Below are 114,051 nucleotides of genomic sequence, written 5' to 3'. Positions count from 1 at the left end.
GGAAGGGAGAAAGAGAGAAACAGCAGTGTGAGAGAGAAACATGGGTTGGTTGCCTCTCGTACATGCCCTGACCGGGGACCAAACCTGCAGCTGGGGCTCTGCCTGGACCTGGAATCAGCGGCAGCCTTTTGCTTTGCAGGGCAACACCCGACCTGCTGAGCCGAGGCAGTCGGGGTGCAAAACCTCCTCCTAGAGGCTGTTCGGTCTCATGCTATGAAGAAACACGGATGTCCACTGAATCCAGCTCGGGCTCTTAGATGTGTAACAGGGATTGGTTGATTGCCTAGTAGGCAGTTTTCCGAGTGTTGCTTATCGCTAGAGATTTCGCACTTTCAGACTTTTCCCTCTCCTCCGGACCATTTATGTTTGGGCTGTAAATCTTTGATGTCTATAGTCGTTTTACAGATGCCTTCCAATGGTGAGGGAGCTGGAATATTTCCAAAACAAAGTTCTGACTCAGGCAGGGTGCGTTTTATAGTGTCAATGAGTCAGAAGAGCTAAGTGATACAAACCAGACAGACAGGCCCATTTGTTATCAATGAATTTGCTCCTTTTCAATGTTTTTCTTCCACTTTCTTTACGTTGTGACTTTGCAAGAATCCCCAGTTTTCTCAATGGTTCATATTCTTCCCTGGAAGCAAAATGAATTATTTTATTTTTCTAATCAGTGAGAACCCCAGCAATTCTTTCATTACTATCAGAATTTTCTAGGATTAAGGGTTTCTCTCTTTTTAAGGCAAGACATGTCCTCTTTTAAACACAGTTCTGCGTCCCTTTACTTTGTTTGATTAGAGAACACAGAAAGCCTGTGATTTTATTTCCCATGACCTCCTTCCACTGGACCCCTCCCCTCCAGAGAGCTCCCGCAGGGGAGACTCCGCACAAATGCGCAGTCAGGGCTGAGGCTCTCTCTGCTGCATTGCTGGAGGGAGTCCTGAGAAGCCGGAGGCGGTGGGGGGAGAGGAGGTACTCTCGGTTCTTCTCTCACTCCAGGGACCACCCCAAATCAAAAGAGAGAATTGGCCACACCAAATACATGAGGCTCTCCAATGAATTCCAAGTGTTTAACTTAGTAATTTAGTTGCTCCCTCCGGTGCAAAATATTTTAGAAGTTACTTAAAAACTGCCAGAATATTTTCTCTTTCACACTGGTTCCTGCCTTCTCAATTTGAAATTGGCTTTCTTGGTTCTTGTTTTCTTTCTTTTTAAAATTTTTATTTATTGATTTTTATAAAGAGGGAGGAGGGAGGTGGGGAGAGGGAGGGAGGGAAAGAGAGAGAGAGAGAGAGAGAGAGTGAGAGAGAGAGATTCATTGTTCCAGTTACCACTGGTGCACTCGTTGGTTGATTCTTGTGTGTGCCCTGACCAGAGACTGAAACCACAACCTTGACATACTCAGATGACGCTCTAACCAACTTAGCTACCAGGCCAGGGACTCGGTTCTTCCTTTTTCATCAGGGAGGGACCCCGCCAACTTCTGCCTGCAGAAACGCCGCACTAGATCTGCCCTTCTCGTTCATGTCAGAGGCCTGGCTCAGAACGACAGTGACCCTCCCAAGGGGCAGCCCTGCCGCAGCCCTGGGCACGGTGGTTTTCCTGAAAGCTTGTAGTCTAAGGAATAAAAAAGGTAGGGAATTGGGGAGAAATTATAGCACGTGAAGGTCTAGCATGTCTTCAGGAGTGACATCATGGAAATATTCTCTGACTCTTTAAATACCATGTCAAGGTTTAGCCCATTACAGGGTCTGACACCAAACAGATGTTTGACGAATATTTATAAGATAGAAGAATAAACAAACTGCTAGAATGAATTAAACAAATGATTCATAAATACTAGAAAAATGTGTTATATATTGTTTCAAATGCTTTGATTTGAGAAATGTCTTGGCCATTTCCCGCAGTCCTGTTCCCAGATTAAGTGCCCGCACACTGACAACACGGTGGCTACGGATCCGAAGAACGCCCCTTTCTACCATCACCAAAGCCAACTGCCCTAATGGCGCCCGCCTCTTGGTCTCTGTTAAATCTGAGTTCACCAATGGGACAGTTGGAAACCATTATGCCCCCAAAAGTATTTTGAACACAGTCATATTCTGAGGACTCTGTCACATGCTGCGTGTGACCCTGAACTGCAGAGCCACACAGATGTGAACACGGCCTTGTGCTTGCTGACGTTCCTCTCCGCCGTCAGGTGGAGATGATCAGGTGACAAAGAGGTTGTTCTCTCCTCTTGTCTGCAGTCAGCATTTCTGGAGTTTGCCCACCAGATATGCCATTCACAGAGACTGAAAGGACAACTGGATGATTGTAGGCAAGATCAAGGATGTCAGCCCTGGCCAAGAGAAGCTCATGAAGACTGATAAGACTGTGTTTGTGAACAGCCTCCAGGTCTGCACTCAGCTCCCCAGCACCTTCCCGGGGTCAGCACCACAGGGGGCACAGCAGTGGTGCCCTCTCTCCTGAGTCAGTGCCACACTGATGTGATCAGAGGTTTTCAAATTGTGTCCCACCCAGTCTGGGATAATCTGTCAGGGGCCCTGGTGGCCAGTGGGTCTTGCTGTGGAGCCAGTGCAGGGAGACGATCTTCAAGCCCCCCTTTTAGTTACAGGTCATAAGCTCCCTTTCCTCCTTACCAGGAATGGATATGACAGTGGGGCTGGCTAGATGCCACTCAGTGCACGCACTTTAAGCAGAACACAGCACACCTGACACTCAGAACTGGGAAAGTCATTCTCAAGCAAGGCAGCAAGCCCAGCGCACAGTGAGGGCTCCTTCCCTCCGTGGAAGAGATGTTTCAGGCAGAAGGCCCACTCTTTGAGCAAATACAATAATGAATGGAAAGGGAAAAGAGACTGCAGTAACGGCTGCGCAGTCCAGGGGGCAAAGCGGGCTCAGCAGTGACACGCACAGAGTCAAACGAGCAAAAACAGCCTCGGGGGCAGCGGTAACCAGGACAAATGGGGGATTCGCTGGCGTCTTTGCAGAAGCAAAGACTAGAGTCCATGGTAAACATGCCACCAAATTCAAGCATTGGGCTTCAGACATATATTTGGAATACACTCTAAATCTATAATTATTCACCGGACATGTTTTGATGAGAGAATATATATTGAATGTTTGTAAACAGCAACATGGCAATTAAAATAATTATTTATATACTTGTTATTAATTATATAATGATCACAAATATATTATTACTAATTAAAAGTGTCAAACTTTTAAATCTATATTGCAGAGGTTTTTGGTCATTTGGCTATATTATTAATTTGATATGTATTTCAAACAGGCCCTATATTCTGAGTTTCTAATTCTGCAAACAACTGCCACATGATAAGGTATCTACCTTGCAAGGGTGACCAACTGAACTCTGTCAAATAAATCTGTGCTAAATGAGGCTAACATTCTGCATTTTAAAAATTTTGCCCCATTCCTATTCTTTCCAAAATGAGTCAGCCTGACTTCAAGATTCTTCAAATCATCATTTTAATGGCTTCCATTACACCTTATTTAAGTTTTTTGTTAAATGGAATTTAATGAAGCTTCAGTTTTGATTGCAGAGTAGACATTATTTTTTAAATTTTACTTGGTCTGTGATATCGTGGGCTCTGTCTCTCCACTTATAATGACAGCAGGGTCATTTTAGTCTTATTAGTTTATTTCCTTTAGTTCAAACACACCAGGGGCCTATCCATTAAAATTCAAATCATCCCACAAATATAAGGTAGGTGTTATTTCTCAAGTGAATTCTGATTTTGCAAGGAACACATCTTCCATTGCTGGAGAAAGCGAGCCCTCGCTAGGGTCACCCAGGCGAGGGATGTGTGGGAATGGGTTTGGGAACGGACAGCGGGAGCGAACGGACAGCCAGAGCCACTGCTGCCGTGTCTCTCTCATACCAGAACAGCTCAGGGCATTTCTATTGTGTGTGTGTGTTTTTTTTTACTGTGTGACTCCACTTTTTTGAGGTATCCGAGTAGTCAAGTCCATAGAAATCCAGAGTGGAATGGTGGTTGCCATGGGGATGAAGAGATACTGCTGAAGGAGTCGAGTTTCAGGAACAAACGGATTCTGCAGACCTGTCGCACGGCAGTGTGAATGAATGCACTAGACATAGCTGAGCTGCACTCTTAGCAACAGTTAAGATGGCACATTCTGTTACATGTTTTTAACTACAATAAAAAAATTTAAAAGCCAGATGATTTAAGTTAAAAAAAATAACCAACCAGCAAAGCCGGGTCAAGGGGCGGTGGTAGAGGATATTGGCAGTTCTTCCTTTTGGAGAGCAGGAGGAAATGAGAGGTCAACCCAGGTTCCCACTCCCCTCACCCGACCTGCCCCAGCTAAGGACACCCCCTTTCCCTCCTTACTGGGGACTGGTGAGGGGCACGAGGCAGCTGGAGGGGCAGAAAGACGAGAAGCCCTGAACACTTAGCTGGTACCCAAATGGCCAAGGATCGCAGCTGCCATTTCCCCTAACTGCACTGTCTCCTCTGAACACATATTAACAACTTACTTTCCCCTCAATATGAGTCTTAGACTGTTCTCTGTAAACCTAGTGTGGAGGCCGAGAGGTGAGAAATGTGATGTAGACACTCATCCCGGGGTGTCTCTGCCATCCTGTCTATCCTACCTATTTCCTCTCCCCAGAAAACTGTAGCCGAGGTTCACCTGCAGGCAGGGGTGGATGGGGTGATGGGTAGTAGGTGATAGGAAGCCCTTTTTGCCCATAAGAGGAAAAGTCAGCCGGGAGGGGAAGGCCGCCTTTGCTTTCCCTTTTGCTCAAATGGGATGTTGCCCTTTCTTATGCCCCCTCTGTCTAAAGCAGCCAGAGCCACTGGGGGTCCTGGGCATGGGCTTGACTGAGGGCAGACATGCCCTTCACCACCACCTCGGGAGCTCCTCCAGCCTCCACCTTCTTCTGCGATTTGGCATGGTTTGTTGCATTGCCCCTGTTCCCAGGACCTTGACCATGAACACTGCTGTTGAATTACCTAGTGTGCTGAGTAGGTTTTCCTAAGCTTTTAGGCCTCTTTTTCTTTCTCTCTTAAAAAAAATCCTCTCCTAAGGATATGTTTATTGATTTTAGAGAAAGAGAAAGAGAAACACTGATGTGAAAAAAAAAACATTAATCAATGTCCTCCCGTATAACCCAACTGGGAATCAAACCCCCAACCTTTCTGTTGTACTGGACGATGCTTGAAGCAACTGAGCTGCCCAACCAGGGCTACACCTCTTTTGACTAGGATGCGGTTAGTTCCAGAGATGAGACAGGAAGGAAGAAAAGTGGTAGTAACGGCGGTACATATCCATCTTTTTCTTTCTTTCTTTCTCCTTCCTCCCTCCCTTCGTTCCTTTCTCTCTCTCTCTATTTCTTTGCTATTACAGTTGTCCTGGTACTTTTCCCCCTTACACTGGAAAGGAATATGAGAAAGAGAAAAAAGCTATGAGCTAGAATTCGATAACTTATTATTTTACTCACAATTTTCAAATAATGAAATATGTTTTGAAACCAAAACAATATGTTATAGCACTGTAAAATATTTTTATTGCCCAGTAAAGGCAAATCATAAATTACAAATAAGTCGTCTTCTGAAGTTTTGATGTTATATCAGGTTAAAACTCAATTAAAAGTATGTCTTCATTGAAAATAAGAGATTATACTCTCAAAGCTTTAAAAACAGCACCCCCTCCCCAATCGCCAGAGAAACATTTGTAGACTGTTAGAGGTCATTCTGTAAATTCTGTACCAAGGTTTTTTGTGTCCTTTTGTGTTTTGATATTTATTCTGGTTGTTTGAGAATTCAAAAAGAAAAGATGTGGAGGTCAACGTGAATGGTGAAAGCAGGAGCTTCAGGAATAACCCAAGCAGCGGCAGCTACAGCGACACAGGCTGCAGCAGAAGCCACGCCCACAGCAGCAGAAGCCACGCCCACAGCAGCTCCCTTTGGCCCCCTACACGTGCCCAGAATGGCAGCAGCAGGAAAAGCAGGTTCTTCCAAGGGCAGCAAAGGAGGCAAAGCGCAGGTCGTACCTGTGTCCAACGTGCCTGCCAGTTTTTTAGAGCAAAAGACCATGCAGCAAAGTCACTAGTTAAAAGATGGTTGGTCAAGGTAGAGGAGTGCCCTGTCGCCGTGTTTTTCAAATTTTATTTTTTAATCAGTGAAAGCATTTTATAATAGCCAACATGTTAATATAATACAGGCAAAATTGGGGATATTAGAATCCGAATTTTCTACTTGAACTTTTTTGCTTCATTATAGAGTCCAATGTCCCGTTCGAGCATGAGAAAATTGGTCTCGAGTTAACAATCTATGACTATGGCACTGAACACTTTTTATTAAGGGGAAAACATGCAAGCTAATTTCTTCCTTTACTATTACCACTAACAATATAATTACATATTGTCATTTTTATGTCTACTTATTAAAAATACATAATTATATTTCCTTTTTGTCCACTTTTAAAAATAAAGAGCCAACATTCTTTTTAGATGACTGGGAAAATCCGTGGTGTATGTGAAAAGTGATGATGAATAAAATTGGAATCCCAAATGCCCAACAGCTACCGAGCTGAAGGTGCAGGGAGTGTTGGTCAGTCTTCACGGACTCCGGCCGAGTGAACCCAGAAATGTCTGCTTCATGATCTGAAAGGCCAACTTCTTGCCATCTTTTTACTTTTCATTAATCAAACGATATCGCTAGGACCAAACAGCGGTAAAGACGTGAGCCTGGGACTATTCAGGTCCTTTGATTTCATCCAGATGCGGCCCACCCCGGACCTACTGAATCATAAATTCGAAGGCCGAACAATCTGTTTAACAAGTTCTGCCGGTGATTCTGACACATGCTAGAATTGAGAGAGCTCTTAGTTCAGCAGAGCTGGGCTGAGGTCCGAGAATGTGCATTTCCAACTAGTTCCCAGGCGGTGCTGATTGGATAGCACACTTTGCCAACCACTGCTCTCCAGGCTCTGAGCGTCTTTTGGCGGGGAGCTGATACTGACACACAGAAACAATTCCCGATTGGCGAGTCTCCGAAACTGGGTGGCGAGGCCTGAGTGCAGCAGAGAAGAGGAAGGGAAGAAGACGGGAACTAGGGTGAGAATAGGAGGCTGCCTGGAGAGGGCGTCCTGTAAGCAAAGGTCCACAGGCAGGACAGAAGGCTGCCCCCTGGCTGGACAGGACAGATGTGGAGAAAGATTGGCCACTCCAGATTAGAACAGATCATGGAGAAACTTGGTAGTCAGGCAGAAGAATATGGACTTGATGCAGGAGTGCCTGCTGCTCTGGAGCGGGAAAATGACAGGAGGGTGCAGGATATGTGAAAGGTTCGTCTGGGTGGACTTCAGGAGGAAGGGAGGAGAATGGCGGCTGCAGCTGGAAAGTTGGGAGGCAGCAGGATGTGGCACAAGAACTTGCTGCAGTCGGATGGTGGCACTGCCAGGGCTTGAATGCTGGCTTTGCTCCTTATAAGGAAAGGGCTTCCAGGGCAAGTCAACCCAGGTGCCTTAGTTATGTTATCTGTGACATCTTGGGACAGTCAGCCTGTGCGCCTTAGCCTTATTACCTGTAAAATGGAGCTGAGAATCATCCAAGATCTATAATTTAAGAACAAGGATTTGAATTCATAGCAGCTAATGGAGAGGAAATGTTCCAAAATGAAAACAAACAAGCTGCTCTCAAAGTTCCGAGCCTGAGTGTAAAAATGGTAGTAGCAAGAATTACGGAGACTTCAAGATGAGGAAAACAATCTGACTCCCCCTGACAAACGATATTTTAAACTAAGCTTGAATCAAATCTATGAAAAGCAGAAATAAATTATTTGTGTTTATCATTAAAAAGTATTGTCTTTTCCTGAGAGAACTGAAACAAGATCTTTATTTTGATAATATTTTAGTTCTGGGAAAAGAATTTGCATTGTTTAAAATTTTATTGGCGTTTAGGGGGCTTAAAATAAGTTTAACTTTGTGGAGGTCACAGCAAAAACAGTACATTGTAGGTCACATGTATCAGAGAGATACATACACATATAATAACCAAACTGACAGCTAAAATGTTATGGCTTAACATTTGTCATGTACAAATGTGCAGCTAGTCATGACCTTGAGACTATGTACCCGATACACGTTACAGTATTTAAACTCATATGCTGTAATTAGTATATTTTCATTATTTCATGAGGTCTATAGTATTCAATTTCCCTTATAGTCATCAAGAGAATTTCTAAAGACAAATCACTTTCAAATGTTCTTTTCTTCTAGAATCCACTGGTGTTGATGAGCAGTGAAACCCAGTCCACAAGTGTGAACATTTGGTAGAAATGGTTGATTCTCTCACCTCGAGTTCCGGTAATAAAATGCAGTGCTGTGTACGAAGCCGTAATCCACAAATTTAGAGTATTGGGCAACTCATTTTAGATTTATTTTTTACTGGGAGATCACAAACACTATTTAAGTGGATATTTGGTGATGTGAAAAAGTATTATTCCATCTACTTTATGGTTTTCTAGCAACCTGTTTAGAGTCTTGGAAAAGAATGTCCTTAAGTGTGTCATAGCCAATAAATTCTGATTTTTAAAAAGAAAATGTGAGTGTACGGAAATGCAGCTGACGTGTGTGTGGTGACTTTCGGATCCCACGACTTTACTGAATTTGTGTATTAAATGCTCTAACAGCACCTTTGGACCTCCAGGGTCTCCTGTGTGTGCGGTCACATCCTCTGCTAACGAGACAACTTCGCTTCTTCCTTGCTGATAGGGATGCTCTTCATTTCTGTCTCTTTCAATTTACTTAGATCTTTTAACATTTCTCTCAATAATTTTTGTACTTTTCTACACAGAGGTCTTGCACCTTGCACTTGTTTTTGTTCAACTGAATCCCAGATGATTGATGTTTTATGTTGTTACTGTAATTTTTCTTTTTGTTTTTTGCTCTATGGCATGCTACTATGGCATATGCAATGCAGGAATTATGCATGGCTCTATTTTAATAAAAATATTTAATTAGATTTAAATTGCCAAAAATAAATTTAAATTTATGCTTTGTTTAAAAGTGTTATAACATGACAATCTGCATAAGAATGTTTATGGAAGCTTTGTTCATAATTGCCAAGTTGAAAGCAATTAATATGTCCTTCAGTAATTGAATGGATAAACTGTGGTACATCCAGACAATAAATGTTATTCAGCACTAAAAACAAATGAGCTATCAAGCCATGAAAAGACATGGAGGAAATTTAAATGTATTTTACTGACTGAAAAAAGCCAATCTGAACAGGCTCTGTACTATATGATTCCAAACATGCAAAATTCTGGAGAAGGCAACACTATGGAGACATTGAAGAGATGAGTGGTTGCCAGTGGTGAGGGAGATGGAGAGAGGGCTAGGTGGAGCACAGAGCATTGTTAGGGCAGTGAAACTATTCTGTCCAATATTACAATGGTGGGTACATGTCATTAGACATTTGCTAAAACCCATGAAACGCACACACCAAGAATGGACCCCAGTGAAAACTGTGGACTCCAGGCGATGGTGATGCGCCAGCGTAGGTTCACTGTAGCACAGGCCACGCTCCGGTGCTGGACGCCGGCAATTTTGCTATGAACCTAAAACTGTGGTGAAAAAAGGTATAATCGTTAATTATTTTGTATGTTGCCTTTTCTAGAATAAATATAACTTTTTGGAAACTTACACATTTTGTTTCACATTTACTTTACTTTTTAAATGAAATGTATTAAAATTTCATGTTTTAAACACAACTATATTTAAAAATACAGCTAACTACACCTTACTTTTGAATCCTTAAGATCATTACTCTCAAAAGAATACAAACAGTGTGAAAATCTTTATTATTATAGTATAATTAGTGGCTTCACTGAACCAAAAACATGAAAGTAAATCTTATGGAATGAGTAAAAAATCAAACCATCAATGTCTATGTAATAATAATTAAATGTTATCACCTTAACAGTTCATTGACTTTCAGTCATAAAAACAAAACACACACTCACACACGTAGATGTATTTATTTCATCATTATAAGCCATATGTTTCCAGATAGAGCATAGTTTGTTGGCTTGGTTATAACTTTAAAATCTTTAGTCTTCAGGCAGGTGTGCGAACTTCCACGTGTGCCCTCGCCCTGAAGTGGCACAGGTAGGGGCGCCCGCAGAGATGCTGGGAAGCCCGGGCCGTTGGCAATCATCTTACTGTAAGGAGAAAGCCTGCCTGAGAACGAAGCCAATTCCGAGAGAAGCAGAGATGAGAAGTGGAGAATGAGACTGAGAACTGGGGATATTATTGGAGTCATCGGGTCCTGAAGATTCATACATGAACTTTTAGTTTCTTAACCTAATAAATTCCCTCTTTTTCATGCAAGCCAAATTGAGTTTTCTGTCAACTGTATTGGGTGTCATAACTTACATGGAATCCTGGTATCTGGTTCAGAAAGTGTGGTATTTTCACACGGTAGCAGCGGGAATGACAAGATAGCAGTGGGCAAGAAGAATGAGAAGGAGCCAAAACTCAGAAGTTTTGGAAAAAATTAGGCGCGAGTGAACTGTGGCAGTAAAATAAATATTATGAATGCGATTTGAGGTCTCTATTTGTGAATGATCACTTCTTAGTGCTATGCCTAAGATCAAATACCCTAGTAGTCCATAGAGAAACTTAAAGACTGTTTACAAAATTTTCATATGTATATACTTTTCTAGAGAGGGTGTTCATAGCGATTTTTAGTTCCTCAGAAGGAATTGTGAACTCCTATATGTTTAAGAAACTTGGCTGTACTAAATGGGGAAAGAGTTTTGAAAAGGTGGTAGGATGTAAAAAAGAACAAAAACAAGCAAACAATAAACAAACAACCCTCCCCCCACCCCGTACTTTAGAAAGACTATGAAAGCATCAATTATGGCGGTGTTCTCCCCTTACACACCACAACCACCTGCAGGACCATTGCCTGGGGCTCTTGTTTCTAATTGCCACTCCTGGTTCCACACTGCCCCAGGGGATCAGAATCTCTGGGGGGAGGGCCTAGGATTCTGCATTTTGAGCCTTGTAGGTAATTATTATCAAGGCTAAGGTTTGAAAACCATAGTTATAGCTCGTATTAAAGGAGGGGAAGATTGGAATTCAGAAAAGTAGATTACAATAAGCCACATGAAACAATCTGAGTGTTCTCATCATCTGAATGTGTTACTTACTGGTAGCTAGGCTACTTACTGGTTTCAAAGCAATTTTGTTGGAAGCATTCAAGTCTTTGTTTTTTCACCGCATACTAATTAAAGACTACGGAGAATACTGCTTGAGGCTTTGGATGTTAAACTTTGCTAGCTGCACGTTCCAGACAGACCTATACATGCCTTTGGAGGAGTTTTTTACTCTAAAACATAGTTTGGGGCACGTTGGAGTATTTTGTTCTGCTCCCATCTACAAAACAAGAAAAATTTGAGTAGTTAAAAAATATGCAAAGTTATAGTTCTTTAAATATTGCTCTGATGATGTGTACATATGAGTTTCAAAAGGAGCAAGAGTAAACAGTGAGAAGCAAGTCTGCCTCATCCCATTTTCTCTCAGGTACAGTTTTCTCTCCTTAGAGGCAAACACCACTAGCTTCTTGTGCACCCACAGTGTATAGATGTCCTGTGCATGGACAGACATATAGCAATCCTCATTTGGGTAGTATGTAGAAAAGAGAATAACAGGCCTGAGAGTGCCACCCTCAGAAAGGCCTGTTTGCAAGGTTGGCTCTTGGCTAGCCTCAGGGAACTTGGATTTTGGTTGGTTCTACCATTTCCCGAGTTTCTAATGAGTTTCCATGGTGGACAACATTTCACGCTGCAGTAATTAAGCCTGTCCTTTGTGACTCCGTGGGGAGTGAACTCTTAGAAGCTTCTGCTTGGTTTCCTCCAGCCTTTGCCCCATGTGCCTTTTCCTATTGCCAATTTTGCTTTGTATCCTTCTGTAATAAATCTTACCTGCGAGTACAGTTTTTGCTGAGTCTTGTGAGTTCCAGTGAATTACTGAACTTGGGAGAAGTCTTGGGAACCTCCAGCACAAGGAGATACGTGTTTTCTTCTGTATCACAGAGTAGTCTGACACTATAGGAATCAGAAGGCTCTTTTCTTCTTGATTACAAGACAGCTAGCTTCAGCGACACCATTCATTTAAGAATGTACTATTTTATTGAGTTCATCCATCAATCTCATTCCTACACCACCATTATCCTATATCTTGGCAATAAAATGTTTTCTCTGACTTTCATCTTGACTCACTGCTTACTCTGGAGATGACTACAGATAAGTGGATCAACATGTCGTTTCCAAATTCTCTAGCATGATTTAATCTGACCTTGATGTTCTGGGATGCTTAGCAGTTATGGGATTTACCATGTTTTTTGGGTGGGCAGGGGTTGGGTTGTTATTTATCTCTCTCTCCTGTTTTAGATCTCCTATTTTCTGTACCTCTTTTAGTCCTCTTTCATCCTTTTTTTGTTTTGGGTAAACATATTCTCTACTAGTTTCTTAAGAAAGCATGTATAGTAGGTAGTACTTTGAAAATTTGCATGACTTTCCACTTGACTAATATTTTGGCAGGATTTTATGGGAAATTATATCCTTTCAGAATTTTAAATACATTGCTTCATTGTCTTTGAGCTTCAGGTGTTGATGTTGAGGAAGCTCATGACATTCTGATTCTATGTGACTTCTTTTCTCTTTGGAAGCTTTTAGGATCTATTCTTCGCTCTCTCATTCTGAAAACTCATGTCTTTCAGTCCTGAAAGTTCTTCTTGAATTACTTAATTGATCTCTTCCTTTATAGACTGCTCTTTCAATTTTCTTTTTTCTCATCGAAGAGTAGTTCTGCTCTATTTTCCTCAAATTGTCTTTAACCCCCCTCATTTTTGCTATCTTCTTTCTGATTTTCAAGAACTCAATTTATCCACTCACTCCCCCTTTTTGTTGTTGCATCCTGTAGAGGCTATGTTTTCTCTTCAAGTTTTGGGAGTATTTCTGAGAGTATTTAAAAAGTGTTCACCCTGCAGTGTCTGTTTTTCTTCCACATTAATTTTTAAAAGTTGTTTAGGCCTCTTTTTTATATTATTGGCTTTTCTTGTTTGCTGTCCATGACTTGAAAAGATAAGAAGTAAAAAGGGAGAAAGCTCTGAGTGGATCAGGCTCTTGACTTTGAATTTCAGTACAGAGTAATCCGGTGTACAGTTTGTGGGGAACCCTGATGTCAGTATCTGTGGTCAGGCACCAGGTCACTTAGTTCCCCTTTTACTGCAGTATCCAAGCACTGCTAGAGATTTTACTCCCTCCAGAGAATTAAACCTCAGAACTTGAGCCGAGGTGGGAAAGGGGCAGCTGCCTAGAGACGCAACACTGGAGGGAAAAAAAAACTATGGCGATCTAACTGCTTCTCAAGCAGCTTTCACTAATTCCCCCTTATTTTCAGAAATCCACTCCACCCCGCTCAAATCCTATTTTCTCAGTCACCTCTTGCAGCTCCAGAACTTTCCAGGTGTCTAGTTTAAACTGAGTTCTCAGCTTTCCTCACTGTTGGAGCTGGGGCGCTTACCTCTCGTACCTGTGCTTTCCAGCTTCCAAAATACTGTAGCTGTCGTCTCCTCCTCCCCCCCGTGGGCTTAGGGTTTGTTTGCTTTTTTTCCCCCTGAGGAAGTGGGATTCAAACAGCCATCTTAACTCAGAACGTATATCTCTACCTTAAAAAAATCTTCTGGCCATTCCAACTCCATCATTCTTCCTTACTTTTCAAGGACATCCACTTCTCCACTTGGGGGCGACCCTGCACCTGCAGACTCCACAAGGAGTACACAAGCAACTAAGAGCTGCGGAGCATTTGGTGGGGATACGAAAGGCACAGGTGATACTTACTTGAGAGTCACCTAATGGGCAGAGGCCCTGGCTCACAGCATTTGCCTTTTAGAGAGCCCCTTCTTCTTCCAACCTCCATGCAACCCAGCCTTAGCTAACGCCCAGTCCTTCCCCTTCCCAGCTCAGAAGCACCGCCCACGCCCGCCCCCTTCTGGAGACCTGCAGGCTCCGCCCCTCCCAGACAGTCAGGAGGGATCCACTCGCGCCACTCTTTGCAACACCGGCATGTCCAGACAGTGGCTTAGACTCCGACGTGTGCTACCGCAGCATTGGAGCAGCACCCCTGGAATCGCTCTGCTGCTGCCGCTGCTGCTGTTGCTGCCGATCCAGGCTGGGGCCAACTGCCCGTGCCAGGATCCAGGGCTGTGCCAACCCATCCGCGACCACCCCGACTTCGAGGTAAGCGCCTCTCGCCTTGCCCCGCTCCCACCGCCCTCCCCCCAACCCGGGTCTGGTCCCACAAGCCTGAAGAGAAGTTCGAGTTGACCCTCTAGAAAGAGGTGGCTGCTGCTGCTGAAACGCATTTGACCACTTGCCTGGGGCTTTCCTATTTATGAATTTACTTAATCTGGTAGATGAAGAAATTCTGGCTCGGAGAGGTTGAGTAACTCCTCCCACGTCTGACAGCAAGTGACTGGAAGAGGCAGGCAAGAGTTCAAACCCAGATCTGACTCCAAACACAAGCTTCTCTCATTACACAGCAGTGTCTCTGCCCTGCACTCTCTAGCCTTACAAGCAAGGGGCTAGGATAATGAGCTGTTTCCTGAGCTGGAAGACCCACTGGTTTTCAAGAGGAGGGTTCCTTTTGAAAGAATCTCTGCCCTCCAACAATGCACTGGAGGGCAAAATGTTTTGCTTTTCTATACTCACCACCCCTGTCCTTCAGGTACCTCCAAAATCATCCTCGAAGGTGGATAAAAATAGGTCTGTCAATAAATTTTCCTTCTACACCTAACTATTTATAGGGCCTTTGCAACTGTAATCAAACTGTTTGGGGGGCAACATGAAAACTGACTGCTAGATTTTGATGACTGCGGCAGGAATGGACCTCAGAGAGGTGTACAGGCTTAGTCCAAAGAGTAGTATTGTGTAATGTAGGCACAATTGCCAGTTCTCAATCTAGCAGATAAGTTTGATGCTGCGGCATTTCAATGCCAATAAAAAAAAAACACATAACGCTGTTTAGGAGGAAAAATGAAAGTGGTGAAAGTGTTTATGATGGAGAACACTCTTAGCAGGTTAGACAGGGTTTATGGGCATTTGGAAAGCGAGTTATGCGAACAAGCAAAATTGTGTTCATTGCATGTTCCTGATAAATGGTCTTTTTTTCTACTGACCTCTTCTATATTTTTCAAACCCCATGACTAGATTATATAGCTTTTTTTCTTTTGTTTTTCAGTTAGTTCATCCAGCTATTTTTCAGGATTTCTATTATATCACAGACTCTCAGTAGTTTTTTTTTTTTTAACAAACTCAATTTTAACTACCAATTAAAATAGTGGTTAAGGTTTATGATAGAGATATGTGTCTAAAAACAATGAGCTGTTCAATTTCACATTTTCTAATTTTTATAATTTCAATGGAAAACTGCTTAGCAGAAAAATGAGTTATGTACAGTGAATTCTGGAAAGTGAAACAAAGCATAAGTCCAGAAATTGGAAATTTGAGAAATGTCCAGTTTAACTTTAATAGCTGGATCTCCCCACCAGCCTTCCCCACCTGTTCTACTCACAGTGGACCAGTAATCAATCAATCATGCTCCCCCACCCCCCACTTCTCTCTTTTATTTCTTAATGCAAATCTTAGGCTACACCCCTGCTTAAAATGCTCTAATGACTTCTCATTGCTCTCAGGATAAAATACCAAATCCTCCCTGGTCTACAAGACTTTACTTGATCTTGACCTTACTAGTTTTACCTGAGCCCATGTACTTACAAGATTGTGTTCTAGCCACATTGACTTTCTTTTGGTTCCATGAAATCAGAAGTCTCTTGAGGGATTGAAACCTTTGCACTTTTTGTTCTGTTTGCTGAAAATGCCTTTTTTTGTTGTTGTTGTTCATAGGTATGTCCTTTCAATTCTGTCCAGATCATTCTACAGTTTTCAGTCCTTTCCTAAAAGTGTGTAGTCCTCAGGGAAGTTTTCCTGCTTGACTAGCGAAGCAGCTCCCCTCCTCCTGCTGTCGTGGTCCCTGCCCTCCTGCGCAGCCCTCAACGTTATTGCACTTGGACAATGGACCTGTTCTCTCTTTTTAACCTCTTTGCCACTGATGCCTAGCAACATCCTCTCCCGATTCCTTACTGGAGTTCAATAAATATTTGCTGAATTAATTAACACCTTCTTTGGGATAAAATAATAATGATCAGTGAGCCTTCTGTGCTTCTAGAATTATGCGTGGTAAAAATACTGGAAAAACAACATTACCTGCTTTAGAATTCAACTTGAGCACTATTCTAAGAAGTCAGGTTTACCAAAATCATTCATAAAAACACAGTATTTATGTCTCTGCCTACAGCAGCCAGAAACTTGAGGATTATAAACTTCCTCTTTCTTTTGCCTTACTCATTCAAATCGTCACAAAGTCCTGTTGACTTTGCCTCCTTAGGGTCTTTCAGACCTGAGTATTAATCTCACTTATGTCTGCTGTCAGGTGAGGTCACCATCATTTCTTGTTAGGATTCTTATTCTGCCTCCAGTTATAGCCTCTCTTGAATCCATTTCCACTTTGGCTGAAGCGATAGTTCTAAAATGCACACATAAATGCAGACCTAAAATGCCCATGTGTGAATTCTCCTCTAAAACCCTTTCCTTCAGGATAAATTAGTTCCTTCAGGACTAATTTCTCAAGAGAGCTTTCAAGGCCTTTATGATTTAATCCTGCTTGCTACTCTCTGGTTCCTCCCTGCTGTTGCAATCCAGTTCTAGGGGAAAGCCACTCTCAGTATTTAGTTACACCACCACCATGCTCACTCTACCTCCAGGCCTTGAGACTTGCCACTCTCTCTTCTTAACTACCCATTCCTGCTTTCCAGGCTGACTAATTTCCCCTGCCACCAATTACACTGGGACTCCTACCCCAATGTCTTATTCACTGGCACTCTCATTACCCCCAGTACCTGACATATGTTTGGTATTTAATGTTATTCTGGGGGGTCAACGTGATGTTCTTCTTGGGTTAAGTGATGGTGTTTGTCCTGGTGTTCTGGCAGGTCTTTGTGTTTGATGTTGGTGGCAAAACTTGGAAATCTTATGACTGGTCACAGATTACAACTGTGGCACTTTTTGGAAAATATGACTCAGAACTTATGTGCTATGCTCATGCAAAAGGAGCCAGAGTAGTGCTAAAAGGTGAGTACAGTTTTTACCAGATGTGTCTAGACAGTTGGTAAGTTTACTTGCATCATTTGCTATTGCCGTTTTCCAAATACTTCCCTTTCATGTTCATCTGGCATATTTTTAGCACTCTAAACTCAATCTTGATATTGTTTAATTCATTTTACAAATGCAATTATTAAAGAATTAAACAAACCGTGGCACCATCTTGAGACAAATGTGACTCCTAATTAGCATGATGTCCTTTAACTAGTCATAGTCCATAATTTCTGCTTCTGCTTTGAGAATGATTTTATTATTTACTGGAAACAGTTATTTTGGAGGTGAATAAGTAATGACTTTTTATTATTTTATTATATTATTTCTTCATTTAGAAGACAAAGTAGGAGCTTAGTATTCCAAAATAATGAGATGTTTAAAGGACATTTTGATTTCTTTGGAATGGGTTTGTGAAGTAAATGTCATTTAACTGTGAAAAGCATATATGCACAAAAGATGTATATTTCTTTCACAGGAGATGTATCGTTACAGGATATCATTGATCCTAATTTCAGAACATCCTGGATAGCTCAACAAGTTAACTTGGCCAAAACACAATATATGGATGGAATTAATATAGACATAGAGCAAGAAATTAATTGTTCAACACCTGAATATGATGCATTGACTGCTTTAGTCCAAGAAACTGCAGATGCCTTCCATCATGAAATTGAGGGCTCACAGGTAAAAAATTCTTTTGATATATTTAGGAACCCCCTAAACTTCCTTATCAAAATGTATTCTTGAATGTATAACTAATAGAATCTAGGATAGAATTTTGGCACTTATATCTTAGAATATATTTCTGGAACTCTGACAGTTTTATGAAATAAATTTTATAGACTTTTAAAAAAGATTTTATTTACTTATTTTTAGAGAGTGGCAAAGGGAGGAAGAGAGGGAGAGAAACATCGATGTGTGGTTGCCTCTTGCATGTCCCTACTGGGGACCTGGCCCTTCAACCCAGGCATGTGCACTAGACTGGGAGTAGAACCACAGCCCTTTGGTTCACAGGCCTGTACTCAATTCCCTTAGCTACACCAGCCATAGCAAAATTTTATAGACCTTTAATGTGCTAAATCTGATCTTTGTGGACATCAAGCCACAACATGGATTCCCCCACCTTCTAGCTTCGGGACTAGAAATATTAGAGAGCAAAGGGATCAGCCAGAATCAGGAAGGGCTATGTTGTTCAGGTCCCGCTTTCACCAGTGAAGGACAGACAGCTCTTGCCTCAGAGTAGAGGCACTTCTGGGTACCTCAGCTGCTCCATGGACTTTGAATTACTTGTAAAGCACCCAAGGCCCACTAAGGCTCTAAGAACTAACTCCATAGAACTAGTCAGAGCCATGACAAAAGGCAGTGTGCTTCCCCACTGCCGTAATGAGCCTGATTAGAGCAGCAGATCAGAGCACGAGACATCTTGTCAGTCAGTGTATGGGTAACAAAGGGTAATGTGGCCCCAAGGTTAGTGATGGCCAAACCTGGCCATATAGCAAGATAACAAGATGGTCACAGAAAAAGTATATACACACTCACACTGGAACCCACTCCCAGGGATTATTATTCATGTGGTTTAAGTGAGCCTGGAATTCATATATTTTTAGAAAGTTTTATAGGTGATTGTGGTTAAGTTGAGGAGATTCTGGACCAAATGGAGACTACAAGAAACTCCCGAATTTCCCTCCTCACATGGACACACAGAATGTACAGCTACAAATGGAACAATTTTCTTAGAGAGAATGTAGCTACATATATGGCGACTGAGAAAAAGACACACTCTGCCATAAACCCCACCCCTAGCTCCAGACTCTGAGGAGTGACGGGTTTGTACCTTTACTGCTCCGATTTTTAAGGCTCCTGTGTGAGGGATGGGACCCCCAAACACCTAGCTCTGAAAGCCAACAGGGCTTGCAGTCCCCAGTCCCAAAGGATTGTAGCAAACAAAGAGGAGTTTCCCAAGGCACTCGAGCACTTGCAGTGGGTATTTGCCCAAGGACTCAGCTCAGAAAGAGCAGGAAAAAAATCCCTATATTTTCCCCAGGAAGGGTTTAACTGCATATATTACAAGTTACTGCCTACAAATCTGGCTTCTAATTATCACACATTTAGGTAGTGACTGCAATTCTCCCCAGGCCCCAAAGAAAATAACAAGATGAAAACATTATAAAAAGATCTTAATGTAACAGAGATAAATAATTTACTCGATAATAAATTCAAAATAATAATCATATGTGTCTCACTGAGATCAGGAGAGCAATGTCTGAACAAAATGAGAATTTCAACAGAGAGACAGAAAATATTGAAAAGTACTAAACAGAAATCATAGAAATGAAGAATAACAATAAAAGAACTGAAAAATCCAAGAGGGGTCAACAAAAGATTGAACCAAACAGAAGGATCAGTAAACTTAAAGGCAGAGAAAGTGATCTAATCAGAGCAGTAAAAAAAAAAAAAGAATGAAAAAGACTAAAGATGGCTTAAGGAATTTATGAAGTACATCAAATAGGCCTATATGTTATAAATGTTTATACATCCAATATCCAATATTAGAGCATCCGGATATATGAAGCAAATGCTAACATATCTGAAGGAAGCAACAGACAGCGGTGCTACAATAATAGAGGAGGATTTCTACACTTTCAGCAGTGGATAGATTATCCAGAAAGATAATCAATAGGGAGATTTCAATAAGGAAATACGTATTAGAACAAAGTGATCTAACAGACATACAACAGAACAATCCGTCCAACAACACAGAATACATATGTTCTCAAGTGCACATAAAACATTTTCCAGGAGAAAGCATATATTAAGCCACAAAATACATCTTAATGATGTTTATGTTACTGGGGAGACCCGAGTCAGGAGCTGCCTCTCCTCAGTTCTTGTCTTGCTCACAAGAGAAGAATTCAGCCAAGAGACAACACATGTACTGGAAATGAGATGGCGAGTTTATTTATGAAACATGTACGAGCACAAGCTGCAAGCAGGCACCCGGCTACTCTGAATGCCCCATGTATAGGGGAAATAAAGTTGTGAGTAGGTTTGTTGTATACACCGGAGCACCTGGCTACAAGTGAGCACTCAGCTAATCTGAGTGTGTTGACTCTCAGGAATTCAGAAGTTATATCCTTTAGTCAGCTTCTAGGTTCCCCCTCCTCCTCCCCTTCTAGACCTTGGGATCAATACATGATTTTAAGGATTTTCTTTCTCAGCTAGTGGAGATGAATGTCAAGGGCTCCCCTCCTCATGAGGTATCATAGTTTTGCTTGTGAAGTTCAGAACACCTGGCAATCTTATTGGACCAGGTTCAGGACTGCTGAGTTAACTGTTGAGACATGTCTCCCTTTTTTTCTTGCTCCCGTTTTAAGTTCTTTGTTAGATCATAATGGCAGGGGCACTGCCTTCCCGTCTGTCTGCTCATTCCGAGCTGCTACCTAACGTTTAGAAGACTAAAATTATATCAAGCATCTTTTCTGACTACAATGGTATAACATGAGAAATCAATTACAAGAAGAAAACTGGAAAACTCACAAACACATACAAAGTAAATACTGCGCTACTGAACAACCAATGGGTCAAAGAAGAAATCAAAATTGAAATAAAAATATCTCGAGTCAAATGAAAACAGAAAAATAATGTGCCAAAACTTATGGGATGTGGCAAAAGCAACTCTAAGAGGGAAGTTTATGCTGCTAATTGCCCACATTAAGAAGAAAGCTCTTGTCTTGGCTGGTGTGGTTCAGCGGATTGAATGCCAGCCTGAGAAGTAAAAGGTCGCTGGTCCAATGCCCACTCAGGGCACATGCCTGGGTTACAGGCCAGGTCCCCAGTTGGGGGTATGTGAGAGACAACCAATCTATGTTTCTCTCACACAATGATGTTTCTCTCCCACCCTTCCCATATCTCTAAAAATAAATAAATAAAGCATTAAAAAAATAGAGAGAAGAAAGCTCTTGAATACACAAACTTACTTTACATTTCAAGGAAACTAGAAAAAGAACTAATGAAGCCCAAAGTTAGTAGAGGAAGGAAATAACAATAATCAGAGTGGAAACAGATGACTTCTGCCCAAGGTGGAGGTGCAGATACACTGTGCCTCCTCACATAACCAAAAGGATGACAACAAATTTAAAAACAAAAAATAACCAGAACTGCCAGAAAATCTAACTGTATGGAAGTCTGACAACCATGGAGTTAAAGAAGAAACATTCATCAAACACGTGGGAGGGGTGGAGACAGACAGCCGTGGTGGAAAGGACACATGGCAAGGCAGTGGCTGGCATACAGGACAGTCTCACATATCCATGTGGGTAGACCAGGAAGAACAACTGGGGAGCTGGAACCCTTTATTTTCCCACGGTTCCAGCATGGGGAAATAAAGCCTCAAAAACTCTGGCTGTAATAACCTGTGGTCTTGCAATGGCAGGAGAAAGTCCCAGCCTCACACGAAGTTCATTGGAGAGACCCACAGGGTTCTAAAATGTACACAAACCCACCCACCCTGGAATCAGCACCAGAAGGGCCCATTTGCTTGTGGGTAATGTGAGAAGTGACTGAAAGCTGGTTGAGAGCCGAGCAAGCAGCATTGTTCCCTCTTGGACCCTCTGCCATATACAGTGCCACACAGCAGCATGGGTTGCTCCACCCCTTACATTGTAACAGGTACATGGAGACAAAGAAATATGGCCTAAATGAAAGAACAGATCAAAGCTCCAAAAATAGAACTAAGCAATGAAGAGATAGCCAACCTATCAGATTAGAGTTCAAAATGTTAGTAATCAGGATGCTCCCAGACATGGTTGAGTATGGTCACGAAATGGAAGAAAAAAGTGAAAGCTATGCAAAGTGAAATGAGAAGAAATGTACAGGGCATCAACAGCAATGGGAAGGAAACTGGGTCTCAGATTAATAGTTTGGACAAGAAGGACAAAATAAATATTCTACCAGAACAAAATTAAGAAATAAGAATTCAAAAAAAACGAGGAGAGGCTTAGGAACATCCAGGACAACTTTAAACGTCTCAACATCCAAATCATAGGGGGCCAGAGGGAGAAGAGGAAGAGCAAGAAATTGAAAACTTATTTGAGAATTTCTCCAATCTGGCAAAGGAAGTAGACTTCCAGGAAGTCCAGAAAGCTCACAGAGTCCCAAAAATGTTTGACCCAAGGAACCACACACCAAGGAACATCATAATTACATTAGCCAAGATTAAAAATAAGGAGAGAATCTTAAAAGCAGCAAGAAGAAAGGAGACAGTTATGTACAAAGGAGTTCACATAAGACTATTAGCTGATTTCTCAAAAAAAACCTCGCAGGCAGGAAGGGGCTGGAGAGAAATATTCAAAGTCATGAAAGACAAGGACCTACATCCAAGATTGCTCTATCCAGCAAAACTTTCATTTAGAATGGAAGGGCAGATAAAGTGCTTCTCAGATAAGGTCAAGTTCAAGGAGTTCATCATCACCAAGCCCTTATTATATGAAATGTTAAAGGGACCTATCTAAGAAATAGAAGAAGATCAAAACTATGAATAGTAAAATGACAACAAACTCACAATTATCAAAAACAGAACCTAAAAACAAAGTTAGCAAACAGCTAGAACAGGAACAGAATCACAGAAATGCAGATCATGTGGAAGGTTATTGATGGGAGGAGTGGGAGAAGAATGGGGGAAAAAGTAAAGGGAATAAGAAACATAAATGGTAGGTACAAAATAGACAGGGACAGGTTAAGAATAGTATAGGAAATGGATAAGCTGAAGAACTTATATGTATGACCCATGGACATGAGCTAAGGGGTGAGGGTGCTGGTGGGAGGAGAGGTGCAGGGTGGAGGGGAATAAAGGGGAGAAAAAAATGGGACAACTGTAATCGCATAATCAATGAAATACATTGAAGGAGAAGAGTGGAAACAAATGAAATAGACTATAAAGACAACAGAAAGGATAAATGAAACTAAGCTGGGTTTTTTTGAAAGAAAGTTGACAAATTTTTAGCTTCGAAAAAAGAAGACTCAAATAATGAAACTCACTAATGAAAGAAGAGACGTTACAACTGATGAAACAGACATCCTAAGGGTCATAGGAAACCATTATGAACAATTATACACCAATAAATTATATAACTTAGAACAAATGGATACATTTTGATAAACATACAACCATGTTACTGTTGGTAGGAATGTAAACCGGTATAACCACTAAGAAAAACAGTTCCTCAAGAAACTTAGAACTAGTAAATAATTCAGGAATCCCACATCATATACCCAAAGAAAGCCGCATCACTATCTCAAAGAGATATCAATATTCCCATCTTCACTGCAGCATTAGTCATAACAGCAATGGTAGAAAGTAGCCTAAATGTCTGTCAACAGATTAATGGATAAGAAAATATGATCTCACACACACATATGCACACACACACACACACACACACACACTGGAATGTTAGCTGAGTTTTTAAAAGGAGAAAAGGAAGGAAATCTGCCATTAGTGACTACTTGAATAACCTGGACAGAATTATGCTCAAGGAAATATGTCAGGTAGATCAAGGCAGATACTGCATGGTATCACTTGTGTGAGGAATCTAAAAAAGAATTTGAACAAATAGAAACAGAGAGTAGGTGGCTGTCAGGGGCTGGTGGAAATGAGAGGCTAGTAAAAGGGTATAAGCATTCAATTAAACAATTAATAAAGTCTGAAGATTTACTATATAATATGGTGACTGTAGTCAATAATTCTGTATTGTATAAATGAAATTTGTTTATAAAGTAGAACTTACATGCTATCACCAATTAAAAAGTAAATATGTAACATGATGGATGCATTAATTAACTTGATGATGGGAATCCTTTCAGAATATTGATGCATATCAAATCATCACATTGTACACTTTAAATATATTTCAGTTTTGTCAGTCATACTTCAATAAAGCTAAAAACATAGATTTTAAGTGTAGACCATGACTTTTTTGAAGACAGGGACCAACTCCCTTAACATGTCTAACACAATGTTCAGGAATGAAACATTGTTTACTGAATGAATGAAGGATACCTGCCCTTCAAAAATTTAAAATCCAGTGCAGGGTGCTCCCTTCGGCAGCACATATACTAAAATTAGAACAACACAGCGATTAGCATGGTTGCTGTGCAAGAATGACATGTAAATCTGTGAACTGTCCCAAAGAGAAAATCTAGTTAACTAAAAAATACATATATACATCAAATATATTTTATATTATATATTGTATACGTACTATGAAGCAGTGATTCTAAACCTATCTCAGAACCACTTGGTGGTACTTATTAAAAATATGCCCAGTGATTGATTCAGTAGGTCTGGAATAGAGGCTAGGAACTGTATTTTTATCAAGTTGTACTAGGTTATTCCAGCATATTTGGTCAACATGAATTTGAGAATTGTTGAAAAATTCATAAAAATGATATAAGGATTTATCTGTGGCTTTATGCAGGTAAGGGATGTTTGTCAGTGTGGAAATCAGCTTTGCAGATGAATACCATTTAGATCAAGAACAGCAAGTATCTGGTATGCAGGCTGCCAGTACTCTCCTCACATAGTTAGGTCTCAAAGTCTCATTCTTTACACTGCTGTTATTAATAAATTAGAATTGGTGTGTGCAAAAGATAACCTATTTGCTCGTGCTTATTAAGCTGCAGTGAGAGGCAAGGAGAAAGAGATTGAGGAAACTGTTTCCATGTTTGAGGGGCAAGTAGAACAATTTGGGCTTTTATGTCACGTTCATGTTAAGGAAATTAGTGGGAGGCACAGTTGCCCAGTAGGCCAGATTGCGGAAGATCAAGAGTGTCAGGTGGAAGAATATGCATTTTATTCTGTAACAGGTTACATGTGTAGAAAATGTTTGGAGAAGGATATTCTATAGCAGTATGTAAAATAGTCTAGAGGAGAAAGGGAGACCAGTAAGGACTAACCCAATAATACAATGAATAATGGGATTTATGGTTTGGATTGGGATGATGGCTTGACCCTACCACTCAGCCAGTGTTCAATAAGTGTTTATTGAGTTAATTAAATAATGGAAAGGAAAGGGAAGAACAATTATGAGAAGCCGCCCAAAAGAAAATGTGAGATTAGTATGAGGTATAGGAAAGAGGAGTCAGAAAAGGTTCTTTTCTAGTCAGCAGAAGTCAAAATGACTGAAATAGAGTCTGGAAGCTGAAGTGTACTTTGGGAACAGATGGTAATTTAGGATTACAGAAATGTGGTTACAGAATTAAAGAGCCAGAAATGCTCCTGAAGTGTTCTTTCTACACCCTTGTTTTATAGTTAGGAACACAGATTTAGATACTTAAAGCTACACAAACCTAGTTATAATAGAGCCAAGACTAGAACCAAAGACTTTTGATTTGTCTAAAATATTAATACTGCCTTCTAAAAATATGAGATTAACTATGACATGAAATCCAGGTGAAAATATTAATGCTCAGATGAGAGATAAGGGCTTACAAAATTGATTTGAAATTTACCTGCTTGGAGGAAATGAGTTTCTCCTTTACAATAGGATAGCTCCTATTTTGTAATATGAAGCAGTGATAAAACAGGGTCCAGTAAGTAAAAATTTTACTTTATAACCTATAAGCTTTTAATTTCAGTAAAGCAGAGCTTTCCTTAGTGATACCATTTAGAGAATTAAGAGAGAAGTTTGAGGAAAGTTTTTAAAAAAGTAAGACTAGAATAAACTGGCCAAAGTGTAAGAATTTTAACTGAAGTATCTCAATTATTTGTAATAATTAATCAATGGGTTTACTGAGAGCCTAATTAAGAACTTTTAATGCAACTTTAGATTATTTGCACACATATAAAATAAAGCAATGACTATTTGGTTAAGGTAGAGAGACTTGCAGAAGACTGGCTTACCATTCAAAATGAAAGATAATTTATCACTGTACTTTTATTAAAATATTTCCATAAAATTAGACCATTAAAGTGATTTGTTCAACATTTTGAGTTGATTACTTGTCCCCATAGCTATAAAACACCACTATTCTTTAACTGTAATGTTGGAACGAACCTACCGCAATGATGTCATTGTAAGTCAGGGGCTCAGATCGCCAACACTGGCCAGTCAGCTTGTGCCAACATATGGCCAGTTTAGCCTGCACAGTTTAAAAGAAAAACTTTTGTTTTTGAAGTCTTTTAGAGTACTGCTTTCATTTTCCAGTTGCTTAAGGCCCCGACCACACCTTACTGTCATTACACCTATTCCTTTCAATCTGTGAGTTTCCAGTGTAACTTCTGAAGACATTTGAGCTTAAAACTCCCCTTCTACACAGTTCTCTGCTCCTGGTCATTGTATATGTCCAAATATGTCTGGGTCAAATGTATGTCCATTATCCAAATGTAATAACAAGCATTGTCCAAATATATGTCTGAGTCCATGTAGGTAAAAAACATATTTCTTAGAACTGTTCTACTTCTACATGAGTTAAACCCTACATTCATATATGAAAGCAGTTCTGTTGTCTTAGGTTGTATGAGACAGAGAATATGTGATCAACAAAACATCTGATATGATATGCATATCTAAACAAAATGGTATACATTTCTCCGCAGGTAACCTTTGATGTAGCTTGGTCTCCAAAGTGCATAGACAGAAGGTGCTATAATTATACTGGAATTGCAGATGCTTGTGACTTCCTCTTTGTGATGTCTTATGATGAACAAAGTCAGGTCTGGTCAGAATGTATCGCAGCAGCCAATGCTCCCTATAATCAGACATTGACTGGTAAGGTACACCAAATAATCATTCATTACTGATATTAATTTCATAATCTAACACTAATATTTCTAAGTCATCTGTATATGTTTTCCAAATGTAAAGCTTTCTTGAAACATTTAAAAAGGCATTTAATTTGGAGAGCTTTAAAGTTTACAATAAGTTTTAAAGTTTTCACTTATTCTTCTGAAAGTCTTGTGGGATAAGTGTGTCATTTATTAAGTAATACAGATGAGATGAAAAGTAAGTTATCTTGATTGCATGGCCATTAAGTGTCACGTAATTGAAACTCAGGAAAGTGTTTTAACTTCAAGTCAACGTACTTCCCTCAAAGTCACATGAAGATATTTGCTTATCTAGAATCTGACAATATATTTTTGTTGAAATATCCAATGTTAATTTAATAGCAAAGAGAGTTATGATGCAAATACTTTCTATACATGATTGATAGGATTGGCTTTACCTTCTTTGACATTTGCCATCAGTACACATGCTGTATTACAAACTACCTGCATACCCAGGAGATGCTGTGGGCTCCATCCTGGGTACCGCAGTAAAGCCAGTGTCACAGTAAAACAAGTCGTAGTCATTTTGTGGTTGGACAGTCTGTCTTTAATTTGTAAAACAAGCAACTTCTTTTCAATGCAGCAAAGAGGGTATACCTGTATAGCATTAAAATTAAGAGTACCTCCTCTCATCCATATGATGCAGTCTTTGTATTATCTCTTCCAAAGTTTGGATTAGTTTGTACTCCATCAGCCAATTGAATAAAAGGTTCCTGTTATCTTATGGATTCAAGGGAAATTTTCTGATAGTTGGCACTAAGTTGTTGTTTGGTAAATAAATTTAAAAAATCCTTCTTTTTCATATGGAGGTAAGACCTTACAACCTGGCCTCATTTTATCATGTCATAATTGTTTGGAAAGGATAGTCTGATCACAAGCACATACTCTCAAAAATTTGACCAATAATGTAACCGTTACAATTAGGAAGCAACTACTCTAGTGTTCCCAAACTCTGTTTCATCAAAAAGATGGTAATTATGTTCTATTAATAAAAGGTTCATAACCAAATATATTTGGGAAATGATATATACCCCACCCATATCTTAGATATTTAATGGTACACAATAACTAAAGGCTCTGAAAAGTACCAAGTTTACTTAACATTCTACATAGTCTTGAAACTTCTCTTGGTAGGAAAACGTATTTTATAGCATTGAGCATTTAGAGATTGATAGTACTAGTAATTTGTTTATTTTTCTCTTTGTTTCTGTAACTACAGATTATGTAATACAGAGTAAGGGGGTGACATTTCTCATCCCCAGCTGTAATTCACCCTTTTAGGATATTTATACATCATGGAACACTTGTGCTTTCTCTAAGAAATTCTGAGACCTTCCTGGACAGAAATTTTAAGACTTATAGAGCTTTATCAAAACTTTAGGATCTGGAATATCAAATATATATCTTAGCAGTTAATAGACACAATCATCATGCTTTCCTGAAATGTGTCATTCTTCCTAGAATTAAATTTTGTAATTTTGTAATTTTTGCATCAATTTGAACTTAATTGTTCTCAATGTTTTTATTATTCAAAAGAAAGGGTTTAAAAATGATTTATAGTTTATAGTTCTTAAGGGATGACTTACAGAATATTAAAGAAACACTGTGCCAATATTTTGCATAAATGTACCTGTTTTTATAAATTTAGATTCTGAGCAGCTGCATAGCTTGTATGAACATATTAATAGACATATGAAGAGAAAAAATATGCCTTTTCTGTCCCTATTTGATTAGCATATGATGACTACATCAAGATGGGCATTAACCCCAAGAAACTTGTAATGGGTCTTCCCTGGTATGGTTATGATTATACCTGCCTGACTTTGTCAGAGGTAAGAACAGCTCATCTCTTATGTAATTTTTTGTCCTTCCTTTGTATTTTATATCTTGGATTCATATATATATATATATAATATATACTCTATTTGGAATTTATAAACTATTCTATATAGAGAGTATGCAAACGTTAGAATTTCTGAAATAAGTTTGAGACCAAACAAGAGAGTTTAATTATTGAATCCCATAAAAGTTTCTGAGTGTTTTGTATTTTCACTTAAAAATGAAATTTTACCTTTATACTGTATAGACAGGATATGTATTTATGGTACATATTTTTCTAATAAATAGATTTCTGATTTCGTTTTTAACATATGCTTAATCGATAATCGATAACATGAACATTTCTGTATTTCTAGGATCATGTTTGCACCATTGCAAAAGTCCCGTTCCGGGGGGCTCCTTGTAGTGATGCAGCAGGGCGGCAGGTGCCCTATAAAATAATTATGAAGCAAGTGAACAGTTCTATTTCTGGAATCCTGTGGGATGAAAATCAAAAGTCTCCATATTATAACTATAAAGTAAGACTTTTCACAAATTATGAACATTTATTTCTATTAGTTTTTGAAGTTGCATATTGTGTATTTGATATGCAGATTTTTTATCAGTTTTCTTTTAAGGTACAACATAGAGACCGTTGTTGAAAGATTTTACTTACTTATTTACTTACTTATTTAGAGGCAAAGGGAGAAAGAGAGGAGAGAAACATTGATTGGTTGCCTTTAGTACACACCCCACCCAGTTACTGAACCTGTAACCCAGGCATGCGCCCTGACCCTTAATTGAACTGGTGACCTTTCACTTTGTGGGATGGTGCCAGGGCCACGCTGCTGTTTACAGGAGTGAACTTGTCTTTAAATCTGTAAACATTAACTTTACTTCCCTGTGAGCAGTTCAAGTTATGGTCATTGTGGAACTTCTCTGCACGGGACACTTGTCATTGTGGGTGGTGTAATAAAAACATGCCTATCACAAGCAGGATTACTGCCCTGGTCAGTGTGGCTCAATTAATTGAAATTGTCCCATAGCCAAAAGTTGTGGGTTCGATTCCCAAGTTTCCATGTGGGGCACATGCCTAGGCTGCAGGTTTGATCCCCAGTCCAGACATGTATGGAAGGTAACCAAAAGATGTTTCTCACAGTGGTGTTTCTCTCTTCCCCTTCCTCTTTCTCTAAAAGCAGTGAGAAAATGCCCTCAGGTGAGGATTAAAAAAATAAGATTTCCTTAATAATTGACAAATATGTATAATGACTATGGTTTCTAATGAGCTTTGGGCCAAAACAGGTGGCTGGCTCTGAAAGCCTCCATTTCAAAGTAGAGAAACACTCTGATAAGGGTCCGATACAGGAAGCCAGTGAGGCTGAGAGCAAGAGATGCACCATCATGGACTTGACAATAGGAAAGGGCATCATGTCAAGTTAATGTCACAATTCAGTCAAACTATGTGATATTAGACAAATGAAAGACAATGTTAAAATTAGAGACTGAGAAATATTACAGACAGACCTGAAGAAATAGTGAATGGTCAGCAATTCTGCCAGATAGTGTTTGATAAATAGCAATTGCCAAAGAGGCAAAGAAGTTGTATTTTTTGTAATTTACCTTTAGCATAATAAGAACTGCTCACACCTTACAAATCTAAGTACAGACTATATTTGAATTCACTTTGGATTTATGTTACTATAAAAGGAACCCTAAAATGATATGACTGAAGTTAATTCTAGTAAGGATATCTATTTTTTAAAATATTTTTTAAATTTATTTTTAGAGAGAGGGAAGGGGAGGGAGAAAGAGAGAGAGAAAAACATCTATCGGTCGCCTTTTGTACACACCCCCGGGAGGGTCTGTTCCCACGACCCAGGCATGTGCCCTAATCAGGAACTGAACCAGTGACCTTTTGGTTCACAGGCCAGTGCTCAATCCACTCAGCCACACCAGCCAGGACAGAATATTTTTAACAAATTGTCTGGTATTCCAATTAAAAAATGACTGCAAATATACATATTTAATAAATTACGATGTATTTAAATCTATACATGCCTGTATATCAATTATATAGAAAGCTTTACTGTAAAGTTTTCTAAACTTTAGCATCTAGTGTACATGCCTAGTAATTAAACTACGGCATCCTGTAACCCTGTCTTTGCCAAACAGTATTTACGGAACTCTATTCTGGGAACTCTAATATTACACAAACATACACACACACTATGGGCAAATATATTTGGAAAACAGCGCACACTTTATGTCCCTCTTGGAGATTTAAAATGTACATCATATTAAAGGATTTGAGAGGTGCTGCAGTACATAATCCATTTAATTAACATAGAACCTCATTTCCCAGCACTCTTAGAAACACGTAGGGGGACAAGTGTTTTGTGGATATCAGTTTTATAAAGGCTGTTTGTAACCAATTATACATAATTTAGAAATATGTAATACAGAATAACAGTTGACATTGTAATGTAGTATCTTTGAATTCCTAACTTATTGTTTTCCTTAATGAATAAGGAGACACATTCTTTAGGGTCTTAGAATTCGGGAAACATTTTGAGGAGCCTTGAAGGCCACTCATTCACAGGCACTTTAGACAACAATCTAGTTACACCTCTTTTGTTCCCCTTTTTATTCATTGTAAAATTTGTAGCAGCCAAAATTAAGTTTCCAGTGTGACTGTAGAGAATCATTCTGCCTTCTTATGCTGTCTCAGCAACAGTAGCTTCATCTTGGTATTTAATATTCTTGAAGGCACTTATGCCTTAACCAAGCATATATCAATGTTATATATGCTTTGTTTTTTTATCCTTCGATCAGTCACTATTTTGAGGCATTTGAAATTTCTTAATAGTGTCAAAAATGCTCAAATTACTAGCCAGAATAATGGAAAATTCAAAGATACAGGTATTTGGATTTGTTCCTAAATCTTCAAAAAGAAATATTTCTATATTTACGTACAAGTTCTTCAAGTTGCCTTTAAATGATGAATCACAATTGTTACTAGAACATGCATGGCTTTTAAGTTCTAAATATTTGAAAGAACAGGATATAAGATATAGTATAGAATATACTTGTATGTAATGAGTCTACTATACTTAAATATGCCGTAGTTTATTTATTTACCAAGTGACTATTGTCCTTTGGTGTAGTCATGTTGAGGAAACCATTCTAATTCCAGTGGTGCTACCATAAAAAAGATGTTACTGGAATTAGTGGAGAACTGCCTTTAAAATTTTTTCCCAGATGTATATAAAAATCAGTAAATTATTTTAAGTCACAGGTTATTCTCTTTTTTACCTCCTATTTTCCCCTTTTTCTACCTTTTTGCCTAGATCTGCTCCTTTCTACTTTCCTTTATCTTTTATCCAATCAATGAGATACCTTGTAAAAGGGACTCTTTGTACCAGACGGGATAACTGTTGGAGAGGAGGGCTTTACAGGGTGGAAGGTGACCATGACAGTATTTTCTAGTTCATGGTTCGTGTGCATGAGGCATCCATGGAGTGCCGATCTGACAGGCTCTTTGGTGAGTGCTGTAAGACCTAGAAGAGGAGTTACTTTCCTTGTGTATTGTCATTACCTCCTTTTGATTTGACTAATTCATCATAAGCAAAAGCATCAGTTGAGGTCCTAACTAGAAACTGTAGGGAATGCAAAAAAAGAGTGTAAGTTGGATTCAGAGAACCACAGCAGTAATCCTCTTTAGCCTGGGGTGCGTATCCTGCTAACCTAATGGAACATAAAACGCAAAACAGACGAAAACCTATCAGAGTACTACTCCTGGAAAGTTTGGATTCAGTAGGTAATCATGTGGTATGTGTCCCAGGAATTCGTACTTTTTAATCATCAGATTAGAGCAAGGAAGGAATTTTAGGTAAGAAAAAGACCTTAAATACAAGACATTAGGAGGCTTATTTGTATAATCTCCATTGTTGTAAAAGTGCCCCAAGCAATGATATCTACAGAGTCTCACATTAAGAACCTTGAAGTCACAGAGCTGGAAAATGTTGTGCCCTTAAATTTTTATTATTCATTGTATCCTTTTTGAATCCCTGAAATTAAGAAATGCTTCCCCTCTTACTGTACTGCATACTTAAAATTCACATTTTCATTTATTTGTCCAGGACTCTGCTGGCCGTTTTCATCAAGTGTGGTATGATAACCCGAAGAGCGTTTCTTTAAAGGCAACATATACACAAACCCGTGGCTTACGGGGCGTTGGCATGTGGAATGCCAACTCTCTTGACTACTCTGGAGATGCTGCAGCCAAACAGCAAACTGAAGAAATGTGGAAAGCCTTAAAACCGAAGCTGTGATGTACATGCACATCTTTTGTCAAACTTAAGATTTAGAAAATGATCTATGTAAACAGATCCGGTTTCTTGAAGAGTCAAAAAATTTATACTTTTTTGTCGTGTATCTATATGTTACTTATCAGTATAATCAAAACCAGACAGAGAATAAAGAGATACTTTGATTGGTTGTATTTGAAAGATATATAGATATCTTAATTATCCAGCAACATAAAGGTAAGAAATAAGTCAACATACTATATTAATTATTCCTCTATAAGATACTTTAATACTATAATTAGGAACTACTGCTTTCAAAATTTTATTATGCTAAGTTTTCCCCTTAATATTAACATGTATGCTTACAAATAAATGCTAATTTTTAAATATATGTAATTTGAAGTGAAAATATTTGCTTAGCATAGTTTTTTTTAAAACCTAGGCTTTAAGAAGCAGTTTACTTTGTACTTTTTTCTTCAATAAATCTGACCTTAAACCCTGCAATTCCTCCTCCTCTTTAGGTTCATCAAACTGCTGTAAATAATTTTCCTGACTCCATATGGCACTCGTGCCCTCTGAGGCATATGAGTTAAACTCAAACCACTGGAGGGGGAGGGGAAAGAATATAAAAGATTAAAATACAAAGTACAAGAAGATAATTTAGTAATATTTTTAATTACTAGGTTAGACCTACCTATTATTTTCTGACTAAATTTTTACATGTAGTTATGGATGACATTTTTTGTATGTGGTTATATCTGATATTTTACAATGGGAAAAGCTTGCTGTCGACCCTGATTCTACCCCTTGTCATGTCCCCTTCATCTGCTGTCATTTGCCCTTCCAGTTACTAATATTCCCTTTACTTATGGACACGTATACTTTACTTCTTGGCTAGTTTTCTTTTCATGGTTAAATTTTTATTTTTATGTATCTGCATTATATGGTTTTCTCAAGCAGTTTCTCTTTCTAAAAGAGATACTTTGTGCAAAGAACCTTTCTAAATGTTCCTTTTCTCAAGGCAATTAGGAAGAACATTGTGTGCACTTTATTAGTTCCTTTAAATACGTAAATTAAAAGTCTGTATCCTTGAACGCTGGACTTACACAAATCCTGCATTCCCTGCACATTCCCCCTCTAAACTGAAATAAATGGTGGTCCAGGCATCTGTTAGGAGAATATCCCGTCTCCTACTTACACAGTTGTTATGGCAGTGTAAGAACAACCACTTTGTTATTCAGCAAACCATACAATTTGCTGAATTTCTAGTGTCTTATATAGTTACTAAAATATTTAAATTCTTAGACACTAAACTCTGTCATAAGTCTGAATGCAAGTTCAATATCCCTATTCTTTTGTATTTCCAGGTTACTTTTAATTAAAGTACAATGAATAAATTAAACAGTATTTATATGCAAATATATTCCTATTTATTAAGAATGTGATTTTAATCATATTTAGTCATATTAGCTACTACATTTTAAGATTATTTAAAAATAACCAAATGGACATCATTTTACTTTTATACATCTGTTTCCTGAAATCCTTTGTATTACCAAAGGATTTGGTGAAAAATATGGACTTTATGATTTGCATAAAATATTGCCATGGAGAACAAAGGTTAAACAAATCTGATCAAATAAATATTTAATATTTTACATACCTAATTGAAGCTGTAAAGATGTATTAATTTTACTCGGTGTCAGTTCAGCTTTCAGTGTGGATACATCTAAAATTGCTTGTTTTCTCATCTATAAAATGAATTATCTTTCATATTTACCCATCTAAAATTACATAATTGTCATCTGAATGAAGGTTTTTTTGTGACTGTTTTAACTGTCTTCTTTCATTTCCCTTTAATGCCTTCACTTGCACCAAATTACTAGGTTAAACTTATAGGTCAAAAGTCCTGCTTATTTACTGCTAGGTAACCTATCAAATAATTTTATTTAATAACATAGTCATAATAAAATTAAACTGTTCTAAAAAACCTAAAGCGAAACAATTTTTATCTTTTGCTAAAGCTTCAAAATTTGTTTTAAACTGAAAAGAAATAGTTAAAAAAAACATAATTACAAAAAAACCTTAATTTCCAGTCCTGAGAAACTAAACAGTTAAGAAGCATAATACAGTAGTGTTATTCCACTCTTCTAAGTGAATTAATCTCTTTGATTCTACCAAAAATGTCATTGAGACAGATGATACTACTACTTATCCCCCTTTTACAGTTGAGCAAACTGAGATGCCTAGAAGTTAAGTAACTCACTCCATGTACAGAACTAGTAAGTGGCACAGCCAGGATTTCAACTCAAACCAGTCTGGTGCCACAGCCCACAGCCCTCACTATTCCAGGTACTGTCCGTGAACCGAAGCCTTCATACATATCACCTGGGAGCTTCTTAGGAATGAAGGCTCTCAGGCTTCACCCCAGAACTGTTAAGGCAAACCCAGGTGATTTCACTTTGAACTTTGAGAAGCACTGCTTACGCCATACCAACTCGAATATGGTTGCAACAGACTCAGGCTAGGTGTTTTGCCGCTTAGTTCTGAATCTTATAGGTAAGTTTGAGGTAAATTAATAATAAATAATAATAATGTCTACTATGTGTCAATTAGGCACTATGGTTAAATGTAGAATTTCCACCCCCCCATCTGTAAGCCAAAAACTTGTTCTCTTTTTCTATTAGTTTTTCCTCTTTTTTTTGTGTGTGCTAGAAATTCTAATATGGGTTAAAACCATTCATAGTTGATATTTATAGGGTAAAAATACATTAAGATGACAAGATCTAATGTGCATACTTTCCAAAAGAAGAGAACATTTAGACTCTTGATTGAAGGCTCTGGAGGCATTTCTGTTACTTTCTCTTACCCACCCAACCACCAGTGAGGGCACGAGTTTCCACACTGGCTCTCTCTCTGTTTTTTTGAATATACAAAGTTTCATTCATTGAACCAATTAGTTTTTGAGTACATACTGTATAATAATGCTAAATATTCATGTTTACTTAAAAATGCTCCTTTCCCCTTTTCTTTTTCTATATTTTAAGTTTTAACCTTCTCAATGCTGAGCCAGGGATTAGCCCCGAGAATGCCAGTAGTGAAAACAATCGAGTACTGTGCTGTGCAGTATAGCAGCCATTTGCCAAATGTAGCTATTTAAATTTAAACCTACTCAAATTAAATAAAATTTGAAACTCAACTCCTTAGTCATCCAGCAAGCTATATTTCAAGTACTCAATATCCTTATGTGGCTAGTGGGTACCATACTGGACAGTGCAGGTATGGAACATGTCCAACATCACAGAAAGCTCTCTCTCTGATGGTGCTGAATTGAGCAAGGGGTCATTATTCCATCATCAAGCTATTTCTGATAAAGAGGTGAAGTGAGAGCATTCATACAAGTATATACATGAAAATAACTGCAGAAAGTGAGATAATTACCCAAGAGAGGGGGAAATTAAATGAAATTAAATTTAAACAAGTCAAACTTATTCATGAATGACTCTAGCACATGAAAACTACTTTTTAAAATATATTTTATTGATTACGCCATTTCCTCCCTTCATTCCCCTCCACCCTGCACACCCCTCCCCCACCATTCTCCCCCTTTAGTTTATGACCACGTGTCTCAAGTTCTTTAGATTCTGTATTTCCCATACTATTCTTGCCCTCCCCCTATCTATTTTCTACCTACCGTCTATGCTACTTATTTTCTGTACCTTCTCCCCCTTCTCCTCCTTACACTCCCCTGTTGCTAACCCTCCATGTGATTGATCTCCATTTCTATGGTTCTGCTCCTGATATAGCTGTTCTCTTAGTTTGTTTTTGTTTTAGGTGTGGTTCTTAGTAACTGTGAGTTTGCTGTCCTTTCACTGTTCATATTTTTTATCTTCTTTTTCTTAGGTAAGTCCCTTTAACATTTCATATAATAAGGGCTTGGTGATGATGAACTCCTTGAATTTGATCTTACCTGAGAAACACTTTATCTGCCCTTCCATTCTAAATGAAAGCTTTGCTGGATACAGCAATCTTAGATGTAGGTCTTTGGATTTCATGACTTGGAATACTTCTTTCCAGCCCCTTCTTGCCTGTAAGGTCTCTTTTGAGAAATCCACTGACAGTCTGATGGGAACTCCTTTGTAGGTGACTGTCCCCTTATCTCTTGCTGCTTCTAGAATTCTCTTTCATTTTAATCTTGGCTAATGTAATTATGATGTGCCTTGGTGTGTTCCTTCTTGGGTCCAACTTCTTTGGGACTCTCTGAGCTTCCTGGATTTCCTGAAAGTCTATTTCCTTTGCCAGATTGGGGAAATTCTCCTTTATTATTTGTTCAAATAAGTGTTCCACTCATGGCTGTTCTATAGGTACCCCTATAATTCGGATGTTGGAATGTTTAAAGATCTCCTGAGGGTTCCCAAGCCTCTCCTAATTTTTTTGAATTTTTGTTTCTTCATCCTTTTCTGTTCGGTCATTTTTTTTCCTCTTTCTGGTCCACTCCTTTGATTTGAGTCCCAGTTTCCTTTCCATTGCTATTGGTTTCCTGTGTATTTCCCTTCATTTCAATTAGTTTAGCCTTCATATGCTCCTCTAATTTGTGACTATAATCAACCAGTTCTGTGAGCATCCTGATCACCAGTGTTTTGAACTGTGTATCTGAAAGTTTGGCTATTTCTTCATCACTTAGATTTATCAGCTCTGGGGCTCTGAGTTGTTCTTGAGCCCTGTTTTGATCTGTTCGTGCCCATTACATACGAGGTGTTCACCAGGGCGGGGCTACCCAGGTCGCTGGTTTGTGATGCTAAAGGTGGGGGTGTGTCAGAGAGAGGCCACCCAGGTTGCTGGTTTGTGATGCTGTAGGTGGGGCCGGGGTCAGAGAGGGACAACGGCGGTCTCCTCTGCCACTTTCTGCCACTGGGGCCTGCATGGTTTGTCTCAGTGCTTTGCTCCTTCACCGGTTTATCTGCACTCGAATGTGTGACCTCGGTCAGCCCTCAGTGGGTCCTCCCATTTCTCCACACCTGGGATCCACCCACGGCTGCTGGTGCACCTGGGTCACGTACTCTGGTCTGTCCAGTGGATCTTTCCTGCCCGACCCCGCTCTGCTGCTGGCTCTGCCCCTCTTACCAGTTTGGCTGAAGGGTTCGTTGTTGTCAGACTTCCGTGTAGTTCAGTTTTCTGTGGTTTGCCTGCATTTTTGTTGCTAAAACTTTGTTGTTTTTGAACTTGGTTGTATGTGAAGGCACAGTCCTTCCACCTACGCCTCCATCTTGGCGGAAGTTGAAAACTACTTCTTTTAAAATATTTTAATGAGCCTTTGTAGTGATTCACAGGGTCCTTTTCCTTTAATTCTTACTGGAATTTTTACTAAATTTTACTTTGCCCTTGATTTAACATGCACCTTTTCAGAATTTAGTGGTTATTCTTCCATTTTTTTCACATGTGCTCTTTGTTAAGCTAACGATATTAGAACAGTCAATCCTTTCTACTCTTATGCTATTAACACCCAAAGTTAAAACACCAACAAGATAAGTGTTATCATTTAATGAGGAGAAATGAAAATTACCTTAGCTTCAATAATGAGTTTTATTTTCTGAATATCTGATTTTTAAGTTGGTCAATTGCACACTGTACCTCAGTGATCTGAAGTATAAGGTTATTCTGTGTGAGATATATTAAGATGTCTTTATTAAGGATAACACCTATACATTTTAATTTTTAATTGCCTTGCTAACATTAACTATAATGTGATTAACAAAAACCATAAGAGCAAATCATGAAAAAAATCTATTCCATAAAATAAACATTGCTTTGGAGTAAATTACTATTAACCTGTTGATTTGTTCAGTTTAGGGGCTGCTTTCTCTTTTGTTCTTCTGTCATCATTCATGTATTATAAAAATAAATAGGTATTTGCAAAAATTATCATGAAATTAGTACCACAAATGCCAACTATTACTACAAAAGAAATATGCTTAAGATATTAGAAAAGCTTTAGAAATTGGCATAATGCTTTATTAGCTGAATGAGTTAGCATTACTTTAAAATAATTAATAATAAAGTGGTATATTTCATATAAGAAAACTTATTTAGTACAAGTAAACCTATTTAATATAAGAACACTTTTGGTTACTTTTGTTTGAAAAGTTTATGAAGTATATGGTCAACAAAGAAATTATTTAAAATTTTAAGAGGCCTTTATGAAAATAACTATCATATATTGAATTTGATATAACAGCTAAATAAATACTACCAGATATGCTAAAAAGTTGTATCAGCTAATATGGACAAAGCATTACTTGAGCTTATTTAGATTTTACATTAAATTTATTTAAAATGGCAACCATCTGCCCTGGCCAAGTGGCTTGGTTGATTGGAGCATCATCCTGTACACCAACATGCTGCAGGTTTGATTCTTGGTCAGGGCACATACCTGGGTTGCAGGTTGCTGGTTCAGGTGCCTACAGGAGGCAACCAGTCGATGTTTCCCTCTCACATTGATGACTCTCTCTCTCCCTGCTCCTCCCCGCTTCCCCCCTTCCTCTCTTTCTAAAATCAATAAAAACGTATCCTCAAGTGAGGCTAAAATAAAGTAGTAAACTTTTATTCATAGAAACAGAGAACAGATTGGTGGTTGCCTGAGGTGGGGCATGGGGGAATTAGGTGAAGAGGCCAAAAGGTACAAATTTCTAGTTATAAGTTAATAAGTTCTGGTGGTGTAATATATAGCATAATGACTAGAGTTAACAATACCGTATTGTATATTTGAAAGTTGCTAAGCAAATAGGTCCTAAAAGCTCTGGTTACAAGAAAAAAATTGTAATGGTAAGGCAATAGATATTAACCAGACTTATTGCAGTAATCATTTCACAGTATATACATATATCAGATCATTGTGCTGTGTACCTTAAATCAATACAATGCTATAAGTCAATTATATAAATAAAATGGGGAAAATATAAATGAGGAATTTTTTAAAAACTTTTTTTAAATAAGATTTTATTTATTTATCTTTAGAGGGGAAGGGAAGGAAAAAGGGAGAGAAACATCAATGTATGTTCTTCGTGTCCCTGTTGGGCACTAGGCTGTGAACCGATCCTTTGTTTCAGTTACACCAGGCAGGGCTAAATGAGGAAATTTTTAATATTTGTATTGTATTTTACTGATTATGCTATTACAGTTGTCCTGATTTTTTCCCCATTTGCCCCTCTCCACCCAGCACCGCCACTTCCTCAGGCAATCTCCCCACCATTGTTCATGTCCATGGGTCATGCATATAAGTTCTTTGGCTAGTCCATTTCCTATATTGTACTTTACATACCCATGGATATTCTATAACTACCTATTTGTACTTCTTAGGCCCCTCACGCCTTCACCATCCTCCTCCTCCCCCCCCTCCCATCTGGCAAACTTCTGGTAACTAACTTCTTTTCTCTTGCTGCTTTTAAGAGTCTTTTCTTTATCTCTAAACTTTGGCCTTTTAATAATGATGTATCTTGGAGTGGGTCTCTTTGCATCCATTATAATTGGGACTTACTGTACTTCCTGGACTCGCATGTCTGTTTCCTTCACCAAGTTAGAGAAGTTTTCTTTCACTATTTTTTAAGATAGATTTCCGGTTTCTTGCTTTTTCTTTTCTTCTGGCACCCCTATGAGGCGAATGTTAGACCTCTTACAGTCCCAGAGGCTATTTATACTATCTTCGTTTTTTTAGATTCTTTTTTCTTCTTGTTGTTCTGCATTGTTGTTTTTTGATTCTGTATGTTCCAAATCATTGATTTGATTCTTGGCTTCATCTACTCTACTGTTGCTTCCCTGTAAATTGTTCTTAATTTCAATTAGTGTATCCTTTGTTTCTAACTCGATCTTTTTTATGCTGCTCATTAAGTTCCTTGAGCATCTTTATCAAGTGTTTTGAACTCTGCATCTGATAGATTCCTTATCTCCATTTCACTTAGCTCTTTTTCTCGAGTTTTGATCTGTTCTTTCATTTGGACCACGTTTCTTTGTCTCCCTGTTTTGGCAGCCTCCTTCTATTTGTTTCTATGTAATAGGTAGATCTGTTTTGACTCCGTGTCTTGATAGTGTGCCTTAATGAAGTGGGTGTTCTGTAGGGTCCAATAGCTCAGCCCCCCCTGTCACTCAAGCTTGATGTACTCAAGGTGTGCCCTTTATGTGGGCTGAGGGTACACCCTCTTCTTGTAGTTGAGCCTTGGTTGCTGTTGGCAGATCAATGGAAGGGATTTACCCAGGCCAGCCAGCTGCAAGGATTGGCTGTTGATCACTGACCACCCACCTGCACCCTCCATGAAGGATCAGCTGTGCAGGGGCAAGGTGGTGGTGCTCTGACGTGGTCTGTAGCTGTCCACTGGGTGTGTTGGCCCTGGGGTTTCCCAGGTGGTGCAGGCCAAGGTCATCCCTCATCTCTGTTTTGCCTGGGGCACCCTGTCTGAGCTATAAAGCAATCTGAGATGGTTGCTACTCATGCTGGGCTTGGAGATTCCCAGGTGACACCAAGTTGTGACTTTATAATCTGGCTGCTGCTATGAGGGCTCACTAAAGCCAGCTGTTGCTTGTTTGATAGGATTGAGGAGCCAAGACCAGCCATTCTTATGGAAAAGCAGCTTGGGTGGGCCCGTAAGTCAGTTGGGGTGGAGCCTCTATGGATATCCAAAGCAGGTCACACAGTGTTAGCCAGGTTGATGGGAGTCTCAGATATGGCACCAGCCTACTGGCTGGTAGCGGGGAGGGCTCAGCAAAGGGATAATGGACCCTGCTCACCCCGATGTCAGACACTTCATTCTCTCCTTGTATATCACTGGTGTCCTTCAAGCTGCTACCCTAGTGCTGGAGTTCACAGGGAGCGAGTCTGAGTATGTTAGTCCAGGTGTGGGTTCCCCAAGAGGAAATGCTTAGGGATCCAGCAGCCACCTCCATTGTCTCAATCCCTGCCAGTTCTTTAAAATGTATTTATTTATCTTTAGAGAGAGAGGAAGGAAGGGAGAAAAAAAGAGGGAGAGAAACATTGATGTGTGCGAGATACATTGCTCAGTTGCCTCTTGCACACCTATTACTGGGGACCTGGCCCACTACCCAGGCATGTGCCCTGACTGGGAATTGAACCAGCGACCTTTTGGTTCACAGGCTGGAACTCAATCCACTGAGCCACACCAGCCAGGGCTCCCTGCCAGTTTTTGCAGCCAGAAGTTGTGGAGAGTTATCTTCCTGGCCCTGAAATCCTAGGCTGAGGGCCCTGGTGTGGGTCTGGGACTCCTCACTCCAGAGACATCCCTCCAGAATTTTTATGTACATGGGTGTGGGGCCAGCCCATTCCACATCTGCACCCCTCCTACGAGTCTGGATGGATGGGGTTTCTTCAATTCCATAGTTGTCAGGCCTCCATTTAGCTCGATTTCTGACATTCCTGAGTGATGGCTGTTCTATATTTTATTTGTAATTTTGATGTGGTTGTGCAAAGAGGTGAGCCATGTTGGCCCACATCACCATCTTGACCAGAAGCTGAAATTTTTAATGTTTCATCATGTCTAAAGTTAACTCAATAATCTTAATCATGATTAACATATAAAAACTTTTTTGGATAAGTAGAATCAGGCAACCAAAATTAAACAGATAAGTGGCTCCTGGAGTTTGTTCTTTAATTATATGGTGGAAATATAAAAAAATTATACTTCCATTACTTCAATTAAAAAAATAAACTTCATGTCTCTGATTTTTCAATACTCAAGACTATCTTAAGAAAAAATAAATTGACAAAATTTAATATAATTTAATAATTTCTTTAGAAAATCAATAATTTGAGATTCTATGAATGTTATTAACTTACCCACACATAAAAGAGGAATGTAATAAATAACTGTTTGTCCCCCACTGTATTTCATCATGTGTTCATCTCTTTCCCATAGAGTCAGAGAAAATAAGCCTAACCTCAGGGACAGAGTTGTTTGTAATTGGTCTAAGTCAGCATAGAGCATTCCCTGGTAACTATTATTATTCCAGAGTAGGCCCGGTTGATCCCCCACCAAGCAAAAGGGCAAGTTTTGTATGTTCCATTTGTCTGGAAGAGGTTCTTTCTTAGTTTGGAGGCATATAACTCTACTTGCCATTAGCAACTCTATTGCTACCATGAGGGAAAGGTGTTTAGTAACCAAACAAACATTTGAAAATAATCAGGAAATACTGGGTTGGCCAAAAAGTCCATTATGTTTTTTCCATAATACAAAAGACACATTTATTCATTATCACCAATATTTTTTTTAACTGGGATATTTTCAGTATGTTGGCTATCTCCTGCCTGGTATATAACATTGGTTGTTCTTAGTTAATGTCTCAATTTGATTGCTATCAACTTCAACTGGTCTACTTGACTGTGGAGCTTTGTCCAGTAAGAAATCTCCAGCATGAAACTTCACAAACCATTTTTGACACGTTCAATCAGTCACAACACCTTCTGCATACACTGCACAAGTCTTTTTGCATTTCAATTGTGTTTTTACCTTTCTTGAAATAGTATGTAAAAAGTTGCATATTTTCTCCCATCTTCAATATTAAAATGGCTACACAAAAGTTCATCAAGTTTGATAGGTTTTTTTTTAAATGTCCTCTGATATAACAGCTATCACAATACAGTCTAACAATATTGTTTCGAATAAAGCTAAAGACAACTAGGTGCTATGAGAGCCACTGTAGGGGACAAAGTCATACAACCCAGTACCAGAAGCGCCTAGACATTTAAAGACATCATTACACTGGTGATTGTATCTCCTTAGCATCATGCATTTTCTTTTTGTTTAAGCCAGTCTGAGTCAAGGTTTATCTGCAGCCCAAAGCATCCTAAATATAATAATACTAACAATTATAAAGCAAACATTTTAAATAGAATTTCTCTAATGGAATATGAGCACATTTAGTAGCACCTTAGAGTTTGTGATGTTTGCCATATTCTTCGGTCTCATCTTGACCTCCCTGGCTTTAAGCTGCATGAGCAGAACTCTACTACTGCATAAGCATAGTAGAGTTCTAAATCTTCTGGAAATTTTACTAAAACCCCCTCCAGTGATGTTGTCACTTTCTTTGTTTCAAAGCATTTTTATTTCGAATTATCACAAGCTATAAAAAAAAAGCAAAGGATGTAGTTTGAGTTTGACTAAAGGATTAAACTGTTAAATGTAAAAGGGATCCTAGAGTTAATTTAAACTCTTCTATTCCCTCCCCTCCCTTTCTTATATGCTGAGAAAATTAGAGCTAAGAGAGAAATGTTTCTTAAATAATAAATAATAAAAGTATTTATCTACAAATATAGTGAAATAGTAACATAGCCAAAATCCATGACCAAGTTTTTCTTTAAGCTTATAATTATTTCTGGGAAATATTTATTTAAAATATTATATATAGTAAAATGCACATAATTTTTATTTTGATTACTATACCATAATCTGATTGGATTATGGAAAATTTATTTATAATTTTGAAAGATAGAGGCATAACATACTTTTTCTAATTTTTCCTTAGTCTTTTTCAGACCTCAAGATGATGTGTTTTGTGATATCTAGTGGTGCTGATTCATCTTTTATCAAGTTTATTCCACCTATATCCCCAGAATTGTGTGGATCAGATATCTCAAACCTGAGACCCTCAATTAGAAATTCAACACTACCAGCTAGGAAACTGCTTTGGACCTGATGAGGTTCTAACTACAAACTTAACAGCAACACCAACTGCATGCTAGATATATGCTACATAATATCAAATTATGTTCATGTTGATTTTTTCAGATCATCAAAAAAAATGTAAACATCATATTTAAAATACTTTATATAGTGATTTGATTAAAATTATACGACTACATAGAACTTAACTCAAAATTTTAACTATTGCCCTATATGTAATCTTTATACCTTATATAGTAAGCATTTCTTTCTTTTTTAAAAAAGATTTTATTTATTTATTTTTAGAGAGAGGAAAGGTAGGAAAAAAGACAGGGAGAGAAACATCAATGTGTGGTTGCCTCTCCTATGCCCCCGATGGGGGATCTGGCTTGCAACCCAGGCTTGTGCCCTGACTGGGAATGGAACTGTTGACCCTTTGGTTTGCAGGCCGGCACTCAATTCACTGAGCCACACCAGCCAGGGTTCTTTCTTTCTTTCTTTCTTTCTTTCTTTCTTTCTTTCTTTCTTTCTTTCTTTCTTTCTTTCTTTCTTCTTTTCTTCCTTTCTTCCTTCCTTCCTTCCTTCTTTCCTTCCTTCCTTCCTTCTTTCCTTCCTTCCTTCTTCCTTTCTTTCTTTCTTTCTTTCTTTCTTTCTTTCTTTCTTTCTTTCTCTCTCTCTCTCTCTCTCTCTCTCTCTCTCCTTCCTTCCTTCCTTCCTTCCTTCCTTCCTTCCTTCCTTCCTTTCTTTCTTTTCTTTCTTAGATCTTTCTAACTAATCTCTCTGCTTCTGTTCTTGTCCCTCTAAAGGCTACCATATAGCAGTCATTCTGAATATTCTAAAATATTTTAAAAATCATGTAAATCCCTAGCTTAAAAAAATCTTCCAGTGGATTCCCACCTTACTTAGAATAAAATCCAAATTCCTAGAATCAGCCTATCCGTTCCTTGCTGGATTTTTATTTTTTAATACCACCCAAGGATATGTTTATTGATTTTTTTAGAGAGAGGCAGGGAGAGAGAGAAAGACTGACGTGAGAGAGAAACATTGATCAGTTGCCTCCCTTATGTGCCCCAAGCAGAGCTGGAACCCACAACCCAGGTATATGCCCTGACCAGGAATCAAACCTGACACCTCTTGGTGTACCTGACAAGTCTCCAACCAAGCCACCCAGCCAGGGCTTCTTGCTGAACTTTCGTTGTTATTTCCCTCCACATTCCTCCTTAGTTATCATACTCCGGCCACACCGGCCTTCTTTCAGGTCCTAAGACAGAAAACTCATTCCTATCTTCAGACCTTGACATTTAATATCCCTTTTGTTCCTACTGTTCCCCACTATCTCTTTACATGCTTGCCTCCTTAAAAATCAAATCTTAATGGTACCTCCCTATAGAAATGCTGCTCTTGGAAACCCTAGCTAAAGCATCTCTCCTGCCCATCACTCTTTACTACACTCTTTTCAATTGACACCTCAGCTCTAATTAGTAGCTGACACTGTCTTATTTGTTAAGCAAGCTCCTTAGAGGAAGGGCCACATTTATTTATTGCTATATCCTCAGCAGTTAAAATAATGCTGGAGCCCTGGCCAGTGTGGCTTAGTTGGTTGGGCATTGTCCAGCAGGGCATATGCATGGGTTATCGGCTCAGTCCCCTGTCGGGGAGAGTCTCACATCATTGTTTCTCTCCTTCCCTTTTCCTCCATCTAAAATCAATAAGCATGTCCTTAGGTGAGAATAAAAAAATTTTTTAAATCAATGCTGGAACCCTAGCTGGGTAGTTCAGTTTAGAGCATCATCCTGATACTCCAAGGTTTCAGGTTCAATCCCTGGCCAGGGCATATACAAGAATCAACCAATGAATACTCTCTCTCCTTCCCACTTCCTCTCTCTCTCTAAAATCAATAAATAAAAATTTTTTAAATGCTGGAACTGAAGCACATAATAGGCTCCATAAATATTTAATGGCCAATACATGCCTTTAATTTGAAATGTTCCTGTTAAAATGGAAAGTGACTGATCATTCTCATTTTATAAATCAAAAGAGTGAGGCACAAAGAAGAGGAGTAGCTTGCCTAAGTAAAAGATTGATCTGGTACTACAATCAATCTTTCAATTTCTAGTCCATCCCTTGAATCCGTCTAATAAAATTGCTTGTTTGATGTGCAACAAGGCTGAGTCGCTGTCTTCACTTTCAGATAACATTTCAATACTAGGATGTAGAGCATTCAGAAATGTCTCCTGAAATTGTCTATAACCTTCAGTCAATTCTAGTAATGAAGTAATAATTTTGCTGTAAATTGAGAATCCTAAAATCTGTTAATTCCATATGCACCTGTTACCCTTATAATTCTCAAGTACAACCCAAAACACAGGACACTAAAATCATTTGACATCTCTCAAAGCATTAGCCTATACTTTTTTCACCCTGGCTCATTTTTTCCACGTCTACCAGTTATAACAATAATGTTTCTATTTCTATTGCAAAGAAACTACCTCCTTCTTCTACCTGATTCCTATTCATTCACTCATTCATTTATTCTTTCATTCATTCAGTTTAGCAAAACAGACAGACACACATAAAAAAATTAAGCACCTTGAGGAGACTAAGGTGATCCAGGCTTCTAGAGTGAGATTTAAGCTGAGATTGAATGATTAGTGAGAAAATAGCCAGTTGGAATGGGGAGAAGAGGATAAAAGGAGAAGGTAGGACAAGCAGATGTAGATGGCAGAGGGAAAACCATGCCGAAGGCCTGAATCCAAGAGGAGGCACACTTCAGATGCTGGCACATCTTTTCCTGGATGTCTTTCTTATCTCTTCCAGCTAATTTAGGTGTTCGTCCTCTGTATTCCTGCACGGAGTTCTGTAATTCCTTTATCATAGTACTCATTTATCAGGACGTATCATTACTGCTTAACTTGATTGTCATTTCCCTGTTGGGCTGTAAACTCTTGAGGGCAGGGACAAGGCTGTGCCCACTTATTAGTATCGACTGCTAGAACAGTGGCCAAATTCAGTAAGTGCTTAATACTTATATAGTAAATGTGTAGAAGAATGAATAAATGAATGTCCCTTATAAAAATATTTGAATTTTAATAAAAAATACTCTACATAAAGCATGTTGCATTTATTGTATTAAATACAATTAAACAGTAATTTAATGGTATCTGAATTGATCTCATATCAAGTATACCACTTAAACCATAACAGTAAAATAGTAAATAGTAAAAAGCACAAATTCTATAAAACTTAAGTTTTTTATAGTGATAAAAGATATGTAATAAACTTTACCATGATATTGTTTCAGTGTGCTTTGTTCATACTGCTTTTCAACTTTTATTAGCTCCTCTTTAATTCTTTGCAGATACTTTCTTTCTTCCTTTACTTGTTTTATTTGTTTGATAGCCTTCATTCCTAAAATATAACCCATGCTCATCAATGTCTGAAAGCTAAAAGATGGTTCATTTCCTAAAATATAGTGTATAAAACTTAAATGTAGTTTAAAATAAGTTCTACCCCAAATTCTATTTTTCTTCCTGTAATATAGTATTTGCTGCTATGGAAAACTCTGAGGAGTCATTTCCCTTTCTAAGAGTGATACCTAAGGGGATTTACATATATGTGAAGAACATAGTAGGTCCCATACATCTGTAAAGCCAGGTGAAGCTACACAAAACTCAAGTAGTTATATGTCTTGGTTTAATTCTTTTAGTAAATTTATCTTGGGCCCAAAGATTTGTAATTAAATCTTACATGAAAAATGTAAATTTTAGAGCATATTTTTTAATGCAGAAATCATGTTAGTGACCAAACATATGCACTAATTAATATAAAATAATGTAACTTCTTTGTGGTAAAACATGCATTAAAATTTTAAGTTTAATCACTTTTAGTGTATAGGCATTAAGTTACCCACAATGTTATGCACCCATCACCACTACCCATCTTAGGAAGTTTTTTTTTAACTTCTCAAACTGAAACTCATTGCTCATCATACAGTAATTCCCCATTAACATCATTTAACTTTATCTCACAGAATCATCTGTAATTATGGTACATCGTATCTGTACTTATGCTCATCATACTTACTACGAATCTGCAGTAAAGAGACTTCAGTTATTCCTGGAATCTCCACATTGGACTGTAAGTGACTGTAAGGTTGACAAGGAGGTGAAGGAAAATCTTTAAGATCTGGTAAGGTGATGTATTCTTTTTTACCTATCTGAAAGAAAACATGAAAATAAGTAAGATTTGGTAGGGTGATACATTATTTTTCCCCCATCTGTAAGCATTTGATAATATGTAACATAATACATTTTTTACTTAAATGGTGATATTTTTTGCATATATGTATTATACTTACAGACTCTTTCTTATGCTCCAGCTTCTCCATTCCACTATTACTTAGAATGGCTTCAAATGTAAAAATGAAGAAAAAGAGTATATTATTGCTTTCTGAATATGATTACCTTCTAAGATTTCTTGCCTTAGTTACTTTTTACAGTAGATAATGTTGACATTTTTCTAAGCTGGCTATGGTTTCTTTCATCTTGAGTAAATTTTGATCATTTACATTTGGTTAGAAAATTGGATACTCTATTGCATTTTCAAATTTTTGCACACACCTTGTTTTCATATATTTTATCTCTTCTATATTTGTGTTATAGCACCTTTATCTTTTCTGATTTTTGTGTTTCTGCCAATTTTTGATAAATGACTACAAGCCTTAACAATGTTGATGTTTCTCTCTCTACCACTTTATAGATCTTGAATTGTTTCAGTTCTGCTAGTCTTTTTTACTTCTGCAACTTACTAGTTTCTACTTTATCTTTCTTAAGCCCTTGCTACTACTTTGTTTTATCATCCTTTTTCAAGTTTATGTTATTTTATTTTCTTAACTTATAAAATCAGGTTCTCACAGGATAATGGCAACCTCCTAAATCAGAATCTCTCCATACATCCTCCCAACTACTATAAAAAGAAAGCAAATAAAAGTACCCATAATTTATATCTACAGCACAGCTAGGACACAGAATCCTTTAATTTACACATGCTTTAATCTACATGTAAGTGTGGAAATAAACACACTGGACCAGCAGATTGGGTTTGGGAGCCAACGACTGAGCAGAGCCATACATAACTATGCATTAGAGATAAGTATGTGGATCCTGGGAAAGAAGATAACTATGAAGAAGGGTTCCTAGTGTCTAACTGGGCTCAAATTCTGAAAAAAGAGTCTGGCAGCCATTTCTATACAGGGGCCTCTCACAAATACTGCACTTCACAGAGAAGCCTGCACTGAACTACCTGTCTCTGCACTGAACTGCTTGCCTGCACTGTCTGAGTCAACCCTTACAAAGGAGTTCCTAGAATCCCATTTTAATCCTAGGACTGAAGCTTTCCCATCCAATTGGAGCTGTTTGGCTATATCTCCACCAGCATCTTCACTGACCAATCAGAAAAGTGCCGTTTGGACCAAACTGCAAGAGAATTTGGAGTCCTCATTTGCATGAGAACAGACCAATCAGGGACCAGGGGCAGGGACTTCACTCTCTACAAGCCAGGTCCCCCTCTGCCTCAGGGAGCACACTTTCCCTTTCCACCAGAGGCTGAAGGCTGTTTCCCTGGCTGAACTGAAATACACAGATGTCTCACCAGAGCTGAGTAGAACAGACCCACAAAGGATAGAGCAGAGCAGCATAGAATGGAGTGGACCAGTGCACTGCAAAGCAGATCATAATGGAACACAACAGAGCAGAGGAGACCATCTGGGAAGCAAAGCACAGGTGTCTAGATGGAGAAGGGCCTGGTCCCACATCACAGCCCTGCTGCATAACGATTGAGCTGTTTAGCACTGAATAAAGTTTCTGTCTTCACCACAGACCAAACTGGAGATTTCTGTTGGTGTTGAATTGGTGCCAACAGTCATGAATTGACAACTATGAAGATGACACTGGAAACATCAACCACAGTTTTATCTGAAATAAGAGGCCCTTCCCATGCAGTGAAGAAATATTGAGAGTAAGAATGAGATCTAGTAAATCATAGCACTTTCTATGAGGAATCTAGAAGAAAAGGGCTTGTAAAATGTAGGGGGCCAGAGGTGGTAATCATGGGAAGACATCTTTTTTATGACATTTATTTTATTTTAATTGTTGTTCAAGTACAGTTTTCTCTTTTACTCCCATCCCAGCCCACCCACCCAGCCCTCCCCCCTCCCTTCCATTTCCCCCCCCCCCCCCCCAGTTTTTGTCCATGTGTCTTTTATACTTGTTCCTGTAAACCCTTCCCCTTTTCCCCTGAAATTCCCTCCCCTCTCCCCTTTGGACACTGGAAAACATAACTTCTGAGAGGAAAGTGCTTTGACAATAACGGGTGTTATTTCTTTGGTCCTAGATGGTAAGAGAGAAGAGGAAAGTAGCTAAGGTGAGAGCTCTGAAGAATTAGCAGGAAAAGTATCCAAAGAAAACAAACCCCTTCCCCACCAAACCCCATTTATTTAAAAATAAACAGCTGCATTTTGTTGTACCAACAGAAGAGGGTGCTCTAAACCTAAGACGCAGAAAAACCATCAAAATATTGCTCTCTCTTCCTCTATAAGAACACGTTTGTTAATACTGATAAAGAAAAATCTAACACAAGTAAACGTGAACAATATCTTTAAAACAATCTAGCATTCGCACAATTAGTTTTTTAAAACCCTCAAAATTGAACTAATAAGCAAAATAGAAATAGACTCACAGATAGAAAGCAAGCTGACAGCTCTAGGCAGGGGAGCTGGGAGGGCGTAGGGATCAAACCAAAAAAAAAAAAAAAGAAAGAAAGAACTCATGGGCAAGGAAACAGTGTGGTAATTGCAGGGGTAGGGGGTTGGATAGAGGTGGGGGAGGGTAGGAAGATAAATGTTGATGGACAAAATAAAAATAAGTAAATAAATAAATACCCTAAAAATAAACACGTTTTTGTAGATATTAACAAACACTCTAATTTAAAATTTTTAGCTACGAATAACAATGAAAACATAACAGGAACATGTGAAATAAAGTTGGCCAAACAGAAGAAATTAAGGAAAAAATAAAATTGTCTCAGAAATAAATAAATCAGCAATTATCCAAGGAGGAGCAGATATGACCAAATATATAGTAAGGATAATGAAGAATATAAATAAAATGGCAAACAAAATATCAACAAGATATTGTGGCATTGAACAACACCATAGGTGAAATGGACTGAACGGTTATTAATAGAGCCCTTCATCCCCAAGAAGCTAAATACACATTCTTTTCAAATGCACATGGAACATTTTCAAAGATAGACCACATGATAGGACACAAAACAAGCCTCAACAAATTCAAGAAAATTGAAATTATACCAAACATTTTCTCTGACCACAAGGAACTGAAACTAGAAACCAACCCCAAAGGAAAAAACCCAAAACACTCAAAATCATGGAGATTGAATAGCATGCTATTAAACAATGAATGGGACAAGAACGAAATTAGAGAAGAAATCAAAAAGTTTCTGGAAACAAATGAAAATGAACTCGTGACAACCCAAAACTTGTGGGACTCAGGGAAGGCAGTCCTGAGAGGGAAGTTCATAGCAATACAGGCCTACCTAAGAAAGATAGAAACATTTCAGACAAACAACCTAACTGTACGCCTATAAGAACTCAAGGAACAACAACAAATATATCCCAGAGCAATAGAAGGAAGGAAATAACCAAGATCAGAGCACAATTAAATGACATAGAGACTAAAAGCATCAGTGAATCCAGAAGCTGGTTTTTTTAAAAGATGAAAAAAATTGGCAGGCCTTTAAGCAGGCTCATCAAGAAAAGAAGAGAGGGGACCCAAATAAACACAATCAGAAGTGAAAAAGGAGAGATTACAACTGACACCACAGAAATACAAAGGATTGTAAGAAATAACTATGAAAAACTGTATGCCAAAAAATTTGAAAACCTAGGTGAAATGGACAAATTTCTAGAAAAATATAATCTTCCAAAACTCAATGAAGAAGAAGCAGAAAGCCTGAACAGACCAATAACAGCAGATGAAATTGAAGCAGTAATCAAAAATCTCCTATGGACCAGAGCCCTGGACCAGATCGTTTCACAGGAGAATTCCACAAAGCATTTAAGGAAGAGCTAACCCCTATTCTTCACAGACTATTCCAAAAAATCCAAAATGATGGAAGACACCCAAACTCTTTTCATGAAGCCAGCATCATCCTAATCCCCAAACCAGATACAGACACAACAAAGGAAGAAAACTTCAGGCCAATATTGCTGATGAACATAGACACTGAAATCCTCAACAAAATATTGGCAAACCGCATCCAACAATATATTAAAAAGATCGTACACCATGATCCAGTGGGATTCATCCCAGGGATGCAAGGATGGTTCAATATTTGCAAATCAGTAAATGTAATACATCACATAAACAAAAGGAAAGACAAAAATCACATGATCATATCAATAGATGCGAAAAAAGCTTTTGATAAGGTACAGCACCCGTTTAAGATAAAAACACACAGCAAAGTAGGAATAGAGGGAGCATTCCTCAGTATAATAAAGGCCATATATGAGAGACCTACAGATAACATCATACTCAATGGGAAAAAACTAAAAGCTTTTCCACTAAGATCAAGAACAAGACAAGGTTGTCCACTTTCACCACTTCTATTCAATATAGTATTGGAAGTTTTAGCCACAGCAATCAGACAAGAAAGGGAAATAAAAGGCATCCAAATAGGAAAGGAGGAAACAAAACTGTCACTGTTTGCAGATGACATGATAATGTACATGGAAAATCCTATAGACTCTACCCAAAAACTGCTCGACCTAATAAATGAATTTGGCAAAACAGAGGGATACAAAGTCAATATCCAGAAATCAAAGGCATTTTTGTATACCAACAATGAAACAGCAGAAGCAGAAATAAAGAAAAAATCCCATTTGATATAGCAAAAAGAAAAATAAAATACCTAGGAATAAACTTAACTGAGGAGGTAAAAAACCTATATGCAGAAAACTACACAACACTGAAGAAAGATAGATATCAAGGAAGACAAAAACAAATGGAAACATATACCATGTTCATAGATTGGAAGAATTAACATCATCAAAATAAGCAATTTACAGATTCAATGCAATACCTATTAAAGTACCAATGACACATTTCACAGACATAGACCAAACACTTCAAAAATTTATATGGAACCATAAACAACCCCGAATAGCAGCTGCAATTTTGAGAAAGAAGAACAAAGTAGGAGGGATCACAATACCTGATACCAAACTGTATTACAAGGCCACCACTGTAATCAAAACAGCCCAGTACTGGCATAAAAATAGGCATATAGATCAATGGAACAGAACACAGAGCCCAGAAATAAAATCAAGTCTCTATGGTCACTTAATATTCAACAAAGAGGGCAGCAACATAAAATGGAGTGAAAATAGCCTCTCCAACAAATGGTGTTGGAAGAACTGGACAGCTACATGAAAAAAAAAATGAAACACAAGCACCAACTTACACCATACACCAAAATAAATTCAAGATGGATAAAAGACTTAAATATAAGGTGTGACACCATTAAAGTCCTAGAGAAGAACATTGGCAGGAAAATCTCAGATATTTTATGCAGCAACATTTTTACTGATATGTCCCCTAGAGCAAAGGACATAAAGGAAAGAATAAACAAATGGGATCTCATCAAAATAAAAAGCTTCTGCGAGGCTAAAGAAAATAGTATTAAAATAAAAAGAGAACCAACTGTATGGAAAAAAATATTTGCCAATGATACCTCAGACAAGGGTTTAATCTCCAAAATACATGAAGAACTCACATGACTCTACTCCAGAAAGACAAAAAACCCAATCAAAAAGAGGGCAAAGGACTTGAACAGACATTTCTCCAAGGAGGACATACAGAGGATCCAGAGACACATGAAAAGATGCTCAATATTGCTAGCTATCAGAAAGATGCAAATTAAAACCACATTGAGATACCACTTTATACCAGTCAGAATGGCCATCATAAACAAAGCAACAGACAACAAGTGTTGGAGAGGTTGTGGAGAAAAAGGAAGCCTAGTGCACTGTTGATGGGGTTGCAGACTAGTACAATGACTATGGAAAACACTATGGAATTTTCTAAGAAAACTAAGAATGAATCTGCCTTCTGACCCAGCAATTCCACTGCTAGGATTATATCCTAAGGACCCTGAAACACCAATCCAAAAAAACCTATGCACCCCAATGTTCATAGCAGCACAATTTACAATAGCCAAGAGTTGGAAGCAACCTAGAGCCTGTCCGTAAATGAATGGATCAAAAAACTATGGTACATTTACACAGTGGAATTCTATGCAGCAGAAAGAAAGAAGGAGCTCCTACCCTTTGCAGCATGGATGGAACTGGAAAGCATTATGCTGAGTGAAATAAGCCAGGTGGTAAAAGACAAATACCATATGATCTCATCTTTAACAAGAACCTAGACAACAAAACAAATAAGGAAGCAAAATATAACCAAAGACACTGAAATAGAGAACAGGCTGACAGTGACCAGAAGGGAGAAGGGAGGGAATTTCAGTGGAAAAAGGGAAGGGTTTACAGGAACTAGTATAAAGGACACATGGACAACAACTAAGGGGGGGTGGAAATGGGAGGGAGGTGGGGAGCACTGGAGGGGGTGGGCTGGGATGGGAGTAAAAGTCAAAACTGCACTTGAACAATTAAATAAATAGATTTAAAAAATAAAATGGGCAAAGAAAATGAAACATAAAGATAGTAGTAAAATAGATCAGAAAAAAGTAACAAATATAAAAGGTAAAGATAACACTAATTGTGGTCACCGAGAAAAAAGTGGAATGGATCTGCTATTTTAAGTGTTTTCTAATTTTAGAAAACATTCTCGAAACAAAAGAATGGCTGTGTTCCACACGTACAATGGAACATTACTCAGCCATAAAAATGAAATTTTACCATTTATGAAAGCATAGATGAACATAGAGGGTTTTATGCTAAATGAAATGTCAGGCAGAGAAAGTCAAGTATTATACCATATGATTCTCCTTATATGTGGAATCTCAAGAACAATATAAATGAATAAACAAGATTGAAACAGACTCATACACAGAGAACAGATTGATGGTTGCTAGGGGGGAAGGCAGTTGGAGACAGGGTGAAAAAGGTGAAGGGATTATAAAGTACAGATGGTAGTTACAAAACACTCATGGGGATGTACAGTAAAGCATAGGGAATATAGTCAGTAATACTGTACAATAGTATTGTGCCACATGGGTGCCGGGAATACCAGGGAGGCACTTTGTAAAGTATGTGATTGTCTAACCATCATGCTATACACTGAAACTAATAAAAAATAACACTGAATATAAACTGTAACTGAAAATTAAAAATATAAAAAACATTCTTAAGTCACAGGCCTTAATAAACAGGCTACAGGCTTAGTTTGCCTACTTTTTTTCTACACAAAATTTTAAGTGTGGAAGCAGTTAATGGAATATTGTACCAAGGAGCTATTTCTATTATAAGTTGACACTTATCCACTTGATGATTGAAAAAAACATAGAAAGAGAATTTGGAAAAATAATATGTGGAAGACTTAATGTACTCAGCAAGGTACACTATATGGCACAGAATAGAGGAAGACATTTGCCATATATATAAGCACAAGTTTTCACTGTATATTAAAAATTCCCACCAATCAGCAATCTATGGCAGACAATTCAATAGAAATATTTGAAAAGTTACTTCCAAAAAAGTTATCAAAATGGAATCCACATAATATAAAATCATGATCAACTTGAAGAGTATCCCAGGAAGTTGAAATTTCAACCTCAGTGAAATGGCATTAATCACTCACCAGACTGACAAAAATTTTAAAGCATGAGGGTAGCATGTTTTGTTAATATCCAATAACAACAGAGCATTATTTTGTTGAAGATGGCATGCCTTTGCTCCAACGCATGTTTCATTGTAAATCTGTGGGGGCTCTGAGATGTGATTCTCCTGCCAGTGCTTGTCTCACACTCCATTCATTCAGTATCCAATCCATGAGCATCACACTGAGCATCAATGGGTCAGCTGGGCTATAAAATACAAGTCGCAGCTCTACTTGCAATACCTCTTGGATCACCTAGTGAGCCGTTTTGCTTTGGGCCCACTCAAAGTTGGCAGTCGTTTAGATTACTTGATTGAAAAAAGAAGATTGGAGCAGCATATCCAAATGTGGTAAATTCTCTCCAAATTCCAAAGAAGTCTATCAAGTGACTCATTCTCATTGGTAGCTGGGGCAAGATAAAAACCTAGCTTTCCCTTTAAAGGGCATATCTCCAAATATCCCAGATCATGGAACTTTCACAAATTTCACTGAATTGTCAGGTCCCTGAATTATCTGATGTTTATCTCCCATCCTCTAACCTCTAAAGTTAGACAATTTAGACATTTTAATCTGCAATTTTATTTAGTTTCAGTATAAATATTAGGTTTCAATATCACACTTAAACAAACACCCTAATATCATACCTGACTGTCATGTCTTCTATTGTTATTAACTCCATCATCTTCATTTTTCCAAAGAAACTGACTTAAAAGAAATGAGAGATTTGAAAGTCATGTTAAAAATGATTACATACATATTAGCCTTTCATATTTTATTTCATCTTCTATAAACAGATATAACACTAAAATTTTTTAAAGTTAGCCTGAGATTATTATCATAATTCCTTTTAATCTCTTTAATGATCAATATAAACTATACTTAGTATTAGCAATAAAATTGTGTTTCATTATAGCTAAATTCAAATCATAGTCCAATGTCTATTGCAAGGTTAAATAACTGTAAACTCTATAAACATTTTGTTTGTATTTCTTTTGTAAAAAATAGTTTATAAATTCTTTATTTTTTATATAACTTAAGTTCTGTAATTTTTTAAGTACTGATTTGAATGAAATGATACCAATGTGAAACTCAAGCATACTGATTAGTTTACCCACAACCAAGAATCAAAGAGAGGCTGAAAAATTAGTTCTAAGAAATGCAAATGAAGACAGAAAGTTTTCTGTAACTAGGTTGGCCCTGATGACAAAAGGATTACAACAGAAATAAATTTAACTTAAAATATCACTCATTTAACTCATATCTTTGAGTTAGAAATCCTTATAACAGTACTCTGGATATATCACTCTTCTTACAGTTTAGATTATGATATGTGCACTGAATATTTATACTAATTACCTCTTTTTGGTGCTAAAACAGTCATTATTTGAATCTTCCAATGATCCTGGCGATTCAGAATTTCCGAATTGATTTTTTGCAGTCTGGTTTTATTCGGCGTGTCTTCCCCCCCCCAGGGGAATGTTCATCCAGGGCAAACAGAGCTCATAACATATTAGAGTTTATAACACAACAAAGAAAATATTAAAATAAAATTTTATTTTATATGAACATACTATTATCTTGTCCTATGATTCAGAATATTCATGAACTTTACTATACATAATAAGAGGTAACAATTTCCAAAGTAAATTTTATGAGATATTTCATGAAGGTGAAAGGAAAATTCTTTGGTCAATTCAGTTTGGGAAAAACTGGATTAAGCAACTCTAACAGAAACACAACTGTGTATGAAGATACACACACACTCCTACTGCATGATTTCTCTGTTTTTATGTACATTGTGAATTTTCAAGAGGGAGGTAAGTTGGGTTTTACTCAAACTTAATTGTCAAAGTATCTTTTTTTTCATGTAGCATTCTGAAGAACCCTCTCTGGAAATCCCTGGTGTAAATATAGAGCATATATTTTCATTTGTATTTCACATACATTTTCATTTATAACATCTCCCTTCCTTTTAACAGAATTATGAATCTGGCAGTGATAATATAGATTTTTCCCCTTGGACAAATCAACTTTTTAATTTAGAAAAAATTAATGAGTCATATTAATATTCAAAAAGTCATTTTACAAGGACTGTCACAATATTTTGCAACCTGAAAGCTTATTGGTTTAATTTTAATCTGGCTGCTACCATTTATTTCCCAGGTGGCACTAGAATAATCATTTAAGGACAGCAAACAGAATTTTTCTAAAAAAATATATTCAATGCAAAATGAACAAAAAATGGGTATGTCAGCTGTTTAAGAGCTACTAGTAAAATGCCACCCTCCCAATCCGCCGCCCTCAAAAGAAACAATACAGAACTGATTGGATTCTGAGTGACATTCTGATTGGGGTGGGACATGTTCCTTGTATTACTAGTGGCAGTTTGGAGCATGACGCACTGCATTATTTTTAAAATGGAGCGGGAGGGCATTGATAACTGTGTTTTTGACCTGTGAAATATTTGTCTGGAAAAGAATAAAAATTTAAGTGAAGAAAATAGCATTTGCAGGATACAGAGTAGTAATGTATGTAGCGTTTTCGGCAATCATGAAAAATTCTGTATGACTCTAGCCCAGTGTTACAAAGCATGGGCTTTTAGTCAAACCATAAGATTTCAAGTCCTGGCACTGTCACAGCAGGTGTGACCTGAGGTAAGTTATAGCTCTGACTTCAGTTTCCCTGTCCCTAAAATGACACAGTGCATGTAAAGCACCCAGCACAGCCCAGAATCCTTAGCAGTCTCTTCAAGTTCTGATTTCTATTCCACCGCATTTCCCAGTTCAGTTATTTCCTCCGTCTGTTGCCCACATGGTTGCCTAAGTTGTTTTTCTGGAACTTAAATCCAATCATGCCACCCCCATTAAAAATCTCAGCACGCTTCTCACTGCTTACATAATTCCTTAGCTTTTTGCAAGCAAGGTTCTTAAGGTTCCAATCCCTACCTACTTCTCCAGTTGTACTTCTTGGTACTTGTTCCTCCTCTTCCTACCCCTAAACTATAATAATAATAGTGCTAATAACAGTAATAGCTAAAATTATTGCAAAATTGTTAAACCAACTACCTTATTGAGAAAGTCCTGCAAGCTCCATTCATATCATGATCTATATGAAAGAAAGGCTTCCAGAGCTAGGCAGTGAACAATCTGCACAGCCCAACATTGGTAACCCTGGGTCTGAAGTCAGAGTATGAGGGTCCTCTATGCCACCTTAAGGAACTTGGGCTTGAAGTAGTAATCAATGAGTGTTTCAAAGATTTTTAAATAGGGAGACAGATAATTCAACTTGTAACAAGAAGAATGATTCTAACAGGATCTAGAGGATAGACTGGAAAGGAAGTTATAAGAAAGGGGGGTAGTTAAGAGGATTTTTGAAGTTCTTTTACCTCAATTATTCCACAATAAAGGAAATTTCAAAGCTTAAAGTCTGAACAACTGAAAATATGATAAAAGCAAAGAAGTCAAGAAAATATACTGGTTTGGGGTCAATGATGGAGTCAAGTATTAAATATGTTAAAGTTTAATTATGTCAAAACTGAGCACTGGCTGGTGTGGCTCAGTGGATTGAGCACTGGCCTGAAAACCAAAGGGTCAACAGTTCAATTCCCAGTCAGGGCATATGCCTGGGTTGCGGGCCAGGTCCCCAGTAGGGGGCGTGTGAGAGGCAACCACACACTGATGATTCTCTCCCTCTCTTCTTCCCTCCCTTTCCCTCTCTAAAATAAACAAAACCTTAAAAAAAAACCCTTAAAAAGATGAGAAGACATAGTGCACAGACTTGCAGGAAAGAACCGGAGATAACTAATGTAAAGAAATACCCATTTCAATGTGTAAAAATGGATAAAGCAATACTGTACTCCTTTTTTCCCTTATTAAAGGACTTATAAAACATACTGTGTATGTTCTTATCAGCTATATTTGATAATATCACAATGTTAGGGCTCATATATTTTGAATTCTCATGCACTACTAAAGGGCAGTTTGGCAATTTTATACAACTATTATCAATAAACGGTAGTATATATATGGAAAAATACTAAGAAACCCTATCTCACATAATGCATAAAAACTAATTTCTTGTAGACTAATTAATAGTAAATCACATGAGAATGGTAAATGTTAAATGTGCCTATGGTTAAAGAAGGTGCTAAGTTTGGAAGGTCACTAGGTATAGTGTAAACTTAGAATATAAGAATTGCTTAGAATATAAACAATGAAGCTGTTTAAGATCAAGTGTATTTTGCAGCTGTAAAGGCTGTTGTCATTAGCCTTGACTAGGGGGATGCATTTCATTTATAAATGTTTAGTATATTTACTTTTTCAATAGTTTATTTAGTGTATGAATTAAGGTAAAAAATAGAGTGTAATAACAACTTTATTTATATAAGTTTAACTTTGATTTTTAAAAATCACTTACCAGTTTTAAGAACTGAATTATTTTAGTAAATTGATGGGTATAGTGAGCTCAAAAGTCTAAAATTTTTTAAAATACAAATGTCTACCAAGATTAAAGTTGTTTTTGCATTGGTTTAAAATACTGTTTTGCTAACTAAGAACCTTTTAGATTTAAAATAATACCAAGGTTTTATGTAGTAATCACTTCCTTCTTTTCTCATTTAGCCTTAACTGTATCTGAAACTATAATATTATAAAAGAAGTAAAGGCAGTAGAGTTAATTAAGGCACAGTAAGTGTTTTGATTTTGTTTCTATTTTAGCATAGTACTTAAATGGTTTATTTCTCCCACCTGGTGAAACTATTTTAATATCCCCAAATTGAACTGTAGCTTTCCCTTTTATGGTGCCTATATTCATAAGGCTAGATTGGCCCAGAATTTCCTTACAGACCTGACTGCTAAAATATGCTGTAATAACCTCTTTGTCTCTCCCATTGCAGTTGAAATCACCTTCTTCCTTATTTTTGTTAAGAGGGTTTTTCAAAGTATTTTCTAAAAAACTTGGATCTGTTTCAGGTTCTTCTTTTGACAGAGTTACAGTAACTGGTCTGAGAATTATTTTGACAGCCTCAGCAACACCATTATTAGTCTGCCACCCATCTAAAGAAATTCTTGATGCTGAGTAAATGTTTCCAAAATGATCCATTATAGGAAGCAAATATAATTCTGACTGAAGAGCCTAAAACATATAGGAAATATTACATAATTAGAAAGTTAAAAAGCAGTAGGTTAAAAAATTAGCCAATAAAATAAAATTAGCATAGATTTAAAATGTCATGTTACACACATATGGAGGAACAAACAATTTGAGTTTCAGTTCTGATTCTTGTTTTGCCTTCACCTAGAAATAAATGAGAAAACAATTAAAGCTTTCATAATATTTTTCAATTATTTTTACCTCTACTTTTTTTCCCTTCAAAGGCTCACACTTATGCCATAGAAATCTAACCTGAAAGAAATCTAACCTGGTAGTTAAGGCTAGGTTCTAGAAAATGTAGAATATAATCCTATTTCTATTTTCTTTACTAAACATAATAGAAATTCTTTGTTACTTAATAATAATTATGGCTATCATTTGGATGACCTTACTGTGTGCCAGGCACTATTTAAGTGTTTTTCATATATTATCTAAGTTAATACTCAAAATTTCAAGTGATAGGCACACATACTGTCTATAGTTCACAGGCAAGATTGAGGCAAAGAGAAATTAAGTAACTTCCCAAGATTTTATAACTAGGAAGTTTCCGAGTTGGGATTCAAAACCAGGTAATCTGGCTCCAGAGTCTAACATTGTACTCTTTATTTCTCCTTTTTTAATTTTTAAAAAGACTTTATTTATATATTTTTAGAGGGGAAGGGAAGGAGAGAGGGAGAGAAATATCAGTGTATGGTTGCCTCTCTTGAGTCCCCTACTGGGAACTGGCCTGCAACCCAGGCATGTGCCCTGACTGGGAATCGAACTGCAATCCTCTGGTTTGCAGGCCCGCACTCAATCCACTGAGCTACACCAGCCAGGGCTGTGCTCTTTATTTCTTAAATGTTCATTTGTCACCCATTCATTCAACAAATATTGAGGGCATACTATGTGTCAGGCAATGCTATATATAGTAGAGGTACAATGGTAAACAAGGCCAAGTTCCTGCTTTAATGTAGCTTAACATTCTACTTTGGGAGAGCAGATGTTAAGTAAACATGATTTAGTATAGGAATTTGTGAAAAAAATAGAATAATGTAATAGAGTATACTTTAGAGAAAGGATATCTAAAAACTAGGTAATCAGAGAAGGCCATTTAAAAAAGATAATACTTGAGTTGAGACCTGAGTCATGAACAGGAAAGCCATTCAAAAATCAGGGGTAAATGATTTCTAGGCAAGTACAAGTATATTATAAATCAGAAGTGAGTTTGCTGTTAGGGACCAAAAGAGGATTTTTGTGTCTGAAGTAGAAAAGAATAGTAGATGAAATCTGAAAATCAGCCCATTCTTTAGGAACTCCTTATTGTTTGCCTAACTTTTTCAAAAGTTTCCTGGTTACAACCCCTGCCTCTAGTCTCTGAAGGCTTTCATCTGTCATCTTTTGTTCAAAAAGTCCAAAATTTTAGAAAAGAAACCTAAACTCATTAATCTGGCATTCAAGACATTCAACAAACTACTTTACAACTTATCTACTTATTTCCTTTCACACGATCAAAAGTGAACCACTTGCTCTTTCTTGGCTGCCTGCTTCTCCGCTCCTGTGCTCGCTCTATCTCCTCTGCTCAGAAAGCTTTCTCCACCCAACATCTTTGCAAGATCAGATATTTATCTTTCAACATCCAAAATGAACATCACTTCTTCCTTGAAGTTCTCCATCTCCCCTTTTCTCCTGCTGGAAGTAATCTCTTTTTCTTCTGAACATACAAACTATGCTATTTTATTTATTAATGTATTTTATCTTCACAACATGGAATGTTCTTTAAGGACAGAATTGCTATCAGATTCTTTTTTTCTCACTTCACATGCAGAAAAAAATCAGTAAACATTTGTTGAAAATAATAAAATATTAGAAGAATTTTAGAAGTTGACTTAAATTACCTTTAAGATCACTTTCAACCTAGGATTCTGTGATTAATATTTTGTAATTTTAATATCATGAAAAAAGTTATGAGAGTTATCTATTTTTTCCCTCATTTGAGGAAAACGAAACTAAAAATCAGTAATTTAATATCCTGGCAGATTAAATACAACTCCGATGACAAAAATGTCAAATCTAGCTGCTGATTCTAAAAATTCCATGTAGCAAACTCCTTTACAGTCTTACTTTGGGGGAAAATGTTTACTTTTTCTATTAAGAGTCATAACTTAATTTGTTCAATTAACATTTAAATATCTCTTGTTGGGTACTGATTATAAATATAATAATGAATAAAATAAACTCCCTCCTCATAGGGAACTAGAGTCTAATGACAGTTAGATGTTAAATAATCACATAAAAATATATAACAAGGTATATTATGTTACCTAGAGTGGAACAGGAATATGCTGAAAAGTTTACATATGAAAAATCTTGACTGAACAAATAAACCTTATATACATATGAGAAACCAGAAAATTTGAGATCTGGTGGATTCCTGGATTGAGAATTTCAGCTAGGAAGCTCTCTGCTTAGAAAATCCTGGCACTAAATCATAGAAACTACAAATAGGAGCAATCAGTAGATACTAGCTGATACCTAAAAAGGTATGTAGGAGTTATAATCATTTCACACCAACCAAGGCTAGTTGTGGCATATGCAATGGGAACTCATTTTTCTTCAGAACACATGTACATGTTTAAAAAGCTTTAAAACACTATCATTTAAATTCAAAGATATGGTCCTGACCAGTGTTGCTCAGTGGGTTGGGCATAGTCCCACAAACCAAAAGGTATCCAGTTGGGTTCCTGCCTGGGTTGCAGGCTAGGTTCCTGGTTGGAGGCATGCAAAGGGCAACATATTGATGTTTCTCTCCCTCTCTTTCTTCCTCCCTTCCACTCTCTCTAAAAATAAATTAAAAAATGCATGTTATTTACATGATTACATTTTAAATTTGTCTTCATTTTCTTCCCAGGGAAATTCACACATAAAAAAATACCCTCTTCATTTTAGTGCCTGATAATATGCCAATAAGACCCATCTGTTCTTGATGACCTGCGTGTTTAGCGATACTTTCATTTCATTGTGATTGTGTAGTTAAGGAGCTGAGTTGATGAGCATTTAAAAAATATTTGTTAAGATACACTTTTCTTTAATAAAAAGGAAACAAAATTTTAAAACTAATCACAGCTAGATTACTTCCAATGTATTTCAGAAAAAAAATTTTTTCTGCAACAGCATCTTCGCCAAGGAATTCACCAAGATACTCCCTCAGGGCCTGTCTTGTAAGCGAGGTGAGGAGATACTCTGAAATATCATGACATTGCCTTATAATGTAAAACAAAGTAAATTTCAGCTATATTAAAGATTGATAACTTGGCCTAGCTGGGTGCTTTAGTTGGTTGGAGCATCATCTCATGCACCAAAAGGTTTTGGGTTGATTCCCAGTGAGGGCCCATACCTAGGTTGCAGGTTTGATCCCCAGTTGGGGCACATGTACAGGAGGCAACTGATCAATGCTTCTCTCTCACTTTGATGTTTTTCTCTTTCTGTTCCCTCCTCTCTCTCTAAAATCAGTTTTAAAAAAATATCCTCAGGTGAGAATTTTTTTAAAAGATTGGTAAATTTACTCAGCTACCTCAAACACAAATACTAATTATATGTATCACATATATCTTAACATATTGTTTCTATGTTGCTTGGCACTTTGTAGGCCTTTTAAAATATTTTTTAAATTTTATTTATTTACCTTTTAAAAGAAAGAGTATAATTGGGAGGGGATGAAGAGAGACAGAGACAGACAGAGACTGATTTGTTGCATTCATTGATTGCTTCTTCTATGTGCCCAGACCAGAGATTGAACCTACAACCTTGGCATATCTGATGAACTGAACTAACCAACTGAACTACTTGGCCAGAGCTATAAATATTTTGAAAATATATTATTAAAAGTCAGCGTTTTTAAATTATGCAAATGAACACTTAATTAAAAACCCTTTTTAAAAAATTTTCACCTAAAGATATGTTTTTTATTGATTTTAGAGAGAAGGGAAGAGGGGAGGGAGAGTAGGGGAGACAGAGAGCCCAAAACATCCATGGGAGAGAGAAACATCAATTGGTTGCCTCCCATCCACACCCCAACCAGGGACTGAACCTGCAACCTTTTGGTGTAGAGGATGGCGCTCCAACCAAGGGGACCAAGCTCCAATCAACTGATCCATCTGACAAGGGCAAAACCCTTTTTGTACTAAAAGAAAAATGCACAGAAGATGGCAGTGAGGTGGATGGGAGCTGAATCCACTTGCTCTCGCACCCAACTGGGACACCTAGCTGATCTTCCAAAGAACAGAATGAACAGCCAACAGAATTCCAGCTGATATGAAGTTTGGAAGCCAAAGGTTGCTGAGGACATTTAAAAACAAATGTGTAAGACAATAGCATGTGAAGCTATGAGAAGACAAAGACAGATCCAGAAAGAAGTCAGAAGGCTAACACCAACAGCTGAGGCAAATTTCACTTTGCCAGCCTTTAGAACTTGCATTTTATTTCATTTTTTATTTTCTCTTTTTTCCATTTAGTTTTTTTTGTTTGTTTGATTCCATTGATCAATTTTCTTTATTCTCCGTTTTATATTGCATTTTAATTTTTCTTCTTTCACTTCACTTGCATTCCAATAACACACTACTCTTGGTCTTTTATTTTTTATTCTTTTTACTCAAATTATATGTTCCTTATCATATTATTGTTATTCCAAACCCCACACAGCACCCTCTCCTGCTCTTAATCCATTTTGCCATCTTCCTGAACTTTATTACTGTTGTGGTTAACTCTATTCTCTCACACGCTATGCCAAGTTTCTATCCCTTACTCTTTATCTCACCATCTAACCTCACATAAGTTCTGCTTGCCAAAGTCAGTTCACATTCTTTTTCCCTTCTAATAAGAATGTTATCTCTTTTTCACCTTTTATAAATAGTGGTTAGTTGGGTGAAATATCATGGCTATGTCATGGTTATTTATCATGGAAATATCATGGTTATTGCTGTACTTCTCCAAAAGATATCCTATCTGTCCTCTACTTGTTAGTACTTTAAATCCCATAGAATAGTCTCCTGCTGTCTTGCTCCATTTTGCCTTCTCCATGCCCCTAATCACGTACCAGACAAGGTGGAAGTTGTGAGTACTAGTAAACCTGCTGGAGGAGAGGACCCACCAACAGAGGAGCCACCAACAGATAAGCCCAAGTACATTAAGAGAGCCCACACGAATGGAAGGAAGGGGAACCCTAGAGCATCGAGACAAGGAGAAAAAGACACTGTACCACTGAGTCTCACAGAATTCCTACTATAGAAGTTTATCCTATGAAGACAGTTGGAAAAACAGAGCCTCAAGGATCACAGGAACAAACAAAAAAAAGTCATCTAAAATGGAGAGACAAAGAAAGAACCCACAATCAAAAGGAATGGAAGACTCCCCAGTAAAAGAGCTAAATAAAATGGAGGCAAGCAAACTATAAGATACAGAATTCAAAAGAATGATTATAAGGATGCTCAAGGAATTCATACACAACTACAAGGAACTGAGTGGCAACTACAACAGTATGAAAAGAAAATAGAAACTATAAACAAGGACCAGGAAGAAATGAACAATACAATTTCTGAAATTAAAAAAAACCACACTAGCCCTGGATGGTTTGGCTCAGTGGACTGAGCATGGGCCTGCAAATCAAAGGGTTGCTGGTTCAATTCCCAGTCAGGGCACATGCCTGGGTTGTGGGCCAGGTCCCCAGGAGGGGTCCTGTTGAGAGGCAACCACACATTGAATTTTCTCCCTCTCTCTTTCTCCTTCCCTTCCCCTCTGTCTAAGAGTAAATAAATAAAATCTTTAAAAAAAACACTAGGAAGAATTACAAGCAGCCTGGATGAAGCAGAGGACAGAATTAATGAGCTGGAAGACAAGACAGAAAGAAATACATACATAAAACAGCTGAATGAAAGAAGACTAAAAAAAAATGAAGTGTTAAGGGAACTATAGGGCAACATGAAATGTGACAACATTTGAGTCACAGGAATACCAGGAGAACAAAAAAAACAAGGGATAGAAAACCTGTTTGAAAAAAATAATGACAAAAAACTTCCCGAACCTGAAGAGGGAAAAAGCCATGCAAGTTCAGGAAGCACAGAGGGTCCCAATCAAGATGAACCCAAAGAGGCCCACTCCAAGACACCTCATAATTAAAATGTCAAGTTTTGAAGACAAAGAGAGAATCTTAAAAGCAGCAAGGAAGAAATAAGAAGTAACATACAAGAGAGTTTTGATAAGGCTAGCAGCTGATTTCTCAATAGAAATGCTTCAAGGCAGATGGGAATGGCAAAAAATACTCTAAGTAATGAAAAGCAAAGGCCTGCAACCAAGGCTACCCAGCTACCCAGCAAGGCTCTCAATTAAAATGGAAGGCCAAATAAGGAGTTTCCCAGACAAAAGTAGACTGAAAGAATACACCTCCATCAAATCAGCACTGTAAGATATGTTAAAAGAATTTCTTTAAGAAGAGAAAGAAAAAGAGTGAGAGAGAGAGGAATATAGGTACAAAGGGGAAAAATAGCAATGAATAAGTACCTATCAATAATAACCTTAAATGTTAATGGATAAAATGCTCCTATCAAAAGACATAGGGTAGCTGAACGGATAAGAAAACATGACCTGCACATATGACCTGCCTACAAGAAACCCACCTCAGAAAAAAACCCTACACAGACTGAAAGTAAAGGACCGGAAAAAAATATCCCAAGAAAATGAGCAGGAAAAGAAAGTTGATATCAGAAAAAGGAGATTTCAAACCAAAGGCCATAAAAAGACACACAGAAAGAAACTTCCTAATACTCAAGGGATGAATTTATCAAGAACACATAAGCATTATAAACATATATGCACCCAACATAGGAGCACCTAAATGTATAAGGAAAATCTTGGAGAACTTCAAGAAATATACAGACAGCAACACATTTATACTAGGGGATTTTGACACCCCACTGTCAAAAATGGAAGGATCTTCCAAACAAAATATCAACAAGGATACTGTGGCACTGAACAATGCCCTAGATCAAATGGACTTAACTGATATAAATAGAACCTTTCATCTGAAAGAAACAAGATACAAATTTTTTTCAAATGGACATGGAACATTTTCAAAGTTGGACCACATGATAGGGTATAAAACAAGCCTTAAAACATTTAAGAAAATTGAAATCATATTAAGCATTTTCTCAGACTACAAGGGCCTGAAACTAGAAACCAACCTCAAGAAAAAAACTCAAAAACACTCAAATTCATGGAGATTGAATAGCATGCTATCAAACAATGAATGGGTTAATAATGAGATCAAGGAAGAAATTAAAAACCTTCTGGAAACAAACAAAAATAAACACACAACAGTCTAAAACTTATGGGACACAGCAAAGGAAGTCATGAAGGGAGAGTTCTTAGTGATACAGGCCTACCTAAAAAAGATGGAAACATTTCAAATAAACAACCTAACCCTTCATCTACAAGAACTAGTGGAACAATAACAAAGCCCAGAGCAAGTAGAAGGAAGGAAATAACCAAGATCAGAGCAGAATTAAAAGACATAGAACAATTCAAAGAACTAAAAGAACAATTCAAAGGATCAATAAATCCAGGAGCTGTTTCTTTGAAAAGATAAACAAAATTGACAAGCCTTTAAGCAGATTCATCAAGACAAAAAGAGAGGGGACCCAAATAAATAAATCAGAAATGAAAGAGGAGAGATTTCAAGTGATACCACAGAAATACAAAGGATTGTAAAATTACTACAAACAAATATACTCCAAGAAATTTGAAAACCTGGGTGAAATGGACAAATTTCTAAAAAAATATAATCTTCCAAAACTGAATTTAAAAAAAGCAGAAAACCTGAAGAGACCAAGAACAGCTGGTGAAATTGAAGCAGTAATAAAAAAACACCTGGCACACAAAAGCCCTAGACCAGATGGTTTCACAGGAGACTTTTACAAAACATTAAGAAAGAGCTAACCTATTCCAAAAAACCCCAAATTATGGAAGACTCCAAAACTCTTTTTATAAAGCCAGCATCATCCTAATCCACAAACTAGGCAAAGACACAACAAAGAAAGAAAACTACAGGCCAATTTTGCTGATGCACACAGACAATAAATTTCTCAACAAAATATTGTCAAATTGCATCCAGCAATACATTACAAAGATCATACATCAGGATCAAGTAGGATTCATCCCAGGGAATGCTAGGATGATACAATATTCGCAAATCAATAAATGTAATACATCACATAAACAAGAGGAAAGACTAAATAACATGATCATATCAACAGATGTGGAAAAAGAATTTAATAAGATACAGCACCCATTTATGATAAAAAGATTCAGAAAAGTGGGAGTAGAGGGAGCACACCTCAACATAATAAAGGCCATATGTAAGAAACCTACAGCCAACATCATACACAACAGGCAAAAACTAAAAGCTTTCCCACTAAGATCAAGAACAAGACAAGGATGTCCACTTTTGCCACTTCCATTCAATATAGATTGGAAGTCCTAGCCACAGCAATCAGACAAGAAGAAATAAAAGGCATCTAAATTGGAAAGGAAGAAGTAAAACTTACTCATTGCAGATGACATGATAGTGTACCTAGAAAACCCTATAGACTCCACCAAAAAACTACTAGAACTAATATGTGATTTTGGCAAAACAGTGGGATACAAAATCAATATCCAGAAATTGAAAGCATTTTTATATACCAACAATGAAATATCAGAAACAGGAATCAGTAAAATTCCATTTGCTATAGCAACAAGAAAAATAAAGTACCTGGGAATAAACCTAAGCTAGGAGGTAAAAGACCTGTACTCAGAAAACTACACAAAACTGAAGAAAGAAATTAAGGAAGATAAAAGTAAATGGAAGCATATACCATGTTCATGGTTGGGAAGAATTAACATCATCAGAATGTCCATACTACCCAAAGCAGTTTATAGATTCAATGCAATCCCTATTAAAATATCAAGGACATGTTTCACAGATATAGAAAAAACATTTCAAAAATTTATATGAAACCATAAATGATCCCAAATAGCCTCAGCAATTTTGAGAAAGAGGAACAAAGTAGGAGGGATCACAATACCTGATATGAAACTATATTACAAGGCCATGGTAATCAAAACAATCTGGTACTGGCATAAGAAAGGACATATACATCAATGGAATAGAATAGAGAGCCCAGAAATTAACCCAAGTGTATATGGTTAATATTTGACAAAGAGGACAGAAGCATAAAATGGAGTAAAAATAGCCTCTTTGGCAAATGGTGTTGGGAGATCTGGACAGCTACATGCAAAAAAATGAAACTTGACCATCAACTTAACACCATACACAAAAATAAACTCAAGGTGGATAAAAGACTTAAATATAAGTCACGACACCATAAAAGTCCTAGAGGAGAACATATGCAGGAAAATCTCAGATAGTCCATGCAGAAATATTTTCATTGCTATGTTCCCTAGAGCAAGGGACACAAATGAATGAAAAAATAAATGAGACTTCATAAAAATAAAAATTCTGCATGGCTAAAGAAAACATCAGCAAAATGAAAAGGAAACCAATGGTATGGGAAAATATATTTGCAAATCATATCTTGGACAAGGGTTTGATCTCCAAAATATATAAAGAACTCACATGATTTTCCTCCAGGAAAAAAATCAACCCAATTAGAAAATGAGCAAAGAACTTCAACAGACACTTCTCCAAGGACAACATACAGAGGGCCCAGAGACATGTGAAAGGATGCTCAGTATCACTAGCCATTGGAGAGATGCAAATTTAAGCCACAATGAGATACCACTTCACACCAGTCAGAATGGCCATCATAGACCAAACAACAAGTGTTGGAGAGGATGTGGAGAAAAGGGGACCCTAGTGCACTGTTGGTGGGAATGCAGACTGGTGCAGCCACTGTGGAAAACAGTATGGAATTTCCTCTGAAAACTAAAAATGGAATTGCCTTTTGACCCAGGAATTCCACTGCTAGGATTATATCCTAAGCATCCTGAGATGCCAATTGAAAAGAACCTATGCACCCCAATGTTCATAGCAGCACAATTTACAATAGCCAAGTGTGGGAAGCAACCTAAGTATCCATTAGTAAATAAATGAATCAAAAAACTATGGTACATTTACACAATGAAATACTATGTAGCAGAAAGAAAGAAGGAGCCCCTTCTCTTCATGACAGCATGGATGGATCTGGAGAGCATTATGCTAAGTGAAATAAGCCAGGCAGTGAAAGATAAATACTATATGATCTCACCTATAAGTGGAAACTAATCAACAAAACAAACAAGCAAGCAAAATATAACTGGAGTCACTGAAATAAAAAACAAACTGGCAGTAACCAGAGAGGGTGGGGGAGAGGGATAATGGAGGAAAACAGGGGGAAGGATCACTAAGAAACATGTATAAAGGACCCATGGACAAAGCCAAAGAGGGGGAAGGACTGAGGGTGGGAGGTGGAGGTTTGTGGGGCTGAAGAAAGTGATAGTGGAAAAATGGAGACAACTGTACTTGAACAACAATAAAAATAGATACATAAATAAATAAAATAAAATAAAACTTGCCCCTTTTGGTACACACACACACACACACACACACACACACACACACACAAGAATATATACACCATTGAGGCAACAACAGAGCAGAAGACTTTTCAAGATTTCAAAGCATTGTTCCACCTTGGTTTATGTTAAAATAGTGATATGAATCCAACAACTCTTAAAATTCTTGTGATCTGGTACTGATTACTGCTCTGTAAAGTCCTGCCAGAAATGACTAACTGTTCTAATGGCACAAAAATTAAAAGATTCATCTAGGAACACACAATCTTTTAAATCAAATTAGTTTCACATTGTACTTCCTATATAAGTTTCTTACAATTAAAACTTTAAAATGTGCTTTGTGGTGGTCGCACTGGTATGTTGAGCAGGAGAGGTAGCTGCTGCACTGGATGTGTTCCTCACGATCCAGCGCCGCAAGACCACCACCTTCACAAAGGTGGAACTCACCAAGGAGTCCAGCAACATGTTCCAGTTGATGCACATTGTCAGAGGCATCCTCAAGTGGCTGCCTCATAAGCAGCAGCTGTGCAAGGATGACCAACCTCTGGATCATAGCAAGATACTGGTAAGTGTGGCTGCACCAGTCAACAGCTCTGCTGCAGGCCCAGCCACTGTGGGGCTGGCCTTTCAGGCAGATGGTGTATTTGAGGCCCTGCCCATACAGCCCTTTTTCCAGCCTGCTAGAGCTGCCTGTTGTCTTGAAGGCACAGGACTCAGGAAGCAGTGCCAATGAACAAGCCCTTCAGTGAGAAGGCCTGCCCCAGTTACCCAGTGCTCCATTCCCCCATCCAGTGTTCTACTCAGCCCCCCAAAAGAGATTCAGGTGCCAAAAAGAATGTGCTTTGTCATTTTAACCATCTCAAACACTACATGAAATACATCAGTACTTTAAGAAAACTAGTAGATCTTTTCCATTTGTGTATCTATCCAAAAGCTCTTTCTCCCATTGTACTATTCGTCTCTATTATAAAACGAAATGAACCATAACTCGGATATATCTATTGTAACTTCCTTATTAGATAAGAATTAGTCATAATAATCTGTAATAATTTTAATACATTAACTGGTATACAAATAGAGGACAAATTTTTAATTCCTGTGGGTACATTAAAAACTTGATTATTTTATTCAGGACAAATTTCTAATTAAGCAAACTCAAGAAGGACCAATCAAGACCTGATTTATTATTGTCCTAAGGTAAACTGACCCACTATACTATGAAACAGCAAAGAAGTTATGTTTTGAACTATAATTCTCTTTACCATTTCTGATTGGATCAACACTGAAGATCAAATCCTGGCTGGCCAGAGACAAATAAAATGGCCTGGCATGAAAAGATGAGCTCTTGGGAATTAAAATTGGAAGAACTCAAGATTCAAGTATGTAGTTAGTAGATACTGAATCAAAAACAATGGAGAAGGGGACGTCATAAAGTAGAATCATAGCCATGAGGTAAGTCTATGTTATGAGAAACCAATAATTATGTGAACAAGGACAGAGAAAGAGATAAAGAGTAGACAATAACTAACCGGCAGTGAGGAGGAAACTGAGGAGATACATAGGCAATTCATGGAGAGGAGTCAAAATTTTTGCTATTGAGCTCTCTAGCCTTGCACCTACTCCCGGTTTGGCTTATCAGTGAATTATTTGTTTTATGGATTTCCATGAGATAACTCTCTCCACTACTGCTCTGGGTTGATCTTTACAATAATATCTTAATACTGCTTGAGGCAACTGAAGTCTTTACTATCAAAACCAAAACAGGCTTCATTCGCCTCTTTAGGCACGCTTAGAATTTGTAGTTGATCTTAACCAAATCACATTTCACTTACTAACTCCTAACACACAATCTTTGGTATTTTCAAATTCCTTACCTATTATTAATTAGCTAATTAACAAAACAATGGCAATTCAAACAAAAGAAGATTGAGAGCTTAATAGCCAAATACAAAGTGATGGTAAGTTCTAGTCTAATCTCTCGTTGCATAATTTTGCTGCATAACTAACTCCCTGCCAGAAATGAAAAATTGGCTTTATCTTGCATACTAAATCCCATCGACTGGTAATTGGCATATTGGCTGCAGAAAAGTAAGATACTGAAAAGGACCCCAAAGTCACATCAGGCCTCAGTAGCAATATACAGAAATAGATTATCATCTATAGGCTTAGGAGGAGTAACTGTTGGTAGATATATCACCTACCTGAATTTTCTGATTTACTCTCTACTTTAAAAACAATTAGATATCATGCATTTCTCTGCATTTTTCCAAAATGATTTTGGGAGTCAGTAACACAGTTGGAAATTGAGCTTAACAATTTCATATTTAGCCTTGTCCAGTGTGGTCTGGTTGGTTGTAGTGTCATCCCAATACTGAAGGGTTGCAAGTTCGATTCCTGGTCAGGGTGCATAACCTAGGTTGCAGGTTTGATCCCTGGTCCAGTCCAGGTGCAAACAGGAGGCAACCAATTGATGTTTGTGTTTCTCTATCACATTGATGTTTCTCTCCCTTCCTGTTTCTCTAAAAGCAATGAAAGAAAATGTCCTAGAGCAAGGATTTTTTTAAAAAAGAATTTATTTTTTACTTTTTATTGTATTGGGGTGACATTGGTTAATAAAGTTATATAATTTTCAGGAGTACGATTCTATAATATATCATCTGTACACTGTATTATGTGTTTATCACCCCAAGTCAAGTTTCCTTCCATCACCATTTATCCCCCCATATCCTCTTCTACCTCCCCCAACCCCTCTTTCCCCCGATAACCACCATACTATATTGTCTGTGTCCCTGAATTTCTTTTTTTCACTTAACCCCTTCATGTTTCTTAACCATTCCCCAAAAACTCTCCACTTGGACAGCTGTAAGTTTGTTTTCTGTCTAGGAATCTGTTTCTATTTTTTTAAGTTTATTTTGATTTTGTTCATCAGATTCCACATGAGTGAAATCATATGATACTTGTGTTTAACTTATTTCACTTAGCATAATTCTAGGTCCATCTATGCTCTCACAAAGGGTAAGATTTCTTTGTTTTTATGACTGAATAATATTCCTTTGTGTAAATGTACCACCGCTTTTTTACCCATTCATCTATCTACTTACAGATATTTGGGCTGTTTCCAAATCTTGGCTATTGTAAACAATGCTTCAATGAATATAGAGGTGCATATGTTCTTTCAAATCAGTGTTTTGGGTTTCTTCAGATATATTGCCAGAAGTGGAATCACTGGGTCATAAGGCAGTTCCATTTTCAATTTTTTGAGGTTAATTCCATACTGCTTTCCACAGTGGCTGCACCAATCTACCTTCCCACCAACAGTGCGCAAAGGTTCTCTTTTCTCCACATCCTCACCGACACTTGTTTTTTGATGTATTGATGACAGTCATTGACAAGTGTAAGGTTATATCCCATTGTGGTTTTAATTTGCATTTCTCTGATGATTAGTGACACTAAGCATCTTTTCATATGTCTACTAGCCATCTGTATGTACTCTTTTGTAGGGAATCAGTTTGTTTTAAGTCTGGCAAATGTGACTCAGCCTTATATGGAAAACCTATAGGAACGAACTGGTGGGCAGGAGCCAGACCCTCAAACCAGGTTTTCCCCTGGGAATCAGGCCTAGAAAATGCCTGATTTTCATAGACTGTTATGGCTTGCTCTTGCTAAAACTTCCTCACCCTGGTCTGAAACAGTAGATGTTTATTGTCTATCTTCAAGGTAATTTCCAAAGCCTGTGTGAATTTTCCAGAGGATGGAGCTAAGCAGCTCACCACCTTTCCCTTCTGCATTTATTATTTTCATTTGTTTGATTGTATCTAAAATGTAAACAACAATATTCTATGTAATAGATAATAAATCCTTCTTTGATCTAAAACTTGAGAAAAGCAATAAAAGTCTGTCTAGGCAAGGGTCGGTGCATTCTCCCCCTGAGAGAGTGACTGAGGCACTCAGAGGTGCTCTCCCCTTGAGAGAGTGGCCGTGCTGTCCCTTTTTCTCCACAGGACTGCTGTAGCCTGTGCATTGTTTTCATCTTCAGTCACAACAGGCAGACTCTGTGGGTGGGCCAGAGTCTGCTACACTCATTGGAGAATTGTCTATCCAGGTCCTTTGCTCATTTTTTAATTGGGTTGGGGTTTTGTGTGTGTGTGTGTGTTGAGTTGTACGAATTCTTTATAAAGTCTGGATATTAACCACTTATCAGATGTATCATTGATGAATATGTTTCCCATTCAGTGGGTTGTCTGTTCATTTTGTTGATAGTTTCCTTTGCTGTGCAAAAGCTTTTTGGATTGATGTAGTCCCATTTGTTTATTTATTTTGTTTGCTTCTCTTGCCCGAGATGACATATCAGAAAAAATATTGCTATAATGTCAGAGATTTTACTACCTATGTTTTTGTCTAGGATTTTTATGGTTTTGAGTCTAACATTTAAGTCTTTAATCCATTTTGAATTTATTCTTGTGTATGGTATAAGAAAGTAGTATAGTTTCATTTCTTTTGTATGTATATGTCCAATTTTCCTAACACCATTTATTGAATAGACTATCTTTACCTGTTGTACTTTGCCTCCTTTATCAAATATTAATTGATCATAAAGGCCAATGGATTAATTTCTGGGCTCTCTATTTTGTTCCATTGATATACATGTCTGTTCTTATCCCAGTACAATGCTGTTTTGATTGCAATGGCCATGAAATATAGTCTCATATGAGGTAGCATGTGTCCTCAGCTTTGTTCTTCTTCCTCAAGATAGCTGTGACTATTCAGGTCTTTTGTGGTTCCATATAAATTCTTGAAATATTTGTTCTAGTTCTGTGAAATGCAACACTGGTGTCTTGATAGGAATTGCATTCAATCTGTAGATTCTTTTGGGTAGGACAAATATTTTAATGTTAATTCATCATATCCATGGAATGGTAAATGTTTCCACTTATTTGTTGTACCTTCTTCAAATGTTAAACTTGGTGATTAAGGGGATTGGGGTTATTGGCTCTTCTTCAGTTTCTTTCTTCAGTGTCTTATAATTTTATAAGTACAGTTCTTTCACATTCTTGCTTAAATTTAACACTAGATATTTTTTATGCAATTGTAAATGGGGTTGTTTTCTTAGTTTCCCTTTCTGATAGTTCTTTATTAGTATATAAATATGCAACTGATTTCTGGATATTTTGTATCCTGCTACTTTAGTGAATTCACTTAATCAGTTCTAGTAGTTTTTTGTGTGGAATCTTTAGGGATGTTTAAGAATTTCTTATTCTCTGTTCAGTGCCTAGAAATAAAGATTCTGGTGATTTTTATTTCTTGTCTGATTTGGTAATAGGGCACACAAAGAAATGTTCAAGGGATTTTAGAAAATTCTAAATACATACTAAATTTAGAAACCCCAAATGGGCTACATTTAAACATAACAATTCAAAATCTCATAAAAAGTAGTTAAATTGACTGAGAGTCAGAGAAGCAGGTTTCAAGTCCTATATAATCTATAAGGCTATTCATTCATGTTATCAGACTAGAGGGATTCATTTGCCTGTGCACATCAAAGCATCATAAGATGTGAACAGGAATTTGCAGCAAAGAAAGTAAAGATTGATTTAAGGAAATGCACCAAACCCAGAGTCACAGGTGAGATATTGTTCTTAGACCTGGCTCCCTGATGGCCCACACAGGAACAGATTGTATATGGGAAAAATGATTAACCATGGTGATTAAGGGGGGTGGGGTTGTGAGCTCCCCCACAATTGATTGATTGTTTGGGGTCAGGATACAGAGCATTAGATCATTATATCAGGTCGTGATGTCAGCCACGGCATTGTTCTGCCTGGCTTCATGAGGGTGTGGCCAATAGGGTCTTTGTGCTTTCATGGGCCTGGGGCTGAGACACAGCTGAGGTCAAGATATTATCTGTAGTCTGACTGAAACTCTTTTCTTGTGGTCAACATGCTTGAAGCTTATTCTTAAGACATTTTGGTGCTGACCAGAATCTGATATCCTAAGGGCTTAAATATTAAAGGAGTGGTAAGGAAGGTGGGGGGTAGGTAAGTCATGGTACTATTAGACTGGATGAGGTCAGCTGGAATCAAGAGAAAAGGAGATAAAGTCATAGTAAAGAAATGAAGTTTCTGCACAGCTACATTCATTCTAAGCCTCAGTTTCCAAGTCTGTAAAGAAAGTGACTAGGACCTTTGCAGCTCTAATATTCCTGACATAATTCCTGGTTCTTTCTTTTGAGGGAGAGCTGTGGTGCAGAAGGAAACTTTATTCAGTGCAAACAGCTCTATAGTGCTACAGTGCAGCTGTGAAAACATCATGGCTGTGGAACAGCTCTGCAGCATAATCCCTCATTCTTAAATCACCAAGGCATGCTGTCAATCTGTTCAGGATAAATTCAGGTTACATGTAGGTCTTGAAAATTCTACCTCATTCATGGTTAACCTGTGAATAAAATTCTCTAATCTGACTTCCAGGCAAGATGAAGGTGTAAGTAGATGCACTTTGCTTCCTTGCACAACCGAAAAAGGACAACAAAAAATTTAAAAACAAACAAAAAACCCTGAACTGCCAGAAAATCGAATTGTATAGAAGTCCAACAACCAAGGAGTTAAAGAAGAAACATTCATCAAGACTGGTAGGAGGGACAGAGAGGGGCAGAGAAGGCGGCACATTGCAAGGTGGCGACTGGCAGATCCGGTGGGTGAGGCAGCAGTGGGCAAACTGGGCGGTCCTATATTCATGTGTGGATAAACTGGGAGGAACAACTGGAAAATGAGACAGACCACACAACCCAGGGTTCCAGCACAGAGAAATAAAGCCTCAAAATCTCTGGTTGTAAAAACCTGTGGGGGTCGTAGCAGCGGGAGAAACTCCCAGTCTCACAGGAGAGTCAGTTGGAGGGACCCACTGGGTCCTAGAATGGATACAAACCCACCCACCTGGTTGGTAATCAGCACAAGAAGAACCCAATTCACTTGTGGGTAGTAGGGGAAGTGACTGAAAGTGGGGTGTGAGGTGAGCAAATGTCATTGTTCCCTCTCTGACTCTTCCCCACATACAGCACCACAATGAAGTGAAGTGGGTTACCCAACCCTGGTGAATACCTAAGGCTCTGCCCCTTATAATGTAATAGGTGCACTGAGACAAAATAATATGGCCCAAATAAAATAACAGATCAAAACTCCAGAAAAAGAAGTAAGTGATGAGGAGATAGACAACCCATCAGATGTTGAGTTCAAAATAGTAGTAATCAGGATGCTCACAGAAATGATTGAATACAAATGCAAAATATAGGATGAAGTGAAGGCAGGTAACCAACAGTGACAGGAAGGAAACTGGGCCTCAACTCAATTATTTGGAACAAAAAGAATAAACATTCAACAGGAGCAGAATGAAGATACAAGAATTTAAAAAATTAGGAGAGGCTTAGGAACCTCCAAGACAGCTTTAAAGACTCCAACATCTGAATCATAGGGGTGCCAGAAGGAAAAGAGGAAAGGCAATAAATTGAAAACTTATTTGAAAAAATAATGAAGGAAAAACTTTCCCAGTCTGGTGAAGGAACTGCAGAAGAATGGTGAAAGTCCAGGAAGCTCAGAGAGTCCCAAAGAAGTTGGACCCAAGGAGGAACACACAAAGACACACCATAATTAAGTTACTTAAGATTAAAGATAAGGAGAGAATCTAAAAATCGGCTAGGAAAAAGGACACAGTTACCTACAAAGCAGTTCCCAGAATACTACCAGCTGACTTCTCAAAAAGAAATCTTATAGGCAAGAAGGGGCTGGTAAGAAGTATTCAAAGTCATGAAAGTCAAGGACCTACATCCAAGATTATTCTATCCAGCAAAGGTATCATTTAGAATGGAAGGGGAGATAACGTGCCTCCCAGCCAGATAAGGTAAAGTTAAAGTTCATCATCACCCATCCCTTACTATATATGTTATATGGACCTATCTAAGACAAAGATGAAAATCAAAACTGAGTACTAAAATAACAACCAACTCACGACTATCAACGACAGAACCTGAAAAAAAAAGGGAAAGAAAAACCTAAGCAAACAACTAAAACAGGAACAGAATCACAGAAATGGATTCACATGGAGGATTATCAGCAGGAAGCAGGTGGGGGGAGGAAGGAGGAAAAAGGTACAGGAACAAGAAGAAGAATTGGTAGGTACAAAATAGATGGGGAGGTTAAGGATAGTATAGGAAATGGAGAAATCAAAGAATGGCCCATGGACATGAACTAAGGGTGGGGGGTAATGTTGGTAGGAGGAGGGGTGCAGAGCATGGGGGAATAAAGGGGAAAAAGGTGGGATAACTGTAATAGCATAACAATAAAATATACTTTAAAAATTCTCTAATCTATTTAAAGGAGTACCTGTTCTAGGCAAATGGATTAAAGTGCCTGAGGGCAGTCCCGAATTCCTAAGCATTTTATAGTCCTTAGACTTGTAAGACCAATAGAAGAACAAAGTTAGTTTTCTATGTAAGCCCTAGTGTAGACAAAATAGCACACATCTTGATTTGGGATATTCTCAGGATTGTGGACAAAACTCTTACTTGTCCACTTTTGTCTCACTGGTCTGTAATTCATTACTGTATCAGGAAGAAGAACCGAGTTTCCACAAACACCAGGATGATATGAAGCCAGGATGACTAAACCAGGATATACACACCAGACCATCACTTGCCTTATGAGAGAACTATGCTAATCTGCACATAGAGAACTTTTCAACCTTGTTTCTTGATCTCTGGTTTGCCCCCCTCTCTCTCCTTATGAAAATCTCTGTTTCCACTGAGATGTGGAGATGAGCTTTGAGACGTGAGTCCCCCATGTTCCAGGTGGCCGACACTTGAAAATTAACCACTTTCCTGTACATCAGCACCTGCCTCTGGGGTATTGTCTTTCACGGCAGCAGGCAGACGGACCTGCTTTTGGTTACTGTATCAGCAAAAGGTATACGTTTTTTTGTGTGTGTGCTGCAGAACTTTAGTAATTAGTTTATGTACGCCAAAAGATGAAAAAGGTTGAAAATCTCTGATCTAGAAGAGCACAGCCTTGAAGAGCTTCTTTTCAGAGCCCTCCTTTTAAGATGTAACCACCCTAAAGAGAGCAAATAATCTTAACTGATCCTGTTACCTATTTCTGCCTTGCTTGTTCCCACCTTTATGTGATCTTCCTCAGGTTCCCTCTTTAGTTTCAAATGTATAAAAAAAACTGCAAAATCATTCTTGGGAACATTTGAGATTTCACGCCTTGGTATATATATCCTCAATTTGGTTCAAATAAACTCATATAAATTCTCTACAAGTTTGAACTTTTTTTTTTACATTAACAGGATATATTAGGGGCATTTTAGGGTGGAGAAGGGTCTCCCAAAGAGGAATAGAATGATAAAGAACTAGAATCTATGTTTGAAAAGGAATTATAGAGTATGTGTATCCATATATCCTTTCAAGCTCTTTTAAGCAAGTATAATTTTCCTAATCATAAAATAATATTTACACAAATTTCCACTCTGTTAAAAAAGTATTATTTTTAAAAGGATTTTATTTATTTACTTTTAGAGAGGGGGTGGGGAGGGAGAAAGGGAGAGAAACATCACTGTGTGGTTGCTTCTCACACTTCCCCCTACTGGGGACCTGGCCTGCAACCCAGGCATGTGCCCTGACTGGGAATCTAACCAGAGACCCTTTGGTTCAAAGGCCAGCACTCAATCCACTGAGCCACACCAGCCAGGGTGATATTTATTAGTTTTTAAAGAGACAGAAACACCTTCTTGCCCAGAATAAAAGTTGATGTCTGATGCACATTACAATGTTTCTCTTGGTAAGTGGTATTTGAATGCCTGCTTACAGGATATCTCAAAGTTTATATTCGAAAAATAGAGAGTTCAAGATTGAAATGAAATAATTGAGCCTAAAACATATTTAGAGTGGAACATAGAAAATCAAACCTTATTTCATTTTTTTCTCACTGTCAGTACCAGTCAATATGGAAAGCACAGTATGCGTTTATAATAGAAGAAATACACCCTCTTCCTGTGCCCCCAATCTCATTCTGCGACAGCACAGGGACTTGGGTCCAGGAGTAGAAAATACTGGGTGGCCAGAAAGCCAAATTAGAAATAGGTCACCAGAAGGAGCTCAGGATGAGCTGACCACAAAAACGTCAACAAACACCCCTCTACTACCTGCTCAAAAACTCTCAGAGGTAGTTGATTTTACCTCCCCTGTAAAACTGCCTGCGTAAGCTCCTGGCCCATAAGTGCAGTCGATCAAGTTTGACTACTACACAGGGTCAAATGAGCAGTCCACCATCTTGCCCCCACAGGGCAGGGGTGAACATAACAACCAGGCAACTGCAATGAAAAAAGGAAGTCACACAGCTCTAACGAAAAATTTGGCAAGCCTACTTTTCCAAAAAGCCCACTGTGTCCCCAGCTTATAAAAGTAGCCAAGCTAAGCCAGCCCCTGAGCCAGTTGAGAATTTTCCTTTGTGCTGCCTTCCTTGTGCTTCTGCTTAGGCTTAATTTCTGAAAATTTATCTGGGGTTTCCCCTTGATTTCCATTTTGGGGAATCCAAGAACTCCAATGCCATTAAAAACCCTTTCCTGTGGAAAAAGTGTTTCTGAACTACGCACATGTTCAGTGATGAAAAGAAAGGTTGCTTTCACTTCTGCATGTATCTTCTGGGAAACCTTCCAAAAAGGGACAAAGCACAGAGATAAATTGTTTCTGACATTCTGCTCTGACTGGTGTGGTTCAGTTGGTTGGACATCATCCCTCAAAGTGAAAATTCGCTGAGCACATGCCTGGGGTGTGGGTTTAGTCCCCAGTAAGGGTGCAAACGAGAGGCAACCGATCAATGTTCCCCTCTTTCTCTCTGTTCCCCTCTCTCTAAAAATAAATAAATAAAATCTTTATTTATTTAAATAAAGCCACCTTTAAGAGGTGGTTTCTGTCATTTTTTTGGACCAGAATTATAACTACTGAGATGAAGTGTAACATTGAAGTAACAAAAAAAGTAATAGAAAAAATGTATATTTTAAAATTAAAGGGTATTTAATGATATCTCCACCCATCCATAGATATTGATTTAAACATACAATAAAGTCTTATGATGCTTATACTGGGTACCTAAATTATATCTTTGTTGTTTCTTTTAACTATGTATCATTATAGTTCCATACCCAGGAAAAACTAATTACCGCTCTGATATATGAGCCGCTTCATGAAAACAAATGTTATTGACATATAATGGGATAAAAATTAGGAAATCTAAGTTCTAGTCTTATCTATACCACAAACTAGCTTAATAACAGTGAGCACATCCCCCATACTCTCCAAACCCTAATTTGCCTGGTGACTACAGAAACGAAGAAATATAGTCACTCTTTGAAAAAGAAGTCAGAATTCTGACTTTCCCCTTAGAAATTGAACTTTGAGAGAGAGAGAGAGAGATGGATGTTGAGCTTCAACTTTTAACTATAAATCAAGGCACTTGAAACAATACTTTTTAAGTATTGTATTTATTCAAATATGGAATCTAGACCCAATAAACTAAAGGACTTAGGGTACTAGTTAAATAAGGCAAAGGTTTTAGGTAAATTTAAATTAATTATGCTCTGCTGACAAAACAAAAAAAATGACAGATTTCTTGGTTGCGTTTTCTTGCCACTCATTGTTATAAGAATTCTCTTGAAGGTCTTTGTTTTAAATCACTGTGCTGGGTCAAAAACCATGGACTGTTTAGGAGATATTGATAGTTCATAAACTGTATTTATTGCTAATCACTTTGGATGTAACTGAATTTAAAATAAACTCATTTTTCTCCTTTCCTATCCTAAATTGAATCCTTTATAGATGGACACTGCACAAATTTATGTATCTTAACCTGAGACAGCAATCCAAACCCTGTGGTTGATATGTACAGTAGTTCTTTAAAAACCTACAAAACCTTTCCTGTAGATATTTAAGCTTAAAACAACATGGGCTTTGCTTGTTCCTCAACACTCTTTCTCAGAGAAGAGGAAATTGAACTATGTATTTTCTCCTATCCTTTATAGTACTAACATTTCACAGTTCTTAGAATTTAGAGGTGTATTCTATAACTACTGGGAAATGAAATAAAACATTCTTTGAGTAAACATATTTATTTTTAATCTTCTAAATCTGTAAAGGATAAATGATATTAGCAAACAAACCATCCAAAGTGAAATAATTTAAAATGCTGCTGGGGAAGAGGGAGAAGTGACAATTACCAAGATATTTTGACATATTCTTTACATATACGATTTCATTTCATTCTCAAAAACAATTCTGCAAAATAAGTTTTATTATTTCATTTTGAAATGAGAAAACAGAGTCTCAGCCAAGTTTAAGTAGCTTGCCCAGGGAGACCAAGGGCGAATGGAGCCAGAATTCAAAAGAGCCACCTTGGTTTATAACCCTAGTCATTACATCCATTGTATGAATTAAGTACCATGCTAAAGTACACCTTTTTTGTGAAATGATTTTAATTGTTCAATAAATAAGTTGGGTTTTGTTGACATACAGCAATTACATACGAAAATTTTCATTATCAAAAAATTGAAATGCATCAATAATGTAATTATTCATATTCATAGAAGTCATCAATATATCCGTTGATGGGCTGTCCCAACAGAATAGGAAACATTTGTCGTAAATGCTGCGACATAACACATAACTTTCCCATGGGTGCAACAGCCGATTTTGCTTGATAAGATACTACCTCTTCGGAAAACCCTCTTGGAGATCAATTTCAAGCAGCAGGTAGTAAGTTACAATTGGAATGCAAATGAACAAATACACAAAAAATTAGCTTTATTTTTTAAAGTAAAATCAGCACTAACCCCCCAAATGAAACAGGTAACGAGAAGACACGTGTGATCAACAACCAGCACCCTGGCTTTTTCACAACCTCTTCCAGAACACCAAGAGATAAGAGGCAACAGAAGCTACACCTCGAGATCCTTCTTTCTCTAGGTAGCCAGCGCCCCGCTCCCGGCCACCGGGCTGCTCCCCTGGGTGGGTTCCGGCGACCTCCGCGCCCTCTTTCGGAGTTTGGGCTCGGACCGGAGGAAGCGGGCTGCGGGATGGGTCGCCATAGGGCAAACCTGGGTCTCTCCGAGTCGCGTCTCCGTGGAGAAGGGCTCCCAGTAACCAGTCGGTTACGTTTAGCTCCCACGCCTTGGCCGGGTTCTCACCTTCCGGTCCCTCAACTCTCAGCCGCCGACTCCGTCAGGAAGACTAGAATCTCCTTGTCAACTCGCCACGAGGCCTTTTATACAACTCCCTCAAGCGTCTGACTTGCTCTCACCAGTCCTCTTCTGAGTCTCTCTGGCCGAGGACTTTCTTTACTTCTCCCAAATCGGCCTCCCAGCGGAGAGTGAAGTGGTCTGCCCTCGCCCCTCGCGGCTGCCACGCCCTCCGCCCACTCCGCCAGCTCCCGCTCCCCTCTCCGCCTCCTTCTGGCGGGCGCCCCGCGGGGGTGAGGAGCAGAAACTACGCCTGCAGAGGACGCGCATGCGCGCCGAGGGTGGAGCCCCGGCGCGAAGAACCGGAAACTTAGAGACAAAGTTCCGAGCCCCGCCCCTGGTCTCGCTACCCCGCCGTCTGGCCCAGCGGACTCACTACCGACAAATCGGCCCAGCTTGTGTGCACCATGTCTGGTTCCTCCAGTGTCACCGCTATGAAGAAGGTGGTTCAACAGCTCCGGCTGGAGGCCGGGCTCAACCGCGTAAAGGTGCGCGGGGGTGGGCGGCCGAGGGGGAGGGGAAGACGGCGGCGGCGGTGGGGGTTGAGAATCGGCGGCTGAGCTGGCGGAGGCGGGCGGAACTCTCTTCCCTTGGGGAGATGTCCGCCAGCGCGGGCGTCGGCCGACTTTTAGAGACTGAGTCGCGTGGGTGCTCGCTGCGGTTTGTAGGTAGGTTAGTGCTCCTTTCCGCCCCAGAACTTTCCAAAGCGGCCGGCCACTGGCCTGGCCTGCGGCTTTCCGCATTCCGACCCTCCTTCCCTCTCCCTCCCTCCGCGGCGACTCCTCGGCTGGCCCAGCCAGCCGCTGCCCCGCGCGCGGTCCGCACCCTTCCCGTCCCTCTCTACCAGGTTCCACCGTGTCTGGTCACCCGACAGGGTTTTATCGTACTTTTGATTGAAAAGACGTATTTTTTCTTTTGGTGTTCGTGTCGAACCACTCCCTTTAGTAGTAGATTTTTTTCCTTTAGCCCAACCAACACATACTTGAGAACGAATTCTTGCATAACTGGAACCGTAGATCAAAGAAGCATGTTTGTTTTTGAAACCTTCCCGGTGTATAAGGCCACCACTGGTACCCTGTAGAACCAGCCTCATACAAAGCTTGCAATTCATACACCTATTTGGCAGAGTTTGCCGTGACCTGACCTTGGGGATATCTGCAGGTCCGCATGCCCCAAAAGTGATTAGTGTGGGCTAGTTTTACTTATTTTGGTGTCTGGTTAGCATTGACCTTGTCTTTTGTTAATGTACTTTGGGGAGAAAGCCTTTCAAGTATGTTGATGTGACAACCTAACATTGAAGTGCTAGTTCAAGTTTCTTCTGCTTTTTAAAAATATTCCAAGTGGATTGGCTTCGTTCTGGTACAGGTCAGCTTACATGTGAAACTACTTGTAATTGAAAAAAGAAACGAAAAGAAAAAAAAAAGAAACGAGAGTAGAATACAAATCATTTATTCTGTTCAAAGCAGCAGCCATTTTCCAAGATGATTTGATTCTTTGCTCATCGGGCTACTCTTGACTTATCCCAGAAATGTTTTGTAGACTAAGATGGTATCTCATTTACTTCCTTAAGTAGAAATTTCAGGGACCTCAGGAGGACAGGGAAATTCCCATCAGTCTTGGTGTGGGATTCCCCTCCCAGTCCTGTAAATTCTGTGGACCCCATTGCTGTTGGAATTCATTTCTCTAATCTCCAGATACTTTATCCTCTAGGATTTATGGTCAGTCTTGGTTGGATTTAACTTTGAAGTTTGACATACATTTCTTAACCAACCATTACATTATCATTCAGTTGTGCCTTTATCAGCCCTGGAAAGAAAAAAATGCCGATTGAACAAAGTGTTAATTTAAGTAAGTTAATTTAAGTAGGGGTACTTAGCTCTCATCTTCAAAGAAAATGAGATGAAGTACTCAAGGGCTTTGTTATGAAAACCTTAGCCCTTCCAATAACTCCTCAGCATGATGCCTATATCCTATACTTAATTCCGTAGGAGGCTTCTGGTTGGGATCATTAAAGCCACCACAAGTGACTTGGTTTTTAGAGTTCTCAATTTGTCTGATGTTAGGGCTGGGGGAGGAGGGGCACATTCCACCTTGGGACTTGAAATGAGCTTTTCTTTAGAGGAGCTGCAGAATGTGGTTAGCTCATTTTGTGCATCCTTTCTAGTCCTGACCACTGGCTAATGCTTTTTTGGTGTGTGTGTGTGATATTTTTAAGCTATCACAAGTTTACTGTTTAAACCTTTGAATACAGTCCATAGAAATTGTCACAAACGCTTAATAAATTCTCCCATATGTAGGGTGACCATACAATTAGTTGCCATCCCAGGACACTTTTGAGATAGAGGCCACTAATAATTATGCATTATAAGGTTTTCGCCTCCTGGATGGTTATTATTACAGTGTCTTAGGGACTAACAGCTTGTTGAGTTTCAGAACTTTTGTCTCAGTTTTCCCCACTCCATGGGAATTCTCAATGACTAGTTTCATGTTGATGGTTACATGGCTGGATTTCTGGGCACTAAGATCAGTTGAAATGTCACCTCCTCAGAGACAACTTCCTGCAGGTCACGTTCTAACAAATCACTTTAGAGCATCTTATTTGTCTTTTTCTCTTAACTGTCAGCTCCATAATAGCAGGGGCTTTTACATATTCTCATATGTAAAAGTGCCTAGAAGTATATTTGTGAAAGGCAGTTAAGTTGGATCTTACTGCACTTCGGGCAAGAAATTAAGATACTTTACTGTATTTTTACTGCTGATTAATGTGAGTGAAATCAAGCTGTGAGATTGTGAAAAATGTTACCACTTTAGCTTTATACCTACCTTCTTTTTGGAGTTAGTGGAGTAGCCATTTAACATAGTACTTGGTACCAGGTATTTGAAAACTGCTTTATACAATTACTAAATAAACTTGTGGAACTCATTACCTGGACTGTTGTATAAGTCAAACATACAAATAGATTCTGAGAGCAGAGTTTAGATTCCTGTCAGAGTGATGGATCCTTTTATCAGGTTAATATCTGGGATATGGCAGTATTCTGCCTGCTGTCTTGGTATAGAGACCATCTGTGATGCTCTTAACTTCCTTTTCAAAGGAAATACCCCAGCTGGACTGGACACCTGACTGCTCTCACCCTCCTCGAGGATAGTTAAAACTGAGAATAAATGATTACTTTTCCCATCTTCCTGAACTTCAATTCTAGACTTAGGATATTTTATTCATTTGGGGCATCTTTTAGGCATCCATGTACCACACCTGAACCATTCAGTTCACTGTTTTTATACCTGGCATCACCTTACCAGAATATATACAAATAGTAGGCATTTAAATGATACAGTACATTGTAAAGCCATGGAAGTTCCTTAAGTCCTGTTTTAGTGGTATTTCATACATATAGCAAAACTATTAAATCACAGTTGAGGCAAATTCAGTTTCTTAAAAACAGGCTGCTCAGATTGTTAAAATTGACTAAAGTTTGCTATCAGTTTTTCAGTCATCTGACACTGGGGAGAAAGCTATCACTTTCCAGTAACATTAAACAGCTGATGATACATAATGCCAAAACAATGGACTGAATGGTTTAGATTTATTTATTTATTTTAAAATTATTTTATTGTTGTTCAAGTACAGTTGTCTTTATTTCCCCCCACCACTCCCCTCCCCAACCCAGCTGAATGGTTTAGATTTAGAATGCTGTGTTCATTCACAGTAGTAGCATTTTTTCCAGTAATAATGCTTTCAAGGTGAAGTAATAGTTTGCTAGAATTTTAATGCTTTTTGCTTTACCTATCGTATGTATTGCTTTTAATAAAAAGCAAGATGTTGCTTACCCGCAAGGTTACACTTGAACAGCCTGCTTATTAATAAACTAGCAAAATGTGGTGTACTTTGCAGCTAAACGGAATTGTACTGTTTGTACTGAATCATTTGATGCTTCTAATAAGCAAAATAAAACAAACTATAGTCTTATTTACATTCAGTGCTTTAAGAGCTCAGTAGTGACCTTCAATTAGCTTGTTTTAAGAGAAATGTTTATTACAGGTATTTTGAAAGATTTGAGAAAATTTTCTTAAAACATTATCACCTTCAACTCTTTCCCCCTTTGTTATGTATAGGTTTCCCAGGCAGCTGCAGATTTGAAACAGTTCTGTCTGCAGAATGCTCAACATGACCCCTTGCTGACTGGAGTATCTTCAAGTACCAACCCCTTCAGACCCCAGAAAGTCTGTTCCTTTTTGTAGTGAAATGAATCTTTAAAGGTAAGTAAGACAACAAACCCCACACAGAGCGGGAATAACTAGTTGTCTTTTTCTTTGCCGTTTCTGTGCCGTTTGGCACTGCGTTTCCCGTCTGGATTTGTGAAGATTTGATGATATTTACTGATTTAGTAGTCACGAAGACTAATTGTTTCTATTTTATCATAAAGAGGGTGAAATAGATGATTTAATAAAGAGTATAGAAGAGGGAGTAGAAAATTACACTGCTTTAAGTGACAGTTCTTAAAGCATAGCCTAATGGTGTATTTGGAGGCCCCTAGATAACTAATTTTTATGTACGCAACAAATAGTTTTTAAAAATCTGCATTGTTTATAGGGATTACTTTTAAAGTATAACCAGTTGATTTGGATTGATTCAGATGCTTTTGTTTCAATAAAACTAAGCTATGGGGCAACATAGCAAAGAATGGGGATTTGTGAATACAAGAGAAAACATAACAGTTGGATAAGCTGATTTCTAAATTTTATTGTGTGCCTTCCAGATCAAATGTCTGTGTGTGCAAAAACATATTAGATGTAACTAACACATGCTACGGATAATTTAAAAGGCTGCTTTTAATAAACCTTCGTAGTTAGGGTGTGTACTCACTAGTATTGACCTATGAAAAGCAAACTTAAACTAATAGTACTTAAAAAAAAAAAAGAGTATGGCACACACCCTTTACAAACATTCTGACTCCTCAAAGTCCAGGAAGCTGCTTCCTAAAATACCATGTTACATAGTTGTGCCCTCCCTAATTACTTTTTGTAGACTTGGGAGTGTCCAGGAAGCTTGTGTGCAACGTTTCCAGTAAATGCAATGATTGGTTAAGGAGGTTAAGATTTTTGTAACAGCGAGGGGTTGGGGGGACACCTTTGAATAACAGGTTTCCATATGAAAGTAATTGTGTTTAAGTCTATCTCCTATTTAATAGTTCCTTGCTTCTGGCAGTATTAATTCTTCATGGCAGTTTTTGAAAATTATGTATTTTTATTGTATATGAAGATCCTTTTGAAACTTCTGTTCAGTTATATTCACTTTACAAAATGGCTTATTTTCATTTGATATAAAGTACTGTTAAGAAGCCTGGCTCTTAACTGGCTGTTAATAGTCTGTATTTCACAGCAGTCTACAAATAAGTGTTTAAATATGGTAGGGGTAATAACCCAGGTTTCAAAGTAAAGTAATGGTTATTAATCCTGGCAGTATTTGTGGATATTAAGATTTGAGACACTTTTGGCCAGTTAAAAAAATTCTGATGTGAAAGCATTTCTTCTCAAATTTGATGTATCTACAAATCACTTTGTTAAAATGCAAATTCTAAACCAGTGTTGTGGAGTGAGGCCCTAAATCAACATTTTTTATAAGCTCCCAAGTTATGCTAATGCTGGTAGTCCTAGGCCCACAATGAGTGGTAGTGGCATGGGTACAAAGAATCTACAGGTGAATCTATCCTCATAGCTTTTAAAAATATATGGTTTTTATAATTAAAAAAAAAAAACTAGCACAGGTAATATATCAATAGACAGTATAAGGAAAATGACAAATTACCATGATGAATATTCTTAGAAATAACCATTGCTAGCAGATATTTCCATTTAAGAGAAAAAGAATTAAAAAATGAGGATCGCCCTGGCTGGGTGGCGCAGTTGGTTGGAGCATCGTTCAGTATACTTTTAGGTTGCAGGTTCGATTGCCCCTCAGGGTCAGGTTCAGGGTGCTTACAAGAGGCAACTGATTGATGTTTCTCACACTGGATGTTTCTCTTTTTTCTCCCTTCCTCCCCCTCTGAAATCAATAAACATATCCTTGGGTGAGGATTAAAAAAAAAAAACAAGGACTATAGTATATAGGTTTTCATTCTGCCTTTTAAAAACACTTATGTATTTTATTTCATTAAATATTATTTGTAAATGAAATATTCAATGGTTGTACTGTAACTTAATTAAACTTGATTGAGTACTGAAGTTTCCAAATTTGAGGCTACACTAAAAGGGATGTTTTGACATTTAAATTATATTAACACTGGTCTTATGAAACTTTGGTATTCCACCAGGAGCTTGATGCTGGTCCCTTGCCAGCCTATTTGCTACTATTTTTCTGCCTTCCCCCTGCCCATTTTTCTTTATTGGGTTGGCCAAAACATCTGTATGGATTTTTTCATAAAATAAAAGATAACAGTTTTCATTCTCATCAATAACTTTATTGATTTGGATATTTTTAGCCTGTTGGCTATCTCCCTCATTGTATAACATTGATGGTTCTCAGTTAATGTCTTGATTTGATCACTATCTACTTCAACTGGTCTGCCCAACCGTGCAGCATCATCCAGCGAGAAATCTACAGCACAGAACTTTGCAAACCACTTGTGACAGGTTTGATCAGAGCACCTTCTCCCTACTCTGTACAGATCTTTTTTGCATGTCAGTTGTATCTTTAACCTTTCTTGAAATAATGCACAATATGCTGAAAGTGTTGCATATTTTCATTTTCAATATTAAAATGGCTACAAAAAAAGTCACCAGTTCTGATTTTTTTCTAATGCACGCTGCTATGACAGCTATCACATTATACAACCTAACTTAAAGACAACTAAGTGCTACTAGAGCCATCTCATGGAAAAAAATCAAATGACCTTCTGGGCCAACCCAGTAATTTGCACTGACTGCACACTTTTGTTATAGAATATCTCAACCTTTTAAGTATAAAGATGGACCTTGTATCTACCATCCTGAATTACGTAATTTTCCTCACCTCCCCAACCTTTGTCCCTAAACCTAGTTTTTTTCTTTATCCAGGATTGATTTGTTCAATAAATACACAAGATTAAACCCATCTTTAAAGAGTTTAATAAAAGATACACCTTTCCTACCTTTCCACATAGATAGCATCTTAAGTTTGCTGTACCCATGTTTTTACTTTCTACAACACACATTTCTTAGTTTATCTCCCCCGTGTAGATTGTTTAGTCATTTTAATGGCTATATATCTTTTTGTCTACTACCCTGTTGAGTTGCATTTAGGCTATTTCCAGTTCTTTGCTGTTAAAAGATCAGTATAGTGCCTGTTGGTGTACACATCTACCTTACTAGATATTACCAGACTACTCTCTCCAATGCTATTGCTTATTTTGGAGGGGTGTTCATATTTTTCTCAATGTTATCAGATGTTTGTATTAACCTTTTTAAAAATTAAGATCAGAGTGTTCTGGAAATGATCTTGGTAAAGTTAATCTTTAAGTCTTTATTTAAAAACCATAAATGATGTATACTTTAGAGTGGGTTTGAAATTAAGTTATGTTATAGTCATTTCCCATCCTGTTTTTCATTTTTTTCTAGAAATTGTGATGTGTCTGCTTAAAGTACTTTTATAAACTGCCATTTAGATGAATGCTGTAAAAGTAATACAAAATGTACTACTGTTCAGAAAAAAAAAATATTGTTCTTTGACACTTTACCCTAATTCACCTTTTTTCCCATTTTCAGGTGTTCTAAACCACTTTTCATGAACCAGTGAATATTTGAAGAGAGCTAAATTTGAAGCCTGTACAAAAAGCTTATGCCTGTAACACGTGCCACACTATACAAACTTCTGCTTTTGTCAGTCCTTAACATCTACCTCTCTGAATTTTCATGAATTTCTATTTCACAAGGATGATTATTTTATATACACTGGCAGCAGCATACAAATAAATACTAGTATAAAAGGGTTTTTGCTTAATTATTGGTAATACACTGTGTGTTAATTTGTTTTGAACACCTAAGATAAATGGCAATTTTCCTATTGTCATTATGGGTTGTTACTGTTTTTTCCAACTCCTCTCACATAACTCTATGCCATACGTTTACAAGACTGCTATAGAAGGTAAGTTTCATACTTCTTTTAAGGGTTAGGGGAAGTTACTAATACTACAGTTTCTATTCATAAGTTATTTACAGGGTTAACTGTGTTTTAATAATAAATTAATAAACTCCTTGTAAGGGTATTACCACTATACATAAAAACAGAACTTATCACCTGGAGTACCACAATTTAATGAATGAGGTACAATGTAGTAAGAAAAACAACCAAAGATTGGCTTTAATAATTTGCAACTTTGCTTGGAGTCCTTGGGAAACTGTTTTGCTTTAAAATGTTTACCTTTCTGACAGGCTTAAGGGAATGTTAAAACACTGCAGACACCTGGCCTGTTAATCATTCAGAAAACTGCATTAAAAACTATATGCCAGATCAAAGATTAGTCTGATATAAAACCAGTGTGTTGGTTACCTAGTAATCTACCAAGCAACGTTTTTATCTGAGCCGCATGTTCCATGAAGGTGCATAGGGGAATATTACATTGATTTTTGATTCCAACTTCATTATTCAGCTACCCCAAGTGTAAGAAACCTAAATTGCAACTTCCTAATCTCTTACCAAAATCACATTTATTTGTATTTCTTACAGATACAGTAAGTGGTAGGTAATGGCACAAGGTAATTTGTTCAGACAGGAAAGGTGTTATCAGTAAATGCCCTTTTGAAGCATCTTCTGTCACAGTCTCAAGATAGGCCTGCTCTGCAAAATCCAATACTATTTCTTCAGTTAACTTTATAAGTGGAATTTTCTTCTACTTGTATCCATTTCCCGGGGCTGAAAGTTAGGGGGTAAAAAAAGTTAGTAAACAATCCATGGGTAACAGTGCTTAAAAAACTGGGTCTCTGAAGTATCAGTCTTTAGGTCTCATATAAAAGGTGTTGGAAGTTACTTCTCGAATAGATGTATGTGTACATTAGATACAATTTTAAAGTAAAAATCACGTATCAGTGAACTACTGGTTACTAGATAGAAAAGAATGTTTTAAAATAATAGAGTTTTCATTTATGATTTATTATGATGTCAAAATGTCTACAAAATGTCTACAGTTCTCAAGTACGTACCAGAATCAGGGTAATACAGGCTTATAGATTGCTGGGTCAATTCAGTACATCAGTGGCCTAACAATTTACTTTAACAAGTTTCTCGGTAATATTCCTGGTCCTACTTTGAGAACTACTGATCTTTAGGATACTTTATTTGAATGAGGATTAATCACCAGAGCCAAATACCACATCAGTGAGGGAAGATATTCAGAAGAGTAACTTAAGGTATAAAACCCAAAGCTTAAAAAGGCATGGTTTCCTTCTCATTCCATAATTAAAATACTCTAAATGGCTTTTCAAGAGCAAGCACGTACCTTATGGACCCATTCATATTCTCCATATTTAGAATCAAAGGTTCCTTTCTGAAGAGATCTTAATTTTAAGGTAAAACGTGGTCCTAGTTCCTGAATTCCCACTTTCTTTTCACTCTTGAATATGTATCTTCAAAGGTAAAGAAAAAAGTTGAAATTAGTTTGCATAAACCTAACTTCTTTAACATTATGACCGGGTTCAAAAGACTATTTCTCATTTATAGTAACTGTCACAACACATTAGAAAACTGGTTTATGTTGAAAATGTATTTCATCATTAAAGTCAAAGTCCAAGGAGTTAAGGTACCTCCCTCACCTATGAAATCTGAAGAAGATATAATCCCGTTGATTGTGGAATGTGGCAACCTGCCTTCCAGTAAACTGAGGATTATGGGGAAAGAGAGATGCAAACATCCGTCCAACAGAATGACCCAGCCGTGTTGTAAAATTATTCAAAATTATTTCAGGTATGTGTTCTGTGGGGTCCTTGCCTCTTCTCTAGAAAAATGGTGAAAAATCAATGAATTAGCAAAGCTATATCATCGCAATTTTAATTTTATAATTTAAATGACAAACATGAAAATTTATCTTACAACAGACCACAGATGGCTTACCCAACCCATGAATTAAGATACGTCTAAAAGTATTTCATATGCTGTTAATGCACTAATGTGTTCTAGAAGAGGAACATGTTTCATAGTATCCAAGGCTATTTGCCTGTCTGCTGTAATCAGTCTCCCAAGGAAACTGTTAGTAGATAAAACTATCATTTTAATCAGGAGAGCAAATGCCATTATTAAAATCAGCCTGCTCTTTAGTTACAGCATCTACTTAAGCAAACATTATGAGACCAATGCCAATCAAGCAATGCCTAAAACTTACCTTAATTTCTTTACGCAGACGAACACTGCTCATCTTAAAATGAGCAGTTGGTCCATTTGGCAAGTGACTCAGAATTAATCCATCTGTTCAGAAAGCTAAGAACATAACTAAACTCCAATATAAATCTTGAATTGTTTAAATAATTGGTCCTCTATGCCCAAAGGCTCCTAAAATCTGTAGCTAGGTGAACAGGCATGTGTTCCTCTGGGTGAACAGACTTAGAAACCTCAAACTCAAGACACACAAGTCAACATAAATCTTTCAGAAAAATGGATTAACCTATTGTCCTACCTTTTCTCTTTTCACAATATGAAAAACAGATCATCACTTTCAACAGGGTATTTGAGCATTCAACTAAAGTCCACGTAACGGGGATGAGACAGGAAGGGATTCTAGAGTAATTAAGTTCACCTCCATGTGGACACCTTATAATCCTAAAAATGCACTTTTATGTTTGTACAGACATTTTATGTTCGTAAGGTTAGGATATGCTGTCAGCTTTGACTGTCATCCCACAAAACCAGAGACTCCTAAGCTCCCTTCTCCATATCAGCTCCTTCCGAAGGAGCTGATATCAAAGTTATTAGTGTGGCGCTGAACCGCCTTTCTGCCCTGTCTCCCCTGGTGTTTCCCAACCAGTGGGCAGTGGTACAATCTCTTATACACCATACACATTAATCTTACCATGTCTGTTTTTTAATTCATGCTATCTTAAATACCTGCAACAGTTTATTCATGCATTAAGTCCCACTTCAAATGCCACCTCTTTTTACACAGTCAAAATTAAGCTCTGAATCTCAGTTTTCACTGTTACTATAGCACTTGTCACTTATTTTAAGTTATAGTCATGTAAATGCCATTCTTCCCAGCTCTTGAAAGCTATTTCTGACATACCAGTGCCTACCACATAGCAGATTATCAGTAACTGTTTGAATATTTCTTTTCAAGATTCACCACAAGTTCAACGTCATGACACACAGCCAGAAGTATTTCTGTGTCATCTCCACATTTAAAAATTTAATCAAGTCTTAAGAGGGTTAAGAGAGGTAACAGTCATTTCCTAAATCAAGGTTTGAATCCTTTTGAAAACATCCCTACTAAATATGGTTTGTATCAGAAGCAAACTACAAAATCCAAATTTACTAATGCCTAAGTACCTGCAGTGTACAAAAAGTTGCCATTACTGCTAATCTCAACACAAACCATGCAAAACAGGAGTCCTCCCTTAAAGAACAAAGGATACTTGGGGTTTTACGATCTTCATTAATAACAATCAGATCTGTGAAATCTCTGGAGATGCACTGTGGAATAATTTTTTTCAGAGCCAGTCCTCTTCTGTAATAAACATGTGAGTTTGGTATAACTGTGGAGAGCTGTTCACAGAGTCGTACTGTTCTCTGTAAAACAAAATTACAAAAATCTTCAAAAGTAAAAACAATACTTATCAGCAAAAATACAATGAGTATTATAAAATGTTAATAGAGAGCAAGGCCAGGAAAAGAATGAAATCTGAACAGTGTTTCATTCTTTACCAAAGGTTGATTATCCTAAAGCAGTGAGTGACTCTCATCGGTGGTGACTCTGTTCCACCAGGAGACCTTTGGCAATGTCTGAAAACATCACCGTTTCTGCCGATTATGACTGGGGATGGGGGATGGCTGGTACTGGTGATATTCAGCAGATCAAGGCCAGAGATGCTGCTAACCATCCTGTAATGAGCAGGACAACCCCCAAAATGAAAAATGATACAGCCCAAATGTTAATGGTGCTGAGGTTGAGAAACCTTATCCTTAAGAATCATGCTTGGTAAACCTACATTCCACCACCAGTTACATTTTATTTAGCTTATTCACAGGCATCATCCAAGGCAATCAATAATTATCTCTTCTGAACAGCGTTCCTTTAAATAGTCTAAGTAATAAAAGAACATTAGGAATTCAAGGACTACACAAATTAATGTATTTATTACCCCATGAGGTCTATCTGATGTTGTAATGAGAATCTTGGGAGAAGTCTGTCTGTTGAAGTAAGAAGCAAATTCATCTGTAGCTTCATCATAAGCAACCTAAGAACAGAAAAACAAGATAATTTTACATCAAATACTCTCCTGGGTCAAAAATTTAAAAGTAGTTCTAGAAGGATTCAGTAACAGTGACTACCTAGCTGACGGGGGATTTAAAGTAGGCCTAGAAGGGACTTACATTAATAGCAACATGAAGAAGTTAAGTGATTTCCTCTAGAAAAAAATGTCAAAAAGTTTCGGGCCACAAACTGAAATGTGTTTATCCTTGAAAAATGGCTTCAGCCATAGCCAAGAGTATCAGGAATCTTCCTAGAGCTATTCTTCCCTCCAACAATATTGTCAGTAAAAACAAGAACTTTTCATCAACTTTAGGTCTGATGGTAGGCAAGAACCAGAATTCTTGACTCCAGATGTGGGGGGCCCAATTCAGGGCAGGAGGATGTGTGTGTGTGAAAACCCTAGCTTTGCTAATCCAAGCTTATAGATCTACTTCAGGATAGCTATGGAAATTTAAATAAACCATAAATTTAAAGGAGAGCTTCAGAAGTGAAAGAGCCATAGAAAAGACTGACAAGGTCTTCACAGGTCCCTGGCTGACGGCTTAACTGTACATGGAAGATACTACACATGGAAGAAACTCAGCACACGTGACAGGCAAGGGAGACGTGAGAAGTGGCTGCAACTTTGAAACATCTCTCAACCCAGACACAGCTTAGCTGGCACAAGCTATGTATATCATAGTGGATCAAGGTGTCTACACTGCGGTCCAAATCATTGATCATTAAACCACACAAATGGGAAATCCCTACAGAGTCAGTTTAAAAATAACAAAACTGGGTACAGACAGTGCAATTGTCCGACATACACCACCTATTAGTTCTAGGCAAATTACTAAACAATAACAAAAAACCCATAACCCTTAGGAAATGAAACAATTCAGTTATTACAATATGATATCCAGTTTTAAAGCAAAAAAATTAGATAAAAAGAAACAGGAAAGTCTGACCACAATCAAGGAAAAAAGCAGTCAATAAAAGTTGACTGAGGGCACAATGCTGAATTTGGCAAACATTTCAAGCAGCTATAATAGATATATATTCAAGTAATGAATGGAAAATATGGATTTAATAGCAGATCTGAGATGACAGAAAAGTCAATAAAGTAGAAAACAGATTGATAAATATCCAATCTGAAGAACAGAGAAATCAATCACAGAAAAAGGTGCAAAGCAGGAGAAACTTGGAGGGCAATGTTAACCATTCCAAAAATGCTGGAAAGAATCCCAGAAAGAGGAGTGAAATGGGCAGGAAAAAAATTAATCAAAGCAATAATGGATGAAAATTCTCCAAATCTCATGAAAAACGTGGCTTTTCAAATCAGGGAAAATTTTGAAGAGAAAAATTAATCATGTACAGGGGAATGATGGTTAATGGCTGATTTCTTATCAGAAATAATAAAGGTCAAAATACAATGGCATATGTTCAAAGTAATAACGGAAAAAAGTCAATTAAGAATTCTATATTCTAAACAACTGTCTTTAAAAAATGAAGGTAAAATGAGCACATTTTCAGATGAAAATGGAAGTAATTAGCTCTAGACTTGGGACATTTACACAATGGAATACTACTTGGCTATAAAAAAGAAGAAATTTTACTCTTTTCAACAGCATGAATGGACCTAGAGAGCATTATGCTAACTGAAATAAGCCAGTCAGAGAAAGACAAATACCACACAGTTTCACTCCTAAGTGGAATCTAATGAACAAACTGAATTAATAAGCAAAATACAGACAGATTCAAAGAGAGCAGGATGACAATCCTGAAGAGTAGGGTTTGTGGTAGAGGGATTGAGCAAAAAGGAAAAAGGATTCAGGGATATTGACAACAGTGTGGTGATTGCTGGGAGGAAGGGAATATAAGGGGGATAAATGGTAACATAAAAGACAATAAAAAAAAGAAAAAGACAAGAAAATACTACAGGATGAAAGAAAATGACACTAGATGGAAACGTGAAATGAGAATCTTTAGGAAGGAAAGATGAAATAATACACATGAAGGTAAACACAGGAGAGTGTGTGCACATATGTGTGTTTATATACTCTTAATTTCTTTAAAAATTGTTTAAATCGGTAATCACAACACTGAGTTTACAACATAAACAAAAGTAGTATATATGACAATAATGGCACAAACAAAATTAAGAAAATGAAGCTATACTGATCCAAATTTGCTATATTTTACCAGAATTGTACCAGTATTTATTTAAATAGTGTAATAAATTAAAAGTGCATGCTGTACTTCCTAAAGCACCAACTAAAAAAAAGTTTAAAAGATCAATAAGAATGAATAGAGCATACTAAAAAAATTTGTTTAATAAAAAAGGAAGCAGGATGAAGAGATGAAAAATAAAGATAAGATACATAAGATGTGAAAAACAAAGTGGCAAATCTACATCAATAATTAACAAATATTAACTGTCAAACTGGAAAAGCAATATCCAACCAGTGTCTGTGACACTTTAAATTCAAAGACACAAGTTGGTTGAAATATTAGAAAAGGCAAATAAAAATCCATCAAATACATTTTAAAAATCAAGGCGTAGAAGGAAAAAAATGGAAGATAAAGATTCAATCGAGAGAAAGGTAAAAGTAGTTTGAAAAGAGTAACAATAACAAAATAGATACAGTTTTGGTGAAAAGTCAAATGAATAATGATAGGAATGAAAAGGAGACAGCACTGTGATGTGCACCCTGACTCATGAGGTCTGCGACATTGTGGATGGGGGAGAGACATTCACATGGACTACTGAGTCCCGGGGAGGAAAAGGTCAAGCATGGCTTTTCTCTCAAAAAGAGCAAAAGCCTTGGCCCTTCCTGTGACTGGCCTTTATTGGGTTTCTCAGCACATTACATTATCTTACATTATCATCCTTATTTACTATGCACAGGTTGCTTTAGGTGGTTACCTTTTACAGAAAACAAAGGAGCCAATGCTGCTAATCACATCACAGAAGAGGGATATTTGCAAATGAAGAGGCAAAAGTGGTTGAACCAGTTACACTCATCCTTGGAAGGTTTAGCATGAATTTTAAGAAGTTATTTTGCAGTAAACGTTTGCCACAAATCCTGGTGAGGCAAAAGCAAGACTCAAAGCAGCCTAGGCATATTACAGGCCTGATTCCCCATGGAAGAAGCCATCCGTGGGTGTGGGTTCTGTGCATCTCCGAGTGGGACCTGGGCCCACACCATGCAGAATGATCTCCTACAGTACTGCAGTCTCACTAACATAAATGTACATTTCTAAGCAAAATGTTGGCAGAAAAAATACATAATCTCACTATTTTCAGAAAAAGTATCTGATAACATTCTACATGCCTTCTTCATAAAACAAGAAAAAACAACAAAAACAGAAACAACCACCCCGGAATTTCCTTAACTCACAATCAGAATATACCAGTAACACAAATACTTATTAATGATGACACATTAGAAGTTTCTCTTTTAAATCAGGATGCCACTAATGTTTTTCCACTTATTTGACATTATGCTGAAGGTTCCACTCAGAAAAATGAGGGGAAAAAAAGTTAATGGATTGAAAGTAAAAAACTTATTTGTAGAAATGATTTATCTAAACATGAAATGAAAACAATATGTAAAAAAAACTATTAGATATTAATTTGGGAAACTATTGGTTAAGGTCACTATTAAAAATCAAATGTGTTTTAATAATTCAGCAAATAAAATCATTTTTCAGAGATGTGTCATATAGTAATAAGAAAAAACATAAAATAACCAGGAATCGCTCTAACAATATTTATGTGTAAAGGTACACCAAGGAAATTAGGAAATTCACTGAAATACATTTTCACTATTTAAAGAAGTCCTAATAAAGCAGTATTTACAGTGCCTGGTCCCCCCCCCCCCCCCCCCGACAATGATCTGCTCTAGGGCAACTTAAAATCTTATATGGAAAGCCCTGGCTGGGTGGCCCAGCTGGCTGGAGCATTGTCCTGTACACCAAAAGGTTGTGGGTTCAATTTCAATTCCTGGTCAGGGCACATATTTAAGTTGCGAGCTCAATCCTTTGTCAGGGTGTATAAGAAAGGCAACTGATCCGAGTTTCTCACATCAATGTCTCTCTCTTTCTCTTCCTCTCTGTCCAAAATCAGTAAATACATCCTTTGGTGAAGATTGAAAAAAAAAAAATTTTTTTTTGAATGGAGGATCAAGAGTCCAGAAAGAGAACATTACTATGTACAGACTGGGATTTTAGGATAAGGGTGGGAAGGGGAGTCTTATCATGAAATTAAAAACAACTGAGAAAGTAAAGAACTGATACAGTTGCACCTCTGGTCAAGATGGTGATACAGGTAAAAGTGGTACTTGAATCCTCCCACGACCACATCAAAATTACGATGAAACTAAAGAAAACCATCGTTTAGAACCATCTTAAATCTAGCTGAATGTGTTTAAAGAAGCTGCCACACTGAGACTGGCAGTGGGATGGAGATGCAGGTTGGACTGGTCCCGCACCCATGTGTGGCAAATGAAAATTGGGAGGGATAGCTCAGCTGTGCTGGTCCCCTGAGGAGAGATGGGTCCCAGCCCCACATCGCACTCCCCAGACCAGGGTTCCGGTGCCAAGGAGAGAAGTCTCCATAACTTCCAGCTGTAAAAACCAGCAGGGATTGTGGCTGAGTGAAATGAAGGACTTCCGGAATCCCTGACATTCCTCTTACAGGACCCATATATGGGTCCTTATTTTGACTCATTTCCTCTGAGCTCTGGCACTGGGGTAGCAGCTTGAAAGGAATCAGGGACACATGGGAGGAACTGAATTGTGTGGCATCAGGGCGAGAGCTGGAGGGGCAGCTTTCTGCCAGAAAGACGTCCTGGCAGAAGCCATTGTTCCTTTTCTGAGATCCTTCCCACCACACAGAACCAGCAGACGGTCACCACATCTGAGTCTCCATTACCCTGGCTCACACTGTTGGCCCACCCTAGTGATTCCCTAATAGTATTAGGGAACAGTATTAGGTTAATACCATGCCCCACCCAACCTGTGGGCCCACCCAAGCTGTTTCCAGTGGCTAATCCATACAAATGACCTGTCTTGGCTCATGCTTCAGATTTTCCTAAAATCCCTCAAACAAGCAGCCTCGGGTCTCAGCCTGTCCCATACCTCTGGCTAAGTGATCTGAGGTCCAGCACTAGCAACAACTGGCCTTATTTGCAGCGTCGCCTCACCTGGGCACCTCCAAGCCCAGCACAAGTAGGTGCCATCTGCTGATCACTTTGTAGCTCATGCTGGGTGGCCCTGGGTCAGAACACAGGCATTGGCTGACCTTGGCCTACACCTCCCAGGTGGCCCCAGAGCCAGCACACTTGATGGAGAGCTTTAGACTACATCTAAATATCATATCCCAAATACCTGCACAAGTGACACACTTAAGGGCTGGACTCAGAGCATCAAAGCCCCTACACAGCTAATCCTCCACAGTGGTCAGTGGTTGCAGCCAGTCCTCACAGCCTATAGGCCTGGGGTGGTAAACCCCTCCCACTGAAGTGCCAACAGCAACCAAGACTCAACTACAAGAGGAGGGTGTACACTGCCCACTGGGGGAAAGGGGGTAAGGGGAGCTTGGAGTGCCCAGCTTGGGTGACTGGGAAGGCTGTGCCATTGGACCCTATAGAACACCTACTACAAAAGGCCACTCCACCAAGCCTGGGAGATGTAGCTAATACATAGAAACAAACATAGGGAAGCTGCCAAAATGAGACAGAGAAACATGTCCCAAATGAAAGAACAGAACAAAACTCCAGAAAAACAACTAAACAAAAGGGAGACAATCAATCTATTAGATGCAGAGTTACAAACACTGGATATAAGGATGCTCATTGAACTTAGTGAGAACTTACGACAACGATGATGACAACAAAACACACACAAAAGCTCAGTGAGAAATGAAGGATACACAAACTGAAATGAAGAATATTTACAAAGACTCAACAGTAGAGAAGATGAAGCCGAGAATCAAACCAGCAATTTGGAATACAAGGAAGCAAAAAACATCCAATCAAAAAAGGGAAAAGGTCCCCAACCTTTTTGGCACCAGGGACCCATTTTGTGGAAGACAAGAGGCAGAGCTCAAGCAGTAATGTGAGTGAAGCTTCATTCACTCACCCTCTGCTCACCTTCTGCTCACCTTCTGCTCTGTATAGCCCAGGGTTTGGAGACCCTGGTGTAAGGAGCCTCTGGGACAACTTCAAGCATACCAACATTCATATCATCGAGGCGCCAGAAGAAGAGAGAGTAAGACACTGAAAACCACTGTGAAAAGACAATGACAGAAAACTTCCCTCACCTGTTTAAGAAAATAGACAAACACATCAAGAAAGCTTAGAGAGTCCCAAACAAAATGAGCCCAAAGAGGCCTACACCAAGACACATCATAATTAAAATGCAAATGGTTAAAGACAAAGAATCTTAAAAGCAGCAAGACAAAAGCAGTTACCTAAAAAAAAGCTCCCCTAAAACTGTCAGCTGATTTCTCAGCAGAAATTTTACAGGACAGAAGAGACAGGAAGTACTCAAAGTGATGAAGAGCAAGGATCAAGATTACTCTACCCAGCAAACATATTATTTAGAATTGAAGGACAGATAAAGAACTTCCCAAACAAGAAAAAGCTAAAGGCGTTCATCACTACCAAACCAGTATTATGTGAAATGTTAAAGACTCTTCTTTAAGAAGAAAATGAAACTAAAAGATAAAAAATATGAACAAAATGGCAATAAATACTTGCCTATCAACAAGCGAATCTAAAAGACAAAATAAATGAACAAGCAGAATAAAAAAATGGTCTCATAATAAATCCCTATGTAGATATCACATTATCATATTAAAAATAGCTTTATAATAAACTTTTTTATTTTGTGTTTTAAAAAAAAGAACTGATACAGTGACAAATTTGCCAAACAAACTGAAAGCCCAGGAGAAAAGCCAAGCATATATGGACAGTTGATATATGACACAGCATTACAAGTCACTGTAGGGAAAGGTTGCAGATACTCCCACAATGGGGCTGGGAAACTGGTTATCTGTGTTAGGGAGAGGGCAGGACAAGAAGGAAAGAAATTAGCTTACTTTCACACCAGAAAGAGAAATTAATTCCTGATGACTACATACATAAATGTGAAAGGCAACTCTTCAATTCTTCTAGGAAGAAATATGAGAACATATGATCCTAGGATAGGGAAAGATTTCTTAATTATGACAAAAAAGCATAAATATTTTTTAAAGTTAAATCCAACTATATTAAGGTCTTTTGTTTATCAAAAGACATCATAAAGAAGTAAAAAGAGAATACACAAATTGGAAAATACTTGTAACACATAGAATCAGTATTCAAATTATAAACAGAAGTTCTATAAATCAGTGATATACACTGTAGGACAGAAAATTTGGGCAAAACACATAAGCTGGCATATCTTTACCAAAATCACAGTACATGCCCAAAAGGTTGCTCAGTAACATTAGAAATCAGGGAAATGCAAACTCGAATCAAAATGATTCGCCTATGATCCCCAATTTATCTCCAGCCCAAACCTCTTCATTTTCTAACTGCTCTGGCTAAAACCTCCATACCATTGAATACTCTTCCACACTGCATAACCAATCTTTCAAGAAATTCTAGTGCCTCTAAATTTCAAAATATACCTAGAACAAAAAAACCACCTCAGATTCAGAGCAATTCTCAATATTCAATTAACCACCATGCTCCAAGTCATCTTGTCATCATGTCTTTGCTAGATTACTTTAGTAGCTAACTAGTTTGTTTACCACATTATATCATCAGTAACCAGTCACTTTTAAAAATTAAGTCTGATCACATAATTCCTCTGTTCAAAACCACCCAATGGATCCTCATTTCACTAGCTGTAAAAACCAAATTCCTCACAATAGCCAACAAAGTCACTAATCCGGCTCCACATTTCCCCTTACTTTCCTGTCCTGTCTTCTACAGTTTTTCCCCCATTGCTCACTTAATTTCAGCATGTTAGTTAGCTTCTCTGCTTTTCCTCAAAAACATGCTAAGCATGCTCCTACTTTAGAGCTTTTCCACGGGCTGTTTCCCCACTCTGGAGTACTGTTCCCCGTTCTTCAAGTCTTTGCTCAAGGCCACCTCCATGAAGCCTATCCTGTTCACTGTATATGAAATTGCAACCCAAACCAACAGAAAAATGAACAAGAAACATGAACAATAACTGATCAAAAAGAAAGAAGTTCAAACTCATTCATTACAAGAGAGTAGCACATTAAAACTATGGTGAGATAATTTCTCAACTATCAGACTGAAAAAAATTATTTGTAATTACAGAAGTCTTGAAAGTTTGAAGAGTAACATTTATTTACATAAACCTCAAGCCCCCCTCCCAAATACTTATTAATTAATTACAGAGGGAAAAACTGTAGCTATAACAGAAGAAACCTGGCAGGCATTTTAATGAAGTAATGAAAGTCAACCAGTAATGGGAAAATCAATAGTACCAATTTTGATAAGAGGTACTGAAAAGGACATAACATCATATCTATAGTATTCCTGTCAAAAGTAAATAAACTGAATATAATCATGAACAAACCTGACTCATTTTCAGTGAAATTCTACAAGAATACCTGGTTTGTACTGTTCAAAAATATTAATGTCATAAAAGCAAAGAAATGTCTGAGGAACTGTTCCCAATTTATGGAGGTTAAAGAGTCATTATAATGGAATGAAATGCATAATCTTGGGGATTTTTTTTTGCTAAAAATGGTGTCATTGGGACAACTGGTAACATCTGAATAAGCTGTAGAAATTACATAATATTGTGTATCAATGTTAATTGCCTGATTTTGGCAACTATTCACTGTGCTTATTTTAAAAATACATTTGTTTACAGGTAAAAACATACTAAAAGTATACAGAAAGTAAAGAGGCTTCATGTCTGCCATTACTCTCAAGCATTTCAGAAAGAACATAAATGAAAGCCAAGTGTGGTACAATTTAATATTTAGGGAATCTGGGTGAAGGATATATACATGAACTTCTATTTTTCAACTGTCTGAAATCATGTCAAAATAAATAAAATGTATACATTCTTACAAATTCCTATATATATATATATATATATATATATATATATATATATATATATAATTGCAAATTCTACTCCAGGTAGTCCTGAATCTCCTTTACCTACTTATTAACTCTAGTAACCTATCATCTGCTAACACATGACAATTTATTTGAGTATATTCATTGTTTGTGTGTCCTCCTGCAATGCAAGCTCTGGGTGGACAGTAATTTTGTGGGTATATGTGTGACAGTGTTTTATGTACTGATGGATCTCTAATACCAAAAACAAATTCCAACACAGAGTAGGCAATCAATAAATGTTGGTGGAAGACTGACTGAATGAATGATTGTATCGGGAGATACGTGAAAATACTTTCATTAAATGCACGGTTCGAAGGCAAACGACATAACAAAACCAAGTTTCCCTTATAAAGATTTAAAATATATATATTCAATGTTTTAAAAACCTTGATTCTCTGACTGTACTGTTGCAAACTATTTAAAGTTAAAATGTAAAAAGTAGAAGATTACGTTGAAATGAAGAGTTTTATGAGGACACAAAAAATAACATCAAATATTATTCCTAAGTATCAAAATGTATAACAGGTACTACAAAATTCTACAGTATGAGAAATACTTTTCAAATGATGTATAAAAAAGGAGTATTAGCCCTGGCTGTGTAGCTCAGTGGATTGAGTGTGGACCTGCAAAAACAAGGGATCACAGTTCGATTCCCAGTCAGGGCACATGCCTGGGTTGCAGGCCAGTTCCCAGCAGGGGACACATGAGAGGCAACCACACAGTGATATTTCTCTCCCTTTCTCCTTCCCTTTCCCTCTAAAGATAAATAAATAAAATCTTTAAAAAGAAAGGAGTATTAATGACAGGAAGTTTATGTAGGTATAAAATAGAATACATTTCTGGAAAACAAATCACTGCCTTTTTCTATAGCATTATTGGGAAATTTAATTATTATAAAATCTACAGCAAATAAGGTAATATGCCAACAGTAGAGCTGTATCAATCCATTATAGAAATCCACCAGCAAGTACTTTAAACAACATACGAACAGATCATTTTTCATTACCTCCTCATCAGCAGGGTCTACTGTGGTTTCATCATACACTCGCTGGTTGTCAATGGTCTTGGGTATAGGTTTGGGTGGAGCCTAAATAAAAGAAAAAAGATTAAGTTGTAGTAAGAAACATTTTACATAAATAATTTTGCATTACAGTGGGAAGAATAACAGAAATTTGCAAACAATCCAAAAACGCAATCTGTTCCTCATTTCAACACACTGCTAAATCAATCCTAACAACTCTGAGTAAAAAAAGCTCATTAACTCTCTACCAGAAACACACACATACTAAAAGAACTGCCAACACTGGATCAAATGACTTAAAACCAGACAAAAGTCACAGAGGAAAAAGCGACAGCAAAATAACTGTCTATTAAGAATAGAGATATCAAACAAAATGGAAAAAATTACAAAGTACATATACATGTAGCTTTGTCCCAAGACTTCCAAAAAGCTGTTCAGAAACATATAACAAAAGCTACAAATCTGTTTCCATCTGCGGAACTAGTAATTCTAGTTTGGGGGATTTAAAGAGGGGAGCAATTTACATAAAGAAAGATGTAGGATCACTATTGTTTATAGAAATGAACAGCAAATAGGGCAAATGTCCAACAGCAGGATAATGACTATAGCACTTGAACATAATGGAATATTGTTGCAATCAGAGATCGTGTATACTCAGCTTAGACCAAAAATTGGGTAAATGAAATGGTAAGGAGAAGGCAACAGAATCATGAGTATACACTAACTGAAACAGTTAAAATGTATGTACACTAGCAGAGATATGAATATGAATTGATGGTATTTAGGATTTTATTTTTTATTACTCTACAAAACAAATACAAAATTTTAAATAATTTTTTGAAAAAAGTAGTTCCAGGAAGTCATCCTTCAATACAAAAAAACCCCAGAATGGTGGTATTTTCAAATGGTGACCAGCATATTAAGTTGCTGTAACTGATTATTGAGAGCTAAAAAGAGACTAACACTGCTTGATAGAATTTTGCAGGTCAAAATAGTCTAATATTGGCAATTTCATGTCATTTAACATAATACTGCTAAGAGAATGCATGAAAAAGCAGTGTTTTATTTCTATACTGTCTATAATTTCCCCTTCTTCAAACACTTATCTTTACTTGGTACCTCATCATAAGAAATGGGAGGGGGGAAGAGTTGTATGTTTTGTTTTTTTAAAATTGTATTTATTTATTTTTAGAGAGGGGAAGGAGAGAGAAAGAGAGGAGAGAAAAATAAAGGTGTGGTTCCCTCTCATGATCTCCCCCTCCCCCCTTTCCCAACCAGGGACCTGGCCGGCAACCAAGGCATGTGCCCTGACTGGAAATCGAATGGGCAACTCTTTGGTTCACAGGCCAGCATTCAATCCACTAGGCCACACCAGCCAGGGCTAATGCATTATATCTTAAGCTGGGTAAAGAGTAGAAAGGGATTTGTTATATTATTATCACACATCTGAAATACTTCACAAATTATGCCATGCAACATAAATATCATTGAGCTAAAAAGTTTATTTACCTTATCACCAAGAGCCTCTCTCTGTTTTTTAAGTTTTTTCTTAGCTGCCAACTTTTCCTAAAGGGTTTGAAAAAAGAACAATATTGAGAAGGCATTAGTTAAATCATAAACACATACAGAAACTACAAACTACTAATGCTACAAATGCTTACACTGAGTAATCTTCATAATGTATTAAAATTAAAATGCTGACATAGATTTTTGTAAGTTATCGTACAATAAATGAGCCGGCCCATCAATAAGATTTCTGTAACAAAAAGCCTGCTTCCTCTTCAAAAAAAAAATATCTAAATTGGCCAATTTTGAATATATAAAGCTTCACTAACTTTTTTACTGTAAAATTTCAAATTAAGTGAAAATGCACAAAGCATATCTAAAAAAAACTTTGCTGTTTTTTCCTGCACTCCTAAAGAAAGTCATGTCTATGCTGGTTGTTTCTCTGGGGAAGTACTAAAAATAAATGGGAATGGGAGATTCATTTTCACGTTGCTTCTAAAAAAGCATCACTAGCTCTCCGTGTATTTCGTAATCAAAATGTGCTTTTAAAAGTTAAGAACTTGAAAGGTGAGTTAAGACTGTACTGTGAATGTGTATCTTCTGGATATTTCTGAAGAAAATGCTTAACACACAACAGAAAAAGTTTTTCCCCATTGGCGTTATTAACTCTCAATCTATTAGGCTGCAAGAAGTCTTCTAGGGCACCCTTCCCCCATACTCAAACACCAGAATGGGTTAGATGCTCCTTCAACGTACTCCTTACTTGGCAATCAGGCCAAGTAAGACTCAGTCAAGGGCTTCAAACAGTCTAGTACGAGGAGGCAGGCACATAAAAAGAATATTATGTGTATGAACTTTTATAATGTGCAAGAATAAGCAAATTCTGCTTTTAACTGCAATTTAACCACAAATGAGCACTGTCAGCTTGGGCTTTATTTATCTCCCCCTATTTGATTACTTTCCAGAAGAGTATAAGGACAACGCTATAAAGAGTAAATACAATTACTAGAAACATTCAGCACTAATTTCGGTAAGCGTTGCATCAGAGAATTATCACTTTTAATTTATGTATTGCCTGCATTAGATTCTGTGAATTAACCAACCGGAGGAGGATGGGACCAAGAAGAGGGATTGCCTCCTAGATCAAGAGGAAGTAATTTTCACTACCCGGGAGCAGTAGCGAAAATTGCTTCATTCTCAGAGTCCCCCTAGCAAAAAGCTGGTAAGAAAAGGAATCACGGACGCTCAAACAAAAAGCAGGACGACGGGAACAGGACAAAACATGCCCAACAATCCAAACCCTTCGGATTAGTCACCACAACTCGGGACCCCAGGCAAGGGGACCCAGCAAATTCAACAACCCCACCTACGTCCCCACCACCCGCGCGCAAAAGACACCGCGCATGCGTCCTGCCGCCTCCGCCCCTCGGGTACCTTTCGCTGCTGCTGTTTCCACCGCGTGAACATTAAGTGTCGCCGCTGTTTGTTTTTGATCTCGGAAATGCTGAAGCCTGGAGGAAAGGCAGACACTTTGGGGGGTTGGACCCCGCTTTCTGTCGCTTCATCCTTAACGACTGCCGCCTCTTGAGGTTCTTCGGTAGCGCTTTTGCGTTTCAGGGCTTTCTTTCGGCTGCCGCCGGTCTCCTCCATAGTGTTTGTTCCTTGGCGTCTGTACGGAAACGGAAATAGTTTCCTCCACTGGGCCTCCTTAAGCTTTGATTTCCGGGGGAGGGAAGTTCTCTTAACGACAACAGTAGAGTGCTGCGTGAGCTTTAGCTTCTTAAGAAGTTTGTGTAATTTAGGTCTGAGGATTGTTAAGAGGGTTGCCCAGCTATATGAGCGTTTTCTGTGTGCCCAGCCCTCCAAACATTGGAACAAAATCTTTGCCGTAGAGAGTTTACATTCTACGGGAAATGAACTTAAAATGAACTCACAAATAGTGTGATGAGCTATAAAAATAATACACGTATGAAAAAAAAATAGAACAGGGTAAAAGAAGATGACAGGGTAGAAGAGCATGTTGCAGCTTTTAAAAAGGAAATCATACATGTCCTGGCTAACCTGGTTGGAGCCTCCTCCAGATGCATTAGAGTTGCTGTTCTATCCCTGGTCAAGGCACATGCAAGAGTTAATGAGTGCATAGATGTGTGGGACAACAAATTTGTATCTTTCTCTCCCCCTCCTCTCTAAAATGAATACATAAAAAAATAAACAGGAAATCATATGGGCTTTGTTGAAAAAGTTACATTGACCAGAGATTTGAAGGAAATGATGGGGGTGGAAGTGCTAATCTGACAAAAGCTCTCCAGGCAAAGGAAACTGACAGCTCCAAGGTGCATAGTCAGTAGCAAGCCTGGCATGTTTGGGAAACACCGTGGAGGTCGGGAGTCAAATGAGAAAGAGGAGTAAGGGGAGGAAGGTGTTAGGAATGACAAATTGTGAGGGGTTGTGTGAGAACTTTGGTTTTTGTTTTATGTGAGATGCATATCTCTTGGAGGATTTGAAAAAAAAAAAAAATAACATGACCTGACTTGTATTTTAAAGGCATCACTCAGACTCTTCTTTTGAGAATAGACTTCAGGGGAGAGAAAGTGAAAGGAGGGGAGAAATGATGGTGTCTTGAACCAGTGTGGTTCTAATGGAGGTGGGAAAAAGTGATCAGATTTTTTTCAAAAGTACTTGATGATTAGAATGAAGGACATGAGAGAAAGAGAAGAGTCAAGGACCACTCCAAGACTTTTGAACTGAGCAACTGGGAGGATGGAGTTAAGTCAGTTGAGATGGGAGAGACTTCAGGTAGAGCAAATTTGAAGGGGAAGATTAAGATTTCAGTTCTCCAAATGTTCAGGTTGAGACACTAGTCATGAATGTTGTTTTCAAGTAGTCAATTGGGATGCATGATTCTGTAGGAGAGACATAGGCTAGAGATAAAAAATTGGGAGTCATCAGCATATAGAGAGTATTTCAAACCATTATAGTGAGTGTAGCTAGAGAACTGAAAAAGAAAAGAGTATGAAGGAATGGCCCTGGGAAAGCCCCACAGGAAGAGCTGGAGAGAAAAGGAGGATCTACTACAGAAGAACGAGAAGGGAAAATCAAGGGAGTAGCATGCCATGGAAGCCAAGTGAAGCAAGTGATTCCCAGTGGTTAATTTTTTTTTATTCCTCATTGTTTTTTTAAATTTCTCATTTCAATGCTATGAAAATTCCCTTCAAACAGAAATAAAGACTTTTCTGGTTGCCTGTTAGTAGTTAATTTTTCATAAATTGCCTGAATTTCAAATTACATGTTTCAGTATCAACAACGTTTTGATAATGTAACATTTTGATGTCCATACTGCATTTCTCACTTGTCCATGTTCTTTTTTTTTTTTTTTGAAGATTTTATTTATTTATTTTTAGAGAGAGGGGACGGGAGGGAGAAAGAGAGGGGGAGAAACATCAAGGTGTGGTTGCCTCTCACCCACATCCCATCAGGGACCTGGCCTGCAACTGAGGCATGTGCCCTGATTAGGGATCAAACTAGGAAGCAACCCTTTGGTTTGCAGGCTGGCATTCAATCCACTGAGCCACACCAGCCAGGGCTCAAGTTCTTTTAGACAGGATATGAAAAACATCAATACTATGTCTTTCAGAATAAAGCCCTATCAAAGCCTGCTTTGAAGCCATAAACCCAAAATTGTGATTAAAAACAACCCATTATGTTTAGATTCCAAAGAGCTGCTGCTACTACTGGACCTGGGGTCATGCTGAGCCAGATGCTGCTTGTTTGAGATTTTAGGAAAGTCTGCAGCACGAGTCAAGACAGGCCATTCATATGGATAAACCCCTAGAAACAGTTGGGTGGGCTGGGCTCTCAGGGAATCACCAGGCAGGGTGAACTGTGTGAGCCAATTTGATGGAGACTCAGATATGGTGCCCACCTTTCTGGGAGATGGGCTCTGAAAAGGAACAATGGCCTCTGCCAGCACTTTTGCCTGGCAGAAAGTTGTCCCCTCCTCCAGTTCTCACCCTGATGCTGGACAATTCAGGTGCTCCCCATATGTCTTGGTGCTTTTCAAGCTTCTGCTCCAGTACTGGAGCTCAAAGGGAACAAGTCCAAGTAAATCAGTGGTTGGGCCCTTTAAGAGGAACATCTGGGACTCCAGAAGCCCTTTGTCTTA

The 114,051-nt window shown here is 37.9% G+C and overlaps 4 protein-coding genes, 1 long non-coding RNA gene, 1 other non-coding gene and 1 pseudogene across 6 annotated transcripts; 4 read left to right on the top strand and 3 right to left on the bottom strand.

Moving 5' to 3' along the window:
- Positions 1-9,560: 9,560 nt before the first annotated feature.
- Positions 9,561-13,982, bottom strand: LOC119062893 (uncharacterized). The gene is made up of 3 exons (XR_005085068.2): positions 13,893-13,982; positions 11,218-11,424; positions 9,561-9,608 (listed from the first exon to the last, which is right to left on the bottom strand). It is a non-coding gene; the product is annotated as an uncharacterized LOC119062893 (long non-coding RNA).
- A 77-nt stretch (positions 13,983-14,059) lies between these two features.
- CTBS (chitobiase) lies at positions 14,060-34,150 on the top strand. Its single transcript, XM_037163964.2, has 7 exons — positions 14,060-14,291; positions 17,102-17,240; positions 17,740-17,948; positions 26,860-27,031; positions 28,822-28,919; positions 29,283-29,444; positions 33,045-34,150. The coding sequence occupies exons 1-7, from the start codon at positions 14,118-14,120 to the stop codon at positions 33,234-33,236; spliced, it is 1,146 nt and encodes a 381-aa protein (XP_037019859.2). The 5' UTR covers positions 14,060-14,117; the 3' UTR covers positions 33,237-34,150.
- LOC119062904 (U6 spliceosomal RNA) lies at positions 24,354-24,457 on the top strand. Its single transcript, XR_005085071.2, has one exon. It is a non-coding gene; the product is annotated as a U6 spliceosomal RNA (small nuclear RNA).
- Positions 34,151-34,875: 725 nt separating the features above from the next.
- Positions 34,876-66,990, bottom strand: SPATA1 (spermatogenesis associated 1). Its single transcript, XM_053655385.1, is given in 14 exon segments — positions 34,876-34,915; positions 34,917-34,963; positions 38,776-38,813; positions 38,816-38,870; positions 44,144-44,233; positions 44,236-44,336; positions 48,161-48,283; positions 48,959-49,091; positions 57,426-57,486; positions 58,138-58,252; positions 61,686-61,914; positions 62,023-62,076; positions 65,036-65,174; positions 66,896-66,990. Coding segments are annotated over 14 exon segments (1,320 nt in total).
- A 1,224-nt stretch (positions 66,991-68,214) lies between these two features.
- LOC119062879 (elongin-B-like) lies at positions 68,215-73,265 on the top strand (annotated as a pseudogene).
- A 12,824-nt stretch (positions 73,266-86,089) lies between these two features.
- Positions 86,090-93,769, top strand: GNG5 (G protein subunit gamma 5). The gene is made up of 3 exons (XM_037163956.2): positions 86,090-86,279; positions 89,908-90,051; positions 93,535-93,769. The coding sequence occupies exons 1-2, from the start codon at positions 86,199-86,201 to the stop codon at positions 90,031-90,033; spliced, it is 207 nt and encodes a 68-aa protein (XP_037019851.1). The 5' UTR covers positions 86,090-86,198; the 3' UTR covers positions 90,034-90,051; positions 93,535-93,769.
- A 690-nt stretch (positions 93,770-94,459) lies between these two features.
- On the bottom strand, positions 94,460-111,556 carry RPF1 (ribosome production factor 1 homolog). The gene is made up of 9 exons (XM_053655443.1): positions 111,324-111,556; positions 109,893-109,949; positions 108,369-108,449; positions 98,113-98,208; positions 97,387-97,540; positions 96,144-96,226; positions 95,578-95,759; positions 95,265-95,391; positions 94,460-94,681 (listed from the first exon to the last, which is right to left on the bottom strand). Exons 1-9 carry the CDS (start codon positions 111,537-111,539, stop codon positions 94,640-94,642), a joined length of 1,038 nt encoding a protein of 345 aa, XP_053511418.1. The 5' UTR covers positions 111,540-111,556; the 3' UTR covers positions 94,460-94,639.
- Positions 111,557-114,051: the final 2,495 nt, after the last annotated feature.

This window comes from Artibeus jamaicensis, unplaced genomic scaffold, assembly GCF_021234435.1.
Source record: "Artibeus jamaicensis isolate MK-2021 breed Jamaican fruit bat unplaced genomic scaffold, CSHL_Jam_final scaffold_1019, whole genome shotgun sequence".
Taxonomy (NCBI): Eukaryota; Metazoa; Chordata; class Mammalia; order Chiroptera; family Phyllostomidae; genus Artibeus; species Artibeus jamaicensis.
Note: the sequence above shows the minus strand (reverse complement) of the source record. Positions and strands in the feature narration are given on the sequence as shown.

Bases quoted from the DNA above. Each gene is read 5' to 3' on its own strand.
- RPF1 (XM_053655443.1), bottom strand. From the start codon at position 111,539: ATGGAGGAGACCGGCGGCAGCCGAAAGAAAGCCCTGAAACGCAAAAGC. The intron at 108,450-109,892 runs GTAAATAAACTT...TCTTTTATTTAG, and splicing joins GAGAGGCTCTTGGTGATAAG to GCTCCACCCAAACCTATACC. The intron at 96,227-97,386 runs GTATCCTTTGTT...CTTTCTGAACAG, and splicing joins TGAAGATCGTAAAACCCCAA to ATGGATTAATTCTGAGTCAC.
- CTBS (XM_037163964.2), top strand. From the start codon at position 14,118: ATGTCCAGACAGTGGCTTAGACTCCGACGTGTGCTACCGCAGCATTGG. The intron at 27,032-28,821 runs GTAAGGTACACC...CTATTTGATTAG, and splicing joins CTATAATCAGACATTGACTG to CATATGATGACTACATCAAG. The intron at 28,920-29,282 runs GTAAGAACAGCT...CTGTATTTCTAG, and splicing joins CCTGCCTGACTTTGTCAGAG to GATCATGTTTGCACCATTGC.
- GNG5 (XM_037163956.2), top strand. From the start codon at position 86,199: ATGTCTGGTTCCTCCAGTGTCACCGCTATGAAGAAGGTGGTTCAACAG. The intron at 86,280-89,907 runs GTGCGCGGGGGT...TGTTATGTATAG, and splicing joins CCGGGCTCAACCGCGTAAAG to GTTTCCCAGGCAGCTGCAGA.